A 132,391-nucleotide genomic window follows, 5' to 3' on the forward strand; every position below is an offset into this window, starting at 1 on the left:
TTTGCTGCTAAGTGTATAAATTGACTGTTTAATTTGATTTTATTGCAGGGAAGAATGATGAATACATGATCTTAATGATTCCATTGTGATTTTACATACAAATAGTTTATCACTTCACAAAGAAAAATAAAACAAGTAAAAAATATAACTGGAAATTACAAGGATGACATCATTAGCAAAAAGTCAACAAACAGCGTCATTTATCTTCACTTAATCCTCACCACTGAATCTCAGGACCCACTGTAGTTTGTGGCAGTCTGATTTCTTTTCATCTGTCACATGTTGCTTGGAAACCTTTTACTGAATCAGTGAGCAGAGATTCCATCCCTTTCCAGGAAGTGCAGATTCACCTGTCTGTCTGCCACCAGGACAGTCCGATTTAGAGCTTTGACTTCCCCCACACTGGGGTCTGGTCTTATTTCAAACAGTCTGATTATCTGCGGGGGAGGGTATGATTGTTAGTATCTGCCTTCATTTTCACAGCATCTGCTATTTTTGTAAAAATGTCACACAGACACCCTCAGTGAACTCTGACCCCATCCCAGGTTCTTACCCGTGACAGAGCCAGGTACATCTCCAGCTCAGCAATTCTTCGGCCGACGCAGCCTCGCACCCCATACCCAAAAGGGATGGAGCCAAAGGGGTGGGACCGCTTCTGTCCGTCCCTCAGCCAGCGCTCCGGTTTGAATTTCCACGGCTCTGGGAAGATCTTCTCATCTTGGCTCATGGCGTAATGGCAGAGCGTGAACGTGGTCTGAGAAAAAAAACAGGGACGACACAAAAGAACACCTCTGTCTCACTGAGAATAGTGCCTGTGCTCTACACACCCAGATATGACACACTGGGCTACACTGCTGTGTCATTTTTCATCATACATTTTATCTGCCACAAAACGCACCTATGTTTCTGATGTGGTGTAGAGGATACAAGGTGTGGCTTAAGACTGAAAGGTTTCATGTACAAGTCCAATGTGACACACTGCAGTTATATACTTGTATAAAGATTGTCAGTTGTAATTGTCAATTACTTCTGTAAATATTTAACTGTGCAGTTACGTAATTTTTTATGTGTGTTCAATCACTTAATAATGTAGCATTACATCAAATTTCTGAAACGTGCATTATAATATTGTTTTTGCTAGGGATCTTATATGAAATACATGAGTGTTATTTGAAGCTGATTTCAAGTATGAATGTCTGAAAATGAGGTCTTCTGTCCTAAAAAAATAAATTTGTAAAATACTATCTAATATTGCTTTTATAAGAAAGGTGAAATATTGTACTACACACCGTTCGTCCCTCGGTCAACATGTCAGATATTTATACAGCCAATGTACACTAGCATCTTACAGACAGAGGAGAGATCTACCTTCTTTGGAAAAAAATATCCTCCGATTGACACATTACTTTCAGTCATGAGCCGAGCATTCATGGGAACAACAGGATACCGCCTGCAATGTGACCAAGAGACACACAATGAGGAATTCAACCACCAGATGGCGCACACTGGTAATATAGAAATCTGGGTAAATGTTAGAGTGTAGTCTACTACTGAATTCTAAAAGGCAAAAAGCCTACTATTCGGGACCTTCTGAGTAATGTAGTGGCCATGGTGTTTGCTTTGAAAGCAAACTTAATGTTATGGCCTGGTCATGATCCCGCCATGTAATCAGCCAATGAAATTGGACCTTTTCCACCAGAAAATAGTCTGCTAAATGAATAAATGTAAATGTAAATGTAAAATAGTGGTACGTAGGTTGGCCAGGTGTTTATTTGTCTCATTGCACACTAGCAACCCCTGCTGGTCAATCAGATACCTGTGGTCTGCTTGCTCGAAACTGCACGTTATTTCTTCCTCTTACTCATGCATGCAAGCTTGGCAAGGAGACTTTGGTGCAAATAGAAACAGTGCTTGGCATCATGTGTTTCAGAGCAGAGCACATGCTTGCCTGCATCCTCCCAGAATGTTAGCGGGGTTTGACAGATGAGCGTCATCTCTAATATACAATAAGCATTTCAAAAAAGAAAAAAAAAACCATTGGGAATTCTACATTTCTAGTAATTCTACACCTGTATGTAAGGACTTGTTTTAATTTAAATATTTCAAAAGTGCTTCTCTTGACTCTATAAGAAAATAAAACGCTGTTCAAAGTGACTGGTTGGATGTTCCAAATCAGCCCAAATCAACAAAATCGCTTGCAATTTTAATCTCAGATATCCATGTAAAATGAGTATGAGTTCAACGATATGGCAAAAAACACCCTTACATACCTGCTTAGGTTACTGGTAATAACTGGGATACATTCATATCATTGAACACTACCAGCCCCTGCTGCTCTATCAGGTACACATTGTTGAGCTGGTAGAAGTTAAGCAGCAGTGTGGCAAATCTGCTGTGTGGCAATCCTGCAGACCTCCTCAGAATGTCCAGTAACTGTTCCCAGGCGGTTATTGCAGCACCCCTTACCTCAGTGTCTCCTTAATGACTGCCTTGAGGTACGGCATGCGGGCAAAGTCCTGAGCTGTGGGGATCCTGTCCGCAGAAACACAACTGGACACCTCCTTATGCAGCCTGTCCTGTACTTCTGGTGCCCGGGACAACTCATAGAGGGCCCACATCATGGTGTTGGACGTCTGTATGATGTAGGTAAAATAATGTACATGCATAAATATTATACATGCAAGTAATTTTATTATAAATAATTTTATTGTTGTCCTATACCTTCAAATATCAAATTTAATGAGGTAAGTATTCACTTCCTTCTTGTTTATATTTTGGCATCTCCTCTCTTTTTCATCCAGTGTCAGCAGTTGCCAATTCCGCATTTATGTTCATCACCACAGCAACAACAACAGATGAACTCACATAGGAGCATGGGGTGAGGTCCATGCAATCATTCAATACATATATATGTCTAACAACAATTTTTTACATTAAGGTGCAACAAGAGGAAAGTACCATTAGAAGGTAGGCACATCCTCATGATGCTACCTGTGTTACTCATAGGTGCCCAAACCAGACCCAGGGTGCAGACAGTAACGTGACGAGGGAACCCTGATGGACTAGGGGTGAAGACAATCTGTTTTGCTGATGTCGACTGCCCTTCATTGTCGACTAATAACATGACAACAATGTGGCAATAGGCCTCATCCTCCACTTAAAACAAACACTTTTACTGTTGGAGCCAGTTGAGAGCCAATTATACATTCCATAAAAGCTAGCATGACTGTATTTTGTAGTTTCACATGTCTTTTAATCTACCACATTGCTACAGGATGCTCACCGTATCTACTCCAGCTAATAGCAGCTCTGCAATGCTGCCATACACATCCTTATTGGTCAGTTTCTTGTTGGACAGCAGGTAGGTGAGGTACTCCCCCTCCACCTCCTGGCCCAGGTCCACACGCTGCTGAATGGCCTTCATTTTGCTGTCAATCAGTTTCCTGGCTGGAAATTATACACTGCGTTATAGAATCAGGCTCATTGACCCCACTGGACTCACATTAACGGTATAAGTCATCTGATCTGGAAGGCATTTATATGGTTCTGGAAGGAATGGATCAAAACTCTAGGATTCTGTGTTGAATTATATCTTATGTTATGTGACATTTGAACCATTTGAAAGGTTTGTGGATTCAAGGGATGTGCCCACTAAATCCTGAATCTAAATTTCCACACTGGGCAAAGGTTCCTGCTTCAGTTTATGAGCTGTGATGAGGACACAGCCTATGCTTACAGTACAGTAGATTTACAACAGTGAGCTGTTACTCAGGTTTTATGATTTTTTGAGATAGGCTTCCTTATATATTTTCATGAGAATATTTCCAATGGTAACATGCAGTGACACAAATCATTTTAAAACAGTTACTCACTGACCAAATCTGAATATGCCATCCCAGCCAGAGATGTACTGGCCCCAGAAGGGCAGGAGGTTACGTGTCCACTTGGGCAGCAAAACAACTATCATGCTGTAGGAGAACATCCTGCCGATGGAATCAATGAAGTCTTGAGTCTCTGCAGGGATTTCATTCTCCAGGCACCCGATGCGTGTTTCGAACAGAATGGTGGAGATTCCTGGATCCACAAATAGGAGGAGGAAATTATCTGCAAATCCCTCAACACAGCAACATAAAATATTTTTGTAATAATACATTTTGTAATTTTGAATTCTGAAATTTTTTGTCCTCAATCAAAATGCAGCTAATGTTGGGATTCTGATTTAGACTGGCCAGTTTAAATTAGGACGGTAAACATTTTGTCCACAGCAAATGCGGGAATCCATGTCAAAAGGTATCAGAGGACGTCAGTTTATAGAGCTGATCACAGAAGAGGATGAACAGCAGGAGAGTTGTGTCAATGATCACCAATGTAGCCAAGGCAGATTAGTATTAGAAGTAGTGTGGTACGCTGTGTCAAAGGCTGCAGAAAGGCATGAAAGAATCAAGACTGAAGAGTGAACTTTTCGTCCTTTCTCAAAAGCTCCTCCATGAACTCCATGCTGTTCACGCTGGGCAGGAGAGAAGCAAGAACTGTGGAAGAGAAAGCTGAAGGTGAGAGGTTGCTTATGTTACAGGGAGAAGTGAGAGGGGTAGGCACCAGGGTGGGTAATCGAGGAGGAGGTAGTGAAAAGGAGACAAAGTAGTGGTCAGAGAGCTGGAGGGGGGTAATTTTTAGGTCTGAGTTGGAGCAGTCCCTTAGGAAGACCAGGTCTACCCTGCCTTGTGTATTGGAGATGATGGCATTAGGATGAAGTCAAAGGAGTGGGGCAGAGGGAGGAATCCAGAAGCTTGAGAAGTCTCTACATGAATGTTGAAGGCCTCCAGTGGGACCAGTGGGATTCCATACTCTGGGAAGGAGCTGAGGAGAATATCTAGCTCAAGGGAGTCTCCAAGGGGGGGAGGTGGTCTGTAAACAACAACAACACATATTCTAGAGGAGAGCAAGGTGCATACCCTCCAGAGCAAATCGGTACAGCTCATTGGACAGGTCGGTCACCAGGTCTCCTGAAGAGCTGGCTTGGCGTATGTGGTATATTCTTTTGACAAAGTCTGTGACGACCTCATTGATCACATCACCATACTGCACAGAGTCTTTGGGATGGAGCATGCGCTTGTTGAGAATGGCTCGCAGCTGGTACCATCTCTCCCCCTCCCTGGATTTGACACACAGAAAGGATTATGTCGCTACATCTTTTTGTTAAGATGCCATTGAAAAACATTCAAAACCTGTGAGAAAATAGCCCTATGGAGCCTAAATAGAAACAAAATGAGAAGCTCAATTTCTCAAACTGCTTTTCAAGTCTTATGACTGAACTTTGGCATCCAGAGGCATTCCTACATGGCCCAACAGTACATGGAGGATTTGGAATGCAATAAACAACAAATGGGATGGAAAAAATCTCCAAACAAATTGTCTCTGTTTGTATATGCTTACATATATTGCAAATACTGCATGTTCTGACAAAATATCCCACAGGCAAAATGATGATTCAAAGGAGGGTGTAAAGAAGTGTCAAGAAATGTCTGGCTACAGACAGGTAGGTCTGCACAAAAAAATCATTTCATGTAAAGCCATCTTGCCCATGGATATGATTCCCCTAACTCCAATCCCTGGGTACCCTTGGTGCTGACAGAGGTTGTGCAGGTGGCTCTTACTCAGTGAAAGGGCCGTAGCCGATTCCCTTCAGGTCACGGTACTCAGTCCAGATGGTCATGTCTCCCCGACAGGGGAACTTTTCATCCTTTCTCAAAAGCTCCTCCATGAACTCCACGCTGTTCAGGGCAATGGAGTGATAACCTCCAGCTCTGACCTTGTAAATGGATCCGTACAGCTGCTTCTCATAGACCTGGTTTATGCATTTCATGAGACACACTTACAATTTTTGGTAGCAAGATACCTGGAAAGTAGGCCCTTTGAATGAATGCAAACAAGTTTTAGAGCTCTAACAAGTTTGAGTTTCTTACATGAAAATTACTATTTTTTATAGCAGCTTCTGGGTTGATGACTTAGCTAAAGCAACCACACAATCCTGGGATCTACTGCATACAGTGGAATGAAACTGTACAGGACATTAAGCATTGCAGGGCACTTGACCCAGTGAATCAGTTTATTGAATACGCTGATAACACAACTACTGTTGGGCTGCTGTATCAGTGCCGATTGTCACTAAACTGCCTCTCTGATGAAAATTTGTGGTTAGTGTGGTGCAAAAGAAATTTTCTAAAGATTAATGTCAAGAAATGTGACATAGTGATTTGTTTCAAGTGACACACTCTTGCCATTCCCCAAATAATTGCAGAAGGTGAACCAAATAAACACGTGACAGGGTAGAAATACTGTGGGTTAGAACTTGTCAGATGTCAGATGTCAGTGGGTGAACTCTATGCACAATTGATGGGGAATGAAGCCAGTCGCATTCCTGAGGACATGTGCCACCCACAGCATGGTAAACTTAGCAGGCACAATTCCCATGATAATGGTGACACCTGCAACATCTGGACACAGCACTGTTTTAACACATTTATTCAGGCTGGAATATAATTTTTCAGCAAACACTACGAAATACAAAACATTTTGCATTTACTGTCACTATCATTGATGAATTCAGTGTATAGGTCTTCTTACTCTTCAGCAGCCTTCTTCTGCAGTGTTCTTAATTGTGATAAATTTGTTGTTTTTTTGTTTATGCACAAATGTATGCATTGTCTGTATGGCATAAAATGATGCCATATGTGAGGATAATAAACAACCTAATTAACAAAACAAGCACAGTAACACCCAACAGTACAGAAACCCACAAAAGACTGGGGACAGACAAGTAATCAAAATGGCTAAACTGTGCATACCTGCAACTCATGCATGCGTTTGAGGTATCCCTGAAAGACAACTCTGTACAGCAGCTGTAGGCTTCCTATGCAAGGGAGGTCGTCCTCATTCCTGAACTTGCCCTGGTTGGCAGGGACGGAGACTGAGGCAGAGGCAGAAGTCCCTGTCTTTCTCCACCCAGCGAAGACTCCCTTCACGGGCCTCAGCAGCTCCTTCTTTGCCGAGCTCAGAGCTAAGCGCACTGCCATGACTGAAACTGCAAGAAGAATGCCAGCAGAGCTCATATTTCACTGCTGAGAGGGAAAGGGGCGTGGCTACTCTTTCAGAGTGGGTGGGGGTGGGGGTGGGGGTTCTATTCAATCTCCTTTTAACTGGGGCACTGCAGTGTTTAAACAGATTATGTGTAAACAGTGAATAAGACTGAAAAATATGTGCATATGTAACGTTTTCATCTTATGTATGTCATTCTGGCAGAATTTTTTTTTTCTCTGCCGGAGTGCTGAAGGAGTGATGGAGCTTTATGGGCACAACACAGAAAATGTTTGAGCAGACTCTCATATAACACAGTCTGAAAGTGATTTTTGACACTTTTCAGGCTACAATGTAAGAGTATCACATTTTGACAGATAAGAAGAGTCATTTGCCCCCCTTCTCAATCACACTGCATGTTTGTAAAAGGTATTTAGCATATGCAAGGAAACAGACTGTGAGCTAACACTGACAGAGAGTATGTTAGGGGTTGGGATGTTATTTCTGTTTTGCCTCTGACAGCTAAATTTATGTGTTAAATGTTTGTTTCAATTAATGCCTGATTGGGTCTCTATATGAATATTTTCAGTTCTATAGCTGATTACGTATTGAATCTATATTTGATTGTGTCCATTTAATACATTGCATGCACAGCAGTACTTTCAAAAGTCAGAGACAAACTTCCACCCAGCAATAAAGTTACTTTATCTTATCTCTTATCTCTCTTTCTCTGTATATCTCTCCATTTCTAGTTCCTGAAGCTAGATGTAATTAGTACCTGAAGAGATGAAAACCCACCTGTGTGTGCAGAAGTCATGTTGCAGGGAAGGCTTTTTACTGAGCAATGGAATACAAACATTTTCTATGTACAGCATCAGACATCGCTGTCTCTGTGTTCAACAGAACATGACAGCGGTGAATGTAATGACAGGACCTAAAAATGAGTTACTTTGAGGGGGAAAGTGAGATATAAGAAGTCCAGGTTTAACGACATAATGGCTCCATGGGAGAGAAGTGACAGCATCTCTCCAACTGAGTTCAAACAAGGTTAGGTGACCCTGAGAGTGAATTAGAAAAAAGAGAACAAGATTTCCTCTTTTCATGGTGTGCAGTAATTCATCCTCTTGGAAGACCTTCCTGTTCATTGCCAAACATTCGTTTTGACTTAATATGCATGTTGTAATTTCCTAGGTGTATAGTGCTGTATAGTGGTGTTACACTACCACATTTCTTCCATATGTTATGTACCTACAGGCAATTATCAAACCACAATGACAAACAACATAGAATGACCATATAATATCAGCTGTAATTAGATTTTCACATCATTATGCATTGACAGAATTGGTTGCAACAGGCCAATTGTTTGCCTTCTGTGTTGGATTTTTTTTTTTTTCCAGATTTACCCCACAGTTCACCCAAAGATATTGCACCTCCATTTTTTGAGCATTTGTATGCTGTTTGTATCTACATTTCTCTTAAAAACCTGGCACAGAATCCAACAGAGTGATGTCCACATTTAGGCCGCAGATGTGCTCGGAGTCAAAATTCCTGCCAGACTTCAGAAATTTGTGAGCTGCTGGACTGAAACACGTTCTTGACTCGATCGGGGTTGGAATATGCCACTGGTGTTTGATTGTTTTGTCAGTGCTGTGCATTCACTGGGCAAGTGTTCTATAGTCACATGTTAGCTGTTCAATTTTATTGTACATTTTGTGGATTCAGACAATTTTTTTGAATTTGACCAATGCTTATTTCTCCAAACTTTGAATTGTGTCATAGACAAGTTGCTCTCATGCTGAAACCCCTAAACAGCAGGCCCCAGGGGGAAAACAAACAGGTGCTCTCCCCCAAAACACCTACTGTCACCAGCTGATTGACCAGTGGGGGTCTCTAGTGGGCAATGGAGTGGACAAGCCCCTGGCCAACCTACCCACCCCTATATTCCTGTTGGAATGAAGGCAATTTATGTCCAGGCTCCCAGTCATTGTTAGCAAATTTTGCTGTTGGGACAGTATTCAGAAAACATTTTGACAGTTACAACTAGTTTGTCAACTTGAGAGAATTACTTACTGCTTGCAAATGTCACTATGTGGATATTGCAAGTTACGTGCACCGAATTTGGCAACAAGCCACAGGGGATGTTGTTATATGATATTAACAAACAGGCCGCATTATCAGACACATATGCAGTCAGATTATTAAAATCAACCTTGAAATCTTGTTAGCATTTCTTGATACCATCTGTAACCAAGGAGGAATTCATGGCAATAAGTTGCATTTTATCAACAAGGATGGCTTTCAAATTGTGAGTGATAGAGTTTCCTTACAGAACAAATAAAATGTGTAAAACACAATCATCTTTCCTATGTGTTCATGAATCCATGATTATAGATATACTGTCAGATGTTTTGATCAGTTCTTTACCTTTTTTAATACAAGTGGGCTGTCAATAGAAAATAATTCAAATTGTCTCATAGAATTTCCCCACATTTTATTACATGCTTTTGTACTTTTTTTCTCAAAGGAGGTTGTGGATGTTCTTGACCTTCCTTCCATTTCTCCTTTCCCTTATTCCTTAGACTAGGTTCCTTTAGACCACTGATTCTCAATCCTGCTCTTGGACCCCCCCCCTGCTCCGCACTTTTTCCATCTTTCCCTGCTCTACCTACCTGACCAAACTCATCAGTGGCACTTTTGATTAGCCAAACACACCTGATTTAATAAAGAGCATGTTAATTATTTCAATCAGGTGTGTTTGGAGCAAGGATAGACTGAAGATATGCAGGACAGGGGGGCTCCAGGAGTAGGATTGAGAAACACTGCCTTAGACCAAACGATTGTGTTTTTTTTTTTTTTGGGGGGGGGGGGGGGGGGGGGGAGTTAGGGGATTTTAAATTTATATCCCCACAGGTCACCTGTGTGAAACTTTTTCAGAAATTTTCAGTATAATGAAACATATTGTATCTTGGCCATAAACTAAAGGTTTTCCCAAGCCTTTTTATCAAGGAGCAACTAGATAGCAAGTAGATAGCAAGTCTAGCTAGTGCTGCTTTGTGAACACAGTCTAAATCTTGGTTGTAATGCATCTTTGGGTTCTAGGTATTTGTGTCATAGCAACATATTTTCCTGGAGACTGGATCATACTAGCCACACCACTTCTCTCTGGTAACTTAGGACTAAGGACACTTTGTCATCTTTCCCCTGTGGGGTCAAACATCAGGTCATGTCTTCTGTCTATTCTGGGCCCCCTGTGGTGGGATGAGCTTCCCACCGCAGTCAGGATGGAGTTGCTGGCCATACTCGGACACAAACTGAACACCCACAATCTCAAATCTCTTCTTGGTTCCCTGTGTAGCATTTAAATTTTTCTTGTAAATATAGCGTATTAGAGGTAATATAAAATTGATTTATACATTCACAGTGTGTTATGTTACTGATGTTTGGGATATTACAGTACTTAACTGTCTATATTTTCAAGATGACACTGGTTATTGTAGTGCAGTGATGTGTTGACACTTCTTTCAAATGTGGCTTGACATTTTATATCTCTACTGTGGTTCATGTAGCCTTATTACATGCACTTAGGTAGCTTACTTTGTAAGTTGCTCTGGATATGAATGTCTGCCAAATAAATAAATGTCAATGCAACTAACTCTATGCAGTTGTGAACGGCATCTGCCAGATGATTACCTAAAGACACAACAGAATGTGTAAAAAAATCTTTGTCAGTGTGGCCAAAGTTATCAGTCTCTCTCTATAAAGATAAGTAACTGTCTCTTTCTGAAGTTAGAACTATCTCTTGCCTGCATTGTTAGCAATTCCTTTTTATGGAAGCTTGCCTACCTGTCCCTATCTCTGAGAAGTACACTGTTATTGAGTAAACTAATTCAAATTCACATTTGACTTATTGAGTTTCACCTGAATTATTTTTATTGTATGTTTTATTATATACACCAATAATATGCACATAATAAGGCCAGATGAACTGTTGCAGAAATATCAAAATAGTCCATAACACAATTGAAACAAAGTGCCATTGTATAAAGCGACAGACTGTCGTTCAGAAGTGCCTGCAAAGAAGTTACAAACGCGAAGTCTCCACAGGAGCAACTAAAAATAACAAGTAAATGAAAAAGCAATTTGCAAAAAGCAAAACAAAAAAACAGGTTCAGAATTATTCACAGTTTAAAGGTTGGCTTTGTAAACTCAAAGGCCTCCACTGTATATGTCGTATAACAATATAAGAATATGATTTTGCTCATTCATCTCAAAGCTTAATCGCATTGTATGTTATATATCAGATCACTTTTTAAGTCATTTTATTTGTAGACTGGCAGGGTATACATACAGTATGTACAAACAAATAATATCTACAGCAGTCTGCTCAAAGCAGTAGGACAGAACTGCATTGTTGCACCTAAGAAAACACATAAAGTATATACATTATGAATACATACAATATTATATATATAAGTTACAGACAGGTTAAACAGCTGTGCATCAGAACAGTGATTACAGTTGCAGATTAGGTACAAACACAGATGGGCTAAAACTACCCTCATAAGTTGTCATGTTTACTACAATACTCTTTGCTGACCACTGAGATGCTGATTGTTGGAACATGCTACATGCTAAATGCTACAGGATGTTTCCTTTGCATAAGCAAAGGCTGGCTCTGGTCAGATATCCTGCATCATCACAGCGGACTTCCATTAGACAGTAATCCTTTTTTTCCATCTTGTATAAATACCATTGTTACCCACGGTACCATCTTGCTCAAATCAAATCAGCTACATGTACGGTCGTGATTAAAATAAGCATACTAGGTATATGTGACCACATAGAATCAAAGACTGGCATGCTAGTTTCTTTAATGGATAATCACAACAGAAGGTAACGGAGATGCCCTGCAGGTTAGGTTTGTGATTACGAATGGTAAGCAGTGCCTTTAGTCCTCATCACTTCTGGCATCACGTTCTGTGATCCTGACATGCACAAACAGAGAGGAAGGAGGAATGCTCGTGCCATCCCTGGACAGCAAAGGGACATGACGATATCCTGGATGCACAAGAAAAACAGGAAAAATGTTTTATGTGAACCAGTCATTTGCAATGTTTCTATTGCTGTACTGTCTGTGCTTATCCCACTCATAGAGATATACCCCATCTACACCTAGTATTAATATCGATCCAGTGAGACTGGATACTTGTGGCCAGGTGTAAATGCAAAAAAATAATTGTGAATCTGGAATCTGAAAAAATGTATTTTAACACGAGGTGTAGATGGGACCATTGATTTTCTCGAAAAGGGTTATGGTTTGATTGGGTTGAATGGAAAAAAAAAATATTTCAAGGCTGACCTTGCTGAATACACGTAAAAGGTAGGGTGTACTGGCCAACAAAGTCATTCTTTGTTGCCTTGTCATAATCTTCCACAACAAAGCGCACCAAGGCCAGTTCAGGGGCATGGAGGGTGAACTGCAGAGTGTCATTCCAGACTGGGTTGAACCCTACACAGGTGAAAACAGACAGCATGTTCTGTATCGGTGTGGTAATGGAACAATCGCACGAACAGGCTGTGAAGGCCGCACCTGATCCCCGCTCTCACCATTGTTGTCAATGTGTCTGGTCTCTTGCTTGGCCTGGTCCAGTGGAACTCCATAGATCTCCACCCTCACTAGCGGGTCAATGATGGCACCCTCCTTCATGTTCGCTTTGGGAAGCTGCTGTCCGCTTATCACCTGAAAGACAGACACACACAGGTTCGGCTTGAATGGACACACTTATGTTCTATTTTGCTGGAAATCACACTGGATAAGAGTGTCTGCGAAATGAATGTAATGGGATGCAATGTAATGTCATCTACATATGCACACATACACACACATACTAAACAATTTTGAACTGATCTATGGGACAATAGGGCTACTTTCTGTGAATATCGCACAGAAAGGGTGATGACAGCCTTCTCAGTGTGTGTACCTGAATGACAAGGCTGACAGCCTGGTAGTCCTGAGGGTTCTCCGGGTCAAACCTCTTCTCTCTTCTCCTTAAAAACTCAGGCTTTAGGACATAGCCGCAGTGACCGTTCTGGCTGAAGAGCCCATCATTGAGGTCCATCTCCAGCCCTGGCGTCTGGAAGTTCAGTGCAACTGGGAATAAAGGAGAAATAAAGAGAACCATGATTCTGCCCAACACTTCACTCCAGCATCCATCTCCACAGTACTTGGTTTCCAGTTCTGGGTCATTTACTTTAGGGAGCTGTATCTGTGCATAGATTGATAAAATTTGCTTTATAATTTATATTTGAGTCTGTGCCAACATGAGCATATTTGAGACACCCCCACCTATTTGGCATCCCACGTTCCACATTTCTTGTGGGTTTAAGTTTGAGGAGTCTGTTCTGAGAGCCCCAGGGTAAACACGGGTCAGCTGCCTCACATTGTGCTGCACAAACTCCGCCCCTGAGAAGGCAAATAGATACATAGTGATAAATACAGCATACAGCATTTTATTTTGTCATGTTTTTTTCATGTTTCTTTGCTGTTTGCTCTTTGTTCCAACACCACAGGGGTTCTAAGCTAATTACAGCTGGGTGGTCATGTGATGCTTGTGATGCCATGGTTTTAGGCCCCACCTGCGGACCTTGTGAGTTTGCGGGCCTTGGACTCGCTGAGGGAGCAGATCTCATTGAACTTGGAGTGGATGCGAGAGTGCTCAAAGCTGACAAAGTGGACGTTATTACAGTACACCACGAAGTCTGAGAGCTCCCTGGACAGATGATGCTTTGAACTCTGAAGAAGAGAAACAGAACAGGAACTGGAAGACTGTAATTGCCACATCATCAAAACTGCCATTATGATGCAAGACTTCTGATTGGTGAGGAGGCTGTTGCAGACTCAACGGCAGTCACAAAAGAAAACAGCAACGTCATTCTGCCAGTAGTAAACTTTTAGGTTTTTTTCAAGAACCTTTATGTTACTTTAAGTCACAAAATTTGAATCACTTCATGTACATTTATACAAAAGTAAGAATGGACTTACAGTAGAATCCCTGCTCAATGGGCCACTATCACAAGAATGATATGGGAAGGGAGGATGTTTCAGGATACAGTTGGCATGAACTGAGAAGCCTGCTTCAGTCACAAATAAGCAGTGGAAACTTTTCTAGTGGAAAAACATTGTTACTGCAGGTGCACCTTAGTCCGTGGGTGAAAGACACTGCCATATGTAGAGTTGTTTCCTCAGTTTCAGCCAGGAGATAATAGGTATTGATGAACATCTTGCCATAGCTCATTAGCCCCACACGTGACTTTGATGGAGTAAACGATATCGCAGTGCCGGTTTCCCCAGTGCTGCCTCAGCCTCAGAGAGATGGTCTAATTAGTCAGCGTGTACCTTACAGTGTGAAAGTTAATCCCCCACCCTCTCCAACCAGACAGCTATTATAGAGATACAGTCTGTGGGCTGAAAGGCAGCCACAGACTCAGTTACACAAGGGCCTGTGGCCTCAGCCGCCTGCAAGTGGGACCTTTTGCTTCTCCTTGATAGCAGCCTTAAAGCACAGTGCCAGCAAGGCCTGGCACTCAGAGCAAGCTGCCTTTATCCTCGGTAAAGCATTTTAACTGTCTTTCCTTCACATAGCCGGCGAAACAGTATGGACATTTAGCCTGCATTCACACATTGCTCCACAGCAACAGGAGTTGAAAAAACAGAAAGTTTCAAGTTCACACTCAAACCTGTTTCGCAAGTAAAATCACATGCCGCAGTGTAACTCATGGGAAAAGCCCTACAGAAAAGCTTGAAATAAAGCATACAGTACAAAGACTGTACATCACTCTTCCATATTAAGTGACACAGATCCTGTTGGGTTAAGCTCTGAGCAAGCTTGGAATGGTTAGCGCTTTGTTACATTTCGGCCCCTCACCTTTCCCCTGTGGCCAGGGCTTCCCGTGTGGGAGCCATCCTCATCCACCTCATCGTCGTCGCTCACTTCACCCGACACAGACTCCTCCGCTGCCTCGTTTGGATTCTCCCCTGACTCACCAATCTTCTTCCCCTTAATCAGGATCTTACCCATCAGCTCCTGTTCGGAGAGGCGAGGCCATCACTTTAATATGAAGGACTGCAATGTGTCAAACATCACAAACAAACAAAATGCTTTCAAATAGCAGATATCTTTCTTAAAAAATACCACTGTTAAGATATAGGTATCCATTTCATTTCATGTCCTGTTTCTGAGGGACTCATAAAGATAGGACTCTGAAATTCAGAAGTGCAGCAATACAGCACCCCTGTGGCATTGGTAACACTGTTTCATAGCGTAATACTACGATGTTTGCTACCTTATCCTGACCCGCATTAGTCTTTCTGGAACCATAAATGGATACTGTAATTTCTAATTTAAACAGACAAAAGACGGTGAAAATGATTTTACATGTGCCACAAGAGATTATTCTGAATGGTACAGGCAGCTCTGAGGTTCATTGGATTCCATCCACCTGCTGTTAAGTAACAAGCGCATTGATCTACCTAAGAGCTTTTACAGGAAAAGGGAGAAAGCAAATGAGGTAAATCCAGTGCTACATCTCAATTTTTAATATTCCAATAATACAAAGTGCATTTAGAGACTGGCAGGAAATCAAAACATTTAAAGCGGATTTTTGGCTCTGCTCCAAATACCTCTGTCCAATTTTTTTTTATTTGTTTAAGTGGATGCTCTTCGACTAAAAGACGAAATGAATGGGAGTGCAGCAGACGGCCTATATTAAAGTATGATTAATTCATTGTTAATGGATAAATTACTTTATTGTAATGTATCCATGTTATTAACATCAGTTCACATCAACTACAACTGAGCCAGTGTGTTATCCAGGAGGTGCACATCTTTACAGTGGGCCTAATTTTACAAACTCTTGCTGCAGGTGAATAGACTTGAGCAATGGGGATAGCAATGGTATTAGAGAGGGAGATGCCACTGCCAAAAAGAAGAGAGCAAGCAGGCCAAAGCGGAGTATAAGCAGTTCTCGTGGAAAGGTGTGGATATGGCTCGAACACCCTTTTTCCAAACATAGAAAATGAAATGCTGGATGAGTTAAATAAGGAGTTGACATATTATTTGATAAAATATTATGTGTCGAAAATGTCAAACAGTATGTCTTTAATAACTCAGGATCCTAGTGCAGCATGATCATAATGTCTGTATATGCAGCACCGAGTGAAGGTACTCCACAGCCCTGTGGATCCACTCTCTTGCTAGAAGGCACCAGGTGATCTTGGGAGTGCAGAAACAGTACCCTACAGATTCATCCGCCACCTCACCTGGGGAGAAGGCAGACATTCAGGAACCGTGCTGTCCAGTGTGGTTTTCAGCAACTTGTCACCCAGGATAGTGACCAGGTGCTGGACCATGACCCTCTGCTGCTCCACACTGCAGTGGTTCTCAATGGACAGGATGACGGGGTACTTGGACGCCTTGGAAGGGATTAAGCAAAATGGGAGAGTATTACGAGTGGGGAAAGACTACACCCGCTATGGCCTGCTCAAGTAGGTTTCAGTCCGGTGCACAGGTACACGTTATCCAAAGGGCACTATCGTGTTGCAGGTGGTGTCAAAGGCACAGGCCTGCTCAGTGACACACTTAGCAGCTAGGGTACAGTCTATACACAGATGCTAAGCTGTGTACTGTAAACATATCCAGGTTCTGCACAAGTTTGGATCACGTTTAGCTTGCGTTTCTAAGTTGTTCCATTACAAAGAATGCCACGCCAACATATTGTTACAATTAATATTTCAAGAATTTGTGGTGGCTTTTTGCTCCTATATTACAAAATATTTGTGTGTGACATATTGGACAGGTCAGTGGAATGCTGCAATAACACCATTATGCTGTTGTCATGTGCTAACCTTGAACGCATAGCTTTCCAGACCAATGATGACATCTTTGAAGAGGATCTTGGAGGTTAAGGTGTGTCCGTGGTAGACGACTGGCTCTCCGTTGGGGCCATCCCAACAGTCCAGCTCCACGCACCGGCAGCCTCGTTTCAGGGCACTTCACAAAGCAGACATTAATCAGGCAGTAAGCAAGACAGGAAACAGACAAGGTAGATCAAGCAAGCAGGAAGAAAACATGAAAATCAAATCAAGTGGCTTCCTGAGGTGACAGGAGTGTTGTTTATTAATAACATTAAATACACACCATGTGTGGAAGTGTATCTGCCTTAAACTGTGATTTCCATTCCAATTTATTTTTTTATGTACAGCATAAACCTTGGCACCTTGGTGAGCTTGAGGAGAAAACCACTCTAGCACAACTGCATGTTAACTTGTGCTAACCTGCCTAGACAGCCTAGAAACTAAGGGAAGCCAAGTACACACCCTACCAAACATCATAGTCATTAGACCACAGAATCCACAACAACTTTGCAATTTACACTACAAATCGCAATACTACATGTAAAAAAACAGCATGTAATAAAAGTAGCAGGTGTTAGGGGGTGGGGATTGAGGTATTTAACCTGGCATCCTTTGTAATCGCTGAAGTACAGCCAAAAGCAGGCTCAGGACCATTAGTAACAGCAAGTTCTCTGACTGCTCTGTTTTTAGCTCACCAGCCGCTACTGCTAAATGGTAATATGCTTTGCAACATTACATTCCCTCTGTTTCCACCTAAAGAGTGGAGCCCTACCGGATGTATCCTTCCACGCTGCTGTGGCCCAGAAGCTGATCCTCCATTAGGTATGTATTGTGGGAGGAGGAGATGAAGTAGTGACACAGGGGCTGGGTCATGTCCTGATATACACCCTGGTGGCAGGGGTTGAAGATTGAGCCTTCGGGTGAGCTGAGGTACATCAGGAAGCCATCGATGGACATGGCCTGCAGCATCTTGGCTGTGGTAGGAAAGAAAAACAACAAAGTTCCTGTCTCTCAGATTAAGTCATTTGTCTCTCTAATGGAGTGTGCTGGAAAAGCCCCAGAGTGTGTCAACCCTTAGGTGAACAAGCCATTACCTCACCCACAACAGTCTCATTGGTGTTTGTATGGCAGGATAGAAATAAAGCACTGCCATCTAATATTAAAGGGCTGTCACTCTGACAGCCAGGATACCTGCCATGGACACAGAGGTGTTTATGTTGAAGCTCAAAGCTCCTATTCACACTGAAAATCTTGCTCACAGATAGCTGTCACTAACTGTATGGGGGAATGTGCTTAACAGCAGTGTGGTTCACCACCATCTGCAGAAAGAAGCTGTTACCTGCAGATTCTCCACTCACAACACCAGAAGAATCTGCTTATTTCTCACCACATACTTAACCCTCATGTTCTCAAGCTGAGGCTGCAACTCCCTCCTTGCCAGACTTCTGCCACACACTGAAAGCTCCCCTTTTCAGGCTGCATTTTGGCTGAATAAAGTAGGCCCAGGACAATTTTGTATTGACTAGGATTCTTTACTATAGCATTGTAAATGTATTTACAGATCTTCAGAGGTTTTGCTCGCATGTCCCTGTATTAATGTTGATGTTTATGCTCCTTGTGATGTGCACGGAATGTGCTCTAATTTACACAGCGATAAGGTCTGGATAAGAACATCTTCGAAATGAACAAATGTAAATGTACTTTTGTCAGCAGCAGTGTAGGTGACTATGGCCATTATCTGAGTGCTCTACTGTGGCCTACAAAAGCAATGCATTGTTTTGCCAGCAGCGGGTTGGCTGCAGTCAGTTTCCTTTGGTTCCCTGGTCAGTTCCAATGTGAATCAGCGCAATCAGTGCCAGAGTAGATCACTAGGATGCTTGACTTCTGTTGGCATGTGAGTGGATCAGTACCAGTTTCAGAGGGCTCGTAGCGGTTGATGAGTTCCTGGGCGTGTGTGTGGCTTCTCTCTCCCTCCAGCTGCTCCTCACATAGGAAGTCCTCCAGGTCGCGGAGCGTAAGTTTCTGCCCGTCTCCCGAGTACTCCTGGAGCACCTCCAGCACGTCTCCCCTCTGAGTCAGCATCTTGTAGAAAAGTACAAACTCGTCGTCCTCCAGCGTGCCTGACTGAGACTTGTCTGCCATCTTTGATAAAGAGAGAGAGGTAAAAAGAAGGCATGAGGTTTCCTACCTTAAAGTGGTAGTGATTTCATCATACGCTTGTGTAGGAAAAAAACAAACAGTGCTCTGGCACTTGGCTTAATTGAACACACAGCTAGAGCTCTTCAAAGCAACAAAACCCCTCACTAATCAAATAAAAACACAGCAGGGTTTTCAAAGCTCTTTGCATGTAAACAGGGCTACCAAGAATAAACAAAATATGAAGGCCCTCATATCTTTAATTATATCTATATCATAATGTTGAAAGAAAAACAACAGCATATTTCGTCAAAGGGGGGGAGTTGGTTGTAGGAGCAAAAGCTACTCAGTAATTGGCTGAAGTAAACAGGTGCCAGCTTCCATAAAATTAGAGAAAAATAGCCAAAGGTCAGTCAAAACATAGATGAGGGATGTCAGAAATCTAAGAAAATATTTATTGTATATTTGTACCAGATTCTATGACATCAATAGCATGTCTACCTTGAGCTGAGCCCTTCATTTAATGACACAGTATATGAGTCACTGAGTAATGGCACCTTGAAGAGGCGGAGGGCATGGAGCTCATTCATGTCCATGTTCATCATCTTCAACAGGTCCTGAATCTCCTTGAAATTCATGCGCCCATCCTTGTTTTTATCCGCCTTCCGAAACAAGTCCCAGATCCACCTGGAGGCAGGGGTCACTCAAGGGAAATTCATAACATCACACTAGACTCTCAAACACAGAATCTGGATTCCCAGCACATTTTGCCAGGACACTTTACCAGAAATTCCAAGATGCCTATGAAAATAACAGTCTGTCATTTTGCACTAGGCTACTTCTTCTTTACATGTACAGAGCTAGTTGTTTCTGTGTTCTGGTGTGTGATGTGCCAAGATAAGAAATGTGCATTTTGACTGGTCTCATATTCAGATTTTTTTTGGCTCCCATGATTGAGTATTTGATTATTTGAACCTTGCTCTTTTTCCCCAAGCACCATATGTATCCTCAGCTCTTTCTGAGTTAATCTTGCGCTTTCAGATCAATGCAAATAAACCAATGAGTTATCTGTTAACTTTTATACAGGGTTCTTCTTAGGATCTCATTTAAAAACATTGATGCGATAGAATGTTAACTTGAATAATGAATAATGAATGATGAATTCCTGGTTAGCACTCCTTTCTGTCATCAAACACCCTGTAAAGGATGGACTATACAGCATTGAGAAGGATACTGTTCAAGTCTCTCCTTTTGGCCCATGTTCTCCAGGTTCTCTATCAGCTTGCGCATGCCCCTAATCCACGCCTGAGCCTCCTCCGCCGTCTCCGCCACAAGGTCCAGGTTGCCACGGCGCCCACGAAACACCAGCGTGAGGCAACGGTCAGCAGGGAACTCATCAGCAATGCTTTGCAAGACCTCTGATTGGTGTCCCTCACGTACTGACTCCACATCACTCACTGAGACTGTAAGAAGGTGAACAGGGAAGTGAGGGGGGGACTCACTCACTATGTGGTTGTCTACATTTTTGAAAGGCATTGCATATATCAACAATGGCTTAATAGTCATGGGACTACTTTGCTAGCCATTGCATTCCTGTTGCTGCTGTTGTCAGTTGTTAAAGGAGCTGCCCATTCTGCTTAAAATTCAGCAGAGTTAGTGAATGTTTGAAAGCTGAGTGAATGAGTGATACAAGATACAACCATTTCTAGAGCTGCTTCCTCCAGTTACAGGAAAATATGATTTTCCTATGATTCATAAGATGCACATGCATTTCCCTCACTGAAGAAGATGAAAGGACATTGGTGATCACTGATGTGGAGACCCTCATCAAGTTTCCTGTTAGACATTGTACTCACACGTACAGTGGTCATTCCCAGCCTTTCTGGAATTGTACCAGATGGTCATGCCATCCTCCTCCAGCTTGAAGAAGCGCTGCTTTTTCCAGGAGCGGGACTTGACCTTTCTCATCATTGTCCCCACAGCCATGGACTGCAGGTTTTTATCACCCTGGATACCTGGAGGAGAAGAGCCAAGTTCAACCTACAGGTCCCTAGTAAGTCTGGACACCTAGAGACATACTTACTCCCACTTCCTGTTCAGTTAACATTATTTTGGCATCTTATAGCTTTAGACAGTAAGTGTCATACTGTGATTGCTTCCTTCAAAAAGTGTGCTGTATCTCGTTCCATGTCATCCTGGGTTTTATGGATTGAATCAAGAATTATGTCCTCATTTCATGAGATTCATTTTAAACCAAATTAACTTACACATTAAGCTTCGGACTGAAGCCATTTCTTCTTGTTTCACACCTTAAAAAAGCAAAAAAAGTAGTCATCAAATCAGTGTTTCCAGTGACAAAAAATCAAAAGTGTCATGTCAGGCATTAAAAACAAATTATCTGTGTAAGTGTTTTTTTTTTTTTATGAATTTGTGTAATTACAAAAGTAGGCATAAATACAAGATTTGAGAATTGTCATGCTGACTGAAATGATGGTTTAACAAGAAACATTTGGTGCCAGGGACATTGTGTATATGTGGAACCACTGCTACCTATTTTCAGAATTAAACTTTTTAGGGATTTATCTCTCTGAGTGCCACACTAAAAGCTATCTTGGACTGCCTTTTTAACAAAAACATCAAAAAGACTTAACAAGCTTTGGTACCATTTGTTCTCTTTTAATGTAATTCTCTTTCAATGTTTAATTTAACCTGATCGTTAGCTTTCCCTCAGTATGTAATCATCATAAGATGCCATCACTCCAAAGGAGAGCTCTGCAGTCTGCTGACCAAATAAGCACAACCACATTTCAGGCATTGAAGTTATCGATTAACAGTACAGTATGTCAGTACAGTACACACTGCAGTTGCCAATAAGCAGGGAGCGCCCAATCAGAGTGACAGCTCACCATTGCCCCTGTCTGATTGGCTGGATGGGGCTGATGAGTGACAGCCTGAAGACTGGGCAGGTCGTCTTGTCATTCATCAAGCTAAACTGTTCTAAGAGAGCCTGCGGTCAAGAAGGGTGTCTGTGAAACTAAGCCTCTGGTGCCATGCGGACACAGATCTGCTGTTTTACTCCTGCCATCAGCAGACTCTCTGTCGTGGCCAATAGTTTGGCCCTGATGCTAGGGGAAGGTGTGCCCCCTATTTCCATGGCAACACCAGGCGGCAGAGCAGACCCTTCACAAGCCTCATTGCTTTGTTACACTTTGTCTTCAGTCCCGCTTTCTGCCTCCTGTTTTTTCTCCACCATAACGAAGACTCCACAACAGCAGAAATGTGATGAACTACAGGTGGAAATATTTTTCTGTAATTTCTGTTCTTGTAATGCCAAATCTCATGCCACTGTATCCAGAAAATCTCAAATATCAAACACTGCAGAGAAAGATGTGAAAACCGTATATAAGGAGCAAACAGTTTACAGAGGCCCTGTAACTGGAAAACAACATGTTGTTATATACATTTTGTCCTCTGCTTTAATGGCACAGGGGGTAGTTTAGGGGACCTTCATAACACTGACAGTGACCCACCCGACAGTTATAAATGTTGAACAAAGCCAAGCCTCATCTGTCAGTACAATGGTGGTATTCTCACTGCCCGTTTCATACAGTGTTTCCAGTATACTCAGAGACACGAGGTTAGACATCAGTTGCGAGCTTCATCAGCCCAGTGGCCCAAGGAAACCATGATTCTGCTTGAATCAGACACCCCTCCCCAGCACCCCCTGCCCCATTTGAGTCACATATTTTATGTTCTCATTAAGGTGCCTCCCTGCCGTACATAATGCAGTGCTTAAATGAAAAAAAGCAGCTTTCGCTTTCATGGGTGTCTGGGACCACATCTGTTCAGAGTAGTTTAATCTGTTACACAGAGGATGAACTAACAATAGGTCTACATGTAGCACAGCTGCCATTAGAGTCTTAAATGAGTGCATTAAGAGCATTAAGTCATGCGAACCATCTCTCTCACTACTAAGTAAGGATATTATCACACAAAAAGTTGCATCGCCGTGACCCCTAAATCACTATATGCTGCATCCACATTATCAGACAACACAACGAGCTCATGGGTGCACAAGATTCTCATGTTAATGCTGACACGGGCATGTTTCTGACGCTTTATGTCAGGTCAGCATTTTGTTTAATGCCGCTTTTGCATTTGAAGTCCGAGTCAATCTGTAAGTAATCGTTTAAAGCTGAAATATGAAGACATTTTGACTCTAAATAATTACAATGACATAGCATGTCAACTAAGAGAGTGCAGGCATGCCATCAGAAACAAACTGAGATTCACCATTAACAACGACTTTCACCTGTTATTATGAACAGTCACAGCAGCCATTGCAAGGATACCAAAAATAGCAGCGACAGAGCCATATACAGCGCTGTACCACGCCCTTCGCTGAATTAATACATCTTGCGGCCCACGTGCATGAAGGCGGAGGAGCTGGGGGAAGAGTTTGAGAGGAGCTTCAGAGGGTATGTGTCAGAGGTTGGGGTGGGAATTGAGATACTCACCTGAGAGGAGAGCATCCCTGGGGTGCAGGGGTTGTTAGGAGCTGTGTTGCAGTGGTGCCGTAGGGACAGGGAATAGCCCGGGAGAGCTAGTCTGGTCTCTGCCTTCCTGCCTGCCCCCTCTCTGCTCTGCGCTCTCCTTCTGACTGCCAGGAAGGCTGGGAAAGCTGATCGCGCGTCAGCACCGCCACATGCTGATGCGATCTCCCCTCCTCTCTCTCTCTCACTCTCTCTCCCTCCTCCCTGTCTCTCTCCCTCCACCCCCTCTATCTGTGCTTCCCTCCTCTCTCCTGCCCCCAGCCTCACTCTCTACATGCCTCCCTCCTCCTCATCTCTCACTTTTTCCTGCTCTATGTTCTTCTCCATTGCCCTCCCTCTTCTTCCTCTTTGCATTTTTCTGTCTCACCTTTTACCCACAGTCTTCATATACTGGAATTCTCATCTTTTCCAAAGTACTGCATCCTTTGGGATGAAGAGTTCCAGTATACTCTCTTTATGTTTAATTTTGCGCCAGTGATGTTGGCTTGAATCTTTGTGGTAACAACTGTGATTAAAAAACCACAAAGACAGCACCTCCTTCAATTAAAATTTCTTGGTTGTGAAAAAAATGAGGCAATTCAGAGTCAATGATGAACATCATCATCAATAGTTTTTCTGTTATAGCCTCCTCTCATTGTATGTAACTGAACGACTGCAATGAAACATTCACCACTTCAGCGGACCAGGTGGTGCGTAGTCAGGGGAACAGATCATGAGGGAACAAGGAACTGGGGGAGGGGAAAATGAAAGCATTACTCTAATTAAAAAGGGCTATTAGTTTTGGCTGTGGGCCATGCGTTGTATCAAGGCTTCTGTAGTTACATTTCAGGTATGAGATGGTAAGGCAGTGGATGGCAGCATCTCCAGCAATTTGCTTGGACAATGTATTTTTCTTTTGCTTCTCCTCTGTCCCCTGTTCTGGCCTGTAAGTACATGTAATACAAATTTACTCAGCTTCCTGGCTTGCTTTTTGGGTAAGAGCCGTTAAGGTAAACATATGTGCCCCTTGCACCTCTACACCAGTGTGTGGTATAGCCCACCTCAGCTACCACCTTTGCGCTCATATTATATCCAACATTGCACTTAAGCATGTCAATTTTGCTCTTCCCTCTGACCCCATGTTGACTTGGAAACCCAGGAAGTCATTGGACTTGACAATTAGGCAGCTTACGAGAGGCCTGGTTTCACCCAAGCAGCTAACAATCCAGTAAACTGATATCAAAATATCTTCTCAACATTCCTTAACCCAGTCTCTATTTAAATTTATATCATGACATTGATATCAAGATTATTCTTAGCTTAGCTACAATGTGCAATTCTAAAATAAAAAGGACTGCTTCGAGATGGGCATTTCTGCCATTTTTGTCAGTGATTATCCTTTCATAGACCAGTGTCATTTCCTACCTAACTGGTTTAAAACCCATCAGAGCAATCACTACAAAACCCCAGCACTCGTAAGGCTGCGTAAATTTATTTAGATAACACTTTGTCCAACAGGAAAGGGGATGTAAAACACTGTAATAATGTGCAAGGCGTGATGTCTGGTATCAGATTCACTCCAAATGGATGGCAATTGTGTGAATTGCCCTCAAAGAACAGAACGCTTACAAATGGAAAAAAAAAACTGCTCAAACCGGTAATATAAATTGTACCACTCAGCAAGCTTCCAGTGCTCCTCTAAGCTCATTAGAGGCAGTCAGACCTGGTGTTCTCAGGGGAGACTATTCTGTGATCTTTATCAGTCAGATGCAGTTTGTTAAAAGGCTGATTGTGTTGTATCTAATTAACTGCTATTAAAAATTTGGAAGTTAGAAGCCCTGTATGTGCTCATGTTCAGAAGAGCTTCAAAATGCAGACGTCAAACTCAGTCACTGCAAATACGGACCTTTATTTGCATACACACAAATGCTTCCTCAAAAGAATTCAAATTCCTAACTTCATTCAGCTGTTTGAAACACAAAAAGTTGCACTCCCACTGCATGCCTAAACATGAAGAGCTACACTGAAGGAACAGTGGAACAGGTATAGTTTCTGATGTCAGAGTACAGCTACTGAATACAGAACACACAAATTCACCTTTGAAATGTGTTTTTAAGTACTTCCAGAGGAAAGTTCAAAACCATGAAATGCTGTATCTTGGCTGTTACAGTCTTAAATGTGATGCATTACATTTAAACCTCCAGAAAATATTTTGCATAATGTCAGTGGAGGTTTCCAGGAAGTTTTGAGCAATAATAACTCACCATATGTGAAACCATTGCACTTAATAGCTGCATACACATCATAGATGAAATTCTGTGAATACATTCAAAAATATATCTTAAAATGGAGGAAAAAGTCCAAACAGGAATAAAATTATTTTCTTAAAAATAAACTTAACAAGACTGCCAGGCAAGGAAACAAACTTTTATATAAACAGGGATTTGGGGAAAAAAAATGCTTGGTTTCTTTGCCATAGCATCTTTATAGAGGTTATCCCAATTTCAAAGGGAGCTACTTTATTATACAGTATTTTCACGGTAACCTAAGAAAAGCATTAAAAGGAAGTATGGAATTCAAACTCCTGTTCAGATGAAGGCCCAGAGCGAACACGCTATCCAGACGACCCTCCCTTTTATCTCAGAGGCAGAGAGTGGATTGAAAAAAGAAGGAAAAAAAAAATAGGCTGTGCTTCACAAGACAAACGCTGGAGCTTGCTTTCTGAGGTTGGTATATGGGGCAAAATGACAGTTCAGGAGCACTTGTGTGTCTCAGTCTTCGGAAAAACGTCAGAGAGATGGCGCCACGTGTCCAGCAGACCAGCTCCTCCTACATCATCCTGTTCCGATGTCCTTATTGTTGTCCCCAAGTGCTCTGTGCAAGGGGGTTCCCTTGTGCTACTGCGGAGGCAGGGGAATGCCCCTGGGGTCTGTGATCTGGCCCTCCTGCAGGTTCTTTACCAGCTGTGCCAGCCAACGCTTGGTGGTTGTGTCGTCCTTCAGCACCTGAGCAAAGGTGGTATCCTTCAGTTGGTCTGGAAGGCACTGACGTAGGGCTTCCCGGGCCCTGGTAGGGGGAAAAGGTCAAACACACAAAGGTTAAGGGCACTTATCCCCTTTTTTTCAAATGTATGCTGTGTATGGCTCCTCCTAGTGGACATCAAAGGAGGTAAGAGGGGCAAGCACACCAAGGTAAACAACGGAATTATTCTCTTTAATACAGATTTTTTTAATACCTGGGATTATCTGAGAGGCGGAGATAACAGCGCACAACGTGCTTCAGCAGCCTAGCTGAGGGTTCTTTCGAGAGCTGCAGGACCATTTTCCCCTGCAAATTAAGGGGAGGGTGACGACATAACCTTTTTAGTTAACCCCACTTGCACTTACACAGACATGCGACAGTATTACATCACAATATGGCAATTTGCTGAATTAAAATGTTGTTATAGTTTCCATGTTATCATCACTATAAATTCCATGAACAAGCCAGAAAATGTACATGGGATCATGCTTATATAGGATTTAAACTTTACACTGTTTAAACGGATAACTTGCAAAAATTATAACCTATGTAAGTGGATCTGGGTAAGTGTGTCTGCTAAATGACAATAATGTAATGTAATGTACACTTACAAGAATCATAGCCACATGGGAGAAGCGCTCATAGGTCTGACAAATATATGCCAACCCTGTGTCATCCAATAAGATTTTCTGTAGTATAAAAGTAGCAACCTGTAGGGAAGCAAAAAGATATTAAGCAATGGCCCTGTTACCAATAGAACCTGAATGTTTCCCAGAAAGTTTATACAGATTTTACTGTCAGACATCATCGGGACAGTAAAGCAGGGCAAAGGGTGTACCGTTTTGGAAAGCTCGCTGCCAGACTCCATGATGCGAAGGCAGAGGGGAATGATCTCTGTGGTTAGTAAGAAGTTGATCACTTCCTGTTCATCTGTTTTGACCAGTGCTCCTACCAGTGGGGTATACAAAAAAATATTTCAACTTCAATGGAATGTCTTTGTTAAAGACTTGTTATTCACAAATCAGGCATTTTACAGTTCCAACAAACTGAACCAATTTTGCAGTAGCCATCAAGGCAAAACTTGTGCTGACTTTCATCAAAATCCATGCACATTATCCAAGTTAAGAAACCAGAAATCAAAGAATCAAGAATCAATCAAGAACACAAATGACTTTGCTGTTTGGCCTTGAGACTCAACTGTTGTAACATCAAAAAGTAAAATAGCATACTTATTAAATATATGTTCCTCTGTCGCAACACAGATATGGATTTGTCTCACTTCCATTAAAACATACCTACACTGGTTACAACAGAGAACCACAGCAATTTAGAATGAGACTTCAGTACCTATGACCCCAAGGCTGGTGAGACGCAGGTACTCGAAGGGGCGCGTTTTGCTGACAGTGTGCAGGAAGGGGTACAGGAACAGTGGAATATGAGCTGCCAGAAAAGCAGATCTGGAAGACAAATCACAATCCAAGAACAGATTAATGTCTCATCTTTGAGGACAGATTCCAAGTCACACAAGTTAATTCAGACTGGACAAATACGCACCTTGTCTCTGGGTGCGAGGCAACGCATTGTAGAAGTGCAAGGGCATTACACACTCTGTTGGACTGGTGTGCTGTTAAAGTCGGTGGATTAATGGAGGGATATATGTTGACAATTTCCTACAAAAACGACAGAGCATCATTAAATATTAAATACCTTCTTAGTTTGTTTTCTTCTAGATTTGTAGAACTCGTAGCAGGCACAAATCTTCATATGAAGAGAAGCGTCAGTAAGTACAAATTATTATTATTATTTTTAGATATATATATAAAAGCAACCTACCTGCAGAAGTGCAGCGATGGTGCCGCAGGAGTGCCACAGCATGGGCGCCAGGTCTGGCACCGACTCCCGCTTCTTACTGAGCTCCAGCAGGGCATTCTCCCGAGTCTCTGGGCTGGACAACTCGTTGATCCACTGGTAGATTTTTTCCCTATCCACTTGCGCCAGCGCTGTGGTTACAGCCTACAAAGAACAGGGTAAACGAAACCAGGCATTTGGGATATTAACTGGCTAGCTGGAATTCCAAAGTGCCACCGCTGTGCAACGCACTAAATGTGAACAATGAACAATCAGTTAAAATAGCGATGAAACGAGCATGTATCATCTTTTCAGAGACTTTTAAAAACGTAACTTTGGCTATGATACTTAACTCATTTGTAAGCATGTTTCTTTGCCCATTTTTGCAATGTATACAGAACATTCATTGATGCTAAACAATCAGTTTCAACTTTACGAAGTGCTATATGAGCACATGCTGCCACGCATTTCCCTCCCCAAATAAGCTCTCACTTTATACAATTACTTTGATAGTTAACAGCAGCTCAGTTGCACTCCAAACTTAAGACACGCTCTAGAACTAGCGAGCTCAATTAAGATACATTGGTATGAGGAGCTAAACCACTATAGATTTGATAGTGAATGTGCACAAAATCAAATGAAACCAGCGTTACACCTATAGTAATGCCCTCCATCCCTACACATATTTAGATAATTACTCAAACAACAGTTCGTTATGTAGCTACACCAGCTAGCAAGCTACATTAGCCAGCTCTATCAGCGTTTAGAAAACTTATGTAAGCCGTTAATTATGAACCAATTCCCCTTTTCAGAACAGATTCCAGTTGGCTAACGTTAGTTACCTCATCATCTCGCAAGCAATGCTGATTGCACGTCAAACTCGGATAGCTAGGCTACTTTGCTAGTGAAATCATGTCTCCTAACAGCTCGGCAGCTAGCTAGTCCACAGGGTTGTCAGTGTTTATTAGTGGCACTTGCAAGCTACACAAATATGATGCTCTGCTTTCAAAGCCATGTGTTGAAACTAACTTATCTACGCATCCAACACTGACAAATGTTTAGATAACTCACTCACTAGCTAACTAAAGAACTTGACAATACATTTTAAGTGTAAAGTCAAGCACATCTTGTAGGATAGACTGACTAGCTAGTTGAGGAGTTCGTTTTGGGGCCTAAAGCATCAAAAATATCTTTTAACAAAAACGATATAATCTTACTGCTCCTGTAGCCAGCATTCTCTGAAGCGCCTGGATATGGTCCCCCGGCGGCTGTTGAGTACCTATTTTAAATCACTCTGACTCAATATTAATAGTAAAAATACTCTCTGTTACGACAACAGAGACACCACCCGGGCAAGCAGTTGCAAGCGCCGGAAATGTGACCTTTGAACCCTGACCCTGCGCCGACATTTGACAAATCAAACATTTATGGATTGTGCCACCTTAACATATCATTCGTTTTGTTATATAGCTATGTTTTGTAGGTAGGCTATTATAACACACACTTAAACCTGAAAACTATTGCTGCGATACAATTGTTATTTTCATTTTGACAGTCGCCACGTCCCTGGATCGCTACAGTGGTTTGCGGCATTTCACTGTAAAACTGCAGTGTAACTTTCTCATTAATTGTATCACATGATTTTACATGTAACACGAACACCTCATCTTTTGCCACTTCGCTTATATAGTCTAAGAAAAGCCGCACACACGCAATTTATTACTCATTTTGTGCACTCTCGTGGCTCAGACAGCCGCAAATTTAAATTTCTGAGGAAACACAGGCAGACATAAACCACACCTCCCAGATAGCTTGCGTTGTGGGTTCACGCAAATCTCGCGAGAAGGTGTTCTCGAGCCCCATTTCCGCTGTAAATTTTCACCTTCCCGCCATCACACAGACGTGCAGAAATGCATACTTTCACCGACGTAGCAGCTGACACCTCTTGTTGGTTGCAAGCATAGGTACCCGTTAAAATTCCCTGAGGAATTACTCGTTTTTATTTTAAAGGCGTCGACTTTCGTAAGTATTTCGTCTTTATTATTTAGCGTGAAGCTTGTTTTCCTTTTCACATGACAAATTCTCTTTGCCAATTATTTCTGGCCTTGATGCCATAACATTAGCTCCCTAGCTACAAATAAACATGCAGTCTGTGCTATTAGCCTACTTGCGCGGCAACTTGCTTGTGCACTTTACAGATATCTGGCTAGCTGGTGATCTAGCTAAATTACAGATAATGTTTTTGTTTTGTTTTCTCATAAAAAGTGTCCCTGTTACTGTCAGTCCGACAAAGTGGCGAAACGCTGTGAATATGCTAGCTAGTCAACTAACCGGTTGCTTGTTTCACTTTTTTTCTTAACCAGTAAGCTAAATTAGCTAACAAGTTAGGTATAGCGTTGTTATTTATCTAACGTTAGGTAGTAGTGGCTACTTAATTAACACTGTTAGCGAAAGTGCTAATTAGCGTTAGCTACGTGTGTTTATGTTTCCGAAGTAGCTAGCTGGTTTAGAGAGTAGTAGAAACATTAGCTACCTGAACGGACCCGCCGGAACAGTGCGACTTATTGCTCTTAAAAAACACATTCAGGTAAACATCCTTAGGTAGGACGATAATGTTAGCTAGCATGTGCCATGGTTTTTGACCAAAAAAAAAAACGTGACTAGCGAATTGTTCATTTGCCTTTGCACACGCAGTAGCCATGTCCAAATCTCGCTGTGCCTTTTAATACTGTTGTGGTCGAATACGAACACAGTGTCTTTATGAACATCTTACAACAGTTGAGTTTTATTCTCACAAAATACCGTTCGACTCTGTTTTGTGTGACATCTAGTTCGGTACTTTGTAGGAAAATTAATTTAATATGGACATTATTTGCACGATGCATAAACTCATCTAAGTAGTTAAAGCCATTGCATGTGAGTGCCTAAATTCAGATGGAGCTGAAGTCTTCGTTTGAAATAGTTTTGAGAAACTCCTTTCTCCCTTAACGGCCAGGAGGCTGCCGGCTCTTCTTTGGTTCAACTTTGCTGTGAAACGGGGCATCCAAGGAGCTGCATCCTCACAACCACTGATGGCGCCTGTGGTGCCCAGGCTCCCCCATTGCGGTGCTGTCCGCATCCGCATCTCCAGCTTGGAGCTGGGGACGACCAAGTGGAAAGAAGGCAGCTTTGAGATACATGAGAGGGATAGCAAAGTCAACCTATGCCTGAAGTTCAGCAGTGGGGGCGCCCCCAAAATCTTTCAGGTACAGAGATTAACTTTGATAATGTTTGAAGTTACATACAAAGACGTGTGGAAAATATATTAGCATTGTTAATGCACATCTTTTGGATTGCAGGAAGTATATAAGAGCAGTTCAGTTGATTGTTTGTTCTTTTTGCCTGCAGCTAAAACAAAATGTGAAGAATGTGGTGCTGGGCCCAATGCAGAGCAGGATTCGGATTGTGGTGTCTCTGAAGGACTCGAGTGTGGTCACCTTCGACAAGGTACCTGTCGCTGTGGCCCAGAAAATGAAAGACTACCTGGAGAAACTGAAACAGGGTAAACAGACAGGTAGGTGGTTTGTTTGCTGTCGTGTCTTTTTTGGGGATTTCCATCTCATTTCGCATATAGAACAACAAATTATAGTCCTTAGTATCAGCCATTGTGTACAATGATTTGAATGTTATTCTGTTATTGCAGAGTTATGGAGAGCCATAAAAACTCTTCTCTTTTATAGTTCTAAAGGCAACCCAGGGAAGTGTGAGTTTTGGCAGTGTCTTGGGGAATCGATCACTCAGGAATGACCCCGGCCCACATCTCTCTTCTGCAGAGAGACAGGTAGAGTATGAAAGATCCTTCAGGAAGTTGAGAGGCTGAGAGGATTCATGGATTCATCATCCAGAGTAGATCTCAGGTTTAAATCCGGAATGGGGCCGTGCTGTTCTACCTTGAAGCAAGATACATAATGTTGGGTCCAAAATTAACTTTATTGGTCCGCTAGCCAGCGTCGCAGATGGATGAAAAAATTCACCAGCTAGCTAAGCAAACATCATTTTTGCAAATTAAGCTACAATTTGCCTGAATTGTGTGAGGCACACATCTGTATGGTAGTAACACGTTATGTTATTAGCTGAAACTGTTATCCAGCAGAATAACATTGCAAATAAAGCTAATGCCTTAACAACAGTGTTTCCTGCTACTACTAGCCAGCTATCCAGGCAGACATTATGTACGTACATAAATAATTGATTGGAGTTGAAGTTGAAGTTTGAGTCGAACTTACTCCCACAGCCACACAAAATGGTAGGCTATAACAAAATAATATTTAAAAAAAACATTTGTTAAAAATTGTGGAGAGTATTTACTATTACACATTAATTTCCTGTTTGTTTTTAGTATTATATAAAATGTTACTAACTTGCACACTTCAAAAACATTTAAAATTTAAAGGTAGTAGGGCTGCCCTAAATCCTGCCCTTGTATTCTCCTCAGGCCACACCCAGGCGAGCCAGTTTGGACGGCAGAGAGGAGACCCCCCTGCGCAGGCCCCTGGGGAGCCCCAGTCGGGTCACATCCACACCGGTCCGCGGCGGGCTCTCTGAGAACAGGTAGGCCAGGATGCCCTGTTCCGGGGGCAGGGGGCGAGGCGCTCTCTGCACAGCCCTGTTGCTTCTGCTGTGTTCCTGCCATCAGTAGAGTTCTTACAAAGCCAAAGTGCCTTAATGTTGAAGTTAAACATTTTTAAAGATGTGGGGGTCAGAGTACGGATGTCTTGATATGAAAACGGCTTAAGAGGGAGTGTATTGATTCCACTTCCAGGGTATATGCATTAGTGTGTTTTCCTGAGCACCATAGTTGTTTTGACTGAATTCATGATCATTTTAACATGGGAGTGGGGTGTTGGGTTCTTCAACTGGTCAAATAGCTAAATTACTCAATACACGGAATGAAAGTGGGTGTCTCCACAAGAGAAAAAGAACATGGGGGCCTTTATTATGTTTGGCTGAGCCAGGTGTTTTGCCTGTGTTTTCTAAGTAACTCAAACACATGGTGCTGCCTCTCTCTGACATTTCTTTCAGAATTGAGAAAAGGAAGAGGCTAATAGCCTCAGAGAGCGACCTGAGTGAGGACTACCCCAAGGAGAATGACTCTTCCAGGTAGGCCGGGGCATAGCAGGCTTAGGAGCTGGGGTTGGGTGGAAGTTATGAGGTTTTTTCAAAAAAAAAAAAAAAAACTCAGCACTGGTTATAAAGGGCCACAGTTTCTGCAGGCTTTTGTGTCAGCCAGGCAGTGAATGACCTGATTCTGTTAATCATCATCTTGATTGAACCAGTTTAACTCCTTTTCCCAGTTCAGAGGGTGTAAAAAAAAAAAAAAAAAAAAAGCTTCTGTATTGTAGCCCTCCCGGGTCAACATAGTGTTGACTTTATATTAAAGGTGCTTTAACATGTACAGTGATTCAGGATGTACCATGGAGAAGAGCATTTTGTTCAACTGGCTTTGCAGCAATAACAAGGCCACCCTGGACCCATCTCGGAAGTTTCTGCAGAGCTGCAAGGAGAAGCTGAGACAGTCAGAGGAGAACAGAAGCTCAGGTTTGCAGCAGTCCATTTTCAGTTTAATGTCTGCATGGGAGCTCTGTGCTCTCATACAGTTGAAGCAATATGAAGTGTGCTCACTGAAGAGCAGTAAGATACATGCATGCATGGTGTTTCTTGTGACTCCTTTTCCAGTTCAGATAGAGACTTAGGTTGATGTTGCTCTTTACTTTTATTTGCTTTGACCAGGTCCGGCTCCACTGCAGCCATCGTCCTTCTACAGCAGCCGGTCAGTGACAAAGGACTCACATGGACGCTCATTCCTGGATAGGTATTTTATCACTGTTTTTGCTGTTATTATTCACATATTGTTGTCTCCGTTAATGATCAAAAACTTCCAATCTGTGTTGCAGATTATGTTTTGGTTACAGGATCCTCTTGTCTTCTCACTTGACCTTTCCCCAGAAAGTACAAAATGGTTCCATGTTGCCCTAGCAGTAGCTAAGATAAGGCTGTTAATGTGAAATTGAAAGATAGGGACAAGTCCTCACTCTGTCAATAGTCAAATTTAGTCAAAAAAGTTTCTGCACTAGGAAGAGCTCATGGCATCATTGGCTGTGTGTTTTCTAGGATCCTTCTCAGAATTTTTATCATTGCATTACATTTACGTTATTGTCATTTAGCAGATGCTTTTTATCAAGAATGACTCACATAGGTTACAGTTTTATCTCTTTATACAGCTGGATATATACTGAGGAGATTGTGGTACCTTGCCCATTGGGGAATCAAACCAGCCACCTTTAAGTTATAAGCCCCGCTCATTACCATTATACCATGCTGCTGCCCCATTATCATGCAGAAGAGTTGATACAGATGACACTAAAAATATTTCTCCACCTAATGTTTTTTTTTATGTAATTTACATAATTATTATTTCAGCCCATACCACTATAAACTATTTTCCACTACAGTCATTAAGACATTTACTACTTATTCTTTCCTGGACCTTATGTACCCAAGCTTTCTCTAGTTAGTTCAGATTCCCTCCTGAAAAATCTCTTTTGTGGCATAAGTAAGTGTTTAGCACAGTTAATGAGTGTTTTGGCACAGTTAAGGCGAATGGGCGACCTGCTGTTATCACAGCTAAATCGCAGTAGATTGCTAATCGGCATGCTGCTGCCAGCTGGACCTGTGCTGACATGAGGCAAACTTGGCTAGTGCTGCAGTCACAAACACTTCATAATATGAAATTTTGCACAATTTCATTTTTTTTTCCAGGCCAAGCAGTACAATCCAGTCTCCCTCTTCTAAAAGGAGCCTGCTGTTCCCCAATCACTCGACACCATTCAAGAAGGTTCGGCCCAGCGGGGACTACAGTGGATGGAGGCCCAGACCCTCCCTTCTGCCTCAGCCTCAGTCTGCTCTGCAGGGGTAAGGAGGGGGTCCCACCCAATCCACTGGATCTCTCACAATCTGATACCCTGAATACTGTGCACAAGTATGTGCACATAGATTTGGCTGTTTACCAGTTAGTGTGGGCTGTTTTTTTTTCTTTGTCGTCCACTCGATATCTAAAGTGTCCCCTGTGCTTTATGAGTAAATTATGAATGCCCTTATTTTTATTAAGAGCATGTTTTGAATAGATTGTTTCTGCTCGCAGATTCTCCAACCTGGGAAACACGTGCTACATGAATGCCATTCTGCAGTCCCTGTTCAGCCTGCAGTCCTTCTCCAATGACCTGCTGAAACAGGGCATCCCCTGGAAGAAGGTCCCCACTAACGCCCTGCTCAGGTAGCCTCAGCAAAAGGAGACTGGGGGCGGGGGTGGAATTAAGTGGTACTAATTTTTAGGCTCAAGAAGGTGGACTACAGATACTGTCCAGAGATGTCAGCAGAACAAGACAAATATGGACATAGGTCAAAGGGGAATTTTACACTGATGCTTGGAAGTATATTTACTATCACAAAGAGACTTGCATTGGCAGGGGCAGAGCAAAGATTATTAGTGTTCAAGGCCAGGCTTGACACAGTGCTAAATACTCTCTAGATGGTGGGCAGAATGATGAGCCCAGTTGGGCTGAATGGCCTGCTCTTGCCATTAAACAACTTTTCTTCCCATGGTCCTGCATTTTGTTCTGTCTGTGAAGGCGCTTTGCCCACTTGCTGGCGAAGAAGGACATTTGCGGCCCGGAGATGAAGAAGGACCTGCTGAGGAGGGTGAAGAGCGCCATCTCCTCCACAGCCGAGCGCTTCTCAGGGTACATGCAGAATGTAAGTCCCCCTTCCTCCCACTACCAGTGTCTCATTGAGACAAGCCTTTACCAGACCGATCTCTCTTCTTTAAGGGGCGTGAAGGAAAATGTGTTATTCAGCAGGCCAAGTGAAGTGAATTTGTGGACTCGGTAATGTATTTGATCAGTATTCAAAGTAGAGGACATGTATGAAGTCTTTCTTTAAAGGTTTTACTGGATCCCTTTTTAGGATGTCAAATACAAACGGTGATGATTACATTACTTTCTGCTTCATTGCACACACTTATTCTCCTGTAACACAAATTGTCTAACTCACTGAGAATACCATACACCATATATCTATAAGGACCACCTTCTGCATGTACAATCTTTTGCCTGTCATATAGATTTGATTATGTTGCCCTGTGTGTAAAGACTTGCAGCTTTTAAAGCTTTTACCTTCGCTTCTAAATTGTTGAATTGCCTAACTTTGTCAAAGAACTTTGTAGACTTCAGTTTGTTGTTGTTATAGTTCATGACATGGCCATGAAGGAGGTTTTAGTTAGATTTCCCTAGAGTGCGCTTGTAAATATTTAAAGAATGGTTTGTGGGGAATTTGTTCTTTGTACAGGATGCCCATGAGTTCCTCAGCCAGTGTCTGGATCAGCTGAAGGAGGATGTGGAGAAGATCAACAGGAGTTTGAAGAATGAGCCCTGGGAGGAGCTGCAGGGGGCACGGCCAGGGGAGGACACCAACACCTCCCGAATTTACACCTGCGCCGTGGGAGCCAATATGGAGTTTGAGGTGCAGCACACCATCACTTGTAAAGGGTGGGTATTACTGTCTCAAACTTGCGTGGAGATCATGGCAGTGGGAATCTCATTCTTGTTTGTCTCTTCTATGGTAGTCACACAAGATCAGTTTACTGCTGTAAGTGGCACATTGGGCTGTTCACTGAAAAATGTGCACTGTGGTTCACCTTAGTATTTATGGTGTATATCTTCACTGAAGCTGAAGTTAATTTAGTATTCACAAGGTTGACTTATAAATGCCATATATGGCTAACCAAATGCTCCCTGTTTTTTTTGTTTTTTTTGTGTTACTAAATTGCCCTACTAATCCTTTAATTGGTTGTCTTTGTTTCAGTTGTGGAGAGACTGTGACCAAGCGGGAGCAGTTTAATGACCTGTCCATTGACCTGCCCAGGAGGAAGAAGACACTTCCACTGAGATCCATACAGGACTCCCTGGATCTGTTCTTCCGGGTACGTAAAAATGAAATGTACACTGTGTCAAGCTGTATATTAGAGTGCTTTTCCCAAAAGTCTAGTAATCAAACCTTTGGATTTCCCCAGATGGAAGAGATTGAATATTCCTGTGAGAAGTGCAGTGGGAAATCAGCAACGGTAACACACAAGTTCAGTAAACTCCCCAGGTAAGGTTCTGTGTTTTTATTTTTTTTTTCCCCCAGTCTCTTGTTCAGGAGGAATTAATCAAGTATTTAGTGGAACTGAATGTGTGTTTGTGTGATCTTTCATAGGGTGCTGATCCTCCATCTGAAACGGTACAGTTACAACGCCCAGCTGGCCCTCAACAGCAAGCTGGGTCAGCAGGTCCTCATCCCCAGATACCTCACTCTGTTGGCCCACTGCACTGACTCCACACGGCCCCCACTCAGTCTCGGCTGGAGTGCACACGCAGCCATGTACGTAAGAAGAGCAGAGGTCCTTTAGACTTTAAAGCCATGATCTGACTTATAATACCTCTCTTCCATTGTAGAACCTTAGCTAGGAAGTCTTACTACAGAGCAGTAGACTGGCTCATTATTCCCTTTGAGTTAAGGGAAAGATTCATTGAGATGGTTACATGCCTGGTTGAAACAAAACGCTGAAAACACTGACCCTCCTGGGCAAGGATTGAGTGTATCCTACCCTGAACAGGCTGTCATTTCCATCTCAGGTTCCCTGCTGTCTAAACACTGGTGCCGTTTTGCCTTTTCAGGTCACGAACGCTGAAGACTTCCCAGTCTGTAAACTCCTCGACACTCCTCACATGGTGAGCATTTATATGCCTAAGGCTATTTTCCATGTAGCGTTTCTTGTGTCTGTTACTTGACTGAGCTTCAGACCAGTGTGTAGTCATCACAGTTTAAATTACAAGATATAATCTCATAAAAAGGATGGTAACAAGAGTAGTCCCAGGTCTTAAAATAATGATGTATGAACAGACTGCACTTAGTATCCTTAGCAGTGGATTCGATTGAAATATTTAGTTTTTAAAGGGATTTGTAAGATGGACCAAGAAAGCTGTCATCTTCTCTGAGTAGTAACTGGTGGATACAGGTGGAGATTATTTAAAAGTAAATCTCACGCTGAAGTGTTTCTTAATAGAGACTTCTAAATGTATGGGATGAATGCAAGTATTTGTAGTGGATTCAGAAACTCTGTGACCTGGAAACATGTTTGTTTTTGTATTTTTCTACAGCAAAGGCTCTCTCAAACCTGACAGCTCCAGCAGCATTTTCCCAGACTCAGACAGCGAAGAGGAACTGACCAGGAGGACAGCAAACCTCAAGTGCAGGCCCAGTGACTGTCTGGGTGACGAAGAGAGAACAGACAAGGTGCGGTTCCCACAAAGCATCACAGAGGCATAAATCTCCGGGGAGACTGTGGGAACAGCCAGGGGTCCTGACTGATTTCTCTGCTGTGTGCGAAAATATAACGCTTCATTGTTATTTATTATACAGGTTCCAAATTTTGTCCGTGAAATGCAGAGCACAGCGTAATATGCAAATTACAATGAAGTAAAACAGAGACAACTACCTATCATACTAAATCTGGCAGCATCAACAATTTTCTATATGAATAAGTGTGTATTGGTTGGGAACAGATGTGAGTTGTACCACCAAGGTTCCACAGATGGTGGATCTTTCAGACACATGTGAATTGATTTGTGGCATTTCCCTGCACCTTCAGGTGCCACGTGGCACATCAGCCGAGTTTCTGGACTACAGCGGGGTCAGTGATGACGAGATGCTTGCAGCAGCACTGGAAATGAGCCCTGAGGATGATCCCGCGGGCAGCCCTGACACCGGATACGGCGACGGAGATGCACCAGACTTGAGTCGTCACACCCATCCCATGGATGCAGACACAACCTCTACAGGTAGCAGCATTAACTCAGCAAGAGCCAGTTCAAAAGCAGTTTGTGTGTATATATATTACACACACACACACACACAGCATTGAGCAAGTTCCTTTCCAGTTAACAACCAACACTAGCAGTATCTTGTATTGTAGTAATCAGGTTAACTTGGAGGACATTGAATTTAAGACTTTGGATGGAATCTCTTGCTTTGTTTTATTTAGGGCAAGCCATGTAACTTAAATTTTACATAGTCTATTCATCAGATTGATGTTAGCTCATTTAACTGAGGTTAAATACATACCTCAAGAATACAACAGAGTTACCCCATGCAGGAATGAAACCTGCAGCTCTCTGGTCAGAATAGAATAGAATAGACTGTCATTGCACGGTGGGGGTGCAGAAGACCAGTCCCTTAAACTCTGTTCTACACCAGCTCCCCAGTGTACTTGCTCTGTGGCTGTACTGACAACAAGCGGCAATATGTCTGCACAGGTGTGACGGACTGTCTGAACAGGACCAAGGACCTGGATGAGAACAAGGAGAACCAGACCCCTGAGGGGGTGCAGGGGGAGCTGGACTGGCTGCAGCAGTGCAGTTTGGAGCAGGAGAGGGAGGAGCAGGAGCTGCAGCAAGCCCTGGCCCAGAGCCTGCAGGAGCATGTGAGAACCTCGGCTCAGCAACCCCTCCTGTAGCGGGCAGAGAGCGCGAATGCCTGTGACTGATTTCTGTGCATCTGTGTTTTTTCTTTGCAGGAAGCTCGTGAAATGAAAGAGGACGATGACCTTAAAAGGGCCACAGAGCTCAGCTTGCAAGGTAAAGTGTGGGTGGAGACGGCATCTCTTTCAGCTTGTATCTAATTCAATTCATTCTTCCCACTGGATGATTTTTACAAATCATAGCGTGGCGGCAGGGACGGGAAAAACAAGTGTTGCGTCTGTCTGTCTTTTAAGACTCTTCTTCCTAACCTTACAGAGTTCAACAGCTCTTTAGCAGAGCTCCACTGTTCTGATGAGGACTCAGGGAATGAGGATGTCTTTGACATGGAGTACAGTGAGACTGAGGCTGAAGAGCTGAAGAGAAATGCTGAGGTACCAAATGAATGTAGCATTCACCAAGGCTACGTTTTAAGGTTTTAACACCTCTTAAGACACTGAGGCCTACAAAACCATGGCCTTTGTCAAGTCTGAGCTAAAGCCTCAACTCTGGTTTCATCCATGTGTACGTGTGTAGTGAGGGTAAGCCCATACCATTTCAGCTTTTCTCTAAACTTTGCTCTGCAGACTGGAGAGATGGCCAATTCATTCAGACTCATCAGTGTGGTCAGCCACATTGGCAGCAGTTCATCCTCAGGTAAGAACCAGCAGCAGGAAAAGCTCTATATCATGCACATACAGTTATCCAAATGGAACACTCCCCCACCTGCAGCTGGACCTAGAACAGCAGTAGCTACATCATTGGTAACCTCCTCGCCTTGTTACACGTACACACACAGGGCACTATATCAGTGACGTCTACGACATGAAGAAGCAGTCGTGGCTGACCTACAACGACCTGGATGTGTCACGCACGCAGGAGTCGGCCGTGCAGAGAGACCGGGACAGGAGCGGGTACATATTCTTCTACATGCACAAGTAAGTGTCTCCCCATGGATGTGTTTTGCTGCTGCTGTTCTCGTATTTTCCTCATGTGCATTTATTCTGGAGCTTCCGCATGCTGACTGTCACCTCCATCCCCTGTCATTGACAGAGACGTGTTTGAGGAGCTGTCAGAGCTGGAGAGGGCGGGTCCTGCAGCCACTCTGGGGAGCATGGCCACTTCATGAGTGAACCGTTCTCACGCGGACGACGGTTGACTGGATCTCTGTGATGAACGGATGCACCTGGACTCAAAGCCACAGCATTTCCAGTACTACTGATCACTTGTCCACCTTCCTTTGTGTTACGCACTTTTTTTCAGAAAAACACAGGTAACACTTGGTCATAGCTGGTTTACCTTCAACCTTGCTCCTGATTCTCTCCCAGGCCCTAGAGAAAGGCAACACACATATTTTATTTGTTTGACAGTGCATTTTTAAAATGTTAATGTTTATTCAGACAAGTCATAAGCTTTTCAGAATCAGGTTTTCCCATTCTTTATTTGCTGTGTAAATTCCGTAATGCAAGTTACTCTCCTTCATTGACATTTTAGCAAAAACACATCTGAACATGATATTAGTTGATGGCAGATCATCCATTTTACATGTGAATTGGCTATATTGTTTTGAGACAAATACATTTTGTGTCAGAAGGGGCATGCTGGGTGAAATAAGTCTTGTTGGGCCTTGTTTGGTGATATGCAGCCTAAAGACATTGGTGCAATATTTATTTTGTAGCGAGAACTTGCCAGTGAGCTTTTGTATTTTCCGTCTGTCCCAAAGAACCTGAAATTAGGTGGAGCTTGTTGTGAATGCAACTCATGTTTGTTATTAATTTTAATAAATATTTTATTCATGTTTTATGAACCTCTGTCAAATCAGTTGATGATGAGGTGGTTCGCGTGTTTAAGAGCTCGTTGCTATAGCTTGACATCAGCTGAATTGTCCCTTGTGCCTCTCTCAATTCAACTCCCACTAAAGTGTCATCTTCTACACACCTTTGCACAATCGGCTTTAATTAGAATGCGTTCTTTAAAAGTCGGTCAACTGCTTAGAAATTGGAGGGATGGGGAAATGTAAGCTTATAGGTGACTTTCTTATTTCAAGTCTAAGAGTGTTTCATGTGATCATCCTTTTTAGTACCCAACATGGCCAGTATGCACATTATTGCATTAATTGTGGACTTTATACATGTCATCTTCACACTGCTGTTTTACCGGTCTTCATTTCATTGAGCCCAGACTGGAGAGGTTTCCCCCTGAATTCTGATTTTCATGAAACCTAAGCTTGCATTATTAGCAGCTGCCCATTTTGGACTCTTCCTGAAACATGTTTTGAAATAAAGTGATTTTAAAAAGCTTTGTTTTTGTTATTTTTTTTCCTCTCCCATTCTTTTGTGTTTAATTCAGAATTATGTGTGTTTATTCTTATCTGTTTTGATAATGAGGATACCGTAGCAAGATTTACCATGAATGATTAAGCCTTGCGTTATTTAGTAATTTGATACATGTCCATAGCGCTTGAAAGAAAAATGTGACCCCAATATCCCCTACACGGCTCCAGTCTTGTGTAGTTTGTCCCAGCTTCCGACGGAGTGGTCACGTATCATCGCCGTGTCTTTTTGTGAGAGGCTGTAGCTGGCTTCCCGTGAGTCTGTTGAATTCGTTCAGAATGTACTTCTCCTTCTGGAACATCTGTATGCAAGGAGGTGGGGGAGGCATCATTAGATATTTACAGTACAAGAGTTGCTGTCCTTATGGTGCTTATCGCGGTGTGATAATTGTGTCATAATCGACAAACCATTCTTACCGTACCTGTGTCCACTCTTCCTCGGTTCCGTGCTTGTACCCAAGCAGGTGACAAATTCCATGCGCTGTCACTACCTGAGGTAGGAAGACACAAGGTCAATTCCGTGACACTGAAATTAGGTGAAAATTTAGTGTTTTCTGTTGTTTTGGAACTACTGTTAAGATGGGAACGGTGAAAGCAATACGCCGTTGAGATGTCCCGCATATCGCCGTGTTTGCTGCGCATGTGGGTGCTGCGCCCTCCCGCAGAACTTTAGGCTTCAGTTAAGGACTTCTGCATGTGTTCTGCGGCTCGCTTACTGTCAGCGCGCTGTGAAAATCTTGTGACTCCTCCTGACACTGTCTCATAAGGTATTGCACTCCAAGGAAAATGTCCCCCAGATTTAACTCCTCTCTGTGATGACAGACAGGCATCTTCCCAGGTTCCAGGTTCTAAACATCGAGCACAGCATGCAAAAATGTTATGTCAAAATCATACCAGTGCAATTGTCTACAAGTCAGGGAGCAAGCAGTATTAGCGCTTCACGACCAATGGGGAAACGTATACTAACCTCGTAGAAGGGGAAAGAGAGCACATCCGTTGGCATGTTCTTGTTCCTGTAAGTGTTGTTGATGCGTTGAATCCTTTCGTTGTCCACGCAAATCAATCCCAAATCAAATTTCTGGACACCAATTATCTGTCGTAAAGTCTCCACATCCCTACGGAGCCTGGCACGTCGCAGCGGCACCACGTTCTGGAGGTTTCGTAGAATTAAACTCATCGTTGTGAGACAAACACGCACATGTCCCGAATCAAGGAATTAAAATAGTAGCCAATATCTTCATCCAACTCTTCTCTACCCTTTCGAAAGTACGCGTGGGTATGATCTGATATGACCAACTTCAGTTGGCGAGCGGGCTAGCGATCTAACAAATAGACTTTAGTAAAATGCCATTTTAGTAGATGTAAAATTAATATTAAATGCACTCAACACAGCTAACAAAACAGCCTAAAATATAGTAGTTGGTTAACGCAGATACTACGCATCAACACACGCACATTAGTTGAGGGACCCAAAGGCATAATTACAACGGAACCTTTGAAACCAGCTATACGGTCTGTATGCTTTTAAATTTGTAAAACCGGAACCGGAAGTTTGTGAGTATTATTATCGGTCCTCCTGGAAAGAGAATGCGTAAGTTTTGTAAGTTAACGTTGTTTTCAGGTTCATTCCGTTCTGAGAAAAAATCTGTGTGTGTAACAGTTAAACAGCTTTCTTTTTGTCTGTCTTTCAGACGCATTGCTATAATGTTAATGACGGAATGGTAGCGGGTAGGTGATAGCTTGTTCACTTCCAATTTTAGGAAACCTTCTAGGTAAACAGTAGCGAGAGTGGCTAGCTAACTGGCAAATTGCTGTTTTCTTCCACAGATGTATTCAGGAACTGAATCGTCATACATCATCATGATTCCACTCCAGTGGAAATATCTAAACCGGCGTAAAAACATCCTGCGTATTGGCCATTGAGACATTCGGGAGCCAAAGGACAGATGCCCGCGCTTCTTTTTGAATGACAATAATCGCTACTTGTGTCAGTGCTGAAACGGTGGTACACATCTGATTGCTTGTGGCCACGATGAATTCCTCTAATTTGTTTGGTAAACAGCAAGGGGGCGCGTTTCAGGCCCCCAATAACGCCAACCGCAGCACGGGGCTTTTCCAGTCTTTCGGGCAACCGGGAGCAAGCAGCGCGCCACAGAATGTTCCGTTCGGACAGACTGCAACATTCGGACAGACTTCAGCCTTTAGCCAGACCTCGGGTTTTGGACAGGGCGCGGGTCAGACGTCTATTTTTGGTCAGACTCCTGCCTTTGGACAGAGCTCTGTGTTTGGGCAGAATACCGGGCTTGGGCAAAGTTCTGGACAGGCCTCAGCCTTCTTACCAAGTTCCATGAATCAGACCTCAGCGTTCGGTCAGCCTGCTCTGGGACAGAGCAGCTCGGGATTCGGTGCACCACCATCTTACGCACAGTCAACTGGTCAGAGTCAGAGCTTAGTGTTTGGTCAAGCACCTGCCTTTGGGCAAACCTCAGCGTTTGGACAATCCTCGGGTTTTTCTCAGCAGACACCTGGATTTGGGTTGTCTTCTAGTATCTCTCAGGCATCTTCTGGTTCCACAGCTGGCTCTGGACCGGGTCAGTCTATAACCTTCGGCCAGTCTTTTGGACAGTCATCTGCATTTTCTCTGCCAGCTGCTACATCAGGCTCATCTCTGGGCACGCAAAGTGTCGTACAGAGCCGTGGATTTGGAACATCAGAGTTCAGCTTCAAGCCATCAGATGAGGCTGTGTTCAAACCCATCTTCAGTGTGAGCCCGGAGCCAGCGAACTCCCAGCCTGCTCCAGGCTCAGAGCCCTTCGGCTCGGCCCCGCCCCCTTCCACCAGCATGGAAAGCAGCGGACCGGCCCCTTCTGGCTTCTCCCTGATGACGGGCGACACTCCCAGCGCCCTGGGCTTCAGCTTCTCTCAGCCAGCGGCAGCTCCCTCCATCTCTGTTCCCAGCACTGGCCTCCCTCATAAGGACCTGCTTCCTGGAACCACCAGCAGCGCCAGTGGCAAGCCGGAGTTCACCTTCTCGCAGCCGGCAGCACCTTCCAACAGTGGAGCCAGCCTGTCCCAGCCAGCCACCGTCCCCAGCAGCCCCTCCTCATTCAGCTTCTCGGCTAAAGTTCTCCAACCCCCCGTTGGACCTCCCATGTCTCTGTTCGGGGTTGGAAGCTTTGGCCAGACATCAGCGTTCGGGGATCCGAAGGCAAAGGTGGAGCCGGCGCCCGGAACAGTGGAGAAGGGAGGGGATGAGGAGAGCTCGGGGGAGGCGGCATTCGGGACCCTAGGGAAAGGGATCAAGAGGAAGGAGGAGCCAGCGGAGCAGACCGCTGCTCAGGGGAGCCCTGCCAAGGCGGAAGAACCCCAGACAGAGGGCGACACCCCCAGGCACCCCCCAAAGCGGCCACTGCTTAGGTCCCGCGGGCCAGCAGGTGGGCTGTTCCGCAATGCCATGAGCAGCCTGATGAGGTCATCGGCTCACCCTGTGAAGAAGGAGCCCAAGAAGGAGGAGTCGCCGCCCGAGTGGGGGGAGGCAGAGAAAGCCGACCCTGTGCCACAGACCACCCACACTCCCGCAACCCCACCCAGAGCACCGGCCCCCACCAGAGAATTCATCGAAAAGGAGGAAGAAACAGGTGGGTTCTGTATGAAGCACCCCGGTCTCACTCACTGACATGCACTACAACCCTGTTAATACACTCTACTGTTCATCACGGTACATCCATAAATGGCACCTAAAGCTGTTCTGTGGAGAATTAAAACAAAGGGTAAGTGCTTGATTGTAAATACCAAATGTTTAAAGATGAATGTTGTTGGGGATGTTTGCTCAGTGTGCATTTGGTACTTGCAACAAAGCACTTTGAAAATTGCAGTGTGACAAACAGGATGTGGTGTCATCATGCTACACTGCTGCCCGTTTTAAAAGCAAAAACAAATAACTCAGTTTGTCTCCCCTCACTGCACTTTCGCCGTGTCTCGCAGCGACGGACCCCGAGGCTAAGACCCCAGCGAGGCACTCCCGGCGGGGCGAGAGCACGGACAGCCTGGGAGGCACGTCGCCCGCCGACGCCACCGCCATCCAGTGCAAGAACGTCCCCGCCCACCTCAACAAGAAGGATGTCATCGAGAAGCACTTCAGCCGCTTCGGCAAAGTGTCCAAAGTGTTCTGCAGGCCCAACAAGAGCCTGGCCATCGTGCACTTCCACGACCATGTAAGCTGTGCCTGCTGACCCCAGGCTCACTGTTATTGCCACAGTTACCAGTTCTGCAGTCACCAGACACTCTGTATCAATGACTGTGTTTAACTCTGCTCTATGCCATAAAATGACTAAGTCACACTGTATTATTCCTTAGGCATCAGCAGCCAAGGCGAAGAAAAAGGGCAAGTCCTTGCACAGGCATGAGATTGTGATATTCTGGCAGAGGAAGAAGCAGAGTAAGTTGCTGTGTAAATTACATTGTTTTATACATTTAATAAGGACAAATTCCCACACGGTTTCGAACTGATGCATCCGTACTTGGATGCACTGGACCATGAAGTACCATGTTCTAACAGTGCTTTCTGGGATTTGAACACACAACCCTTACATGGAGTGCAGTGCTCTAAGATCTGTCCCAGGTGCTTCCATGAAATCCTTTTTGAAGGTAGCAGGGTGTGTTTTTGAAGTCTCTTGATGTGTGATGGTGCATTTCAGGTCCTGGAGAGAAGGGGGAGAGACCTCCTGAGGGAAAGGAGCTGGAGGTAGAGCCAGAAGACTCAGGAGGCGGGGGCTTCCAATCCTCTCCACTCCGCAAGCCCCTCCCCAGGTCCCCAGCCATCAGCAGCAGTGCCACCTTAGCCAAAGGGTAACTGTGATCTGGGCCAAGAGGTTCCTCTCAATCACTGTCTCTGCAGGAGGTCACAGAGATATTTTCAAAGCAATAATCTTGAGGAGAGGTCCCTGATCAACCAAACCATTGTTTGTTTTTGTGCTTATCAGTGCCCCGATCAAGAAATCTACCATTATGAAGTCCCTGCAGTTCGACAGTGAGCCACAGCCGGAGCCCAGCTCCGAAGGGCAGGGTTCAGACCGGCCGGCCGCCAGCCTGCCGTCCTCTCTCCTGCACCTGGTGGGCCAGGTGGCGGAGACGGCGGAGGAGAAGTACCGCCTGCTGGAGCAGAGGGATAAGATCCTGCGGCAGGGTAGGGCTGCGGGCGTGGGAGCGCCCGGGGGGGGGGGGGGGGGGGGGGGGGGGGGGGGGGGGGACTGGAAGGGACGCTGACGAATGCAGACTGAGGGAGCTGTGCTGTGTTGTTGTCGGTGCAGGGAGGCCGAAGAGAACAGACCTGGACATGTCCAAAGTGTTCGTGGGGACGTGTCCTGACATGTGCCCCGAGAAGGAGCGCTACATGAGGGAAACGCGTAACCAGCTCAGCTCCTACGAGGTCATCCCCGACACGGAAAAGGTACGTCCCTGTGTCTGCCGTTCTTTGTCTGTTAGCACATTGATCCTGGCCCTGCGCACTAATGTTTGGCTGCAATGCCCCCAATTTGTAGGTGGACCACGCGGCAGCCATTAAGGAGTACAGCAGGTCGTCAGCTGACCAGGAGGAGCCCCTCCCCCACGAGCTGAGGCCCCTCCCTGTGCTCAGCATGACCATGGACTACCTGGTCACACAGATCATGGACCAGGGTGAGGACAACTACCGCGACTGGTACGACTTTGTGTGGAACAGGACACGAGGCATCCGGAAGGTGAGCAGTCCCGCAGCTCATATATACATACACATTTATTTGTGTTTGTGTGTGTGTGTATATATAATGTATGTTACATGATTAAGAAAACATTCATCATCTTTAGTTTTTTTTTCTTAGGTTGTCTTAGGTTTTGTAAAGTGTGGAGAATATATCAATAACAGGCAATTTGGGAGCCAAAACCTTCTGGTTCATGTTAAAGAAGGCCACATTATAATGAGGGAGCACTACAATCCTTTAAAAGCAGCCACTATGGCAATTTAAAATGGGGATCGATACTACAGTGTGCGTCAGTGTGACTGAATGAGAGCTCCCGCTTCCCCAGGACATCACCCAGCAGCACCTGTGCGACCCGCTCACGGTGTCCCTGATCGAGAAGTGCACCCGCTTCCACATCCACTGCGCCCACCACCTGTGCCAGGAGCCCATGATGTCCTTCGACGCCAAGATCAACAACGAGAACATGACCAAGTGCCTGCAGAGCCTCAAGGAGATGTACCAGGACCTGGCCACCAGGGAGGTCTACTGCCCCCGTGAGGCCGAGTTCCGCCAGTACAACGTGCTGCTCAAGCTCAACGACGGGGACATTCTGCGGTCAGTCTCACACACTTTTACATATACACAAGTATGTATTATTTATGATGCAGATAACCAATAAATAATAAAAGTAATAATTCAGCAAAACTTTTTTATGAAGGCAACTGAGGTATATTGCCTTCCTCTGCTTCGTATACTGCTCTTCAAGGCCCTTGGCCCTTGTTTGGCCATATGGTAGCTGGGTCAAATGACGTGGCTGTGTTGCTAGTGTTATCACATCAGATCACATTTTGCCCCGCAGGGAGGTGCAGCAGTTTCGTGAGGCGGTGCGGAACTCCCCTGAGGTGAAGTTCGCCGTGCAGGCCTTCGCGGCTCTCAACAACAACAACTTTGTGCGGTTCTTCAAGCTGGTGCGAGCAGCCACGTACCTGGCTGGCTGTATCCTGCACCGCTACTTCAACCAGGTCAGTCACCCAGAGCCCTCTCCAAATGGCAGTTTAACATAGATGCCATTACTGTAGCACACTGTAATAGTTCGTAGTAAAGAAACATATGTAGGTATTGTGTTAAAGACTGATGATTTCATGAGTCCTATAAAGCCTCTATGTGTGTGGGGTTTCTTTTCTCTAAGCCGTTGTGTCTTTTTGTGTGTTTGTCACACTGTGTGTGTGTGTGTGTGTGTGTGCGCGCGTGCGCATGCAGGTGAGACGGGAGGCCTTGAGGGCCTTGAATGTGGCCTACACCGTGGGCTCTCACAGATCCACCAGCTTCCCAGTGGACGACCTGGTCAGGATGCTGATGTTCCGCAGTGTGGGCGAGGCCACGGACTTCGCCCAGCAGTACGGGCTGACCGTGTGTGACGGGTGAGCCTGAGAGCGCTTACCGATGTCCGGTAGCCTGCTGTGTGCCTGAAAAGCATGAAAATTTCCCAGAAGAGTGCCCTGCGTGTGCTTTAGTGTGATGCAGCGCTGTGAGAGGGAGCACCTTCCCTTACACCAGTCTCTGTGTCCAAACCCCAGGATAGTGGAGCTGAACCGTACCGCGTTCCAGGACCCTGACCTCCCGGTGCCTCTGAGGAAGTCTGTGGACATCATGGGGAAGAGAACAGTGCTGATTGGAGAGGTGGTGAACGGGGGCCCCCTGCCCAACCCGCCTCAACACACCCCTGTCTGCAGCTTCGACTCCCGCCACAAGTACCGAGGCGAGGGGCCCCTCACAGACCCAACCGCTCTCCAAAGGGGGGCTCCACTGGGAGGTACGCTGGCGCCCTCTACGGGCTAGAGGCTGTGTCCATTGTAAATGCTCTCCAGAGAAAAGGGTAACCAGAGGTGGCTGTGGCAAAGGGTCCTCCCTAATAACAAAATAACTTAAGCACTGAATGGCGACTAATCCTGTTTTACACAGGGCTATAATTGTATAATGTGTTTGAGTGAGCATCTCTCCCTGGACGAGTTCTTCCCTTTTCCCATTGAATGAGGCATTGAATGAGACATTCATACCAGAAATGAGATTCATACGTTACCATATCTCCTTGCCAGGCTGCATGTCGGTACTGACCTCTGACCCTGCTGCTGCAGCCGTTCCGCAGAAGCCGGAGGCCAGGCCACAGACAGAGCTGCGGCCTCTGATGGACCTGGAGGTGAGACCGCCAATCAAATCCAAGCCCGTACCAGAGCTGAAAGGGCTGGAGGATCCAGGGGAGCTGCCTGAGCAGGTCGCGACCTCTGACCCCCAGCAGCTGTTCCAGTCCATCGCACCACCTCAGCCCACACGGCCCCCGTCGCCGCCGCCCAAACCTGAACCTGTCTACACTGACCAGGTGAGGTGAAAGGTCAAAGTGCCCCCCATTCTAGGAAATGCTGTTTATGTTTTATGATATAAAAGGCAAGTCATGCAGAAAGGTTAACCCGTTAAACGCCACAGATAACAAGTGTCCTTAACAAAGGTTCTCTTAACTGGGCAGCATAGTCTTGTTCACATTACATTAATGAAAATGCCCAGTAGGTCAATGTGCGTATTATTGGCATCATTCATCTGCATGTTTCTGCTGCAGTCTCACCAAAACCCGGATAACAAAAGCAGTTATTTTCCAAAGCTAGTGAACACATACACAAATTTAGGGTGACCTTATCCTTCTGTTCACAAGCAGATGTGATATAGGCAGGTATAAGTTGTCAGTTTTTTTAAATCTCAGTGCTCTTATAACTGTTTTAATTATCTTGATTAACCTAACACAGCAGCACTGGAGTGTACATTAGGTGAAACGCAGTCTGCCTCATGTCCTATCACATTAGAACAGCACACCCTCATATCAGCCAGGCCATTGTAGCTCTTGGTGCCTTTGATTGCTTGGAGAGAATGCCGCGTCCAGCGTGTGGCTGTCTGTCCCCTGATGTGCTGTCTTTCCTTGCTCCTCCACCCAGGACATCACAGCGCAGGTGGAGTCTGTGGTGGAGGAAGTGCTGGAGGCGGAGTGCTCTGAGCTGGCCAGCACAGCAGCTGAATACGTCTCCACTGCCCTGGGGTAAGAACTGGCATCAAACTGGAAATATTCAGTCCCCTTCAATATTCCGCCTTTCCTGCAGGGATAATTAAGACAGAACATTTCATGTTGCATGCCGTTATTCAATATAAGGGCAACATGTTCTGTTGTTAGTGTAAAAATGTCGGTTTACAGCACAGTTCTGTATATAAAGGGTCTAATGGTTTAATGACCCCCCACATGAGTATTGAGTTTAATGTTACTATTACTGTGCATTTGTTGAAACAGTGCTTTAAGAGAGGAATACCAGTTTAGAGTGGTTATTACAGGAAACATGTAGCACTGGGAAGGTTCAGGCTCAGTGTTGTCCCAGTCAGCAAGGACTGCGTCCCTCTCGTTGCAGTATGAGTGATGGCCAGGTGGAGGCGCTGGTTAGTGAAGTGCTGGAGCAGATGCTGAAAGAGGTCTCTGCAGCCGAGATCCAGGCAGAAAAGGAGAGGATCGCGGAGGAAAAGCGCAAGATGGAGGAGGCCAGGTCTCTAGAGCTTCTAATGGTTTTTCTTCTGGCCCCAAGACAACAGACATCCAAATGCAGCTCTAGCTCATCTGTTATGTATTCATGACTCAAGTTCTCCCTCTCTCTGTCTCTCTCTCGCGCTATCCCTTTCTCTTTCTCTCTCCCCTCATGTCGCTCTCTTTTGCTCTCGCTCTCGCTGTCTGAGTGCAGACGAAAGCAGGAGCACGAGGCGTTCCTGGCTCAGTTCAGCGAGTCCCTCTGTTCTGAGATCAGCCAGGAGGTCCTGACAGAATGCATCAGAGACACCGCCGCATCAGAGATTGAGTGAGTCACCCGAGGGTTCGCGAGCGGCCCGGCCCGGCCCGGCTGGCCTCCAAAAGCATATGGGCAGGGCTAGGAAATATCTTAAAATTAAGTGCGTGTGTGTGTGTTCCATCAGGCATGCACAGAAGGAGAAGGCGGCATGCGTGGCTCGTAGCTCGGAGGAGGTGTGCGACAGCCTCGTGGAGGAGACCCTGCAGGCTGAGATCTCCGAGCTGGCCCGAGGGGTCCTCGAGGTGGAGCTGCAGCGCATCCGAAAGTTCCTGAAGAGGTAAGAAGATGCAGGTGCACATCTGTCACCTGGGGCAGCCCTCACTTAAAGACACTTAGGGACATGGAAAAAAAACATGAAATAAAGATGTTATTATTGAGTCAGTCTGGAGGATCGACAGTACCACACCTGATTAAGATAATGGGAAACATGCATTCAAATGACTTGTGCTTAAATGCTTGAAATTTGTTCCTTAGTCTTCACCTTCACTATTTTTTTGTCTATGTATGAATTTATTGCACAAAAAATATTTTTAAATGTTTTTAGCTACTTTGAAAAATATAAAATATAAGTTTTGATTTGTTTAACACTTTTTTTGGTTTTTTGATTGTGTCCAAACAAATGGTACTGTCTGTGCAGCACCTGTAGAGTAACTCCTCATGAGCTGTGTGTGCGCCTGCCCGTCTGTGTGTGTGTGTGTGTGCGTACGTCTCAGGTGGCGTGACGTGGTGGCGGTGCGCAGGCAGTTGAAGAGGCAGATGCGTGGGTTCCCCGCCGCCCCCTGCTGTGTGGACCCGCGTTTCAAACTCAAGGCCCTGGTGCCCAGCGCCCCCTCCTCTCCCTGCCTGGACCAGCTGGCCCGGGGCGTGGTCAACCTGGGCAACGCGGGCAACATGGCAGTGTCCTGCACCAGGTGATCAGGCTGTCTTACCTCTCGCAACTGTGCTCCACCCCCTTTCAGTATCATACAGGCTGGAAATCCTTCTCTAAGGCAGTGAATGCAGGAAGGAGGAAGAAGCCCTAGCAATGTCAGAACCACATGGACAGACTGAACAGCTGTTGTAGTAACATTTTTCCAACAAAATTTTCACAGCAATTCGGCTGTTTTTTATTTCAAATGTAGGAAATGTATATACCTGTAAGTGTTTAAAAAATGTGAACAGTCAGCATGCTGGCTTTCCATGTCCTAGTACTGAATCTTTAGTTTATGTTGTTTGGTTTCAGATTACTGAAAATGAGACAAGAAGCAATCCACCAGATGAGAGTACAACACTACTATCAGCTGTTACTGAGGTGAGAGCACACCACTGCTATAAACTGTTACTGAGGTAAGAGCATACCTCTCCAACACCCTTCTTTCATTGTGGGGTATGTATTTGAGTATGAGATGGCACACCGGATCAGTACACTGGAATGTTCATGTTTTCCTCAGTGAGTCAGTGTGGACACCCCTGGACCTGCCCACCCTGGTGGTGGAGAACGTTTCAAACCCAACAAACAGAATCTTCTGGAAGGCTGCTCTCCTATTGCCCAGCAACCAAGAGAGTGACATGAACATCTCAAACAGGTAGGCACTGACAGGCAGGCACTTGAGTGGTCAGTCATGGAAAATTTAAACTCGGAACACAGAATCAAAATGTCTGTTTTCCGTTGTTTGGCTTGTTGTCCTGTAGGATTTTAACAGAATGGCTGGAAGCCAAGTTCAGTGGGGAGGAGAAGTCATGTGACCCAGGCGCAGAGCCAGATGGGAAAATGCTGACTCTGTCCATCAGCAATGGGCTCAGGAGCCTTGGGTCCAGGACTCACAAAGTTCACGTGTGTATTAAGGTAAAGTGATTGTAACTCTCACCATACAGTAGCATTGCCTTATTAAGTACTGCATTTTGATGTCTGTTTTGTGGTTAGGATGAGGTAAAGGGTGAAACCCTTTGAATACAGGAGAAAAAAAGCCTTTATACCTTCATACCTGCAGTGAAGACAGACCTGAGACATTCATGCCCATCTTTAATATTGCCACTTTTTGTGACTGTATTGTGGTTGTGGTTGTGGTTATGGTTCTGACTGCTTTTGCACGTGGTCATGACTGTACATGTATTACTATGGTTTATGGTTACTTTGGACCGTTTAGGCTGTTGGTTCTGGCTGTGGTTGTGCTTGTGGACAGTGGTTATGACTGTAAATGGATTGGGTGCTTACTGCCGTTGTGGTCGTTGGTCAGGTGACCCGTGGGCCCCTGAGCGAGGAGGGCCAGTGTCTCCTGGAGAAGCAGAAGGAGGTGCTGGGCACCGGGGGCCTCCTGCTGCTGCTGCCGTCGGCGCCGGGCTCCGGGGACGACAGGGACGCAGAGGCGGAGGAGGTGCTGCTGCTCTCCGCCCTGCTGCAGCTCCGCCAGCTCCAGCAGGCTAGCGCCGGGATGCCCGCCCTCCCCCTGGTGGTGGTGGTGCCCGAACCGAGCGAGCGGCCAATCAGCGACGAGAAACTGGAGGGAGGTATGGCTTGTGATTTATGAGGCTCATTCTGACCACCGCAAACAATGAACAAGCAGACAGTTTGTCAGTGCAACAGTCATCACTGTACTGATGAAATCCCACTTTCACTTCATGGCTTTTGAACACCGTAACTGACCAATACCTGTAATCTTCCTCCTCACATTCCCTTCGTCTTACTGTTTTTCTTTGTCCCTCTACAAGATCTGAGGCTCCAGACTCTAGTTGAGGACGGGGTAATTTCAGAATACATGTTCGTTCACATCCCTGAGACCACCAATGACCTGCAGGTTTCTGAACAGGTGAGACAAGAGTGCTCTTACTACTCCAGAAATGAGTGCGAGGTGTCATAGCCCCAGCCAGCAGCATGTAGTAAGACTAAAAAAAAATTGTAGACGGTCCTATAAGTGACACTGTTCAGGCCATTGGTGTCTTAATGGTCTTCTCGTACAGTATGATATTCCCTAACTGTGTCCCTTATGCTCTCTCTCTTTCTCTCCCTGGCCTGTCCAGGTCACCCAGGCGGTAAGGTGGCTTGTAGCCCGTTCACCTGCCCCGGCTGACCTCACCTCTCAGACTCTGGTCCAGTTTGTGGAGGGTGGGCTGTGCCGCGAGTTCAGCGCCAGGCTGTACCAGGACAGGCGGGACAGGGAGGGGGCGGGGCTGCCCTGCCAGGAGCCGGCCCCCGTCATCCACCTCTACAACAGCGTGCTGGGCTTCCTGGCCGACCTGGTTTCCTCCGACCGCCTCTCCGGCCTCTCCTGGCCCGTGGCTGAGTTCTCTGTCCCTGAGACCCGCGACCTCCTGCCCCACCTGGACTGGAACTCCCCCGAGCACCTGGCCTGGCTCCGCAGGGCCGTCCTGAGCCTGCAGATCCCTGAATGGGACCTGCCCCCCACCTCAGGTACATTCATGTGGGACTCTTATTCACACCGTGTGCTGTGTTTAATCCTTATGTAACCGGGTAGGTAGCTGACAGCATGTTGTCATTCACGATAACCATCTGAGTGACACTGCAAGAGGCACTCACGTTGGTGGCACTAATATATAGTTTACAGTTCGAAAATAAAATAAATTAGCAGTATATCATTTATAAGATGTCTGACCTTAATGTTAAAAGCAAGCATGGAGATGGATCTACATCGGAGAAAGAAGAGTTTGGAGGGTGGGTTGTAACGCCTCCTTTCTGTTTGTCTGTCTGCAGCTCCCTGGCCGAGGCTGTGCTCCTCCATCTTCCAGTACGCTTCCCAGATCCCCTCATCCCGCCACAGTCAGCCCCTCCTCATGTCCCGCCTGGAGAACCTGCTGGGGCGAGTGCTCTCACACTACCGCCAGGGGGTGGCCGTGGCCCCGGACGACAGCGAGGATGAGGAAGAAGGCAAAGGAGGGCCGTCCTTTAGCCAGGTGCCCTGGGACGAGATTGTGGCCCTCTGTATAGACCACCGACTGAAGGACTGGCAGCCCCCAGAATCCCCTGCTGCTGAGGGTAAGAGAGGCGCCGAGAATAACAAAAGGAGGATCTTCCGTACACCATGAGAGGTCACCGCTCGTTTAATTTGTCGCCCATCATCCTTGCAGACGCCGTCATGGAGGATGGGGAGATCCTGGTGTACTTTCAGAAGGAGAGGCTGAAGGACTTTGAGCCTCCCCCCAGCTGGACTGAGGCCGTGAATCGCACACACAGGGAAAAGCAGCAGGAGGCAGACGGGTAGGAGGCCGAGCTCTCTGCGTGTGCCCTCAGCTGCCAAGAGCTTTGTCCCTGGAATGGCCTCATAGCAAATAAACCGTCCTGCTCTTGTCAGGGCTCCCGCCCCCTAGCTGTTGTGTTTTTGTTTTTCCCTGTCCATGTGCCTTTGTTTTCCTTGTGTTCTAGCCCTGCCCCGCTCTCCGCCCTGTCTCCGCCCACCTGATTGTCTCCACCCGCCTGCCTGCACACCTGCTTCCCATCTCCTAATCAGCCCAGCCCTATATCTACCCTGCTTGTCTCTGTGTTGTTTGCCAGATCGTTTCAGTGTTTCTGCCTGTCTCGTTTCCCGCCTGTTTACCCTGTTTGGATTTTTGCTGGTTTTTGCCTCGCCTGTTCCTCGACTTCGTTTTTGCCTGCCCTTCTGTCCTGATTGCCTGATCTGCCTGCCTTCAAGGTTTGACCCTGCCTGTTTCTGTTTTTGATCCCTGTTTTGCCCTTGGACTGCTTACCTGGTATTTTGACCCTGCCTGTTTTTGGACTGCCTGCTTGTTTGAGGATTCTGCTATTAAACGCCTGTAATTGGAGCACTCGTGGTCCGCGTCTGAGTCCGTGCCTGAGTCCTGACAGCTCTCTTCTGTCCCAGGAGTACGCCGAGCCTGGGGCGAGGTCTCCCGCCCACCCCTGCCCCACTGCGTCTCAGACAGAAGCTCTTCCACAGCATGGGAGAGAGCCTGGAGACCCCTGCTGCGCTGGACATCACCCACACCCCTTCCCCCAAAGACCTGCTCCCCCAGCGCGTCCTCGCTGGCCTCGAGGAGGAGAAGGCCCAGAGCCAGAGGTGAGGGTACACTCCTTAGGGTGTCCATTCTCTTTACAGGCTCAGAAATAATAAATTATAATTCTGGTATTTACACTGTGCAGAGACATCATTGATGTGTTAAGTAGTTTATGAAATATTTAAAGCCTTGTAAAACAGTTTTCTAGCATGATGGCCCATGTATAAGAAACCCCAAGGAGTGGGAAATGACCTGCATTTTTTATGTGTCTTAACATTTCCTGTATGTGGACAGTGTAATTGTGTTGTTGTTGTGACCCCATGAAGAGATCAGAGTGCCTTGCCCACAGGCTGACTGCCTTCCCCTACAGGTTTGAGGAGCAGCTACAGCGTTGGTTAGAAAAAGACCCCCTGGAGTCCTTCTCCATGCCTGCCTTCATGCCCTCCTCCCTGATCTCTGTGCCCGAAATGATGGCACCTACACCCAAAACTGCCACTGCCAACACTACACTCGCTCAGGTACCCCATCATCATGCAATGCTGTTAACATGCGTGTATCTGGTGCAAACAATCCCACTAGTACCAATATGGCGTAGTTTGTAGTCAGTTCTAGGGGTTTAAAAGCCAGTTATCAAAGGCAAGAAATGCACATCTGTTTGCGGATTTAACAAAAAGTTTTGCATTAATAACACGACAAATATTTGAGTACAGAAGCAAAGTGAACCTCTATGTCTTTGTGATACCATGTGTATTTATTGCCCCTCCATTTCTACAGCAGGCTGATAATGATACCCATGGAGACAAACTTGACAGTAATTGGCTGAGATCTGCTCCGATGTCCGTGGCACAGCGTCTGAAAGAGCTGGACAGACTGATCTTAGCCAGCCGCGGGGAGGAGCTAGCGTGCGGACTCCACCTGAACAGCCTGCTGGACATTGTGGAGGACTGAGCAGCTTTTTGGCGCCCCTTCTCTCTTCTGCAGTGCGCAAATGGACGTCTCATGCGGGGTTGCAGCTGTGACTAGAATGTTCCATGGGCAGCAGAGAATGTTCCACAGACAGCAGACATTATTTTTTAAATCATCTGCTGCTCATGATGAAACCAAGCTGGAATGAGGGCGGGGTTGAGTACTGTTGATCAAGGATCATTGCAGGGTCTTCTAAAAAGTATTTTATTAATTCAGATCTTAATGGAGCAGAGCTGTAATAAAATTTCTTTATTACTGTTCATAATCCACTATGTTTATAGTGGAAAGGGCAGTATATGTGTATTTTTTTTAAATTTCATTATGAAAGTGTGAAATAATGGAATGCATAAATTACTGGTGTCTAAGAATAATTACCTGCCCTCCCATGAGATATAAATATATAGAGCTTGAAGGCCTGCTGAAGTCCAGCAGGATGTTTCATGGACCTGCTTCAGTATTAGGATAAAGGTTTTCATTTTTCGACAAACCTGTTGCCTGTGAAATGATCACATTTCTGATTATTGCCCTCTTATTAATGCTTATTTTAAGTTACCATTGCAAGTGAATAATAAAGTGCTACTTATTATTACTTACTATGTTACTAATTATAATTGGGGTTTTGGTTATTTGCGATTTGCATGTCTGTTGAAATAAAATGTTTTACTTATCTTTGTAAAATGTATGTAGTTTGGTTGCTGTTCACCCAGAAGTTAAGGTATGATCGTCTGTTAATTATTTAAATAGTTGCATGTCATAGGTTGTATGATAAACCTACAACTAGCGCGAACCATCATCAGTATCAGGATGCTGAAGTTAAAGCGCTTGAGTCGAAAGGATAGCTCCACCCCTTTACCCGCCCCTCTGAGTTTTGATTGGACGCTGCTTCCTCTGCTCATGTCTCTCCATGTCCCAGCCTACTCGGAAGGCATCGCTCGGCGTCATGGTAACAGTAGTCTTTTCTTCACCATGAATAGACTTGCAGAATTCAGTTACATGGGAATGAAAACTACAGTTCCCAGTGAAGCAGGGAAAAGGGCAGGGCGTCTCTACAAGAGCTGAAATTGAACGCTCGATTTATCGTAGCAGCATTGGGCAGCGTTTAATTATAAGGAGACTGTACAATGACCGAAGGAACGTAAGTGTTTTTCATAATAGTGTCGCTAGATGATTACCCACTGAAAACGCCAAATGTGTTTTGATCTTATATTATGATAGATCTCGTTGAGTTTTTAATGTTCCGTTGCTTGTGTGATGCACTGTAAGCTGTAAAGAGTAGCTAAACTGAATACTGGAGTAGCAGCTCTTAAAGTGCTATTTGAATGTTTAAAAACATTTTATAAATGTATGTATAAGTGTATGCGAATACATTATTATTATATTGTGTATAACATAAAAATACTGCATCAGTTGTTTTGCTGATCACTCCAAACAATTCCTTTTAAGTTAAAATACAGCTGAGGAACTGGGTCTTCGGTTAATGTGATGCGTGTGACTTTACCTTTTCTTTCTGTGACTGCCTCTAAGATTAACATAACGAATCACAATCATCAAAACAGTCGGGGCCAAGCTAATACAAACCCATGTGAAATTTTTGTCAGTAGTTAGATTCTAACTTTGGAAAATGTCCAAACGACGTGAGCCTTCTCAATACACGCGCATGACCTCGCTGGGTTTTGCGCAGGTGTCTGCGGAGACGAGGGGGACCCTATAAGACTGAGCCTGCCACAGACCTGCGGCGCTGGCGGCTCAGTAATGTTGAGGGCCGGCAGACCTGGCGCTTCCTGGAGGAGGATGATACCAGCAGCAGGGAGCAGAACATGCTGGAGGCCCATTCCCTAGGGCTGGACACGGTACACGTTCTTCTATTGAACTTGTCCCCCGTATTTAAAAATGTTTGGAATTTGCATCCACTGTGATACTCTTTGAATTGTGAGTGGCTGGTGTCAATCGTTAATGAGTAAAGCACATAATAATTTTGTAATAACAAATATTATAATGAATTAATGATTCTAGTTAATTAAATAGTCTTAATGAGGTCCTAATATTGACTTGTTTTGCTGAAGCCAGACAACTGTAATGGTGCTTTGGATCATAACAGGTCCCTTAAGTCACTTGCTGCTGCATATGACAAGCGCTATTGTTCAAGAGCCACAAGCAGGTCTTATAGGTGTCTGCATAATTATTCACAGAACAATCTGAGTCTCAGTACATTTGTGCTAATGAAGTGACTGTTTTTGTTAATACGTTTTGGTGACCCCTGACCTCTTAACTCACACAGAGCCAGTTTGTCCCTGATTCCCCAGCTGCCCATACTGCCAAGGAGGCAGCACTGAAGGGCATGGAGTTCTACCACCTCCTTCAGGCTGAGGATGGGCACTGGGCTGGAGACTATGGGGGGCCTCTCTTCCTCCTGCCAGGTACTAGAAATCTGCTGTCTACATCCACACACACACATGCACATAAAACATATTGATATTAAGTGATATATGTACCCACATGCACACAGCTTTAGTACTTGAAGACATTACGCATTTGAGAAAAGAATGAGCATGGGTAGTTGGGTGTTTGTACGAGTTTGTTTGGTGAGAGACAGTATGTGAGGGAGAGTGTGTGTGTGTGTGTGTGAGTGTGTGTGTGTGTGTGTGTGTGTGTGTGTGTGTTTGCGTGTGTGCGTGCGTGTGCGTGTGTGTGTTTACGCATGAATGTACATGCATACAAGTGTGCATGCAGGTGTGTATGTTTGTCAGCCTGGATTGTCCCCTCTGTGTGCTCGGCTCTGCAGGTCTCCTGATCACCTGCCATGTGGCTAGCATCCCCCTTCCTGAGGCCTGGAAGAGGGAGATGGTGCGCTACCTGCGCTCTGTGCAGCTTCCTGATGGAGGCTGGGGTCTGTAAGTGTGGCTCTCCTCTCTCTCCTGGACAGAGCATCTTCAGTCTCAAACAACCAAACAACTGTAGCTCAAAACCTCAGTAAAATTATTCATCAGTAGCTCACATAGTAATTGTTTGTGAGTAGTAGTAGTAGTAGTAGTAGTAGTAGTAGTAGTAGTAGTAGTAATGGGGTGGCAGTGTAGCATATTGGTGAGGAGCAGGGCTTATAAATGAAAGGTTGCTGGTTCATTTCCCCACTGGGACACTTCTGCCGTACCCTTGGGCAAGGTACTTAACCCAGAATTGCCTCAGTAAATATTGAGCTGTCTAACTGGAAAACAATGAAAAACTTTAACTTATGTAAGCCGCTCAGGATAAGAGCACTTGCCAAATGACAATAATGTAATGTAGTAGTAACAGTAATAACAATCTGTACACACTTAAAGGCTAGAGGTAAAAAATGCAGTTGCATTAAAGTAACAGCTGAGGATGCCCATGGGTTTTTGGCCTGCAACGTTTATGCACATCAGAACAACTTGCTGTGGGACACACCAAGATTGGTCAGTATTTTTGTTTTAGCAAATGTCTGCAGTAACCACGTTAATGTTGGTGTTGTCAGGCACATCGAGGACAAGTCTACCGTGTTTGGCACAGCTCTGAGTTACACCACTCTGAGGATTCTGGGAGTCGGGCCTGATGATCCTGATATGGTGCGAGCCAGAAACAACCTGCACGAAAAAGGTTAGGAATCTGTTTATTCTCTTTTTTTCCTTAAGGAAGTCTCAGACAATAAAATAAATTATGTTGTGTGACAGAAAATGAAGTTCTTTTCTTGCTCTGATGTCTGCATGCTGGTCTGCAGGAGGTGCGGTGGGAATCCCCTCTTGGGGTAAATTCTGGTTGGCCGTCCTGAATGTGTACAGTTGGGAAGGAATGAACACTCTCCTCCCCGAGATGTGGTATGTCTGAGATTCTGCCGACAATAAAAACTCTTAATTTAAGCTAACTAATTTAAGATATTTTCTCAGGCAGTACAAATTTGCAAAAATTTTATGTTTTATAATATTTTTATGAAACACTACTTGTGGTTGTGACAGTTGCTGTATGCCAGTAAGAGTAAGCACATTTTTTGGAAAAAATATTTCAGTTAAATACTCACAACACTCAAACTGTACAGTTGGTTCCTCCTGTTGGCATACAGCAACAACCCAGAGAATGAATGTAACATTCATTACCATCTTACATTGTAATCATTATCCAATGCACACAAATAAGGTCCATAAAAAAGGTGTACTGAGGTGCGTAAGTGAAATGTATTTGCCGTGGAGTTGTTCTGTTTTAAGGCACAGTTCCTCATGTAAACCCTTTGGACCGGAGGTGACCTGTGTCTGACCCGCAGGCTTTTCCCCACCTGGATGCCAGCGCACCCCTCCACTCTGTGGTGTCATTGCCGCCAAGTGTACCTGCCAATGAGCTACTGCTACGCTGTGAGGCTCCAAGCCAAGGAGGATCCCATCGTACTCAGCCTCAGACAGGTGCAGTGACATGTACTGTCCATCAGGTGGCAGCAGAGCACACTATATCCATCCCTCAGCAGCCAACCAGAGTGTGCTTGCTTGCAGGAGCTCTACATCCAGGACTACTCGACCATTGACTGGCCAGCTCAGAGGAACAACGTGGCTGCCTGTGACATGTACACCCCCCACAGCACTCTGCTGACGGTGGCTTATCGTGAGTGCGCTGTGTCTTAATGCAAAGCACGGTTTCAACATGTCTTCTCTTCTGAGGCCTAAACCAGTGTCTGTATGATCCTTTAGTGATTATGAACGTGTATGAGGCCCACCACAGTACTGCCCTGCGGGGGCGAGCAGTTAAGGAGCTATACGACCACATCAAGGCTGATGACCGCTTCACCAAGTGCATCAGCATTGGACCGGTGAGAAACAACCCTCTCCCTTTGACCTCAGCGAAGACCATTGGCTGAACTTCATTGACAACATCATTTACTTTCTCATATAAAATAGCTCAGTGGTATGCATGCTCTTAAGCACTATTTACTTGACACGTAAGGCCCTTATCAAGGCTTGTTATAGCAAGGCTTTACACTCCGTATTCACAGATCTCTAAGACCATTAACATGCTGGTGCGCTGGTATGTGGACGGGCCCACCTCCCCAGCCTTCCAGGAGCATGTCTCTAGGATTCCAGACTACCTCTGGTCAGTGATACCTGCTTTATGTCTACTGCTGACCCAGAAGTGTCTGCTGCAGTGGGGCCAAACTCAGTGATTTCAGAGCAGAGGCCACCCAATGAAGTGTCTTGATTTTGACTGGCAAACTATGTTGACTAGATGTAATGAAAATTTTGTGGTGTGTAACACTGATGTGAGAAGAAACAGTTTTTGTCTCCTTGTGACCTGCTGCTATGTTTTTTAAACCCTAAAACCTGTCTCCTTCCCAGGCTGGGCCTCGATGGTTTGAAGATGCAGGTGAGTTCAGTGAAAATGGGGTGGAGCTCTTCTTGTCTCTGAAGTGTTGATTGGCTAGCTAACATCTCCCCTGCTACCCTGCTGTCTGGTGCCATTCTCACATTCCCTGTTCATTACCCATCAGGGCACCAATGGATCCCAGCTGTGGGACACTGCATTTGCAGTACAAGCCTTCCTGGAGGTAACATGCGTCCCTTTTAAATGCCTGTAGGACTTTGCCCCAGTTGTTCAGACATTAATAAGCCTTGATTTGTTGCTTATTGCTTCATCTTTATGGTTACAGGTTGTAGTTTTGCTGTAGTTTGTGTTTGCTGAAGCCCCTTATCTCTGTTACTTTCAGGCGTGTGCTCAAGACACTCCCAGGTTTACAGAGTGTCTCAGACACGCCCACCAGTTCTTAACTATAACACAGGTGAGAGCCTCAGACACGCCCACCCTCTACGCTGTCATAGGCAATTTGGTTGTATTGCTCTGGTATACAGTATGTTGATCATTTTTGTTACCCTGCACTGTGTGACATTTGTTATGTGACTAATTGCCATTCATCTTATCTTTATATTAGATACCAGATAATCCACCAGAGTACAAGAAATACTACAGACAAATGAACAAGGTAAATACTGTAGTATGTGTGCTAAAGCGACATTAAACTGAAGTACGATAGAATGGCTACAAATGTGTGTTCATGTGTGTTTGGCAGGGAGCGTTTCCCTTCAGCACGCGGGACTGTGGTTGGATTGTGGCGGACTGCACGGCGGAGGGGCTGAAGTCTGTGATGTTGCTACAGGAGCAGTGTCCCTTTATCACTGAACACGTCCCCCCAGAGCGGCTCTACGATGCCGTCAACGTGGTGAGAACGTCAGAGCAGCTTCAGACCAATGGCGTGTCAGAGCTCATTGATCATCAGAGAAGGGGCTTGCACTACCGACTCAAAAATGTGTCTGTGTATTCCAGCCGTGTTCCTCAGACTGTGACGTAGACATACATATGGACATAAACATAGATCTGCTCCTCTGTTTGGCCTTTGTCTCACAGACTGTCTCCCTGTGCTTACTCAGTGTCACAGACTGTCCCTGTGGTCTGTGTTTCACAGACTGTATTACTCAGACACCATCCCTGTATTGAGACTGTCTCCCTGTGTTGAGACTGCACTGCTGTGATCAGACTGTGAGTCTCTAATTGTGTCTCTCTGTCCCAGCTGTTGAGCATGAGAAACTCAGATGGGGGATTTGCCACGTATGAAACCAAGCGAGGAGGGAAGCTTCTGGAGCTCCTCAACCCCTCAGAGGTGTTTGGTGTGTGTTTAGTCTGTTCTTCTTCCTCTCTGTCTGAAAGGGAGCAGAGCTGGCTCTCCCAATAGAAGCCTCAGTCCTGAAGACTGTGTGTCCCTGACTGCTTCTTCAGAAGGAAGTGTCAGTGTACTGTGGGCTGTATGTTCATTTTGGCCATTATTGTCAGCTTAGTGTTCATCTGGGACAGAATCTGGACTCTTCAAGTTGCAGCTGCAGTGATGCCCTCTGTGTTTTTTCAGGTGACATCATGATAGACTACACCTACGTGGAGTGCACCTCGGCAGTGATGCAGGCGCTGAAACACTTTCATCACGTCTACCCTGATCACAGGCCAGAGGAGATTAGGTAATGAACCCCAAATACAGTAGCCCTGTCAGCATAAACAGATATGCAAACACTGGATTGGTCATTTGAATGTGATCTCATATCTGAGATACTGTATTCCTGTAATAGCAGCAGAGGGTTTTGTATTTTTGTATTTGTTAAGCATCAGAAGTCAGTTCCCCATGTGCAGTCCTTCTGCAGACATTATTGAACAGGCTAATGTAAAGCATGTGGAATAGACTGCTGCCACTGATCTACTATTTCTGCACTGATGTATGTAGATCTAAGACTTGAGTCAGTCAGCCATTGTATAGAAATTCAATCTAATATTGTGATATAGTAATTTTGTTTCTATGGATCACGCAGTCAGCTGTTTTCTATCTGCCCTTACCTGTCAGATCCACCCTACGGGACGGCCTGGAGTACTGCAGGAAGGTCCAGCGCCCTGATGGATCATGGGAAGGGTAGGCTGCTCACTTTTTTCATCACTATTGCCACATTGTTGTCATTGTCACCAGTCATGCGAAGTACGTCCCCTCTCCATGTGTCGCAGGTCCTGGGGAGTGTGCTTCACCTACGGGGTGTGGTTTGGACTGGAGGCCTTCGCATGCATGGGCCACACCTACAGGGACGGGTACGCACCCCACCCCCTGACACACCATAACAGGCCGAGATAAGCCTGCTCACCTAGGGGCTGAGTTTCCTGCTGTGTGTCTGTACCCCCCCAGGTCAGCATGCAGGGAGGTGGAGAGTGCCTGCGAGTTCCTCCTGTCCCGCCAGATGGAGGACGGTGGCTGGGGGGAGGACTTTGAGTCCTGCGAGCAGCGGCGCTACATCCAGAGCGAGAGGTCCCAGATTCACAACACCTGCTGGGCGCTGCTGGGGCTTATGGCTGCCAGGTAGCAGCAAATACAGACTCTGGCCAAACTCTAAATATGTGGGGGGACAAACTGGGGGAATTCCTCAGGGAGGAAAAAGTGAAGCAGCATAGTGCTCTTACAAATATCCTCCACTAGGAGGAGCAATAGAGAAAGAAATGCAGTTTTGAAATATTTCAGATTGTATTGCTGGTGTTTGTCAGTCTTATAGCTAATACCTAAACAGTTCCCATCAATAGCTTCAAACTGGAAGCCGGACTCAATGCATAATGCGTGAGTCCGCTGTACTCTGACATGCTGAAAAAGAGATTTCCGTGCATTTTAACTTTAATTACACATACGGCTGTTACAGTTTGATACCTTTGACTTTTCTTTATGTTTTTAATCTGATAATCATTTGACAGGGTAATTCATTTTCCACCTGAAGAAAAAAAATTGGCATAGATCCATCCTACTCCTGGAGCCCCCCTGTCCTACATATCTTCTATCTATCCTTGCTGCTTGATTAAATCAGGTGTGCTCAGCTAATCAAAAGTGCCATGATGAGTTCAGTCAGGTAGGTAGAGCAGGGAAAGATGGAAAATGTGCAGAGCAGGGGGGCCCCAGGAGCAGGATTGAGAGTAAGTGAGTTAGAGAATAACCATGTTTTCGCTGGCATTCTGACACAGAAATCACAGAGGGTAAAAGGAGGTTTCTCCTCTCCCCTCATAATTCCTTTGTTCACCTGCTGATCTGTGTTTCTGTGCTGTTATAGCCCAGTGCTCTCACCTCAAAGCCCACTACTTTTATGTTTGTGTTTTTCGTCAGGTACCCTGATGACAGGGTGGTAGAGAAGGGGATACAGGTTCTGATTGATAAGCAGCTGCCCAATGGAGACTGGCCACAGGTGAGACCCCCCCCCCCCCCCCCCCCTTGCACCTCTGTGATCTCCTTTTCCCATCTGTCTTCCACAGCAGTCAGGGCAGTCAGACACACACGCACACCTCACCTCTCTTTCCTCCCCCACAGGAGAACATAGCCGGTGTGTTCAACAAGAGCTGCGCCATCAGCTACACCTCCTACAGGAACGTGTTCCCCGTTTGGACACTGGGGCGGTTCAGCCGCCTGTACCCCTCCAGTCCCCTCGCAGGGAAGCTCAAGCTGTGAGGGGTCAGGGGTCACAGAAACAGGTCTCAGAAAGCGTGCTGCTAACGGACCAGTAGGGTAGGGGGTGTCATATTGTTGTCTGTAGCTATGTTTCCACTGACCCACCTCAGGCCGTAGATCAACTACTGTATATGTGAGTTGAGCTGTAGGTGATTCTAAAGGATCTACTTTGGCCAAACCAGATACAGTAGAAGGTTTGCCCTGAGTCCAGGTGAAGTAGGACTCTGTGTTTTCTCCTAGCACTGCAGCCCATCTGGTCCAGATGGCATAGATGGTTCACACCCTGCCACCCTGCCATCTTACCAAAACAGGGAAAAACAAAGGCATAAGCATCAGGAATTCATCTTCCATCATAAGCTAGATAGCAGATACACAAATCTGCCGATATAGACAGGTGTAGATGGTACCACAAAAGTTCAAATTCAGAGGTGGTCCAGGTCACCAGTTCTTGAGCTGGAGGTGGGACTAGCTCAGCTGAAATGCATACTTTGAAGCATCAGAAAGGCACACATGCAGCTGAGGTAGGTCAGTGGAGCAGAGGCTGGTTTTGCCATCCCCTCGATGTCCTGTGTCCAGTTTTTACTGCTGACCAAATTCGTTTTTGTGTCTCTGCTGAAACATGTACCAGGTTGCCTTTTAATGTTGGTGTATGTAAATCATCCTTAATTCACTGACTTGTAATTAATGCATATTTTTAAAATGCAGAATAAAGTGTTTTTATCATAAAACATTTTATCAAGTTATTTTAACCGAGTTAGCTGCATAACATTCTCAGGCTTTTGTGGATTCTGTCTTAACTTCTGCATATATTCAAATATAGGGAGAGCAGTCCCTTCATGATATGACAGCATCACATTTAGAGCTTTTCCCTGTACCCACTTAATTAAGACTTAAGACTCATCTTTGTCAGTATATAATCTTCATCATCTCAGACCACCAGCTTTAAATGTCTATGCACACATATATCTGTGTTTAATATTGTACTAGGTTAAATATTTCATTTCATAATGTGAATAATTGTTTAGGCAACACTGCCTTGGTTTGTCCTGTCAATAAAGCACCACTGATTTTAATTGTAATACCAACTCAGATTGTACGAACCTCATGTCTGTCAGGTGTGCTTCTTCTGTCTTTTCCTATCCCCTCCTGCACGCATGAGATGGTTCTCAGATGCACCTGTAGCTGTTTTTGAAACTGAGACATGGAGGTCCAGAGGTCTCCTGCAGGGAAAGGGGTGTTTTTCTGCTCCAATGCGCTTGGCGGGACACTGTTATCTTACCAAAATGCACACAACACCCCCTGACACACATGGACACCACTCACCTCAGTTACTGATCACTAATTAACCTTACTCAGGTAGATCTGTATTTGGTTCTGGGATATGAGACAGCCAGAGATTCCTTTAAAAAAATGATCTGTGCCGCTAACAGACATGCGACGAGACCTTAAACCTGTACAGTCTATTCTACACCTAAAGTTTTGGTTCACTTGTTGCCAATGTTGTGTTTATGGCCAGCTTGTCATATAAAGCAGGGATCCACAGTGTGGAAAATAAGAGGTGTATCTAATGACTTGAAGGTCTCTGTATGAAAATGTGTTCCACTTCTCACTCCTCTGAGATGTAAGACTAGGTTCATATTGTGTGACTTGACCTACAGTTTGCCATTGCTGCAAACTATAAACGGGAGACAGCTTAATCCCCAGGGATTTGAGGGGAAGGAGGTATCAAGAGGCACCAGCATTGCACGACCTGCAGCTGAAACACTCACAGCTACGCTGTAGTGCTCCTAAGACCTGCTGTCTTTTCATAGGAAAATGTGTGAAATGTGCAGTGCTGCTTGTCTGTGCAGATCCTTGTGAGGCAAACGCCCTCACAAAACAGAAATACGACACCCTGCTTCAGACAAACTCTCGGGCTGTTTGCGGAACAACGCAAAGACGAATCGGCTTAGCTGTTTGTTGTTTTGGATTAAAAAGTATCATTCCTTGCATGTGGGGCCATCTGTTTTTGTGGGGGGGGTGCATTCGAAGGGAAGAACTGAGCAGCAGTGCAGGCTCCTCTGAACAGACACCCTCTGTCCACCCCCCCCCCCCCCCCCCTTTTGTTCTAGCTCTTTTCAGCCGATAAATAAGTCTGTGCCTCAGGGCTGCCACAGCACAGTGTGCAGGATCAGTGCCCACGCTGCTGGATGTGTTCTCCTCGCCGGACTTGGGTAACGATTACAACAGACAGGAGAAATATTGCCAGGTGACCTATAATCAGCTCCGCGGAGCAGGTTAATGATTACACAGGCGGGAACAGGCCCTTTAAAGGCACGGTGTCAGGAGGAAATTTGCAATACCTCAGGCACAGCGCCGGGTGTCTGCTTGCTCTCCGCTGGATTTTCTCGCTTTTTCACTTTCTCACACTCTGGCTCACACCCTCTCCTGGAAGGACTCAGCGATTTCCCGCAGCACATGGCTAAGCTGGTGGAGTGTGTTCCCAACTTCTCTGAGGGCCGGAGGAAAGAGGTAGGAGGCCAGAGTGGGTGTCGGGGGGGGTTACGCAGCGGCGGGAAGTCGTGAACCAAACCGAGATCCTTGGCGGTGCTGTTGGGTGGGAAAAAGATGGTGGTAGGCAGTACAGGTTGCAGGTTCTAACAGTGGACTTCTCCCAGATAAGAATCCCTCAGGATCCCTTCAGGATGTGCAGTGCTCTTTGTGGGACACAAGGGAGGGTGTGCATTGTAATTTATCAGGCAATGATATTCAGGATCAAGTAAAAAGATGTGTGCGCACCAGAACTTCGCCTATTATTTGCCATTAGTGAAAACAACCAGTTAATTGTTTGCATTCAGGCTTCTTAAAAACACACAGTAGAGCTGCTTGATGACAAGCTCATCCACACCTAAGGTGGATATATGAAGAGTGCCAGTGAAAAGGAGGGTGTGAGACCGGTTCTACTGTGTGCAGGTGATAGATGCCATTGCAGATGCCATCTCCAAAACAGACGGGTGCAGTCTGCTGGATGTGGACCCTGGGGCCTCCACCAACCGTACTGTTTACACCTTCGTGGGCTCCCCACAGGCAGTGGTAGAGGGAGCTCTTAGCGCTGCCCGCACCGCCTTCCAGCTCATTGATATGGCCACACACTCGGGTGAGTCCCCATCACATGACCACATTTCAAATTAGACCCCTGTCACATGACCACACACTTCTCAAATGACTGGAGACTGCTGTCAGAGGTCTGAAAGCGAAAGCTGTCTTGAAGGGATTGTCTGAGCTCCTGTGTTAGAAAATCATAGCTCTGTGAATTGCCAGTAATTCTCTTTGATGTGAATGAATCTGATTGGATGAATGTTCTGTAATGAGGAGCTGCTCAGTGTACACACTACCAGAGGAAACATTAAAAGCAGCATGAAAACCCCACAGTGGCCTGGATATCAAACACCCCTCCTGCTATGAATTGTGGTAGTTGTATTCTGAGGTGCATTGGAATGGGTGTTGCTGACCTGTGCTCCCTGGTGGCTCTCATGTGTTTCAGGGGAACACCCAAGGATGGGCGCCATGGATGTATGCCCATTCATCCCTGTACAGAACGTGACTATGGAGGAGTGTGTGGCCTGCGCCAACCTCTTTGCAGAGCGGCTGTCCGACACGCTGCAAGTGCCCGGTAAGTCCTCTTCACTGAGTTACAGGGTATCATCATATCTCTGTGGCAGTGTGTTATGGCATAGTTGTTACACCTGGGGTTGTAGCAGGCTGCACATTCACTTCTACTGGTGAGGCTCTGCATTTCTGCATCAGTATTTAACCAGAAGTCAATAATTAATCCAAATAAGTTGAATGTCATAAAAGTTATTCTATGTTGCCCTGTCCTGCTAAACAAATTCATAACAAACACAGAAATAAATAGGACATTGAACAGTGAAAGTAGCATAGTGACTAGGAGCAAATGTTTCCTAAAACCTGAATGACATAGCATATTTGTTGTCAGTGTATCTGTACGGTGAGGCTGCTCGCAAGGAGAACAGGAGATCTCTGCCTTCCATTCGAGCAGGAGAGTATGAAGCATTGGCTGAGAAGGTACAGTAATCTCAGTATCTTCTGGATAAAGTGTCAAAACTCTATAAACACAACTGTGTACAAAGGGGCATTTGATATTAGTCACTGTATGTGCAAATAGAACATTCTCATTTACTTTATATGAACAGCAATGGATGTCGACAACCTAGTGAATGATAATAGACTAATAATAATAACAATAAATAATAATAACATGAACCACAATCACAATCATAATCACAATCATAACAGTAATGACTGTGAGTTTTGCCTATTTTCATGTGGTGTGCAAAGAAGTTTAGGAGCTCTCTGGTCTGGGTTGATCTCCTCTTAGTTGAAAAAGGCAGAATGGGCACCCGACTACGGCCCCGCCACTTTCGTACCCTCCTGGGGGGCTACGGTGACGGGCGCTCGTAAGTTCCTGATCGCGTACAACGTCAACCTGCTGAGCACCAAGGAACAGGCCCATCGGATCGCCCTGGACATCCGAGAGCAGGGCAGAGGCAAGGACCAGGTAGGTACCCATCCCCGGGCGGGCTGCACCATCAAAGAGCCAGCAAAGACTGGAGCAACGCTTAACCTTCACAGCCCAAAAATAATATGTCACTGAAAAGAGTAAACATGAACTGTGAGGAGGCTTTTCTAACCTTTGCTCCCTCGTGTTTGGAATGGGTCATGTGACCCTTCTCTGTGACTCACCCGGCCAGTGTTTGCTGTCGTCTGTGTATTTTAGATAAATATAACCAGCAGACCTTGTTTTCAATGGAGATATATAAACGACAGAAAGGTGCATGACAGAAGACTGGTTCCTGTCTAGCAGCAGTGCACTCTCTGTTTTTCTTGTGCCTTTTTCATTGGTTTGCGCACCAGCTAATCATCATGGTCTGGCAATCAAGCAGAGAAAGGAAAACAGTTTTCTACTCCTCCTCCCTTTGTGACACTGAGACAAGGGCGGGTCTTTGTGCCTCAGCCAGGTCTCTTGAAGAAGGTGCAAGGGATGGGCTGGTACCTGGAGGAGGCCAATCTGGCCCAGGTGTCCACCAACATCCTGGACTTCGAGCTGACGCCTGTCCACACAGTCTACGAGGAGGTCTGCAGGGACGCAAAGGTAAGGAGGAAAAAACACAACCTGGCAACCTAGGGCCATGGGGGAGAGGGGGCAGAGTCAGGGGACCTATGACTGGGCACTGTGCTCTGATTCTGCTGTTCAGGATCTGAACCTACCCGTGGTGGGGTCTCAAATTGTGGGCCTGATCCCGCTGAAAGCCATGCTGGATAGTGCAGACTTCTACATCCAGAGGGATGGGCTGTTTGTGCTGGAGGAGGAGCATAAAGTGCGACTGGTAAGCACTCATGCGCTGTTCACCGGTCAGACATTAACATTCCAACTCAGCATCTTACACAGTCTATTGCTTCTCACTGTTGCTTTCCCATTTTCTTAGGTGATCAGCAAGCTGGGATTGGATTCACTGGGGCCTTTTGTTCCTAAGGAGAGAATAATTGAGTGAGTGACAGCTCTGTCAGCCTGCTTGACTTTTTATTTTTCCATTTATTTGCTTAACAAATGCCTTTATGCAGGTAAATTGACATAGCCTTTTGCACATCACCCTCTTATGCATGTTTCCTAATGCATTTCCAGTTCTGTACATTGCTCAAGGGCATAACAATAGCACCCTAACTGAGCAGCACTGCTGCAGCCCTATCCGCCATCTGGACTGGCAGCTGATTGGCCTGTTTTGCAGGTACATGGTGAAGGACACACAGGAGGACAAGGGCCTGGTGTCTCTGTCCCTGCAGCAGTTTGTCCGCAGCGTGGGGGCCAGGACCCCTGCACCGGGGGGAGGATCAGTGTCTGCCGCTGTAGCCGCAATGGTGCCCATCCCACAGCCCCCCACTCCTGCTGTCAGACTGTTCAACCAAACATTTTTCCTATATTTTCTCAGAGAGTAACCCTGAATACCTTCTGATTCAACTATTGGACTGTCATTGATTAATGAACAATTGTCATTTTGAGATATCCACTCAATCTACACAGCATGTTCATAATTGATGAGCAATTAATGTCCTTTACACTTTCTTTGTGTTATCGACAAATTTCATCTGCTCTGTCATGTATTGTACACTCACTTGTTGTCTGTGGAGATCTGTGCAAATACATCAGAAATACAGCATTTGCAAACCACTATCGGAAATAAGGTCTTAACTCTCTGTCTCTGACTGTGTTGTGCCTGTGTTCCTCCAATAGGGGGCAGCACTGGGGGCCATGGTAGGACAGATGACCTACGGGAAGAAGCAGTTTGAGAGCCTGGATAGCGTCATGAGAAGGCTCATCCCACCCCTTCACGAGGCCATGAACGAGCTGCTGGTTATGGTGGACGACGACTCCAAGGCCTTCAACCACTACATGGTGAGCAGAGAGAGACAAATAAGAACGGACTGTTCACGTGCCATGATCTGGTTCACCTTTATTTCATAGCAGTTAGCTAAATTGCCATTGTGTGAGACTGTGGCTGTTTCCATTGTGAACAATATTAGGCTGCTGGTTGATCTCAGTGGGGCCCTGTGGTGGCCAAATGAAAACTGCAAGTCCCAAAAAACAATGTGCTCCCAATAAATGTGTGATTTTGTGATCCCTCAATTTGTTGAGATTGTATCACGTAATGTTGGACAATTGCCTAAAAATGCATTTAAGAATAGATCCCAGGTTAACAAACATTTTCTATTTTCTTTGCCAATATAACTGCAATAGTATTTATATAAATTTCCTTAGATTCTCTTTATATGAAGGTAGAAAGTAAGTGTGGGGAAATTGTATATATTTTTGATGGAGTTCTGTTGGTTCTATACAGTTCTGAACCCTCTGTCCCCTGTCACTCATGGATTTGATCGAAAGAGCCCAGCCTGCAATTTTCAGAATAATATTCCATTTCCTCATGCCCTTGGTGAGCTGTTGGAGGAACTGTCGACACTAAGGCATATTGCTGCATGTTTCAGCATGTGAAGTATGCGTGCAAGCCACAGTATTTGGTTGTGAGCTAGCTCTGTAGAGCAGGGAAGACCTAATTAGTCTGACAATTGTCATTGTCAGTCGCAATGCTGTTATAATGTAGTCTATGTGTTGAACTTTGAAGAGGAGCAGGGCAAATCCAAGTACAGAGATGACAGAAGAAGAAAGAGAAGAAAACAAAGCTCTTTTTACTGGGGACTTGAGAGAGAAGAACAAAACAGACTATGGAACATTGGAAGTTATGTGGCCATCTAGTGGTCATCTCAGGAAGCAGCAGCCAAATCCCTGACAAGCATGTCTTCTTTCGCTTCCCCCTGCAACCCAGTTTGTCTTGCCTCCAGATAGTGATAGATGTGTGCTCTTCATGTCAGTCATCAGAAACTGTGACCCCATCCATTTATCCTTTCTGAATGTCACAGCACCATAATGATTTCCCAATAATTTGTGCAACTTTGTGGAAAATATGATTTCCAAACAACACTGTGGGACGCTCTAATTGGTCTCTGCTTTCTTCTTTCAGGCAGCCCTCAAAATGCCAAAAAACACAACGGATGAGGTCAAGAGGTACAAGGCTGGGGTGGGCAACATGCAACTAGAGACAGAAATAGTCACACGCACACAGATCCTAGGTCAGCACAGAATACAAGTGAACATGCAAAGTGAGCAAGATCTAATTGAAAGCCTAGAACAAGAAGGTCAGACATGAAATTTGATTTCAGCCCAGCCAGGGGGAAAATGACAAATGGGGCGGACAAGCCCATTCACCCCAGTGTGGTTTTACTTCCATTTAGGACATTTATAGATTAATGGTTGCTTTTATTATCCTGTGCTCAGATATAATTTTCCACTCTAGAGTTTAACAGTAAGCAGAGTGAGCTTGCCGTTCTACTGCAGTTACTGAGGGGAAACTTTGAGAAATGCTGTCACACCATCCTCAGCTCAACCAGGCACGAGAGAACTCTTGCCACACTGTGCTATGCTGGAAGGTAAAGCTGCAGTGGAGAAAATTCTAGTGTAATAGTCTGTGGGCATAACTGGTGAAGCCGATACGCATACATACATAAAGCAGGTCAAACTGGTCTGCACCTGTGAGAGAATCACATGAATGTTGGATCAAACCATTATGTTCCTTTGTACAAACAAAGACTTCCAACACACCAGAGGCAAGCAATGTAGTTCTGTCAGGTCTGCAGCACCCAGATACTCATGTCGTCTGTACTCCAAATGGTTCTATTTTATTAGTTAAAATCTCAGTACACTCTTCTTTCCAAAAAATTAGTATTAAACCCTCAGTACGGACATACCTCTTAGGTTAGGTGTATGTAGCTGCACCGTAGAAGGAATTGTAGAAAGAGAAAACAACTCAAGCAGTGTACAGGACTGTTGTCTGATTTGGATTCTAATTGGATCTTGGATTCTAGTTTCTAATTGGATCTTGAAATTAAATGCATTAAAAACATTATGGTAAGAATCAATAAGTATCTGAAAATGAGCCAAAAGTCAAATGTTTAGTTGACCAGACCAAGCACATGCCTCTTAGCAGGGAACTGATGCATGGTCAGCACCCTGCTACTACCCACCTATGCTCAGGAAACCACTGGTCCTTTTCTCCCTGGTGTCACTGGGTCAGTCTCACTTTCTTCAGCAGGCCTACCAGCTCCCCTCAGCTCTGTTAAACACAAACAGCAACTAAATATCCCATAAAGGTGTGGTGTCTAAATGTATGGTATGTGAAACCAAACACTTCTCCTGGGTTGAATGTTCTCATAGTGCGATCCTAGGTGCATCCTCCTTGGCTTTTAACAGCCTCAGTGCTGTCTGGTCTCTGCTCTGTCCTGGTCCAGGAGGGAGGCGGCCATGCAGGAGGGTCTAATGAAAGCGGTGGGCGTTCCCCTGTCCCTGGCTGAGAGGGTCAATCTTCTGTGGCCTTGTCTGAAGGAGATGGTGCTTTACGGAAACGTGGCCTGCAAGTCCGACCTCCAGGTGAGAGGAGACAGGTGGCCCGACGAGCGTTTCAGAACCACATTCTTGCTCACTTCAGTTCTTGACTTGTGCTCGCTTGGTGAGCCATATAGCATTGCTAAATTGCTGTAATGTGACATTAACCATTTTACAGTTTGCATGAGGACACAGCACACAGCAGTTACAGGTTAGCAAAACATAAACATCCATATCCGGAAACACCCAAGTTCAAGGCAAGCTCAGATCAGGCCACCAGTTGTAGGAGCAACATTCCCCAGGGATTAGTCATACAGCACAGAAGAAATGATAGGTTTTCCATCGCTGTGCCTGTGATGGAGCTCAGTAATTCAGATGGACTACAGTAGCATGTGAGAGAAATGTATTTGGCATTATTCTAAACAACACACTGCAAGATGTGCAGTTCCCGTAGATGTGAATTTTTCAATGGAGGCATTCATAAACAGTGTACATGTGTGCTGGATCACACTGCATTGGATAAAGCTACCCCTACCATGCTCTTTATGCTCTCTGCTGTATTCAGGTGGCAGCGAAAGCTCTGGAAACTTCTGTGTTTGGTGCCTACTACAATGTTGTGATCAACCTCAAAGACATCACAGATGAGTCCTTCAAAGCAACTGTAAGTGATCTGTGATTACGTCCTTTATGAGGTGGAACTCTGGGGACAATGCAGACACCCTCATCATAGAAAAGTCGCATCAGTGATGCAGTCAGGCATTATTATTAATATAATGTAAAACAAAGTATTCAATTGCACTGAAAAAGATTTTAAAAGCATATCACTCACTAAAATGGACTAATATATGCAAACAATACAGGTTAGACCTAAAGAAACATGAGTCAGTGAACAGTCATTGTTAAGTCAAAAAGAAATGGGGCTGGCTCTATTCCATAATAGAGTATCCATAAGTGGTATTCAGTCAGAACTTCTTGTGAAAGGCATAATTGTGCATCCTTACAGACAAAATATCGTACAACGATACATATTGACTTCTATACCCTATGAAGATGTAAGATATAAGTGTGTGTTGTTCAGACTTGGATTTCTGGTGGTTTTTGCATTATATTGTGCTAACAGTAATATTACTGAGGCTTTGTGTGTCTGTCTCTCTTGCAGACCCAACAGAGGGCCTCTGCTCTCCTGCAGGAGGCCCAGCAAAGTGCAGCCGGAGTGCTGGAGGCTGCTGAGAGGAGAGAATGAAAAGCCAGCCAATGCTGCACCTGCAGCCCAAGCTTCAAATGGAGCCTTTGCAACCATTGCAGCGTCAAGGAACAAAATAAACATCATTCACAGAAAACAGCTGTCTCTACAATTCTTTCAGAGAATTTTTATGATCAAAACTTGATACTGTAGGTGTGTTTTAACACCAGAACACAACACAGAGCCCTACCACATATAAGTTCCACGCCCACATAGGTATTAGATCCTGTAATGGTATCTAAATGGAACAGCTCCTACACAAGGAAATAAAACGGTCTTCGGTTTTCAATTAAATCTTCAGATGATCATTAAAAGTGATAGCATCCAATCTAATTCAGAGTTGTGAATTAAAGCAGAGGGGGGCACAATGCACCCTGTTTGACACTGTCAATTCTCTCCTGTGAAACTGTCAACGTGATGGCTGGTTGATATGGAAACAAAACGGCTCCCAGGCCACACCTCCTTACATGAGGTTAAGGCATGCAGGGGTGGGGTAATGTGGCACAGTGCCACATATAAGTGAAACAGATTCCTTTCTGGGGATACAGTTGAGAGGACACCTCATCAGCTACAAGCCCGCTGTAAGTATATCTCCTGCATTTTCCTGCTTCTCTTAATTTCAATGCTTATTATTCAAGAAGTACTTTATTGCCTTGTTCAAGGTCACTGGTCAAATTTTGCATCAGTATGAACTTTTGTTTAGAGTACCATATGGCCAATAGTTTTGCATGCATGTCAAGAAACAAACAAAAAACTAAGAAGAAGCTCTCTAAAACTAAGACGTTTTGGAGAAAGTAGCCGTCAGTCATAACATGGTATTTCATATATGCTGTCAAGTATGCTTTGTGTTCAACAGCTATTCCACCATATGGTATGGTGGAAAACAGCAGTGAACCAGTTTTCCACGAAACCCGGAGTCACATTCTATGGATCTGTCACCTTTTAAATGAATGTATTCGGTGTGAATTATGGACACAGATATAGACATGTTTCTGCCTGTGACTGAAAGGGTAAATTAATGTGGGACTACATTGTTAAGAAATGTTAGCCTGCCACAACCCCTGGTTCTCTGGACAGCCATGATCATCTCTGCAGTATATTCTACTGCCCCCTTTTCATGACCAATAGGACTTGTTTTTTAATAACCAACTGAACATACTGGTTTGGACTACACTGCATTCGTTGAGGAGTTCAGTGACGTCATCATTAGCTGCTCTCAACCGGATTTCTTTATGTACCTTCTGTTGACAATAAATACATAAGGTGCAACATTTGTCTAACATTTATATAGCATTACGGTATAAATGAGAGACTTTTGACTGAGCTGTGTGTCTGCTTTCAGATTTTACATTCCAAAATGTTTGGAAACAATACAGGTAACTTCTTTTTATATTTCTTGTACCTGAAATGACCTTAACTTGAGTTGATGTGCTTTAACATATTGGTATGACACCTAAACCTGTTATTGTTCTCTTTTTTCCCCCCTATCTGTGCTCTTTAGGGGGTACACATCCCTCTGGCTATGATCTGGGGCCACAGCAGCCCCAGGGCTACCCCTCACAGCAGCCCCAGGGCTACCCCTCACAGCAGCCCCAGGTCTACCCTCCAGGACCAGGGGGATACCCCAATACCCAACCTCAGTTTCCCCCGGGACCCATCTTGCCCCCACCTTGCCCTACCCAGCCCGGAGGAGGGCCCGCAGGCTATCCTGGTGGTGCTCCAGGTTGCGCCCCTACTGGATACCCTGATCACGGCTGCCATGGGGGAGGGCACAGGCACAGTCCTGACCGCCAAGAACACGGTCATCATCATCATGGGCACAAACATGGCCATGGCCATCACGGTCATGGAAGTGGGCATAGTCACAGTCATGGTCATGGTCGTGGACGCGGTCGTGGAAATAAGCATGGTCACGGTCATGGGCATGGAGGGGTAAGCTCACCCTTGTAGAATTAAACAAGATGTGGATCGCAACAACTTTGCTTTTAGAAACAGTACAACCTGCTTCCAGTGTGGGCATGTAAATCATAAAAACTACAAAAGTTATCTGGAGCAGCAAACATTGACTTGTCCGTACCATGCATTGATAGAGAGAAGAGGCACGTGCAAGGCGTCAGTCACCAAACGTCCTTCAGTTGTTGTGTTCTAGGTTGGCAAGTTAGGCAAATTCTGTGCTGATTCATCGGTCTCTGCAGTACAGTGATCGATTGCTGCAGTGGGGACTCTGAATGGGATAAGCAATTGTGATGATTTAAAGATGATCAAGTGAATTTGCATAGAATCTTGTGCAGCATGATAGTTGTGTGCCACTTTAGGAAAAGGAAAAGCACACATCACCTGACCTGTGTGCTGTTACTGTGTGTCACTGACGGGGTGTGGTTGGCTCGTGTCTTCTGCAGCATTGTGGCGGCTCCTGCAGCGGCAGCGACTCTGACTAGGGCGGCGGGGACCTCAAGAGGAGAGAAAGGGAACTGCCGTTCTCATGGATCAACAGTACTTAACAAATCATTACATTACATTGCATTATCCTGCCATTTTTTTCATTTCATGTCATGCCTATACAGTTGTTTAGTTTTAACTTCACCCTGAAGAACATAATAGAACATAATCCTAGAATAACTGCATGCAGTATACAAGTGATTACCAGAATTATCAGAATAAGGCCTATATTTTAACAATATTGGCCAATCTCTTACAGTGTTGGTTGGTAACAAGGTCTTTTGAGTATGTGCTTTATACATGGTGTTCTATAAAGGAAAATACATAGTATAGCTCATGTATAAATAAAAAAACTTCAACTGACAAATTTATGTTGGTATCTACAGAGAGCCATATCTTGACCATTCATAGATTTATGATATAGGAAGTATTGCATTGGTCATTCACAGTCAGATTGTAGTTAGTTTCAGTTTCATTCTGTTGTATTAGTACCATAACTGGTGCTTTGTGGTAACTTAGAAAGGAATAATGAGGACATGCAAGAGTAGGCCTATTACAATGTTTATACCATTGCTACATGTATTAAAAGATTCTCTCCAGCTTTTCTTGATCATCCTCAAATATCAAGTGTTCATTGTTTCATTGCATTTCTGTTTTCATATCTAACATGCTCTGGAAAAACTCAACAGATCACTGGGAGGTTTATCAACATGCTCCATAGTTACAGGAACATGATCTTGGCAGTCTAGAATGAGGTCTGTCTTTTTTGTGCTCTGTCCACAGCATGACCTAAAAAGAACCACCCTGACGAAATCCAATCAGGAGCCAATGTGAAGAGAAATGTCAAACAGACATATAAACAAATACATTACTTACTGTCTCATAGTAATATTATATATGATATACTTACAATATTCATGATATTTATATATGCCCAGAGCAACTTGCAGAACTTTTGCTCAGGATGTTCACATTAAGTACCTTGCTGAAATGTACAATGGCAGTGCCCCACCTGGTGAAGATTCTACCACATTATGTAAAGTAGAAACATATAATAGCCTCTTTGCTGTCATGTTATACTCAACAACTAGTTCATCAAAAGATCAAAAATGTGTACTATGTAAAACAATAGTACACATTTAGCCAATAGGTTAAGGTACTTTTCATCAATATAAGTTCAAATTGTACAAGGTAATATTATGGTTCTTGGTGTGTGTGTGTGTGTGTGTGTGTGTGTGTGTGTGTGTGTGTGTGTGTGTGTGTGTGTGTGTGTGTATGTCCGAATGGTGAGTTCCTATGGGTTGGGAGTGGATGGGTTTGGATGTGTGAGTTCCTATGCATTGTACGTATGTTCAAGTGTGTCATGCATGGGTGTGGGCACAATCACCATGAATCATTCACGCACCCTGAATGGCAGCACCCTGTCCACGCTGAAACACTGAAACACATGCATCTTTAGCTTAAGGTGAGTCCAACGTGAACAAACACTGGCATCTACAATGGACATCTCATTATAGTTTTGTCTGTACTGCCAATTGACTGGTTTAATGATCCATGTTATGCCTGTTTCTTTACAGAGGTGGAAGGAGGACTAATATACTGTATTTGGTGGTTATTAATGAGCTGAAGGGAAAGGGTTTTACATCAGTGTCCCGTCAGATATCTTTGTTTTCTTATGGTTTCATTGTCCTTAGGCGATATTTTATCACAACCCCTAAATTTAATACCGTCTCTCTTCATAACCAGCTTTTCGACACATTTTTATTTGTGTTTGTATTCTTGAGGTGGTAAAGTGCTAACTTCCATTTCATCCCAGGAATCCCAGAGGCTGAGAAAGCAGGAAATTCTCTGCACCGACACTATTTCTATAATGGATGCACACAGAGTGAAATTGATGAATGTACTTTTTTCTCCTTTAAAGCGTCATTTCAAAAACTATACATGGCCCTAATTGATGGAATAACACTGTGAGATGTGAGTATCCTGCCATTTTATTTTTGAAATTTCGCTGTATTTGAGAATATCCCCAAATTCCTCTGTAAACTGAAATACAAAGTGAAGACTTCACTCACATTCCAATACACCATCTTTCCACCAGATGGCACAGTTGAAGACAACAATTACCATGATTTTCTAGGATCAAGGAAACTCAGAAATTGTATGTCTGGTACCCCTCTTTATCATAGCAGCTAGCCTGGGTTAATCTCCATGAAAATCAGAGAGGAAGCTAGATTAACAGAAGGCAGGATGTAACTCTCAAATATTTGATCCAAACAGGCAGTCACAGATAGGCTCTAAACTGAACCTCTAAGTGCAACTGTGCATTTATATCTTTTTAAAGATAGAAGAAGGACTGGAGGTAAAAGCTTTAAAGAAAAGTTAACTTTGATCTGTGTAAGGACAACTTCATAAATATAAGTGTGCATTAAGTACTGTATACATAATTATAGATTTCTTCCCTAAAAGACTTGATTTTCTTAAGGTAATTAAAATCACAAAGTATTCTGCGTTGATGTTCACATTTATGATGTAGCCAATGTCATTCCCTTTCCACATACTTTTCTGAAAGCTTTTCTTTTCAACTATGAATGAAATGAAATGAATTTCAATGAATTTGTGAGTCAGTGATGAGTCCCGTTTTAGTTTAAATAATTATGTTTCAGGTCACTCGAGTATAATATGTATGAGAGTGCACATCTTATTTCTGTACCCCATCCTACCAAAAGACAAGGGACACACATTGTTGTGAATAAAACATATCTTTATTTCAAGAAATTAGTAGCGTGTTGGCCCACCTTTGGGCTTATTGCCCGCTGCAATATGTCATGGAAAAACATCTACTGATTTCTGTTATAAATCTGGTGATATTGTGCTCCACTCCTCCTTTAAAGCATTAGTGGGTTGCATTGTGTGGGAGGGCCGTCTTGGCCCTGTCCTAATTCCGTGTTTCGGTTCACATCAAAGATGAATCTGTTGGGTTGAGCCCAGAGCAATGTGCTGGCCACTGCAATGTTCATGTGCAATGTGCATGCTTTTCTCTTCAAGCAACACATAGTCATACTTTCATGCAATCAGATGGGGTGTCCCACGAATTTTAATAGGGTACTGTTTAATACACCATACTGTATTATGTTATAACATGTATTAGAGTGCATATTGTATCAGGACATGCATATTGCATTAGGGTGTGATTTGTTACAAGGGTATTGGCTTATAACACATTCAGGACTGCATATTGTATTAGGACATGACTTGTAAAAGAGTACATATTGTGTAATAAGCTTACATGTGTGACTCAGCATGTATGTGTTGAATATATGTAGCTGGTAAAGTGTTTTTGTGAGGCTAGAGAGTAAGGTGTATGTCATCAGGATGCATTTTAGCAGATAGTAGCTTAATGTACCACATAATGTCTTCAAATTACAGTGTGTGGCATAAGTTTTGGGCATCATTACTCCTCTGTTCCCACGTCCCAGTGCTATGAATATGGACTTATTACATACATTTCATAAATGTTAATGCACTATGGAAGGTAATTGCCTAGGAATCAATTGATCCAGACCCCTTAAAATGTATTTAATTTCACAACCTATCACAAACTGCATTTCAAAAACACACATGGTGCCAGTTTGCAATTTTATGTCTCCTCACTGTTCAACTCAATAACCTGAAGCACTCTGCTCCTCTGATGCTCATGCCACATGCTGCCTGCAGGTGGCAGTAATGAGCTGTGTTTCGCATTGGCGCCATCTGCTCTACCTATTTATGAATTACTACCATAATGATTCCTGATTGGCTAGCTATGAAATGACATGGAGCAGAGCATGTTGTTGTCATTGTGGATTTCTTCCTTCCATATCTGTCAGGATTGCAAATTATTATCGCGCTGTCAGTTGTTTTTCAATTTCAGATTAGCATTCGTATGATTCTAGAAGACACTGCGCTTAGCTCCTTTGACACATTTTCATAGCAACTGCTGAAATGTCACAGGAACGTTATGTGTGAGTTTAGTCTCTACTCAGATGCTTTGTCCTGATAATTGCTGTCCCAAGGATGAGGGGAAATAATTAATAGTGTTTATTTTACAGTGACAGACCGAGCTGTTAAAGGTTATTGAGATTATATGAAAACTCAGAGTCTGCCTTTCTGTTCTGTTCCATAAGTAACTCCATCGATGATGTACTGGTGCTAACGAGGTCACGGAGAGCCGGTAAGATATTCACACACTCATCTGTCAGTAGGAATAGCAGAGCTCTTGTACGTCAGCGTATCTGTGCGTTTATTTTGTTTCCCAGGCAGTTTGCAGCTTTTCATGTGTAAGTGCAGTGCAACTCACATCTGATGAGCAAACCTGCACATAAGGGAGAGCCGCTTGAGAGGGGATGTCTGATAATAACAGCCTCCCCCCTGCCTGGTGACACACAGCTCGACACTGAAGACCCAGATGCAATAGATATTAATTACCCTGCCGGGGAAAGAATGGGACTTCGGAGGCCCCTATTGTCCACTCTCCTGGTCTTTCTTGCCGTGAACAGAATGTTGTAAAGGAGTATTAAAATGAAGGTCTCAAAATGAGACACTGTTCTGATCCTGGGGCCTTGGGGCCTGACGCAGAATTGCACGTTCATCACTGCTCTTCAGAATGGGATTCCCCCAGGCTGTCCGAGGCTGTGTGAGTTGTATGGCTATTGACACAGTGATGCCTCTCTCTAAAAAGCCAGCCCAATTAGGTCAGCTGTTATTTTGTGTTGTCCTCTGGTGGTTGATTTTTTGATTTGCTCATGACGCATTAATCTTTTTTTCCATGGGGAAACCCCTCTCCCAGGGGCATCCTTTAGATGTGTGTCCCTTTTTTGCCAGACAGATGCTTATCACAGTGATTGCAACAGTCAGCTTTTTCTCCCTGCTAGCATGAGTGGTGCACAGTTTCACGCATGCGTCACTGTGCGTTATTGTTAAAGGTGTATACCAGCATTACAGTATGTTTACAGTTTCAAACTTGTAGTATTTTGAGGTTAAAGGGAATTGGGGTGAGACAAAGAGCAGTTAAAAGGTGAGGGACATGTTTCAGGTGTGTTGCAGGTTCCATTCTACCAGCTCTACATCTGATCTGGGAAAGGTTCTGGCTCCCAGCGCTGAGGCAGCTGTCCAGGATTGGAAATCTCCTCCTCTACCCGTTGTCCTCTATTCCCGCATGCTCCCAGGGCCTCGCTTTGATCCCTGAGGGTGGGGATCGGCAGGGTGAAGCCCTCAGGCTTTTAATCCTCTTTCACGCCACTTCTTTTTTAGCACCACGAAAACCCCTTTTCCTTCTGATATTTCCATTATTGTCAAGTGCATATTCTCGCAGCGATAGGGCGGAAAGAGGCAGGAATTCAAGAGCAGTAAAGATGATAGAGACCTGGCATGAAGATATACTCGGGCCCTTTGCCCATGTTTGATCTAACGAGCCTCTTTTTGGAGGGAGGGCCTAATCCAGATGCCTGTTGGACCTCGCTGATCTTCCAACACTCCCAGCGCAGGTCACCTGGGCCACCTGCAGCACCCCACCACCCCACCGAGCACCAATCAGATATAGCGGTCAGGTTTAAAGAAGGGCATACTCACTGACAGCATGTGAGCTAACTTTCAACAAAGGCTATCACCTGTTTGTAAATTCCACTGTGAATGATTTATGGCATAGTACTGTCACTCTTTTCTGCCAGATATGTGAGATCTCATTGCCCTTGATTTGTGTTTGCACAGGGTGTGTGATACTGTGAGTAGGTTATTTTTTCCCAACATCATAATGCTGTCTGGTTGCCACCCAACTGCACATTGTGTATTTATTGGGAGTAGATGCACACACCTGCAAGCTCTTTTGTCCGGTAACAGGACAGTTTGGTAACTAATGGCATATGTAAGTTTTGTATTGTGAATGTATTCATCACAGAGAGCCCCAATGTAATGACAAAAACAGGCAAAACATGACCACATGCAGCTTAAACCCAGGAAAAGTGTTTGTTTGTATGAACCAAGCATTTTCAGGTTAGTCTAGAAAAGGCCCTTAGCTTGGTATATGCCTGCTACGCCCAACCAGTGCCCTGGGGTTTATTGTCAGCTATTGGGAATGACAAATTATGGGTTCCTGAGCGGTTCAGTCAGCAAGGTGCTTATCTTGAGTGGAGGCTGAGACCTATGCATCACGTTCAAAACCATGTTATCTGCCAACAACAAGTGGAAGCCCTTAGTGGCTGGAGATGGGTGGGTATGTCAGCCAAGGTCTCCTCATCTTGCTACTCCCAGGCATCCTGATTCACCCAGTCAGGCACCTGTGAGTCCCTTGAATTGGCACCCACTTCACTGTGGTGCACAGTGTGACTTTTATTTTGCAAAAACAGATATTAGCTGTGAGCAAGGGTATTGAAAGGTTCCATTTGTCTTGTTTGGATAAAATGAGCCTTTTGTACAGTTGGTGGCTCCAGACAGAGTTTCATAAAGAGGCAAAAGCAAAAAAAAAAGGAAGCAGTTTGAATTGTAAAGTGAAAGTTAAACCATTGATAATTCTACAGAGAACATTCCTTTTAGAATGAAGTCTTGTATTTTTAGATCATAGCAGTCATAGCAGCATGTCATGGAGTCCCTCTGAGTTTTCCCTTGTGATAATGGAGATACCATGCTGATTAAAAGGCATGCCAGACAGGGTATGATTATAATCTTCTAAAGTGTGACTATTCACTCACACTGTCATAAAAGCTGATATTTTCCATTGTTCTCATGCTGTAGGATTTAAGGTCTTTTGAATCAATGCAGAAAAAAAATAATTGTGTCAATTTGTTCTCCAGAATAAAATATGGATATGTGCTGTAAATTGTGGGCTCAGGGGCAGGTCTTTCATGCCAGATTGTTCTGAGAGGTCAGATGGAATCATTCCGGTAGCCGCAATGTCTCCAGGTCACTGTGGAGAGGGCAGGTGGATGCCACTGGTTATTTGTGAGATGTGAGATTTGTGTTTACCACCAGTGTCTCACACAGACTGCCTGACCTCCTTATCAGCAGCATGGGTGTAGCTGTATTCCACAGCACAGGGCGTGGCTGTGTTCAGATGTTTAGATACAGCTGTGCTCAGCAGTGTGGAAGTGGCTGTGTCTGGGATGGGTATGGCTATGTTCTACTGCATGGGTGTGGCTGTGTGACTGTGGTCAGCAGTGTGGAAGTGGCTGTGTTCGGCATGGCAGTGGCTATGGCTGTGTTCAGTTGTGCAGGCTATGGTTATGCTGGGTGATGAAGTGAAGACTTCTTCAGAGATGAATCATCCCCCATCGGGTAGGCGAGAAGGGCTGGGAAACAGTAGTGTTCAATAGTGGGGACATGTTAAGCTCCAGAAGGCACTTTGGAAAAGGCTGCCTAGTACCTTAGAAGGTGGTTTTTGTTTGTTTAGAGACAATATGTTCACCCTTCAGTTATTCCCACTGTACTGTATCAGTGGCATGACCACAGGGCTGTATCTAAACTATATACTGGGGCAGTTATGTAATCAAATCAGTGTCTGAACTGTACACTGTTGCGGATGAGTTGTACCTGAGTTGTACCATAGCAGTTGTGTAATCCTAGAGCTGTATCAGAACGATATGGTGTCAGTTACATAAACATACAGCTGTATCTGAGCTGTACAGTGCCATTTATGTAACCACAGAGCTGTATCTGAACTGGACAGTGCCATTGATATAACCACAGACCTGTATCTGAACTGTACACTGCCATTGATGTAACCACAGACCTGTATCTGGACTGTACTGCAGCATTTATGTAATCAAAAGGCTGTATCTTAAGTGTATTGTGTTAGCAATACAATTACAGAGCCAGAATTGAACTGCTCCTTCTCAATAGCTATTTGAAGAGGTATGATTTTTGTACATTGCTCTTCTGCTTTTCACAAATGTACCACATCAGCAACCATCTTGTGCAGCTGTGCACTGCAATCCATGTGCTGATCATGTTGGCCTGTTCTGACCTTTGCACTCATCTTTGTTGTCAGTATAGTGGTTAGGGTGCCGAAAGTATAACCAAAAAGATTTTAGGTTTAAATCCTAGTGGAGACACTTGTTGCAAATGGCCGCTCTGAATCATTCCAGTAAATATCTGGTTATAAATGTACATTATGTAATCTTAGCTAGGCAGCTGCTGCCCATGTATCACTTGGAAGCACTGTAAATGGCTTTCTTTTCTTTCAGTTCTTAGTGACTTGAGAGGACAGTCTGTATTTGGCTGTAGTTTGAATTGAATAAGGATTTAGTAAGGGAATGCAGAGTGGATCTGTTAGCAGTCTTAATGAAAAAAAAAGCTCTCCCAAGAGTATCACTGCAGCGGGAGAGGGGAAATGGGAGGTGAGCTTTAGATCAGAATGTCCTCTCCTTGTGTTCTCACTGTGTGACTCATATCAACTCCACTCACCATTGGCCCAGTCTCCCTCAAGTCAACATTATTAAAGCCTGGAATCCAAAGTCAGTCAAACAATCAGTCTGGCCTGGTCTGTATTGTAAAGTCTCCTTCCTTTCCTCACTAACAGCTCACTGAAATCACGATGTTTAGTAACGTTCACTTCAGCAAACAAAACATTTACATTTTTACCAGAGGACTTCATATTAAAAATAAGCCCTTTCAACCCCTACATGTAATTTGGCAAAAGGCTCAAATTGTATTTGCAGATTAATGGTGGTTTTGCCCTGGTTTTCAAATAATCCCCTTAGAGAGCAGCCTCTTCATTCACTTGTGTTTATAATGTGATGAGGTGCAGAGCCCATTCAAATTCTAACATTGTCTCATAAATGTCTGGGAATTAGATAGCAGGTGGTTAAAACCCAGAGAAATGGAGACTGGGTTGGACATGCTGTCTAAGTATTTTAATTCATGTTTTACCTTAACAGGATTCTTTGGACAGTTTAGCTTTCAAGCTTTCATCACAAAGTCTACCTTGTGGAATAAAAAAGAATAAGAAAAGAATGGCCTATAATAGAATAGGCTATTATAGGAACAACAGACCTTTTTGCAGTGTATGCAAATGCTGTTCAGAGTCACTAACATTTTGGCTCATCAGCTCATCCTGTTTTCTGAGCTCAATGTACCAGCTGATCCCATACAGTACCATAAAGATAATTGAATTTGCACAGAAGTGATTAACAAAAAACAAGCCTGAAAGCTCTGCTTGTGACAAGCCCAACAGGCCTGATCTGATTTTGCCCAACATCAGGGCTCTTAGCTGCAGGTGACTGACTAATAATGAAGGCAGGGAATCCAACTTTAAATTGATAGCAATCCTGCTCCTGTTTTTTGTTTTGCATAAATAATAATCACATCTATTTAAATTAGTATCAAGAGGATAGATCTTTCATACATCTGTGTAGTAGGCAATTTTGCCTTTGTGCACAGTAATATTGATTATAACGAAAATGTTTTAAGTGAAAAACTGCTTTCTCATGTCTTTATTCCGAACAAAATTGCTTAATGCAATCTGATTTGTACATAACTGAAATTATGAAATGGGATATGCAAAAAGATAATGATTGCACATTAGATGCAAGGAAGCTGCCAGTAAAGTACAAATATTACTCAAATAATAGGCAACGGCTACTGGTAAGTGGTTCTCACTGAAATTGTCAAGCTCATGCATTGCAAAGAAATAGGTTTCATTACCTACTTCCCCCATTAGTAGCTCACTGGCAGCCACTGGTCAGAGTTTATTGAAAAGGAACACAGTCATCACCACTTTGTCATTTACGAGTTTATACTCAAGTCAGCAAGAGACACAAGCGCGCACTTAATAAAACTGAGGGAAATATAACAGTGGCCACGGGGAATGGTAAGTGATTGAACACACAGACAAGCACAGCTTTAAAACCTGCTTTACTGTGAAGGCACACCTCAGAGGTTCTGCAGAGGAGACAAGAATTTTTTTTAAAAAATCCCAATCATTTTGAACACTTTGGATTTCTCCTGTGTGTTGGTGCCATGCGATGCCCCCGACCTCATTCTGTAACTCTGGATCATGTGTAAGACGGAGACGTCAAAGGACACAGGCTCCAGTATGTGTTTGTGTGTGTGTGTGTGTGTGTGTGTGTGCATGTGAGAATTTTATCATGGTTATTTATCATGTAATATTGCTTCATCTTTATGGAATGTCATCAGAAGACTGTATGTAGTTGTGTTATCTTGAGATACCACTGCCATAAACAATAAAAAGCCAAAGATATACAGCCTGATGACTGCTTTCAAGTGAAAGGGGCTCTGTGAATCTCTCTGCAGGGAATTTGCTTTTCCACTTCAGTCTGAAGAGGACGACCTGCTTTTTGTTGGGCAGTATTTTTTTTCCGTCTTGGAGAAAAGAGCCAGCTGTTCAGGGCTCTAATTTTCCGTTCAATGAGCTCTTTAATGGCCATCAGCTACCTCCAGAATCACTAGTGGTTTAGAAAGGTTTAAGCTTTGCAGAGAGGTATACTGAAGCTGAACTCAGTAAGTGCCTTCTGCCTCAGGGGGTATGCTGATACACAATGTAGCCTTGAAGACTGGGAAGTCAAATGGGCCACCAGTTTTCAATGCAGAGATGGTTCTGAGACCCAGTTAATGCTACTTAAAATGTCTCATGCTGTTCCATTCGTGGAAGTTCCCTGTCAATAGTGTATGACTGTCAATTTAAAAGTTATCTTGCCATCATGAAAAAGAGATTTCAAGCCTTTTTTTCTTTATTTTAAAATCATACACCGGATGTAAAAAGTCTGCACACCATTATGAAATTGCAGGTTTTTTAAATGTAAAGACAGAAAAAACAACAACGTAAATGTCAGGCTTTTTCCATCTGTGATATAATCTTCCAACAAACAAAAATCCAGAGAAAAAACAAATGGTTGATTAGGAATGTTTAAAAAAAAAAAAAAACTACAATACACTGATTGCATAAGTTTGCACACCCTTTCATAATGGGAGCTCTAGCTGTGTTCAAAGTTAACCAATCACATTCAAAATCATGCCTGTAGGTAAATAGCATACACCTGCCATCAATGAAAGTGATTCTGATTAAACCCAGATTAAAGCCAGCTGTTGCTGTAGGATTTGCTTGAATGTTTGGGGTTGCATCCTACTGGGAGAGCCATGGTCTGCAAAGAGCTGCAAAAAGAAACTGCATAGAGTTAATTGTTGAAAAGTACCAATCAGGAGAGGGATATAAAAGAATATCAAAGGCACTGGATGTACCATCATCAATAAGTGGAGAAAATGTGGCACTACAGAGACATTGCAAAGATCAGGACGACCCTCCAAAGTTGATGAGAGGATGACGAGAAAACTTATCAGGGAGGCTACCAAGAGGCCAACAGCAACACTGAAGGAGCTACAGGAATTTCTGGCAGGTACCGGTCACTCCTTGCATGTGATCACCATCTCTCGTACTCTGCACGTGTGGGCTATGGGATAAGGTGGCAAGACGGAAACCCTTTCTTGCAAAAAGGAACATCCAGGCCCGTCTAAATTATGCCAAAAGATTCATTCAGTCACCCCAAACCATGTGGGAAAATGTGCTATGGTCTGACGAGACAAAGGTTGAACTAATAAATAAAAAAAAAAAAATTCTTTTATAAAAAATTATGTATGTATGTAATCTCTTTCACAGTTCTATTTGATTTATATAATTATTCATTCATTTCAACATTTAAATGGATCATCTTTCCTCTGTAATGAACTGCTGTCAAACTCCTCAGCACAAGGTTAGCTGATTTTCGTGAGATGTTCACTTTGTGGTTAGTCCTGTAAATTTACTTTTGTAAGTAAATCTAATTTTGTATAATTCATTGTCTCAATTTCCTGCACTTGTTGTAATTAACTTGTTGTGTTAACTCAGTTGTAATTTAGTAATGGCATGAGATTAAAGATGTGATTAACAGGTAATGCTAAGTAGATTTCCCACCTTATGTTGTCCTGCCCACCACAGAGTCCTGCATAACTGTGTGGCCATTTAAGAACAGAATTGAGTCATTATTGTGAATATCCCTGTGAATGCCTTTGCATGCAGTACTGGTGTCTCATACTGCTATTAGATGCAGTGATCAGGGTAATCATTGTGCTTAGATGTGATCATTAATGTCTGTTCAACAGTGAATGATTATTCTTTTTCTTTCTTTTTTGATAAACCTCTGCTGTGCTCCTCTTAAACATTGCTTTGAGTAGACAGTCAATCTGAGTCTCAGAGGCGGTCATGGAGAAAACGGAACCTGTCGGAGCTCTAGAAATGATTTAGAAATATGCAAGTCAGGGTGGGTCATAGAAAATCTGTGTGGTGACAAGCTTAGAGTGGTTTATTTCTCCCTGAATGTGGGTTATCTCTCATAAACAGAGAATCAGCTCCTCACCACACAGCTTGAAAAAAGCACATGAGTTTGAACCATTACAAAACAGAACCCTGGGGGGCCAGCTGTGTTGTGGATGTGTATTTATACATATTAGAGCCAGGCTAATTTCAGAATGCAGTGAACTTGTCGTGATACAGCTGCCCTCTCCAGTGAGGGAGGAAGAGGGATAAAATTAGGGTCAATGCCACACCACAGTAAGTCTCTGACCCCTAGTGTAGTGGTTTATAGTCTCTTCTGCATTCTACATTACCCCTAAATATAATGACCTTCCTGTCCAAGATATACAACAGACTAAATGAGCCCATGAGTATGATCAGTCATAGTGACAAAGCAGGGCACTATGGATGTGTGTTAATTTGTGTGTAGTTACACTGCAGTCATGTGATATTCTGCATTGCCCACAACAAACCATACCCCCTCATCCCTTCAACAGCTGAGCCCAGGTTCTGCACACATCCTGTCACCAACCCCAGCCCCCCAGGCCCTCCATGCATGTGGCAGTAATCTCTGCTGTCACTTCCTACCGGCAGAGCAGAAATGATCCATTTTTGACATGTCCTCTCCCGACAGGGTTTTGGTGCACCAGTAGTGGTGCAGTGTTTCACCCTTGTAGATTCATAGCACCGTGTCCCCTTCTTATTTCAAAAGCAGTGTGATAATGGCAACGAGGACCATGTAAACAGAGACATTGTGTATACAGTGTGTGCCCAATGGGGGCTGATTTCTGCGGGCCTGCTGGACAGGCCAGACTGCATTGTGTAATGCAGGTGCTGTGCTCATAATAGAATCTCCTCCCCACTTCATGGTCTCTTTCTGTCTCTACCAGTTACAAATGTGCTGGGATCTGTGTGTGACCTAATCGGGGCAGCCATCTCCCCTGGGGCAGTCTTTGCATGATGTTTGCCTCACATATGGACAGTATGCAGGCTTCCTTAACCTTTTAAACTACAGTGTGTTCACGGGAAGACTGTCAGAATGAAAAATGTAGTGTGAATTTACAAGTGAAGAAATGCAAGATAAAAAGGCAGAGGCCCAGTCCGTGTGGGTCTGTACTTGCGCATACAACTGCATATCACTGCAATAACTCCTGCCACCACTTATAGTTTCCAGGGAAGCTGGCCGTAGGTCTGCCACCCAAGCTGCTTTGGGCTGCAGGGAGCTTCAAAGGAGGACATCTGACCAGTATGTATTCCATAGTCCTGGTCTTCTGTTGGTTCCTTGCTGGCCAGAGTCCAAAACTGGACAGATTCATTTTTTTGCAGTGATGATCACTGGATGATTTACCAAGACACAGTGACCTGTAAGAGACACACAGTGGTTTCTAACCTGGCTGTCACAGACACACAGTGACCTGTGATCTGTCAGTAAAAGACACAGTGACCTATAATTTGACAGGTGGCCTGTAACATGGATGCAAAAATCAAAGAGATTTGTAACCCAACTGTAAATAACACAGTGAACTTTAATATGTCTGTGAGAGTGACTTGTAATCTGGACATAAAAGACATACAGTGGCCTGTTTGCATTGCTTGCTCATAACCACTCCTTGTTCCCCAGCAAATCTGCTCAGTAGTCAGATTCTGTTCTGTTTTCACATCCAGATGGCTACTCACAGGTACTCTCAGCACAGTTTGTGTCCATGGGAGAGGGGACTGAGCCTTGGAATGGAACTAGAAGAGATCCCTAGGCTCCTTTTAGATGGTCATCCGACACCAGGAATACTCTGACATTGGACCAGACTCTAGCTATACCTGTTCGATGTGTCCGCTATTGCCATGGATACCAGGGGCTCTCCTCCCGAATGTCGTTTTCCTGCAGCATGCAGGAAATGGCTGCCAGTCTCTTAAGTAATTTTCCAGGCTCATCGTTAACGTCCTGTTAACCATCCACATAATTCAAAATCAGCATTAAAAGCCCCCCCACCCCACCCTAATCATCCAAGAGATATTCTCAATCTCACCATATTTTCTGTTCAGCTTCCTGGATCACTTCCGCCTATGTAAGCATGACTGGTTGTTTTGTGTCAGCCTCCAGGAGTCAGCATCTCAATCCACAGAGGTTTTGGAATTCACAGATTCAAGGATTCCAGGCGGCCACAGAAGCGACGCTGTTAGCTATGCCAGAAACAGCAATGGGTAAGCGCACCACTTGTATCCCCCCCTTCAGTGATTGGTTGACAGCTTTGACACTCCAGCTTTGCACTGTCACTTCAGTTCATTAATAATGCAGGAGCTCTAACAACAGAAATGCTGCCCATATCCTTCAGGAAGCCAAGCCAGGCAAGAGAGCATTAGTGATACTGCTACAGAAAAATAGCAGGGGATACTTCTCATATGGTAGTGATCAAATGTATTGTATTACCCATTGTCACTCGCTATACGTTTCCTGCCAAATGTTGTGGTAGATGTTTGTAAAATAAGATTTGGTCACATTAAGAGCTCCCAGTGCCATTATGGAAAGTTCTGGCAGCTGAAAAAGGAAATGTTCTTGCTTATCAAGATGAAATGTGATAGGACTGATACTGCCATCCATCACGCTAGGGTACAGACCAGGGTTAGCTTCGACCTTTTAAGTCCTGCATCTGGTTATAGTATCAACATCAGACAGACAGACAGACAGACGAACAACACAACGAAGACGGCCTCTGTCTTGCATGAGGAGACAGGGTGTGCTTTTTCTCAGAGAGTATGATCTCCTGTTTAGAGTGAGGCCTGGAATGAACATCATTGGGTGTTAATAATCTGTGATGCACTGGTTTACTTCAACAGAACACATCGCCCAATTTAGCAGGCCAATAAAACTTCATATGACGGTGTTACCTAAACAAGAACTAGCTATTTGGAGGAACAAAGATGTGATTGGTTGTAAATCTATGGGAAAGACTGCAACATTGCACGATAGCTAAGCGCTCTTTCTGAGATGACGTATGAGGAAACCTTGATTTAAAACACATGCTTGCTTTTTTATGTGGAAACAGTGAGGCTGGCCATATTGCTATTATGCCATATTGAGAATGCTTTCACCATGGTTGTCAGGTAAGTATGCTCTCTCTGCGGAGGGCACATTGGTTAGTATAGTCTAGTGTCTGGTGTTCTGATAGTTGCAGTAAGCAATGCTTGTCAGGCATGCACCACAAATCAAATGGCCGTTAAAATATCTTGGAGGGACGTCACCAGCAGAACTGCTAGGATCTGCATTCATAAGCTGCATGTTCTCATTTCACGGTGTGTCAACCACTCTCAGGTGTCGAGTGTGAGAGTTTCCTGTATTGTAGATTTGACTGTACATAAAGGTAATTATAAGGAGCAATGGAATCCTGCAGACAAAAAATTGTACCTCACAATCATGTTGCAAGCAGTTTTAGATATTAAATTTGCAGTTCTTATCAAATTCACAGAGGACAATATACAAAAAAATAGTAGTCCTAGAGACATATATCTTGTGATAGTGAATTTAAATAATGAAAAGAAAGTGAAAGAAGCTGATCTGTCTAGATTGGCTGTTTTTTGTTATGCCATTCAAAAAGCTTAGCCTGTGCTTACAGATGTACAGAAGCCATTGAGGCGTCTGAGCCATCTGTAGAACTCTTAGATCCTTTTATGTGTAATGCAATTCTAATGACCTGGAGTAATCCACACACCAAGTTTGGAATGGGGGTAGTCCAATATGGGGAACAAAGGTTAATGGCCTAATGTACAGTAGCCTGCTATTGTGGGACTATGGCTCTTTGAGACATTAGCTATGATAGGCTTTTATGAGGTATGGTAAGATTAGAAAATGGTATGATATTCCATGCGTTATTATTAGGTTTGATGGTCTAACATCTTAAATTTGTTACTGGTTTTTACGACACAGTCATAATGTGTTCAGATGAAATAGGAAAATGCCAGACACCGAGATAGGATTTATGTAACCTCTCATATTTTTTTCCTTCTTTAACATACAGGTGGCATTAAAATACATAAAGGTGACGTCTAAATGCTCATGTCACTTTTATGTTATCAACTGGCTTGTCAGACTGACTTCCTTCCTCCTGCCCCGCATCACGATATATGACACCATGGCTAATTGTTTAATTTCATTTAATTCAATCATAATTTAATTTAGACAAGTTTGGTTTTGTTATAAATCTGAATTAGATCTGAGGTTTTCTCCTCTAATGAATAGATCATCCCTGTACATTCTGCCCTCCTCCTATGCTAGGTAACAGCCAGGCAATACAGTTGTCGCTACATTACGCATGCCTTTATTCCTGACAGGGTTTCATGCAGTGACCTTCACAACTGGAAATTACTTCTCCCATGGGGAATGTGGTGGTTTCGAGGTGACTGCTCGGTCGCCATCTTCGTCACATCCTCTGTATGTGCAGTAGCACGGTGCCGCATGGTTATGTCCCTGAGGGGCAGTCTCTCAGATGGCTCCCCAAAGCCCAGCTGGGGGGCTCAGGGACTAATCCTCTTTCATTTTGCATCAGCTTTATTTCCCCTTAAAACCCCATGGATCCGGCTTGCTCACTGTCTCATTGGGAAGATGCCCCCCCCCCCCCAACCTCCCCTCCACACAGTGTGGTCTTCTCTGCTGCCCACAACGACGCCACTCCTTTTCTTTGGTGTGGGGGGGGGGGGGGGGGGGGGGCTGCTTGGCCATGTCCTCGATCCCATCTCCTTGTGGGCCCACGGATGGTATTTTGGTAAGCTCCAGTCCAGCCACCAGGAAAAAGGAAACGCACACAGACAAACTAGAGTAAATTGTTTATCCTCTCCTCCATCTGGACCCTGTACTTCGGCCTCGTTCCTGCTTGCACGTCAGTGGTGCGGCCTCTACAAAGAGAGAGGTTGCATCAGAGGCACTGTCACAGGCAGTACGGAGAGTGAGACTGACTGCTGCATCTATCATACTTTGGTTCTGGATTCTACTTCCTATGTGACATTGTCTGCTATGTGAACTTTTTGGTTGTCAAACTCAGAGTTGTATGATTAATTTTATAATGACCTCTTGTGAACTACCAAGGGTCAACAGCAATGGTTTGCCAGCTGGCTGTAAAGAGCTTGAAAATGTAAAACAAGTAGATGCCAAAAGATTTCAGCACTAAACAGTAATTAATGGCATATATCCTTGTTTTGGGCTGTAAAGCCCAAACTGACTGAAATACAATGCATTTATAAAATTGTCACACTTAGAGCCTTGATCATTAAAATAATAATAATAAAAAAAGTACTATGCTGGAGAGCGGCACACTGGCTATGTTTAGGATCCGCCTGAGTGAACATTTGTGTTGTGTAACTGTGGCTTGAATTTGATGCTGTAGACTGGACTTATCCAAGACCATGTGCTCTCCATCTGGGGCAGAATGGAGAAGCCCCTCCCCTGGCCATCCTCCCTCGACTTCTGGATTAAGGGATTTTTTTTTTTTTTTTTGCCTTTAAACTGCCCTGCAGTGGAACAAAGCACATGGTTCAACAGCAGTCATAATCTGTATCTATAATATAATATTTTTCAGCCTGGAAGCAGGTCAGAGGAACTAATCCCTGTCATTGCATTCCATGTGGAAAGGGACTTTTGGTGTACAGCAGCATGCTGGAGGAAACATTGTTTTTGTTAACACAGGTCCCAGGTGCAACTGATGGCCACTCAATATACAGATGTGTATTCAAGAGCTCTATCTGAAATCGTAGGGACTGGTATTATGGGATCTTACATAAATGACATAATGAAGAGTGTGTCTCTTCCTATAATGCTTCATGTTATATGTTAGTTTTATTATAACAATTATTTTACGCTTCATAAAAATGTCATAGAGCAGCCTGCAGTCAACCATCTGTACAATGGCAGGTTTGATCATTGTTTGCTGGTTTGTGCTTCTGACTACAATGCTCTGTAACGCACAATACTTCATAATGACAATAGAAGTGTTTACTATAGGAGGCTGAAATAGGGGCAGAAACAGGCTGTTAGATAAAGAGGGGAATTTGAAAGGTTTTCTGTGTGCACTTTTCAGATATTGGACCACCTAGGGCAAAAGGTCAAAGATCTGCAACTGGTAGTGCTGGTAGCCTTGTTTGTTGTTATAAAGCCCCACTGCACAATAACAAAAAGAATATGATAGTCCAAAGAGAGGCAAATCAATACACCCAGCAGAGGATTTCAGACAAAACCCAGGGAAGGTTTTTGCTCACAGCTGCTTGCTGATGAAGTGTGGAGAACTGACATCATCTGGACTGTAATTCTTTCTCCTGTGTATATTTACAGCACAGTCGTTATTGTTGGGAACATTCTGATTTTGTGCCCTGTATACAGCTGAGTTTGTATGCTTTCCCCACACAGGCAGTGTAACTTAGTCTGAAGCTTCACCATCCCTGAGAGATACTTTTCTAGAGCACTGACCACGTCTCTTTGCTTCTCTTTTTTGTCGCAAGCATGTTTCCTGATGCGGGGGCCAGCAACTTCCTGCCCAGGCTGCAGGGCAAACTGGCCGTCCTCCCAGCACTGATGGCCGGGATGTCTAAGCAGTGGGCCCAGCCAGTCACTTTGTGGAGTCTCAGAAGGTACCAGCTCAGACAGGGACATGCTAGTGTGTGAGGAGAGAAAAGCAGTCAGTGAGAAGAATGCTAAGATGTATCAGCACTGACCAGCCAATGGGCAACAAGCCCATCGTTGGCTGGCCAATGGAATATCAGCGTATTACTGGCCAGCCAATGTGAGGCTGTTGTATGGAGGCAGGCCCGTGCCATGGAAAGCTTTGACACTATGCCCTACATGGTAGCAGTGACAGTGACCACAGGGTGAGTGTCCTAGCGTGAAACTGGGTCACACACCCATTGGGGGGGGGGGGGGGGGGGTCTTTGTCCCAGGGGTCAGAGTTCAAAGCATGAAAAGAGATCTTAGTCCTGCCTGTCACCAAGCACTGCTACAGAAATCACACCAACCAGGGCAGACATGCATGTAAAGGACAGTTGTGTCACAACAGGGTGATGCAGAAAACATCACTCACCACTATGTAACATGACTGCACAGGAGAGTGTGTTCTATAGGAACTTATTGAAATGAATCAAGCATCGGGTGATCCAGCATGTGATATGGATGACATTGCCACCAATAAACTGTGTAATTTCATGTTCCTCCTATACCTGCTTTCTAATGTTGCATAAAACCTATTGACTAAAGGTAATCACTTCATTAATGTTTTTAACTAACATTTTAATCATACAGAGAAGAAGAAATAAAAACGTGACAGTATGTTTTCAGTGACATTTGTCTCTAAAGAAAGAAGTGGTTATGAAAATTTGCTCAGGGCAGAGGTGTACATGTACATGCCCAGTCAGTCTATAGAGTCAGTCTACTTCTCATCATATTCACTCTTACAGATTGCAGCCCTGAAGATAGAGCTTGTAAACCTGAGGTCTCCACCCACTTGAAATACAAAAGGCATGTTGGACTTCTATCAGAAACAGGTGTGCCATGATGCAAGACACAGTTTTCTCTCTGCTAAGAGCATTTATAGTCACTATTTGAAAGGTGGCTGCCGTATGGACCTTTTGTAATGCAGATGCATAAATAGGGCCCATATAAAGGCCCACAAATATATGTGTTCTTATTAGCGATGGCAGTTTGATCCTGAACTCTGAGTGCTCTCTGCTTTATTTTTATGGAGCTCATTATGCTGTATAATTCTCATACGAGATTTACAGGCTCTCGTCGTTAGCAGCCCATAAATCTGTATCTGAAGGAACAGGAGTGCTTAAATAGGAACTATTGTGTGACTCAGGTTTGCTGTACCAGCCAGACTATCAGGGATATGTCTCTGAGGGGAAAGTATTAGGAGGGGGTTAAGTTTCCCTGATCATTCATCTCCAGGCTGGGCTCATTGTAAAGTTTTTTTTTTTTTTTTTTAGGATCGCTTATTGACGCAATCAGACCAGCTTCAACGTGATATAGATTTATCATGTTACGTTGTGCCCTGGCTTTGCTGCTTGAACAGGGTTATTTATAACCCCTCTGCTGTTTTGATATGAAAAACGGGAAATGAATGTTAAGAGTCAGACCTTTTGTACTTTCCTGTAGGAGGAGGTGGTGTTTATGTAAACAGGGGTTTTTTGTGGTGTTTGGTCCAGAACAGTGCAGGATGCTCGAGCGTGTGCATGCATGTGTGCATGCGTCAGTGAGGGTTTGGGGGTTTGGGGTGTGCAAAGCCTAAACCGGGGGCAATGTTTTCTGGACAAAGACAAACCTCATACCTTCTCTCAGCACATGGATGTCATCATTAGGTATGGCCCCTCTTGCCTCCTCGGGCTCTGACACTGATTGCTCCCCTCGCCCCCCATCCCCATCTCCCTCCGATGAGGTTCACTGTAATGATACCCCTTGCTTTGTCAGCATCTGAATGTGTCTATGCTGCACATTTAGCGACGAGAGTGTGGAGCACTCAGGTGAAATGGGAGGAAACCTGATCACAGGTTCTGCCCCAGAGAGGTCTGTTTTCCACAGTTTTTTGATTTGTGTTTTTTTTCCCCCTCTGTCTCATTTGGAGCCCAGAAGGAAAATAATGCTGTGAGAGAGGAGGAAAGGAGTCTGATGTTCTTCCCCAAGGTCAGTTTTACAGCTGAGGGAGGTGTATGAGGTAGAGGTGTGTGATACATGCACACGTGCACATGGAAGTTCCTGGAAGGAAATTGTGCCTTTTCGGTCATTCTAAATATTTAATTAATGGGTATTTCTAACAGTTATTTTCCTAAATATGTGTCTGATGGTCTCTCTTTCACTGTGTATGTCTAAAGCTTTTACCTCACAAGCCTCAAAGCCTCACAACCTCAGGCTGAATACAATGACGACAGGGCCAAAGCATTGTAAGTGTGTTTCATGGTTTTCTGAGCAAATTGCCATATTGCCACCACACTTAAATCAGGTGCTTTGAAACAGTTTGCCAGGATTTCCAGTATTCACACTGTGAACAGGAGCCATTCATTAGTGTTCAGTCCCACCCCCCACAGGACAAGTTTCTTCACTTTGAGGAACTTTTGTGATTATCATCAGCACATCATTGGACAGATCTCAGAACAGCTGAATCACAGATGGCTGTGTATTTCAACTGCTCTAGTCGCCCCAGAGACTGAAATTTATCCTGTGTTTTCACCGCAGAACTGATTGGTGGCTGAGGGAAAGATCATTGTCACATAGTGTCCTCCTCAACTTACTTTTGACAGAAACAAATTTAAAATTATCTTTTATTACACATTATTGCTACATATGCTATAGGCTGTCAGTGGAGGTGGATATTAGGAAGCAGGGGATAAAAGGAAAGGCAGAAATGCATAATTACCTCTCATGCAGTGACCACCTCTCATGAGCTGCAGATCCCAGCTTGTTTATAGAGCAGTACTGATTTATGAAACCTAAACCTGTCGGTCTCCATTGGTCCATTTTGTTAATTTCACGTCCCATTCTGACATGCACGCTGAAAGATTATTGTGAGCTAAACTTCTCATGCATTTCCAGAAAACGGCCCCAGGTGGTCTTTAAGAGCCCTAGGCTCTAAATGAATGAGAGCACGGTGCAGCACAGACCTCGCCCCTCTAGCTATGTGGGTCATACAGATGTGAGGGCAAAGCCTGGCTAATTAGGGAGTAGCCCTCAGTCTCTGCTCCATTGATTAGGGCTCAGCCGAGGACTGTTAAGACAATGGGCAGGGGTCTGATGATGCAGCGGGCTTCATAATGCAGTGATGTTGTTGTGTAAGCCTCTGATGAGGTCAGGTCAGCCCACACACGCATGTAATGTGTTGACAGGCCACCCTCGTTTTCATCTGTCGGGCAAAGGGTTGTAGTGTGATCAAGTGTGCTGGATCACCATGGTAATAGCGTAGAGACAATGCGTCAAAAGCCAGAGTGCGACATGTTTAAAACCTGCTGCTGCAGCATACGGCCACTCTTAAGAGCTGAACTGCATCAGCAGCATAAAGCTACACTGTGCTTTAGCCTTAGGTTAAGGGCTTATGTACCCTGCAATACGGATTATTAGTGGGGATGGGCTAATAAGACTAAATATAGCCTTTTACTCAGACCTTAATGATTTTGTTCGATGCGATTAACCTTGTAGTGTTATGATTAAAAACATATATTATTCATAGAGGTAACTGTCTGTATTATATCTCAGCCTATATTAGAGAAGTGTGAGACAGAAAACAGTCAGTCATTAGAGAGAAGATGCTTGTAAGAGAATGGCTAGCAGATGCCTTTTTCATTTTGACTTCCATAGCTTGTACCTTATGTATTATATTCAATTACTTGAGTAAATATTCTGTTATATAAATGGATGTGTTGTCATGCTCAGGGTTAAAACAGCAGTCTCCCACCAGTAATTTAAGTACAAAAAATTTGTTTGTTTTTTTTTTCCACATATTTCTTTCCAAAAAGTCTCCAACCTCGCTGAGGATTACTTTCAGATAGAAGAGCCACTTTGAATCTGTAGGAGGCTCTGATGATGGATTACAGGCTTAGCCAAGGCCTGCGTGGTAAGTGTAAAATCCAGATCAGACCTGGCACCTCACTCTCATTGTTTTACTCTGCCCTGATTTCACATTCAATTTGATCACATCAGACAAGGTCCTGATGTGTTCATCTCCATGGTAGTGTTTCTGATTTGTACCGATATGCATTTGTTGTATGGTTGTATGGCTATATTCTTGTTGCACTGCAGAGAGGTGAGGACTTATATTAGGCAGCTAGAGCTGATAGGGTTTCCAACTTGCCTCCTTCATTTTTCATAGGTCCTTTCATACAAACATTACACTCCCTAAAAGTCTGGCAATTCAATGCAACTCTCTGTTGCAGCTTATCACTTCACATCCTTGATTTAGAACTTCACACTACGATACTTTGGTCAAAGTAAATCGCATTCTGGCTATGGGTATGCCTGCAAGCATGTCCTTTAAATAACAGCCAAAGCGTTCTGTTTAATTTATTTCTCAGCCACATCACTGCTTTGAGGAGTACATACAGTGCTTATGACATACTTATTTATTGTGTTTCCTTGGAGGCTCTCGTGTTTGTGTGTGTGTGTGTGTGTGTGTGTGCGTATGTGTGCGTATGTGTTTGTATGCATACCTGTGTGGTGCAAACTTTGTGCATGTTCATGGTGCTTATTCATATTGTTGGCCATCATGTTTTCATTTTTTAACATATTTGCAGAAACCCGATTACGTTTTTAAAAGTGCAGCACAGCACACAGGGCAGTTTCTTTTGTGGACAGTTGTAATTTTTATCAGACACTCGGAAAACATTCTTTTAGTAATTATCTGTGTGCATGATTTTACTCCTCTCTGCAGTTGTTGATTAAGGCCTGTTCCTTTGTTCTGTAACAGTGTGGGTCATAAGATATAACATCTCTGTGAACACGTATATACTGCTTTGAATATCAAGTATTTACCACTTATTCTATTTCCTCCACTATATTTACAGTTTTATACTTATCTTTTTAAAAATGCCCAATGACACCTCAGTAGCTCTCAGGATTCACTGTCTAAATGTATTTATTTAAAACGCAGTGAAAGGTGAGTATTCGGTGGGATACGTTCGGTGCAGTAGGCAAAGTAAGTGTGGAGTCTTTTAGGACTGACAGATCTAAACCAAGGAAGTGTTTCACTCAAAAGACTGCGGAGATGTTCACTTCTGTTGAGTGGCACATCAACTGATGCACTCTGAATATGACTAAAGGATTCAGTCCTTCAGACCTTTTGGAACATGCACATGTACGCATTCATTTTGTTTTGTAGTTGAACTTGCTGTTTGACTTGTAGGTGTGGGGGGTAAAAGGGTTTGTTTAGATTAACTGTCAGTATGCAAACATGTCTGCAGTGCTTATCAGTTGAAAGTCCTAACATAACATAGCAATTCAGATTATGGGTTGGGCTATAATTAACTGGGGTCAAATATCATGTCTCTTTTTGCCTGGAGTGTTATAGGATATTTGCCTGTTCATATTTCTGTTAACAAAAATACATTCAATAAACATGTTTTTCTGTCCACACAAACACAGCTCAAACACATCTCTCTTTGAATGCAGAACATGTAGAACTGTTAAGTGATCTCAAACCAGCTTCAGTATTCAATGAACGGCGGAACAAAGCTATTTAATTGTTTGGAAGGTTGTGATTAATTGGTTGAGGTTGGAACAAAAAAAAACAGTTCAGAGTGCCAGCAGTACCAGGATTGGGAAACTTGGCATTACAGTTTCTGACTCGGAGGCAACATTGTTTCCTAATGTGCATTTTAAACTCATGAATGGACAGATTCCAGGAGCTGGCACATCTGAAAGAAGGCAATGTCTCATGTAGTCATATCTATGATTGTGAGGTACTGTGCTGTTGGAATGATATAAATCATATATCATATGATCATATCATAATCATAATCATAAAGCATAGCAGCCGTGTGTTGTACTAGTAAGAAGCAGGCCTTGTAACCAGAAGGTTGCTGGTTCAATTCTGTTGTACTGTTCTGTTGTGCTGTTGTACCCTTGTGCAAGGTACTCAACCCACAATCACCTCAGTAAATATCCAGCTTTATAAATGGACAAAACTGTACCCTATACAAGTCAGTCTGGACAAGACCAGCTGCTAAATGATGATAATGTAATGTAATACAATGATACAATCACACATTATATGCGTGAAAGTGACACTTCACTAGATCTAACATTTCCCAGAGTATCTGGAGCCCCTCTGCACAGAGCTCAGCTGTGCGGGAGCTCTGGCTTGTGTTCCAGTCCTCTTGTCCAGGATGGTGCATTAAACCCAGCTCACATCTTTTTTCCGCCGATGTTATCACGCGGCTGCTGTGTCACCACTGGAAGCGCTCCACCTTCAGCTCAAAATGGAAAGCAGGACATCACGCCCACCATCCCGCCACGCAGCCACACTGGACAGCCCCATCTCTGAGGGCGGTCTGTGGCCATCCAGCGCTACTCGCTTTGGAACCCAAGGGACCTCTTACATTGGACTCCCCCTGCTTCCTGAAAGCTGCGGTAATTGATCCTTACAGTAAGCCAATTAGACTTCCCACGGCCTGGGAGACTCAAGGCTAATCCAGCGATTACAGAGGCATTATGCAGGCCGGGCCTCACTGACCCACACTCAATGCAAACATCATGAGCAAACCCAGAGCGAGAGGACAACCCATTCAGCATGCTGTAATAGTTGTCCCCCAGACACTTCCCACTCATAGTCTAGCTTTAACAACATAGACATAGCTCTGTTTTATGGTGTTTACATTATACATACTACCCATTTACTACTGATGTTACTGCTGGGATTTAAGAAATTCTGAGGTAAATTTCCCTCCAAAACAGTCTTGGCTCCGGTGTAGATTAAGACATTACTGAAAACTTTATTGTCACTGCACAGTTTACGGCACACGTCCATAAACCCAGAGCAACTGATGCTGTCAGCATGCAGTTTCTTATTTCATCTGCTGCAGAGGAGCACACCATCGCTTTGTTTAATGCTGAATTAGCTGGGATAAGGCACCTCACTCAAGGTTACAGCCGGAGGGTCCTACCCACCAGACCCACACACCAAAACACAATGCCGACTGCAGGAACCACAGAAGCCGCACCACCCCACTCACCTGTTGCACTGCAGTTGAGAAACACCTGATTCCTAGAGATGAAAGCGGAAGGATCAAAGACAAGCAACAAGAGGATTTCACACTCACTTCCAGAGTACATTTGGTTTTTTTAATCTGTTTACATGATTTATAGAATTGGTACAGTGTTGAGGTTTAGTTTCACACAGTTTACATAAACAGACCATCTTGGAACAGTGTGAAAGGAAACAGAACCCTTAAAGCTTTTTTTTTCCTCACGCCTGAACAAAGTTGAAACCTAGATCCCTTTGTTGGACCCGCGAGCGGGTTCTGTGCAGAGTGCAGCATTCTCCCTGAAAGGGATACATTGTGTTTGACTCCGCTGACAGCTTTGAAGCCAGTTTGTGCTTCCACTATTGAAATAATAATCCCACATCATATGGAAGATATACAGATGATGAACATCTTAAGAAATCTGATGCATAAGAAGCTTTTTAAAAAAAAAAAAAAAGTAAAGCACCTCTGCTTGCTGTTTCAGCAAATTTGTTTTGACATCATATCAGCAGTATAACTAAGATTCCACCCAAGCAGCTGGTGATTTTATCAAGCTGTAGACAGGACAACAGGATTTAAAGCAGTGAACACTGTAAAAATGTTGTGGGTTCTTGATACGGTAAATGCTTCAGAATTGCTTTTTGCTTCATTTTAAGACATTTTTATTTGAACGACTGGACTTAACTGAACAGCTGAACATTTTACCATTGGAATCTCAAGTATCTTCAGCAAAACAAAGTGCCTGAAGAATAATATTTGTGATGTGTGTACTCTAAAATGTTACTCCTTTAAGTCTGGAGACAAATGTTTTCTTTGCTGTTTCATTATAAGGTATTGGAACATGTTTTGGAAATGTTTGTGTGTGTGTGTGTGTGTGTGTGTGTGTGTGTGTGTGTGTGTGTGTGTGTGTGTCAGGGTTGGGGGGAGGGGGAAGAGGCTGTCATCTCAAAAAGCTTTTCCATTTGTTTACATAATTCACTTTTGTTGATGGTCCACAAGATTAGTGTCTCAACCAGGATTAGTTTTAAGAGTGTTTTATTTGTGGCTGTTTATTGGAATGAATTTTCTCCCGGTCAGAATTTTTGCAGAAATATTTGGCAGAGTGGAACCACCATGCTCTGTGCACAAAAAGGCCATATATATGTGTGTGTGTGTATATATATATATGAACTACCAACCAAATTTGTCCATTTGAAAGCATACAACATACCCTGTTTTCATCTACAGATAAATATGACCAATCATTTAACAGCATCATGAATGTGTCAATAGGAAAGTGTGGTGGCCAAGCCATTAGTGGTACTGTGGAGTTCCAGGTCCACAGGTCTCAGACATAATGGTCTTTAACAACTAGCAGATCTACTGCTTTGCTCTCAAGCATAGAAGGAGTAATTTTTCATTCCTTTTTTTAAAAATGTATATGCATTGGGAATATTTTCTGCTATCATATTAAATATTCTAACCAGACCAAACTGAAGTTACTATGCTTGTGTAATGTTAAACCTCCCTTAAAGCTGTTGGCATGTTGAGTCTCTTAAACAAAATGGGAGTTTTCACTGTTTGCATGTTCAGCTGTTTAAACATCAAATAAGGTATTTTACGATGCTGTTAATATGTTATATAAATGTGAAGGCCTATGGGAATTGCATATTTGTGCCCCGTATTACAATTGACCAATGGCAGTAAATGATTAGCCTTTGTATAAAAAACACAGAGACAAAGCTCACAGTATAACAGAAAAAAATGGCTTTGAACATCATGCTTAGAACTGAGTGCCGAAAGGAAGTTGATCCGTCACTGTTACCTCAGGACATGAACCCCTACTCCACATATCAAAAGAGGGAGAAAGAGAGCGGTAAAATGTTTTTCATTCCCATGGAAACCCTTGACTCGGCACCTGGCTATATCGATGGTCTGGCCTATAGGGTCAAAGTGACTGAGTATCCTTGCCTGGCTGTGCTTCTCTTGGAGGCTGGAAGGGAAGGTGACCCAGGCATCATGGAGGATAGGGCACCATGAGGGATGAGCTCTCTCCTGCTGGTTTACAGCAGACCCCGGTGGACTGCATTAATCAGAGCCCTCCCCTGGAGCTGCTGTGTGCCTGGGTTAGCTGGGTGCAGGATCGGTGGGGGTGGGAACCGCCACAGTGGCCCTGTACTTTACAGGCAGACAGCAGCAGCGCAAATGGACTATTAATAACTTGTTTGACAGAGGCCAGATTTCAGGAACAGGATGCCAGCCAAGAAGAGAGCAGATTCTCATCAAAAATATGACACCGGCCGTTTCCCCCCGCCTCCGTCCTCCTGAGAGACTTCCTCCGATGGGATCCTGCCCACTGCCTCCACCGTGAGCGTGACATCAAAACCAGAGGAGGGCTCCAATAAACACTTGTTCATCAGTCTGGAGCAATCCCAAGGGCCCTTGAGGGGAGGGGGTAAGGGCATGAAGGAGGCTACACCAGCTCACTCACCATTCAGAGCGAAGATAATTGGCCATCCCAACTGCACCTAAGGACGAGCATTCTTCCATACCATATAGTGTCTCTAAGGGAACCTCCCCATCCAGCAAACAATCATTGACTGAGGCCAAAATGGTGAATGTGTGGAAGTGAACAGGACCCCCCTGCTCTACATTCATGGGACAGCTCTCAGATACTCTGGGACAAGGGGGGAGAAGGAAGGGAGAGGTAAAGTGGGGTGGGGGGGGGGGGTGGGTGGTGTTTGATTGGGACAGACCTCATGGTACGTCACACTCGATGTATGGGATGTCACTGTACCGACTGTCCAACTCCGCCCACTGCTGCACCGCCCGGGTGACGATCTCCTCCGACAGCCGCTGAGCATAGTCCAGCAGGACCGGGTTGACCCGCGGGGACTCCTCCCCGGGCCCAACCTCTGAGTTGACCAGCACGACCCTCTCTCCTGCTGGACGCTTGCCTGGTTTGCCATCCGCCTTTTCCACAGAGTTGGCACACTGCGGCGAGTCCCTGCGCTTGGATTTGATGCATCCCATGATACGAATGATGTAGCATTGGTTTGAAGGCCAGAGGGGAGGGGAAACCAAGAGATGCTGGAGGGGGTCACGACCCCCTGGCTGGCTGAGGACTGTACACAGGGGCTTCAGGAGGGAGGTACTGCAGCTAGGGGGCGCACTCCTCCAGGGACCCTCCCGCACTAGAAAGGTCCAAACGGTCTTCTGTGCTCCAGCATGCACCCACGGTCATCTCTCCCAGCTGCCACACAAAGAAGGACAGGAGATTTCAGGGTTTCGTTTGTGCCTTCCACCACACCCAGTCTAGCAAAATGCCAGCTGCCTCTGAGGCAGAGACCAGTGACTCAGCACCTTTCCCCCTAGCTGCTGTGTTACACAGCATGCCTGATGTGCTCACCATCACAGACTGCATCAGATCCCAAAAATAAATGTATGGTTCTTTTTTTGTCGCTATTGTTAGAAAAGTAAACTCTCAGTGTGTGAATAATGCATTCCTTGTCTTTGCGGTGGCCGTAAATGTTTCTAAGTGTATAAATAGGCGTGATAACGATTTATGGTCCAAGTCTGAGTAAAATATACTGCTATCGATTCGGGGAGGAGAACGCACGACGATAATATTTTGCTCCCCCTCGCTCTGCGACAGTTTGCAGCTGCCTGAATGAGCCCTAGCGTGTGATTGCTCTGAGTCGCACTGACTCAATTCCCTGCTCCCGCCCGTGATGCGACTCTAATCCCGCCATAAAACATTCATTTCTTTCAGAGGCGATCCTTCCTGTCTTCTCTTCCTCTTACGATTTATGCAACACAGTTTCAGAATGTCAAAACAAAAATCATGCCATCAGACCAAAACCATTAGGACGGTGACATCCATGATAATGCTTTGGGTACTGCAGCGCGCGGAGGATGTAACGGATGGAGACAGAACACCGGTCTGCAAAAGGGTTCCCGTGCGTCACATGATTGCAAAACTACCACAACCCTAAACTGCCCACACCTCTTCACAGGGCCGCACTATACAGACAGAATCTCAGTCCTAACGCCGTCACACTACCTGACAAGCGTATAATTGCTGTAGCCTACAAGATTATTCTGCGGCCAAATTGCCGTGAAATATATGTTGTTGGGGTGACGACAAACTGGCTCGCCTCTTCGCCGTAACTCCCCTCACTCATAGTTTGCTGTCGTGGGATCCAGGTGATTGTACTTCAATATCACTTAAAACACGTGATAAAGCTTTTTGTGATATAAACACAAGAGTGACGGAGGCTGTGTGACTAATGTTTAACCCCACATTTCCTATTACGTCTTTTGCACACCGTGCAATTGCCCTTGCCCGCCCTGGCTTTCAAGGCTCGACGCCAAAACAAATGACGACCTAGAAAACACCCGAACGCGTGTGTAGCGGTTTGTAACGGTGGGTCCAAAGGTCAATTCTGGGGGAATTTTAGAAGGTCCAACACCTGTGTGCAGCAGCATACAAACTACTGTATCTACTGTCACCATCATAAAAAAAACGCTCATGTACGTTATAACACTGCTTTGACTTCAACTGTACAACTGCACAATACTGCTTGCCATAGCCCCAAAAATTCATATTCTTCTAGAAACATAAATGCAAAAAAAGATCCAGCTCAAAAAAAAAAAAAAAACATTTTTCATAAACGTTAACTATCGCAAAATATAAAGTTGAATTAAGAAATCGGCTAACTGAAACTACAAAAGCGGAAGCTGATAATTGTTTGTTTTGTGTGTGGCTAAAGTAGCGTTCCTTTCATTATACATGAAGGTAAAGCTGGGGGAACTTGTCACCCGGGCCCCGGTGCGTCCTCGCACCATTAAAACCCCGCCCAAGGCACTTGCTGTGTGTACTTGTGCTTGTCGGCGCGTGCGATCCCCCACTCACACTGACGTCCATTAATTCAGAAACCTTGCAGCGTGATCACTCCGTGCCGAAATGAAATAAAGGGAGGTAACAGATGTAGCAAATGCGGATAAAGTTGGCCCATTTCACAGACGAACGTTTGTCAGAATACAGAAAAATTGAGACAGCCCGCTCACAGAATCATAAACAGCGGAACGATTAAGCGGATGAAATCTGACTATAAATGCATAAATAGGTAACACGATCTCTTCGCGGGTGAAATCTGAAATCACTGCCAAAAATCATGCTAAAAAACTCAAGGTCAATGACAAAAAGACGTTAGTTTCGGCATACACGATACAAAATAAGAATGCTCTACTACGTATACTATGTGCGTTACCGTTGCGCGTTTTGGTAAAGGGGACATGTTCTCGCTTACGCAAATAACCTGTATTTTATTTCAATAAATCCATCTAGAGTTATGGTTAAAAAGCAAAGCACGGATTCTGGCAAAAGCGCAACCACGCGCTCCCTAGTCTAATTTAGTACCGCCCGTGAGAAGGTACCGTATCACCTACCTTTGAAGGTAAATCAAGAAGTTGAAAGTATTTCAAGGGAGCCCATTCCTTTTAAATTCCCTTTAAAAGATATCACGATTGTCGCCGGATGGAAGAAATCCTAGCATTTCCCCACTGTGCTATGTTTCTTGTTGAGGAAAAAAATCCTGTATATATCCGCCTGGTTTTAGGCTGGCTGAAATACCAAATGTGTTGTTGGGATACAAATCCTTCAAGCAGCCGTCTCCTCTTTAAACCATCACCATATGTTTTCTTCGATCACCGTGCAACTTACATGTAGCTAACGATATGTAACGTTAGAGCCCTCAGAAAGACTATAAACATGGCATTTTACCACCAAGTTAGGGCAAAAGTATTCCTCGTACATGTGCGTGCAATCTCGCCGTCCCAAGGAGCGTCAGCCTCGCCGCTTCGTTTAAAATCCAGTAAACAATATCTGAATAAAGCTTTCAAGTGGATGCGGGTCGTCTCTGCTTGCCCTTCTGGGTTTGCGTTGTTGGAACCCCCACAAACGGGGATGTTCGAGCACAGGTTTGCTTTAGCTTGTCCTCTGGCGCTAGCTTTTTGATCATATGTATTTACATATTTATACTCAGGCGCGTTCATAACGTGCAGTAAATTCGCTAGACAAACTAGGTTATAGTACAGGCATGACTGAATGCCACATTTAACATTCACTCAGATTTATGTGGACAATTGCGCCCTCTTGTGGTACTTATTTTTATTTTGTCGCTTATGTTCAAGGAAATGTGGCAGTTTTCCTGACTACTTCAACTAAGGAAATTTTGTTGGGAGCCTCAGCTTGTCACGTTGCTATACCCATGTACAATATGCCTGCGAAAAATTAAGCGACTGGTTTGCATGTTGATTTACAAGAAATTCTCAATGTTTCTGAGAGGACTCCGTTTTGTAAATTTCACGTTAACTTCCATCATATCAATATTCAATCACGTGGGGTCACTACTAAAATCTTATTACAACATTAATTTCAAAAGGCATGAATCACGGTTCAGCTGAAATATTCACGGTCCTGTTATTCTGTATGATGATCTGCCTCCTTCTTCACGTTTAAAATGCCAGTTTCTTAGTTTTTTTATATAGGCCTATATGCATATACTTGCTGCCGAAGCTGGAGCCACACATTATACCAAGATCGTATAGTGTCTGAACGTATTTAAGAAAAAGTTCAGTGCAAATGCGTGCGTTGTTTTCGTGATATTTTGGTTGGCATCTACAAAATAGATAATACGAACAGAAACATAAAAGCACCATAATATCTCAAAAGCCAAAATGCTATGTTAATCGTGTACGTGCGTGATTATGTATAACAGAGGGAATTAGAGGGTTGATACGGGTGCAACAGACAGGTGCTGGCCAGGGAAAGTGTGGATAGTGTGGAAAGTGTGGATTTTAATTTGCCACAAGAGGGAGACAAATCTCTTCTTTAGAAGATGGGTTTAGGGTTTATAGTGAGGAGGGCTGGGACAAGAGTTGATAAAGTCGTCACTAATGGCAATTTAGCGAAATCTCCCTCTTCTTAACCTGTATTAACCTTTTGTTTGTATGTGTATTTTTACATTGTGCCATAGCTGTATTTTACATTACGCTATGTTATTGTTATTTAGTAAACTTTCATACCCAGAGTGACTAACAGTTTCATCTGGATATTTGCTGAGGCAATCTTGGGTTAAGTATTTTATGCCCAAAGGTACAAAAGTAGTACCCCAGCAGGGAATCAAATAAACAACCTTTTGGTTACAAGCCCTATTCCTTACCACTATGCCACACTCCTGCCATTTTAGTTATATATAATACAGTATCCATAATATGGATCAAGTCTTAAAGTGACAGGGCCATCTTATGACTTAAACTGCAATGGACAATGAAGTCAGAAAGTACATATATGCAAGGATGTGCAACAAGAGAGAAGGGGAGTGGCATATTAACTGAGGACCCGTTGAATTAAACTTTTGGGGGTGCTCATCCCAGGAAATAGCACATTGGTTTAATTTCTTTTCTCCATCTTTAAGTCCAAACTATACAACTGGGACATGGAGATTGAAACACAAGAAACTACAGAGGACTGAGGTATATTATTAGTCACCACCTCTCCTCTCAGCATGGCAGGAAATTACCCAGTGGGTAATTAGGGGGCACCAACATTTAATTGAGTAAAGACAACATCACCCGGTAACATCTTGCACTTTATCATCACACATCATACAGAAAAAAAAATTGCTAATTCAATCTGAGTTAATTCAATTCAAGCCATGGATCAGTTTTATATTTGAACCCAGTGAAATGCTTGGCCCTTATCAGAATGCATGTTATTTTAAATGTTTTTTTTTTTTTTGCTTAGTAGATTCCCTTATCCCCAGAAACTCACATTTGTATTTGTATTATTCATTTATTCAGCTGGATATTTATATAAATAGTTCAAGTGAGGGTACCTTGCCCACATGCTCCTGTTACTTTAAGCATATATTTCACTCAGTTACCTGGTGTCCAAGCTCAAGTTTCGCACTGGTCACTGCCCACAACCTTTTCCAGTTTTTCTACCAGCAGTACTATGACTTACAATCCATATAAAACAAAGGCAGCTGAATGCAGCTGAGCTGAATTCCACTGAATCAGTCCTACCGCAACACAGTGAGTCGGTGTGAGCCATCTTTGGTATGAGGAGCATGACAGATAGGCAATGGTGAGTTATGTTCCATGCTAGATCTAAGTGCTTATGAAAAGGAAGTCTAAAGAAGCATTTTTTCCACATTACTTTGCATTCTTTCACTGTGAATGATGTCATAGGTGCCCATGTGTTGAGTTCAATACTTGAGGCCCTTTAAACGATTTTTATCATTTTGATAATACTACAGCAAGTTACCCAGGGAGAGAATTTTTAGAAATTTTCCCCTTCTTTCACTCTGACTCTGGAATCAGCAAATGTGCATTAAGATAACCTTACCACAACATGCTTTTCAAGTATGTAGGAGTACTGAAACAAGACACAGTTGCAGTTCAGTACAGTACAGTTGCATGCTATCAACAGGTATTTTTCAGACTGTATGTCCCACAGTGCACCACAGCGAAAGAAATGCCAGTTGGAAGATAGGTACATGTGTCTGACATCATCAGAGCAACTCATAGGTGCCTGATCAGTCACTAGTAGGTGCTAATGAGCAGTGTGATGTGGATACCCTGGCTGGCCTAATCTAGGGCAGGGCAGCAGTGTGGAGTAGTGGTAATCAGCAGTGATTGTAACCAAAAGGTTGCTGGTTCAATTCCCCACTGGGGTACTGCTGTTGTACCTTTGGGCAAGGTACTTAACCTGCAATCTTCTCAGTACATATCTAGCTGTAATGTAATCTAATGTCAACCACCTTACCCAAGTAGAATGGGGCCAATAAATGTCTCACTGCTAGGAACTCCCAATCATTATTGCCTAATGCCATGGCCCATACCAGAACTTGCAATAGCTTAGGCTGTTAGGCACAGTCTCGCTGGTTTTTACCGACTAAATTACTTGGGATAATATTTCATTTAAGAATGTTTTTACCCCGTCTTTGACAGGTGTCTTAAAACAGTCAGAATTCTTGAGACTGTAAAACCTACCCAAAACTTAGTAATGTGTGACTATGCAGGGTAAGTGAATATAAGCCGCAACTTTTCCAATTTGACCGGACACAAATACATCACATTAATGAATGTTGAATGCTGAATTTTTATATGAATTGCTTATATAAGAAATACCAGTTGCAGTTTAGATCCATGACATACTGCAAGACCATGCAAGGGTCCATAGTGTCTTAAAACTGACCCACGCCTCAGCATTTCATACAACCATATATTTATGATTCAATCCATGCCATGGGCAGTTTGATCTTAACGTTCGTAACTAATTTTGGGACGTTTTATTTTTTTGTCACACCATTTTCGTTTACGGTTGAACCAAATGAAATGAGTAACAGCTGCTGTGTGCGCTGGAGAGAGTAGAATATATTGTAACTTTTGAATAAGAACTGTATGATTTGGTTTTCTTCGTAATGGTCCTGTCGGCAACATTACAAAAAGAATTTAATGTTCGGAACAGAGTATTTGATCATTCCACCTGCAGCAATTTCTGCCAGTAGATGTTTTTAAATTGATCAGCAGATGGCAGGCTTCACTTTCCCACTTCAGAAACCAGATTAAAAGTTTTCAAAGCCATACGTGAAAAGCCTGGGAGTTTTCTTTGGAGCATGCGAACAGGGAAATTTATCCACCTTAGTCGTCAGAACAAAACCTTATTTAATTAAAACGTAATCTTTGAAATAATATATATGTGGCCGAATGAGAGGCTGTATGTTCCGAATTGTTATGGCTTATGTAGGGAAATGTATTCATATGTAGGCTACTTGTTTATTTCACTTTTCCAAAGGAACGTCACATTTTATTTTTCAGTATTTCAGGTCTTAATTTGTGGGCCCACAAAATAGACTTATGCCTATCAAAAGTTAACAGACGCTCTGTTAGTCTCACAGGCAATATCCAGATAGAACACGATCAACTGTATCACAGCATAACTCATAATATAATGCCAGGCGGAAAGGCGGCATAAATCAACGAGTTTTTCTTAATGCCATCCGACAAACAACGCAGTTGGCTCCGTTCACTCCAATGAGGCATGTATGAATGTCCGTACAGTTCCAGTGTACCATGATGAATCTATCTACGCTCAAATTTGTCTTCAACATGATTTATATTGCGCAGTTGTCTCATAAAATAATCTTGCCGTTGCCATACCTCTTTAAGGTTTGACAGAGAAATGGATCTCACGTCTGACCGCTAGATTCATTGTTGCCGGCCCAGCCAATCATAGAATTTTGACGACACAAAAGAGAAGCCAAAGTTGCAGTATAAAAAGGCCCGTAGAATTACAGTATGACACCTATCAGCGTACTGGATGGTTTAAAGCGTAGGCAACTCTACGGTGCCACACAACACCAAGAAATACAAACGACCCGTTCAAGAAAGCTACCAAAACTGGGAACATGCAGCTGACGCAGGTTCTGATGTACCTGAGTTTGTGGGTTGCATTTGGTCCAGTGGGTCTGGGGGATATAGCTGCGCACCAACCTTCAGTAACGGAGGACAGCGAGCAGTGCTCGACATGCGAGTTTAGACAGCACAGCAAGCTCATGAGATTACATGCCATCAAGTCCCAAATTCTCAGCAAACTTCGCCTCAAGCAGGCCCCCAACATTAGCAGAGACGTGGTAAAGCAGCTTCTTCCCAAAGCTCCCCCGCTGCAGCAACTTCTCGACCAGTACGACGTCCTTGCGGATGACAATAAAGATGGAATCATGGAAGAGGACGATGACCATGCCACTACGGAAACTATCATGGCTATGGGCACAGAGCGTAAGTATTTCAAGTGCTGCCCTTCGGTTACTTTATTTCTTGCTTTACTGGCTCCTGCGTTCAGGTTTCAGGCAAGGCATTTTACCAGCCTGAAGCAGAGTTGCTTCGTCAGAAAAGTCTCGCAAGCTGTACGCATAGAGAAAACTTTACATGCTGGTTCTCCTCTCTCTTGATTAAGGTTGTTCTTGAGTATCATTGAACTAAATAATGTAACATTTGTAACGTTGTTTGTTTAAACAGGATCGCTCTACAGCTTAATAATAGTTTAATGATGGCTGAGACTATTGCGAACTGCTTTATTTCCCCAATTACGCATTCTCTTTTTGTGATATTTGCTGAACGAGTAACGTCCCATAGCATTTGTGAAACGACCCGTCCTATTTTTCTGTTTAATTACGCCAATTAGTTCTCTTGTGGCTCGTTTCCAAACATGTATTGTGTTGATAGCCGAAGCGAAAGTCTGACAATAATGAACAACAACCGAAAATAGACCTCTTACCCACAGCTCTTGACAGTTCAATCAGTATTTAATTAAAGAGGCTGTAAACGGGTTATTAAAGTATTGTAATGCAATTTTGATTTTTATTATTATTATACAAATGAATCATGTGTTGCCACTAGAATAGATGTTATAATTGTCAGTCGTGATTGTGGCGAAGATAATAATGCCGGTTGTTCATTTTTAACAAAATAAATGTTTCGATGACTAGGAGTATGGGAATTGAATAGTGAGGAAAAAATATGCCTTGAATATATCATTTGCTCAGGTGAGCTCCTCTTTCACTAAAATAAACAGCCCATCTAGACCTGTATTTTATTTTACCCATTATTTTTGTTTTTCACTCTTGTGTTAACTTACATAGTTTTGTTACAGCTACAGGTGAAATTAGTTATAGTTTCCATAATGATCCCTTATTCTCTCTTTTTTCCATTAGCCGACCCCATCGTCCAGGTGGATCGGAAACCGAGGTGTTGCTTTTTTTCCTTCAGTCCGAAGATTCAAAGTAACCGAATTGTCAAAGCGCAGCTGTGGATACATCTTCGGCCGGCCGAAGAAGCTACAACTGTATTCCTGCAGATCTCTCGTCTGAAACCGGTGACTGACGGAAATAGACACATACGAATTCGCTCTCTGAAGATCGACGTAAACGCAGGGACCAGTTCTTGGCAAAGTATAGATGTGAAACAAGTACTCCTAGTCTGGCTAAGGCAGCCAGAGACGAACTGGGGAATCGAGATTAATGCCTTCGACTCGAAAGGAAATGACCTGGTCGTTACCTCTGCGGAACCAGGAGAAGAGGGACTGGTAAGTGATTTTAAGTGCTAGCTTCTATTGTGTGCATAGGATAACCTGTATTCCCTTAACGACAGCGTTCCAATTGAGTATTGGATCCTACAAAATGAGAATGGCCGTGAATCTAAAGCGTATATATTAAATGTCGACAGATGCTCAATATTGCGTTAATCCATTACATAACCTGATATTTTATCACTGAAATGTTTTATTGAAGGACCATATTAAATCAAAACCTGAACAGTTATTATTCAAAAATTACAAATGCATTAATGTATGTATGATATTATAGAGAAGATCTAAAATACTGTCACAAACGAAACACGTAAACTAGGGTTATGATTTTCGTTTGGTGAAACATTGAGTTTTAGAACAGTAATAATCGTGATGGCTTCATAATTTCCTTGAGGCTTCAGTCAGCTATTTTAAGCAGTGACAGACCTCTGTACGTAATAATGATGTCATGATGTGCAGGTAATGCCCGCACCTGGTGGCCAAGGTTGACTGTAAAAAGTATGTTTTGCTGCTGTGCCCATCGCGAGTATCGATCCATGCAGCACCCCACTGCAGTATCGACTTTCTATCATTGTGTTTGAGTATTCATCTACTTTGTGTATGTTTACATTCGTAGCAACCATTCATGGAAGTGAAAATTTCCGACAACCCCAAACGCTCAAGGCGGGACTCCGGCCTGGACTGTGAGGAGAGTTCGCCGGAGTCCCGCTGCTGCCGCTATCCCCTCACCGTGGACTTCGAGGACTTCGGTTGGGACTGGATTATCGCCCCCAAGCGCTACAAGGCCAACTACTGCTCCGGAGAGTGCGAGTACATGCACCTGCAGAAGTACCCGCACACGCACCTAGTGAACAAGGCCAATCCGCGGGGTACTGCCGGGCCTTGCTGCACCCCCACCAAAATGTCCCCCATCAACATGCTGTATTTCAACCGGAAGGAGCAGATCATCTACGGCAAGATCCCGTCCATGGTGGTGGATCGCTGTGGCTGCTCGTGAACGTGTGGCCGGCGCAAGCCCTGCTTTCTCTATCAGGAGAGAGCGCGAGAGAGACAGTCTGTCTGGACACCTGAGAGTTTCGAAAAGTGTTCACCAACCAGTGCTTCCTGCATTTTCCAAAATACTGTGCAATAGAACCAGAATAGCAGCAAAATGCGCTATTATCACCGAGCAGAGTTTCAGCGACCTTTTTTCTCTTTTCTTTTCTTTTTGGAAAAATCAACACCACCTTGGATGTTTGGAGGATTTTTTTTTTTTTTTTTTTTTTTGTCGGACTTGGTCTTGGAGAGTGGAACTAGCGATAAAGATTATGGCGTCTACTGACACACCGTTATTTCATTTTTTTTGTTCCTTATACACAAACACACACTTTTTGAAACACCAGCTTTGACCGTCTATGTGTAATCATCAGCGCAAATCATATAAGCAATATTTCTGCGTGAAACCGAGAGGACATGAGGGCATTTGAGAAAGACCTGGAGACACAGCCAAGGAACTGAGCAACCGAGCGGGGTTTCACTAACCGTTAACGCTATACACATAAGGTATCCTAACCCGTCTCTAAACTATAGCTTTACTATTGTATTCCCACCTGAAGCACCCTGCACACTTGAATTATTATGGTAAATAAGCATTACTGGACAGAAGGACTTGAATCAGAGGCACAATGAATGCAGTCTACACAGTCAAATGTGTAAAAGGCAGAGAGAGAGATTAAACATGTGAATGTTAAAACCAGGCTCATACTCTGTCTTTCAAAAAAAGAATACAGTTTGCACTATGGCAGACCAATAGGAAGAATTGGTTGCTACAAAAGTTGTAAAAACTGACTTTGATATGTTTGCTACTTTGTATTTTACATGCCTTTGTTTCCACTAGATGTTTCCTTTTTTAACCACTGTTGGTAAATGTAGACCATAAACTAGCGAAAAACTGTACAATAACAAATCTATATATCTGTTATAAAAATAAAGGTGCTTGCTGTTATGTTCAGCTCTGTTATTTAACAAAGTACCTATTGAGATGGTGTCCAAATGGTGCAAAATAATAATATAATCATAAAGCTGCTACACACCAGTTCTAATAGTTGTAAGTCTGTTAGCTGGAACTAAATCGTCATAGAAGGATATAGAATACTCAGAAAGAGTCATTAAGTGATTACTGTAGTGGTAAGGCATTTCAAAGTTATGCAAGAGCTTTGAGTCACTTGGCAGTTTTTGCCTACTTAACACAGGCTGAGGGGAAGATGTCATCATGCAATAAAAAAGTATTACACACCGTACAAGGAGTTAGTGCGTAAACCATCTCATGGTCTTGTGAACTCTTAGACAACTAAAGAACCCACATTATTAGGTCACCTGTTGGAGCCGTTGGGTCTTTGATGCCATATTGACTCGCTTCCAGCACCAGAAGTGGCGGAACCCCTGTCCTTCGGGCAGACATCAGGGCCAGCAAGGGGTGTGTTCCAGGAGGTGTGGATGTGTGAAGACGCTGTAGTTTCTGAGACATGGGAACGGCTTGGACAGAGACCTGGGCACTCCTTGGCTGAGCAGTCTCGGAAATCCTGGCCCAGTCAGGCTTTGGCAGGACCCTCCCAGATAAGGCAGTCCTACATGGGTGTAACTGACACATATTTCATTGGACTGCACACAAGCATTCTTTCTTCTCCGTCATTAGGAGACAGTGTTAACAGCATATCTCACGTTTTTGTATAGTACGCCTTAGGTGTACAACTACATCAAATATGAACAAAACAGGCCTTCCTTATCTGTTCTTTACTACAATTAAATAAAATGGGAAGATATAGAGGAGTATGCAGAACACTCGAAAGCTTAACTTAACATGCCTACAATCTATATTGCAGGAGTCTAATTTGCAAAAATGATTAAGATAGCTATTTTTACCTCAGGTCAAATTTTAGCAAGAAGCCGAGTTCATTTGAACTTTGAAATGTAGAACTGGGACATATTCATTCTTAATTAACTTTATACCCAAGAGGAGTGGTATTTTAATGATGAAAACACTCAAACCGGAAATCACAATGCCATCCAGTTAGAGCTGAAAACCCCATACCAGCTCCTGTTTCCAAAAGTATGTCTACTTTTCCAGAATAAATGGGTGAAATGCTATACAGGAACAATTATTTTTATTAATATACTCTTGTGCAAAACTAAGTCATTTAAAAATTCATCGTTTGTTGACCATCACATGATTGAATTCACAAAAGAGCTTGTAATTGTGCAGACACAGGCAGAATCGTTTAGAGTGAAAAACTTGGACCACGTGACAGATTTAATAATGGCCACTTCCAGTTTCCTCCAATAGAGGGCGACCTGAGAACTACTGAGAGTTACTTCCTTTCTTGCTGTGACTTGGACCGCAGCCGTGACAGTCAGGCGGGACTCCTGCAGAAAAGTGTGATAAAATTTCAGGTTAAAGCATGCTGTGCCGTACTATATCTGTTGCTGGAAAGTAAAGCAATTAAATTTCATATTCATTTGCACATATAACCTCGCATATCACAGAGTCAGCTTGCGAGTGCATTCAGATGGAGAGCAATGCATTTTTTATTGAGAAAAAAAAGTTCAGAAGCAGTTCAAAACATGCAAATTAAAATGTGCAGGAGCAACCTTTAAAATATATCTGAATAATGGAATACAGCTGGACATTGCAACCCACCACAAAATAATTGAAGATACTGAAGATTAAATGGGTTCTACAAAGCAATATACTATTTGTGCCTTGACTTCTTCACCGTCTACAGCGGTACCTGCAGGTAATGAAGTGAGGCAACAGCAAGCTTCCTCTCTGACAATCTCTGCTGAGTTTATGGAGGAAACTCACTTCACGAGTCGGATCTCTTTAACAGAACAATTGCAGCAATTTACCTCTTCGAGGAAGCAGAGGTAATGGCCCTTGGTGGAGTGGCCTGTCTTTTCTGAAAGAGGGGACTGATATGTTTTTTTGAGTCTCAGAGGGAATTGTACATTTTATTTATTTATATACTTTTTTTCATGGCTGGCTTTTCGCTAATGGTCGTGACCGCACCAGCTTTGCCTGCATCTGATAAACAGGCGCGACGGCGGATGAGTACTGTTCCATCTGTCCCAGGGAAACGGCGTCCGTCTCCGGAGCACCGCGGCTGCCAGCGCATTCCACAACTCCACAGGTGAGGAAGTGGCTTCCGCAACAACAGGAGTGGCCCCGGGGGGGGGGGGGGGGGGTCCAGCACCCCCACATCTGGAGTGTGCGTAAAAGTCCGTCCCACTGCGGGTCGGGGAGTGGGGGCAGGGGGGGGGCACCACTCCATATGCGACAGGGAGCTACCTCAGGGAGGAAAGAGAAGTGCTGCCAGGTGCAGCTTTGCATCTGGATCTCCAACCTGACCGATTGCCTCTCAGGAAGCTTGAGCAGACAGCCACTCTCGGTGGCCCTGTCTGTCCTGCCCAGGCATGGGCCAGTCTCCTCAGAAACACATCAGCTGTCACCAGAAAGGGAAAATGGTTGCTGTGGCCGTGGCGATGAAACAAACCATGGTCACCGTTGTGAAGGACAGAGTTTTCTGTCCTTTTATGGATCAAACAGAACCGCTCTGGGGACACTGGAGGGGATCAACGTTTGCGCAGAACCAGAACTCTCTTGCTGCCTGACTGCAGACGTCACGCGGGTCTTTGCATCACAGGATATGCTGCCAGTTGGTCTGTCCAGAGTTGTCTTGCCAGTGTAGACTAAATGAGCCACCAGCTGTAACAAATAGTGGAGTGTCAACTGATTCGGTGAAGGGGAAAAGAACCACTTATGGTCACCCCTCAGTATGCTGCAACCGTACTAAGTGGTGTCTACCTTCTCTCCTCCACCCTGTTCTGTCCAATTTCTTCTCAACCATTTCAGTTTGTCCAATGGCCAACAAGACCTGCCCCTATAATTGCACTGTAATCGCCTCAAAGAACAGAGAGGGGATGAGAATCAGAGAGCCAACCGAACATTGTTGTGGAGAAAGCCAGATTACAGTCCAGAGAAGTCAATGAAGGGTAATAAAATGCTTGTGTCTGCAAGTGGGGCAGGGGTTGGGGGGTGAAGACGGGCTGCTGAAGGCTCTCTGTCATCAGCAGTGATGGATTTGCCCTCCCTGATCACCCGGAGCTCAAGACCCGCCCTCCACAGGGCTTGTTTTTTCACTCAGAAGGAATTTTCGTATGCTTCCCGAAACCATACTCACCCTTGCGAATACATCAAGTCATAAATTACATCGTAAAGCCACTGGAAATTGGGGGGGGGGAGGAAGGGACGGAGGGGGGGCAGCTTCATGTTTAAGATATGAAAATATATTGTTCACTGTAACAAGACATCTGCAACCAAGCGAGGTTTGGCTACCCCGTGACAGCCAATCAATCAGTTTTACATGACAGGAGTTTTTTTTTTCACTTGTTTGTTTTACAAGGTACCTTCGTGACATTATTTTCTTAACATACTACAGAGTGGAGCTAAGTCGATAAACCATGTGTTCCTTGAGAGCCACTGTGCACATGGATCGGGGACAGACCGGCTCCTCAGAGGATGCTGAGAAAGCCAGCGGGCTGCTTCCCCCATGCCATCGTGATGCCATTTAGAGAGCCAGACACAGAGGAATGTCCAGCATTTGCCCGAGACAACATATTTCAACATTGCTGGTAGCGATACTTAAAAGGAAATATTAGAACTTAGGCAATTCCTTCCTATAGCTCAAAGGCCCAATCAGAGGCCCAATCAGAGGACCTGCCAGTAAACAAAATTATTATGAAAATTTCAATATCTTTTACATTTTTTTGACCAACATTATTCAAAGGGACATGGTTGTTTGATCATTGTTAGCAAAGTTTACAATGCATGTTCATGAATAAAGATTACCAATGAATAAAAGTTGCAGTTAAGTTGTACAATTGATTAAGTTCTTTGGGAGCCAGTATGATTAGTTGATCAGTTATAATTGACTTACACACTTCAGTGACTTTAACTGTTGCATGAGCACTACATCACCTCATAATGTGTTTGGATACAGTTGACGAGGCACTGTAGGCTGTTGGCAGTCTAGCCTGGAAGACAAAACCAAAAGAAGAAATCCACAGAAAGGAACAAACATGCGCCATTTATCAGGAGAATGATGCCCTGGTGCTACAGCCATGCTTTGGATGTAGCCTCAGGGAATTACAGTATTTTGTTTATTGATTTACTATATTATCTATTGCAACACATGTAAGTTATTAACAGGCACATTTTAATGTGGGGCGTATTGATATCCTTATAATGAATACATTGTATTTAATAGCCCTTTATCATTCCTTTGAGATTTCTCAGCGTGATTTACAGTAAGGGCAGAAGACCTGAATGATTATCAATGTGTAGTGCCCACCAGGGTCAAGCACAGTAGCCAATAGCGTGTGACTAGGAATTTAGCCGTGGCTCCAGAATCCTCTAAGCTCTATGATAAGTGCCAAGGGATTTTTAATGGCCACAGTGATTCAGGATCTCTGTTGAATGTCTCATTCAAATGCAAGCATGTTCTACAAGACAGTATCCCCATTAGTGTACTATGATATTGGTTTGCTACTTGGTGCAGAGGGAAGACTGACTCCTACTGGGCCAACAACACAGCTTCATGCAACATCCTGGTCTTCCCAGGTCTATGATCCAAGCCCAAACCAAGCCCAGCTCCATTTCTCGTCACCTGATTATTAGGTGTCATTGTTGTATGTTATGAATAACAGTTCATGAGTTCATCAATTAATGCACTATATATATATCACCCTGCCTTTTGGAAAAATGAGCACCTGCAGAACTGGCACTGCACAGCACTTTGTTTTCAATTGCTCTGACTACAATGTTTCATAAGCAAAAGTCTGGACATTGGTTTCATCAAGTGGAATACCAGGACCAGGTGGGAATACACGATAACATCCAAAACCCAAATCTTTGGGGGATGGGCTGTTAAAGTTGGTCTGTTACGTCCATTTAAACATTTTCATTGACATTCAAGACTGAGTTTTCACAACATCTTCAAATATTTCCTGCTCCTGAATGAATGTAGGGATGAACTGGGAAAAGTGAGACTTCCTGCAGTCTCTTCAGCTGTCAGAAGCACATTTCATAATTCATACTTCTCAGTGCACCTGCAAACAAGGGGCAGACCTTGGAGTTCAGTGGTCATAAATATTTATGATCCCTCCCTCTGACAGCTATATCCATCTACAACTGCACTGAGAGTACTACATTCAAATCAGGAGATGCTCACAATAATAACAGTAAAGTTTGAATTCACCTTAAATGACAAGATACATTTTAAAATGAAGTTACTTAAATATCTGAAAACTAAGCATAGTTGTAATAAAAAAAATATCTGGAAAAATGTAATCTAGGAAAAGTGAAGAATAAAGTTGAATGCATCAAAATCAATTAGCCCCATATACACAGAGCTAATCCTGGATCAGCTTACCCACCCTGACCATGGCCCTAAACACACTGAAGGGAAAGCTGAAGACGAGATGAAATTCGGGTGCTCCCAAAACACTGACCAGTTCATATTTATATATAGGTGAGTATAAAATACATATTGACCCTTGATAAATTTCAGTGTCAAGCTCCAAGGAAAATACATTCCCTTTTGCAGAGAAAGCACGTGGATATGGCTGAAATTTAGGAAAACAAACTTATTTCATTACATTCTTGGAATATAATTTTCACTGGATATCAACTGCTAACATTTATTTCACACTTTATTAATTCCTAATGCTTTATTTATTCATGTTCTAATGCACAGGAACAGGAATCCTGCTCTGACTAGGCATTTCCACCACATACAGAAACCATCCAATATGCAGTTCATCTTACCAGCTCTATCTTCCTACATTCAAGGATCTCTGTCAACATCCATTTCGAACGGGCCTAAGCTGTCACGTTCCACACTATTTGTTTTAAATATAATTCATTTATTACACTTGGGGAGAGGTAAACCACCATTCGCCTGCATAAATCTAATACTAATAAAGTATGCCGAAGAAAGCGTGCTGGTCGCAGTTCATTTCTGCGTGGAGGAAGCTGCCAGGTCTCAGAGGGCCCACACAGTGCGCTGCGGGGCGGATTAGGTGAAATCCACAGGGCATGGCAGGGACTTGCAGAAAATGCCGAGCTAAGGGGGAAATTTCACTTCGTCGTGACTTTACCTCTCTCTCTCAAGGGGCATCGCTGACTCAGGTTTTCATGATGGAACAGCCACTTCTAAGGAACGTACAAGGAACGCTGAAGATAATTTTGTTAATACTACAGATGGATGTATCCTTAGGCAGCAAAGGCCATAATGGGTACAGCTCACAAAGCAATAAAGCTGGATATTTATGACTGCCTATTTCATGTTCTAATGTCCTCGTTTAAGTATAAATATCACATGATGGTGCTGAGGGAGATAAATCTAATATTTAGTCATGTCGCCTCGTTATTTCTCTGAAAGACATTTCCTGAGGGAAAATTACAGCATTACAATTAAAAATTCAAGAACATTGTATTGGAAAAGTGGGTCTCTCTCAGAATTCGGAATCCTCAGGTAAGCTTTTGGAACAGTAAATCCCAAAGCAAAAAAAATTAAAACCCAGGCATCTTACAATCTCACTTTCACTGGCACTCACAGAACAGTTCCCTGAAAAATGAAAGAACACTGCTCATGTGATTCCAACAGCTACACCTGAGGCATATGCTTAGACTCACCTACCGCGTACATAGAATATCCAGCTTGGTGAGAGTGGACTTCATAATAAATATTGCCTTCTGAAAGTGAAAAAGCAACCCGGTGGTTACACTATTTGATACTGGCTTAAAATGGCTACAGTACAGTAGCTTGGCTAATTCTAAATTTAAGTGAATCAACCTTGGAATAGTTTGGCGACCACCTGGACAAGGACAGGGGGCACGTGGAGGGGAGCCAGCAGCTCTCACATTCCCCTGTCCTCCATCTGTGCCAGTTGCTCGAGGCTTCATTAATATAATACTACTGACAGATAGTTGCACAAGCCCTCTGGATGATCAACATGTTTCAGAGCTTTGCACTTTGATAACAACCACAAAGCACAGTCGAGCGGACTTTTCAGAAATGTCCTTTACAAAGGTATGCTAATTCAGACATCTCGAGTGTGGCTCCTGCAGAATAGTTACCCATCATGCAACTGGGAGTAGGCCTTGCAAGTAGGCTTCCACAGCCAGGGAGAATACATACAATGACAAAACGAATGCTTATGTCTCATGAGTGGCTGAGTTACTTAAGGAGCGTGCTTCAAGGGTAGCCTGAGCAATACTGCCCAAGGTTGAAGCCCAACCATGTTATCTGCTGACAATGACCACGGGCCCAGAGCAGCAGAACAAATTGGCTTCATTCTGCAAGCGTAGGGGTGAGTACATCTACCAGGTTCCCCTTGTGACACAATTCTTGGCATCCTGGGATTCATTTGGGCACCTATAAGGAGCTCAGATGAAGTTTAATATGTTGCAGACATCTTTTTTCAACTTGTTTGATACAAAAAAAGACCAGGGTGCGCACATTTTAGTATTTCTGTCTAGAATATTTATTATTGTTTTTTTAAGTATTTCTGTCTAGTTCTTATTCAGCACTCCCAATAAAAACTACATTATACAAGGAAACTGCAATTTTGTATATCATCATAGAATAATATTACAGCTAGTGCATGAAAATTTCAGAGCTCTTTTCAGCTCTCTGGTCCCTCTGCCCAAGACTACAGTGACACACCCAATGTTGCTGCTTCTGTCAAAAACCACTCAGGCACATATACTCTATACTGTGACCGGATACTGGGCTCCTTCGTTCCTTCCATCCTCTGTCCTACCTTGTCTAGGAAGCATCAGAAGGTTTCGGTGTTATCGGCATAACTATGCTAGCTATGGGTGTTCCATCTGAGACCAAGCCCCCTCAAGAATGTTCATAAAGAGCCAGCAAATTAGAGCACTTGTTGCTTCAACAATGGAAAAGACAGCATTTCCGCACTCAGAGCTGACTATCTACCCATACACAGAGTATCTGCGACTCGGGGATGTAGGGCTGTGAACCCCCTCAAGGGCTCAACGAGCGTTTATTCCAGACTCTTGTTCGAGGCCTGAGAGTACGTGTTCCGCACCATCGCAGAACAGCCAAGGCAGCAGAAACTGGCAGCTCGTATGTGCTGCCTGCGGCACAAGGGACATATGTGGGTGATTAGTGGGGATTAACAGACGATCGTCTTTGACCATGTGACCAGTCAGTTAAAAAGGTCACCTAGGATTTATTTTACCATCTGTCATTCAAATCACCTGGTGTGGGTTGTTTTCTTAGAACATGCACTTTTTTCGTTCAACAGTGCAGCGATAAGCTCTGAAGAAGACCACTTTTCTTAAAGGGATACAAAGAGAGAACTGGTAGGGTAGTTTACCCCAACTTTACCCTCAAATACAACTGTGCAACAGTGAATATATTTTTGTTTTTATTGACTGTTATTATTATCACATTTGTGATGATTAAAAATGCTTCCAAGAACAATCTTCTTGCACTGCCTTTACAGGCCTTGCAGGCTTTCTTGCGTTGTCAGTTTGTACACTGCAGCTGTGGCAACTCTTATACAGCACGTAACTTTACTCATCTAACGCTGTCATCAAAATAAAAATAAAGCGGCATGTGCTATATTCTCTCCCTTCGGGCTATTTTTGGTTGGGTAATAAAAAATACATGCAGGCCAGAGAGGAAAATTAGAAGCACAAACAGCTGTTTACATTAGGGAATCGGAAATGTGGTACAGTGTACAGGACAGGAAGGGAAACAGATACAAAGTCTGTATCAGTTTTATGCTTGGCATGTGTAAACACAGTCAAAGTACCATGCTTCTCTAGAGAACAGGGGGATCATACATAGGTGTTTATTAGCCCGAGGGGAAAAAATCTTTTGAGCAGCTGAACTTCAGAGCAATTTTCCCAGCAGTGCTCATTTGTTTCCCTTGTTTTAAATAAAAGTTGTGAGGGCCAGGTATGTTAACCCGGAGAGTGAGGTAGAGTGACAGATTGCAGATTTGGCTGCTGGACACAAAGCTAGAACTTGACTTATCAGACCCCCATCAGCTGTACCCATATCACACACCCTGAGCAACAGGTCAATGGGTTTTCAATAACGTCACAACAGGGCAGTTTGATGGGAACCACTGGGAGGACGTTAGGCCTTCACATATGAATCCATATTAATGTTGTCTTGGCAAAGAGGCACAACATCCTATGTCTCTCATCCTGCTCTCCAAAGCACTGGCTCAGCAGTGTGGGCCATGCCCACATCCCAGAGAGAACACATCCGGCCATATAAGGCCTGAACAGGCCCATCACCCCCCCAACCTCCCCCACCCCTGAGACAGTTCTTGAAATCTCTACCTGATCCAGCACTCAGCCAACAACTTAACTCCACTCTGGCATGGGCCAAATCACTCAATCATGGAAGCCCTGGTGGGTTCCGTTACTCGATCATCTTATATTTATACCCCCAAATTAGGCCATCAATCAAAAGCCCGGCATGTGTTTTCATGAGAGCATCTGACACTAGATGAAAACATTTAAAAACCCACGTAAGAAAACTGCAGGCCAGTGGCAGGACCTTGTGCCAAGCTCACACCATGCTTCACGCAAAGGCAGCAAACTGGCAAGGCACTCTTTGATCCATTGAAGTTGGTGGCCTGTGCTTGAGGAGCTTCTCAAGCGGTGCTTAGCAAAGCTGAAAGTTCGCCCAATATGGCTCAAAAAAAGCTCATTGTCACCACCTACTTAACACTCCCTGCAATTTCCCCTCTGAAAGAAGAACCAGCACTTCAAAGCAGGCCCTGCTGCACCGGGGAGATGGAAACAATAACTTTTAATAAAAGCCTCCACCTGAACCGTGCTGGGCTGCTTTTCATAGACCTGAAAGACGTGCTCCTGTGCTGTGAAGCAGCAGGTGGGAGCGGGGCTTCATTTCAAAGGGTTTGGCAGGTTAAATGACAATAAAAGCTCAATGTTTTCACACCGATGGTGATTAACGCAGAGCATCTGTTTCTGGAGTTATTGGGTTTAAGTGGAGGAGGGCAATTGCTTTCTACCATTTATACAAAAGAGTTACTTCTTGAGTGAAATCATTTATGGATAAAAAAAATAACTGGCAGTCAATACAAAGGGTCATGTCGGAGGGTTAGCTAACTTTCTTGTCAGACCCATAAATTATGACTGTGATGCATTTGTACTTTGGCACTACAACTAGAGGGGAATATATCAAATACACAGAGCCCCAAGAGACAGACTTTGTGTGAAAATATCATCTTTACTTCACCGATGAATGTGTTACCCTGGAAAGACTCCACAGCAAACCTTTTGCTTTCTGTTCATCAGATTTTTCTTCTTCTCTTCTATGTCTACGAATTCTTCAGTAGGGAACATGAAAATTCCATCCCTTGAAGTAAGTAATGGAAAAAGCTGTAATACATACTCCCCACAAGACTCAATTGATGATGCACCATTGACAACCACCATGGGTTGTTTCATTAGAAAATGATACCCAGGAATGTTTTATTATTGGACAACCCAAGCAAGCCCTGTGGGGCCATTGTTTGCACTCCCTTTGCCCTTCTGAGTGCACATTTTTAGTGATATTCATCTCCATATTAATGCCCATGGTTTTGGAATGGGATGTCCAATAAGCTCATATAGGTGTGATGGTCACGTGTCCACATACTTTTGGCCATATAGTAACTATAAATTGTTGATTTAATTTTAAATGGAAGTAAAACCATACATTAAAAACAAAATATTCATAAATATTCATTTACTTCCATTCTGGTCCTGAGATAGAGGGGGTTAAACTGTGGGAGACACTAAGAGCTACATTTTTAACCTGCCATTTATACCTAGAAATACTTTAATAAAAGCCAGAGGCTGATAATCAAAAACCTGCTGTTAAGTTTCATAAAGCGTGTCGCTTGTAAAACCTGTCAAAAATGTTTCCACATAGGAATTACCTATGGAACGTGGACATGTAGTTAGATTTTGAATAACTTTTGAACAAGCCTCGTTTTGTATGGAAAAAAAATGAACACGGAAAATGTTTTATGCTTTACATCTCCAAAAAGATTGCCCATATAGGCCCCCTTCCCGATAAATACTTCTTCATGCATCATGTGGAGTTGATCGCATACTATAAAACGACTAAACCGCATGCCTTGAGGGCATGAACTGTTAATCATTTCTCCCGCATTTGAAGTTTATTTTGAGCTGGTAATTGTGTGTCCCTCGCTGCGAGTGCACGCTTTCCAGAAAACCAGCAGCTGCGCCACTTCTTTCACTTTACAGGCTTCGGGAAGCTCGCTTTTTGCTCGGTTTGAGGGGTGCAGTTTTTTTGGAGGAGAGCAAATTTACGGCCACGTTGAATGTAATTTTTCGGTTCACTGGCTTTCTGTTTGAGGTCGTCGGTTCGCGCGCGGGTTTTTAAATTCGCATCACCTTCAGCGAGGCAAACGGTTAAAGACGCACATGAACTTTCTCATCTACATGACAGCAATCACAAAATTCGGCTGCTCTGTCCTGCTGAACGTTTTCTGTCATTCTTGGGGGGGAAAAAGAGTTCCTACATCAGTTAGTAGGTTCCAGCAGACAGATAAACAGACAGACATTTAGCTGGAGATGACAATGTCCACGTAAGTATTACCCATTGTATGGAGGCTTTTCAGGTCAAAATTATAATTTTGGGATTAACATCACAGATTCCATTAAAGGCAAAACAGAATACCATTTCCTTTGGCCAAACATATATAACTTTATTATACACAGCTTTTCAGTGTGTGCAGCTTAGAGGAAAATATGTCCACTAGCGTCAAAGGCCTGTGTGGGTGAAACTGTCTGGGGCCTGTGCAACGTATCAGACATTTTAGGAGTAGGTAAAAAAAAACAAAAAACTTTTTTTTTCTCCTTCTCTCCTTCTTTAAGAGTTGCAAACTCATTAAAAAGCAGCATTTTATAATGGCTGGCATTTCATCAGGGCCTGGAAAGCCCTTTCTTTCATGCTCCTTGAACTTTCACATGTTGTGGATTAGGGCTGGCCAAGCAAGCCACCTGCAGCGGCTCGTAAAAACAAGCTACACGCGCCGCAGAAATTACCTTGATTTAGCGTCCTCAGGTTCTGCTGGGGCGCGCACGTCACCCTCCCGGAAGACGAGTACCTCACTCGTACAGAGGGCGGGGGGGGGGGGGGGGGGGGGGACGGACGCTTTCACACCTCCTCACGAAGCATCCAGATGGGCTTCTCCTTGGCTGATGGAGAGCTGCGTGCCAGAGGGATTATGGGAAATAAAGATGTAGTTGGCGCCCGTTCAACTAATCACAGCTACCAGCGGGTGCAGAATCCTGGCGACTCCAGTCACAGCTCCACGGCTCCAGGCACCACTGCGCTTCTTATTAGAAGAACCCGCGTGGCACAACAAAGTGCCCAACTATTCGGAACAGGAAGTGCAGGAACGTGCAGGAGGTACTGTTCTCCTCTCAAGAGCCAGCATGACTGAAATGCTTGAGATTCAATGTTGTTCAAGAAACCTTCTTTGTCAGTAAATCCCTTCAAATCAG

The 132,391-nt window shown here is 44.0% G+C and overlaps 11 protein-coding genes across 13 annotated transcripts; 6 read left to right on the forward strand and 5 right to left on the reverse strand.

The window, feature by feature from the left end:
- Positions 1-290: 290 nt before the first annotated feature.
- Positions 291-7,076, reverse strand: LOC118789145 (sterol 26-hydroxylase, mitochondrial-like). The gene is made up of 9 exons (XM_036545472.1): positions 6,846-7,076; positions 5,655-5,845; positions 4,953-5,152; positions 3,877-4,074; positions 3,284-3,447; positions 2,467-2,633; positions 1,369-1,450; positions 554-754; positions 291-437 (listed from the first exon to the last, which is right to left on the reverse strand). Exons 1-9 carry the CDS (start codon positions 7,071-7,073, stop codon positions 306-308), a joined length of 1,563 nt encoding a protein of 520 aa, XP_036401365.1. The 5' UTR covers positions 7,074-7,076; the 3' UTR covers positions 291-305.
- A 4,920-nt stretch (positions 7,077-11,996) lies between these two features.
- Positions 11,997-23,676, reverse strand: LOC118788954 (1-phosphatidylinositol 4,5-bisphosphate phosphodiesterase delta-4-like). The gene is made up of 16 exons (XM_036545178.1): positions 23,644-23,676; positions 21,394-21,435; positions 20,983-21,141; positions 20,361-20,589; positions 19,684-19,813; positions 18,901-19,132; positions 17,763-17,964; positions 16,982-17,126; positions 16,397-16,549; positions 15,003-15,161; positions 13,714-13,870; positions 13,424-13,540; positions 13,059-13,228; positions 12,685-12,817; positions 12,437-12,586; positions 11,997-12,135 (listed from the first exon to the last, which is right to left on the reverse strand). Exons 2-16 carry the CDS (start codon positions 21,416-21,418, stop codon positions 12,026-12,028), a joined length of 2,271 nt encoding a protein of 756 aa, XP_036401071.1. The 5' UTR covers positions 21,419-21,435; positions 23,644-23,676; the 3' UTR covers positions 11,997-12,025.
- Positions 23,677-25,547: 1,871 nt separating this feature from the next.
- Positions 25,548-29,895, reverse strand: cnot9 (CCR4-NOT transcription complex subunit 9). Its single transcript, XM_036545456.1, has 8 exons — positions 29,745-29,895; positions 28,513-28,692; positions 28,234-28,349; positions 28,027-28,136; positions 27,518-27,627; positions 27,291-27,389; positions 26,894-26,985; positions 25,548-26,724 (listed from the first exon to the last, which is right to left on the reverse strand). The coding sequence occupies exons 1-8, from the start codon at positions 29,760-29,762 to the stop codon at positions 26,556-26,558; spliced, it is 894 nt and encodes a 297-aa protein (XP_036401349.1). The 5' UTR covers positions 29,763-29,895; the 3' UTR covers positions 25,548-26,555.
- A 1,633-nt stretch (positions 29,896-31,528) lies between these two features.
- On the forward strand, positions 31,529-41,514 carry LOC118788774 (ubiquitin carboxyl-terminal hydrolase 37-like). The gene is made up of 23 exons (XM_036544836.1): positions 31,529-31,772; positions 31,915-32,080; positions 32,247-32,347; positions 33,002-33,117; positions 33,589-33,666; positions 34,016-34,104; positions 34,297-34,378; positions 35,326-35,478; positions 35,708-35,839; positions 36,195-36,318; positions 36,910-37,109; positions 37,426-37,543; positions 37,634-37,713; positions 37,819-37,983; positions 38,280-38,333; positions 38,763-38,898; positions 39,254-39,443; positions 39,918-40,084; positions 40,178-40,238; positions 40,398-40,513; positions 40,706-40,775; positions 40,918-41,056; positions 41,172-41,514. The coding sequence occupies exons 1-23, from the start codon at positions 31,599-31,601 to the stop codon at positions 41,245-41,247; spliced, it is 2,787 nt and encodes a 928-aa protein (XP_036400729.1). The 5' UTR covers positions 31,529-31,598; the 3' UTR covers positions 41,248-41,514.
- A 985-nt stretch (positions 41,515-42,499) lies between these two features.
- LOC118788775 (endoribonuclease YbeY-like) lies at positions 42,500-43,677 on the reverse strand. Its single transcript, XM_036544837.1, has 4 exons — positions 43,418-43,677; positions 43,167-43,298; positions 42,873-42,941; positions 42,500-42,752 (listed from the first exon to the last, which is right to left on the reverse strand). The coding sequence occupies exons 1-4, from the start codon at positions 43,625-43,627 to the stop codon at positions 42,657-42,659; spliced, it is 507 nt and encodes a 168-aa protein (XP_036400730.1). The 5' UTR covers positions 43,628-43,677; the 3' UTR covers positions 42,500-42,656.
- Positions 43,678-43,995: 318 nt separating this feature from the next.
- On the forward strand, positions 43,996-58,475 carry LOC118788773 (minichromosome maintenance complex component 3 associated protein). 3 transcript variants are annotated; one of them, XM_036544833.1, is made up of 30 exons: positions 43,996-44,050; positions 44,142-44,178; positions 44,278-46,088; positions 46,435-46,664; positions 46,807-46,888; positions 47,148-47,298; positions 47,433-47,635; positions 47,760-47,899; positions 47,991-48,188; positions 48,514-48,782; positions 49,027-49,189; positions 49,428-49,588; positions 49,745-49,980; positions 50,303-50,544; positions 51,149-51,249; positions 51,611-51,742; positions 51,935-52,048; positions 52,164-52,316; positions 52,753-52,950; positions 53,262-53,330; positions 53,470-53,604; positions 53,711-53,864; positions 54,256-54,526; positions 54,728-54,825; positions 55,037-55,427; positions 55,728-56,009; positions 56,102-56,231; positions 56,854-57,048; positions 57,357-57,504; positions 57,761-58,475. In XM_036544833.1, the coding sequence occupies exons 3-30, from the start codon at positions 44,483-44,485 to the stop codon at positions 57,932-57,934; spliced, it is 6,426 nt and encodes a 2,141-aa protein (XP_036400726.1). In that variant the 5' UTR covers positions 43,996-44,050; positions 44,142-44,178; positions 44,278-44,482; the 3' UTR covers positions 57,935-58,475. The 3 variants fall into 3 exon arrangements, with proteins under 3 accessions (XP_036400726.1, XP_036400727.1, XP_036400728.1); XM_036544834.1 differs by having other exon boundaries at positions 43,997-44,041; XM_036544835.1 differs by having other exon boundaries at positions 44,029-44,041; positions 44,119-44,178.
- A 541-nt stretch (positions 58,476-59,016) lies between these two features.
- On the forward strand, positions 59,017-66,965 carry lss (lanosterol synthase (2,3-oxidosqualene-lanosterol cyclase)). Its single transcript, XM_036545781.1, has 22 exons — positions 59,017-59,087; positions 59,634-59,802; positions 60,231-60,369; positions 60,735-60,843; positions 61,443-61,564; positions 61,686-61,782; positions 62,223-62,358; positions 62,446-62,554; positions 62,641-62,759; positions 62,943-63,040; positions 63,283-63,310; positions 63,435-63,491; positions 63,651-63,722; positions 63,873-63,923; positions 64,011-64,160; positions 64,509-64,605; positions 64,842-64,947; positions 65,325-65,390; positions 65,480-65,560; positions 65,655-65,825; positions 66,612-66,690; positions 66,813-66,965. Exons 1-22 carry the CDS (start codon positions 59,074-59,076, stop codon positions 66,948-66,950), a joined length of 2,208 nt encoding a protein of 735 aa, XP_036401674.1. The 5' UTR covers positions 59,017-59,073; the 3' UTR covers positions 66,951-66,965.
- Positions 66,966-69,114: 2,149 nt separating this feature from the next.
- On the forward strand, positions 69,115-77,363 carry ftcd (formimidoyltransferase cyclodeaminase). The gene is made up of 14 exons (XM_036546061.1): positions 69,115-69,461; positions 69,903-70,086; positions 70,474-70,602; positions 70,927-71,015; positions 71,329-71,508; positions 71,965-72,102; positions 72,206-72,337; positions 72,437-72,498; positions 72,737-72,866; positions 73,240-73,401; positions 74,522-74,565; positions 75,846-75,984; positions 76,505-76,600; positions 77,099-77,363. Exons 1-14 carry the CDS (start codon positions 69,231-69,233, stop codon positions 77,180-77,182), a joined length of 1,800 nt encoding a protein of 599 aa, XP_036401954.1. The 5' UTR covers positions 69,115-69,230; the 3' UTR covers positions 77,183-77,363.
- A 331-nt stretch (positions 77,364-77,694) lies between these two features.
- LOC118789525 (spore coat protein YeeK-like) lies at positions 77,695-80,226 on the forward strand. The gene is made up of 4 exons (XM_036545991.1): positions 77,695-77,763; positions 78,525-78,558; positions 78,684-79,114; positions 79,582-80,226. The coding sequence occupies exons 2-4, from the start codon at positions 78,540-78,542 to the stop codon at positions 79,618-79,620; spliced, it is 489 nt and encodes a 162-aa protein (XP_036401884.1). The 5' UTR covers positions 77,695-77,763; positions 78,525-78,539; the 3' UTR covers positions 79,621-80,226.
- Positions 80,227-108,276: 28,050 nt separating this feature from the next.
- LOC118789106 (small membrane A-kinase anchor protein-like) lies at positions 108,277-111,706 on the reverse strand. The gene is made up of 2 exons (XM_036545423.1): positions 111,060-111,706; positions 108,277-108,861 (listed from the first exon to the last, which is right to left on the reverse strand). Exon 2 carries the CDS (start codon positions 108,639-108,641, stop codon positions 108,366-108,368), a length of 276 nt encoding a protein of 91 aa, XP_036401316.1. The 5' UTR covers positions 108,642-108,861; positions 111,060-111,706; the 3' UTR covers positions 108,277-108,365.
- A 4,301-nt stretch (positions 111,707-116,007) lies between these two features.
- Positions 116,008-119,011, forward strand: mstnb (myostatin b). The gene is made up of 3 exons (XM_036544893.1): positions 116,008-116,456; positions 117,392-117,762; positions 118,382-119,011. Exons 1-3 carry the CDS (start codon positions 116,087-116,089, stop codon positions 118,760-118,762), a joined length of 1,122 nt encoding a protein of 373 aa, XP_036400786.1. The 5' UTR covers positions 116,008-116,086; the 3' UTR covers positions 118,763-119,011.
- The last annotated feature ends 13,380 nt before the right edge of the window (positions 119,012-132,391 follow it).

Source organism: Megalops cyprinoides, chromosome 14, assembly GCF_013368585.1.
Source record: "Megalops cyprinoides isolate fMegCyp1 chromosome 14, fMegCyp1.pri, whole genome shotgun sequence".
Lineage (NCBI taxonomy): Eukaryota > Metazoa > Chordata > Actinopteri > Elopiformes > Megalopidae > Megalops > Megalops cyprinoides.

Bases quoted from the DNA above. Each gene is read 5' to 3' on its own strand.
- LOC118789145 (XM_036545472.1), bottom strand. From the start codon at position 7,073: ATGGCAGTGCGCTTAGCTCTGAGCTCGGCAAAGAAGGAGCTGCTGAGG. The intron at 5,846-6,845 runs GTATGCACAGTT...TGCATAAACCAG, and splicing joins AACGCATGCATGAGTTGCAG to GTCTATGAGAAGCAGCTGTA. The intron at 2,634-3,283 runs GTGAGCATCCTG...TACATCATACAG, and splicing joins TATTAGCTGGAGTAGATACG to ACGTCCAACACCATGATGTG.
- LOC118788954 (XM_036545178.1), bottom strand. From the start codon at position 21,418: ATGGCTTCAGTCCGAAGCTTAATGT. The intron at 19,814-20,360 runs GTATCCTTCTCA...CCCTGCCTCCAG, and splicing joins CAAAAGGAGAGACTTGAACA to GTGGATCTGGGACTTGTTTC. The intron at 17,127-17,762 runs GTAGGGCTCCAC...TGCTTTGTGAAG, and splicing joins AGCGTGGAAGGATACATCCG to TGCCCTGAAACGAGGCTGCC.
- cnot9 (XM_036545456.1), bottom strand. The intron at 28,350-28,512 runs GTAGGTTGCTTT...TCGTTTTTGTAG, and splicing joins CCATCGCTGCACTTCTGCAG to GAAATTGTCAACATATATCC. The intron at 28,137-28,233 runs GTGCGTATTTGT...TTTGTCTTCCAG, and splicing joins GCCTCGCACCCAGAGACAAG to ATCTGCTTTTCTGGCAGCTC.
- LOC118788774 (XM_036544836.1), top strand. From the start codon at position 31,599: ATGGCGCCTGTGGTGCCCAGGCTCCCCCATTGCGGTGCTGTCCGCATC. The intron at 37,544-37,633 runs GTACGTAAAAAT...GGATTTCCCCAG, and splicing joins CCCTGGATCTGTTCTTCCGG to ATGGAAGAGATTGAATATTC. The intron at 39,444-39,917 runs GTAGCAGCATTA...ATGTCTGCACAG, and splicing joins TGCAGACACAACCTCTACAG to GTGTGACGGACTGTCTGAAC.
- LOC118788775 (XM_036544837.1), bottom strand. From the start codon at position 43,627: ATGAGTTTAATTCTACGAAACCTCCAGAACGTGGTGCCGCTGCGACGT. The intron at 43,299-43,417 runs GTTAGTATACGT...CTCGATGTTTAG, and splicing joins TCTCTTTCCCCTTCTACGAG to AACCTGGAACCTGGGAAGAT. The intron at 42,942-43,166 runs GTAAGCGAGCCG...TTCCTACCTCAG, and splicing joins ATTTTCACAGCGCGCTGACA to GTAGTGACAGCGCATGGAAT.
- LOC118788773 (XM_036544833.1), top strand. From the start codon at position 44,483: ATGAATTCCTCTAATTTGTTTGGTAAACAGCAAGGGGGCGCGTTTCAG. The intron at 54,826-55,036 runs GTGAGACAAGAG...TGGCCTGTCCAG, and splicing joins ACCTGCAGGTTTCTGAACAG to GTCACCCAGGCGGTAAGGTG. The intron at 55,428-55,727 runs GTACATTCATGT...GTCTGTCTGCAG, and splicing joins GGACCTGCCCCCCACCTCAG to CTCCCTGGCCGAGGCTGTGC.
- lss (XM_036545781.1), top strand. The intron at 64,161-64,508 runs GTGAGAACGTCA...TCTCTGTCCCAG, and splicing joins TCTACGATGCCGTCAACGTG to CTGTTGAGCATGAGAAACTC. The intron at 64,606-64,841 runs GTGTGTGTTTAG...GTGTTTTTTCAG, and splicing joins CAACCCCTCAGAGGTGTTTG to GTGACATCATGATAGACTAC.
- ftcd (XM_036546061.1), top strand. From the start codon at position 69,231: ATGATTACACAGGCGGGAACAGGCCCTTTAAAGGCACGGTGTCAGGAG. The intron at 71,016-71,328 runs GTACAGTAATCT...ATCTCCTCTTAG, and splicing joins ATGAAGCATTGGCTGAGAAG to TTGAAAAAGGCAGAATGGGC. The intron at 74,566-75,845 runs GTACAAGGCTGG...GTCCTGGTCCAG, and splicing joins ACAACGGATGAGGTCAAGAG to GAGGGAGGCGGCCATGCAGG.
- LOC118789525 (XM_036545991.1), top strand. The intron at 79,115-79,581 runs GTAAGCTCACCC...TGTCTTCTGCAG, and splicing joins ACGGTCATGGGCATGGAGGG to CATTGTGGCGGCTCCTGCAG.
- LOC118789106 (XM_036545423.1), bottom strand. From the start codon at position 108,641: ATGGGATGCATCAAATCCAAGCGCAGGGACTCGCCGCAGTGTGCCAAC.
- mstnb (XM_036544893.1), top strand. From the start codon at position 116,087: ATGCAGCTGACGCAGGTTCTGATGTACCTGAGTTTGTGGGTTGCATTT. The intron at 116,457-117,391 runs GTAAGTATTTCA...TTTTTCCATTAG, and splicing joins CATGGCTATGGGCACAGAGC to CCGACCCCATCGTCCAGGTG. The intron at 117,763-118,381 runs GTAAGTGATTTT...TTACATTCGTAG, and splicing joins AACCAGGAGAAGAGGGACTG to CAACCATTCATGGAAGTGAA.